At 42.1% G+C, this 123,255-nt stretch overlaps 6 protein-coding genes across 11 annotated transcripts; 4 read left to right on the top strand and 2 right to left on the bottom strand.

Moving 5' to 3' along the window:
- The first annotated feature begins 4,328 nt into the window (after positions 1 to 4,328).
- On the top strand, positions 4,329 to 34,749 carry cstf2 (cleavage stimulation factor, 3' pre-RNA, subunit 2). 2 transcript variants are annotated; one of them, XM_038993898.1, is made up of 13 exons: positions 4,329 to 4,413; positions 4,906 to 4,984; positions 5,136 to 5,305; positions 19,317 to 19,453; positions 19,591 to 19,710; positions 19,927 to 20,049; positions 20,677 to 20,776; positions 27,985 to 28,084; positions 28,208 to 28,332; positions 28,378 to 28,590; positions 28,774 to 28,898; positions 28,978 to 29,052; positions 33,886 to 34,749. In XM_038993898.1, exons 1-13 carry the CDS (start codon positions 4,335 to 4,337, stop codon positions 34,006 to 34,008), a joined length of 1,569 nt encoding a protein of 522 aa, XP_038849826.1. In that variant the 5' UTR covers positions 4,329 to 4,334; the 3' UTR covers positions 34,009 to 34,749. The 2 variants fall into 2 exon arrangements, with proteins under 2 accessions (XP_038849826.1, XP_038849825.1); XM_038993897.1 differs by having other exon boundaries at positions 28,208 to 28,590.
- Positions 34,750 to 35,068: 319 nt separating this feature from the next.
- Positions 35,069 to 41,847, bottom strand: LOC120048152 (cytochrome b-245 heavy chain-like). The gene is made up of 13 exons (XM_038993896.1): positions 41,382 to 41,847; positions 39,997 to 40,092; positions 39,620 to 39,730; positions 39,289 to 39,373; positions 38,237 to 38,382; positions 37,844 to 38,025; positions 37,274 to 37,400; positions 37,077 to 37,169; positions 36,724 to 36,965; positions 36,325 to 36,487; positions 35,972 to 36,118; positions 35,738 to 35,862; positions 35,069 to 35,402 (listed from the first exon to the last, which is right to left on the bottom strand). The coding sequence occupies exons 1-13, from the start codon at positions 41,424 to 41,426 to the stop codon at positions 35,276 to 35,278; spliced, it is 1,689 nt and encodes a 562-aa protein (XP_038849824.1). The 5' UTR covers positions 41,427 to 41,847; the 3' UTR covers positions 35,069 to 35,275.
- Positions 41,848 to 43,364: 1,517 nt separating this feature from the next.
- xkrx (XK related X-linked) lies at positions 43,365 to 58,202 on the bottom strand. Its single transcript, XM_038993895.1, has 3 exons — positions 57,188 to 58,202; positions 45,464 to 45,723; positions 43,365 to 45,373 (listed from the first exon to the last, which is right to left on the bottom strand). The coding sequence occupies exons 1-3, from the start codon at positions 57,535 to 57,537 to the stop codon at positions 44,538 to 44,540; spliced, it is 1,446 nt and encodes a 481-aa protein (XP_038849823.1). The 5' UTR covers positions 57,538 to 58,202; the 3' UTR covers positions 43,365 to 44,537.
- arl13a (ADP-ribosylation factor-like 13A) lies at positions 57,382 to 72,382 on the top strand. Of its 3 annotated transcripts, none has more exons than XM_038993892.1 (10): positions 57,382 to 57,747; positions 67,257 to 67,379; positions 67,501 to 67,571; positions 67,689 to 67,938; positions 68,228 to 68,333; positions 68,593 to 68,801; positions 70,496 to 70,601; positions 70,780 to 71,056; positions 71,214 to 71,324; positions 71,421 to 72,382. In XM_038993892.1, the coding sequence occupies exons 1-10, from the start codon at positions 57,566 to 57,568 to the stop codon at positions 71,474 to 71,476; spliced, it is 1,491 nt and encodes a 496-aa protein (XP_038849820.1). In that variant the 5' UTR covers positions 57,382 to 57,565; the 3' UTR covers positions 71,477 to 72,382. The 3 variants fall into 3 exon arrangements, with proteins under 3 accessions (XP_038849820.1, XP_038849821.1, XP_038849822.1); XM_038993893.1 differs by lacking the exon at positions 57,382 to 57,747 and adding an exon at positions 61,694 to 62,023; XM_038993894.1 differs by lacking the exon at positions 57,382 to 57,747 and adding an exon at positions 62,810 to 63,315.
- Positions 72,383 to 72,729: 347 nt separating this feature from the next.
- On the top strand, positions 72,730 to 75,381 carry tmem35 (transmembrane protein 35). Its single transcript, XM_038993006.1, has 2 exons — positions 72,730 to 72,849; positions 75,019 to 75,381. The coding sequence occupies exons 1-2, from the start codon at positions 72,730 to 72,732 to the stop codon at positions 75,379 to 75,381; spliced, it is 483 nt and encodes a 160-aa protein (XP_038848934.1).
- Positions 75,382 to 84,577: 9,196 nt separating this feature from the next.
- On the top strand, positions 84,578 to 110,299 carry cenpi (centromere protein I). Of its 3 annotated transcripts, none has more exons than XM_038993890.1 (20): positions 84,578 to 84,833; positions 85,505 to 85,642; positions 85,757 to 85,875; positions 86,038 to 86,145; positions 86,273 to 86,321; positions 86,420 to 86,466; positions 86,770 to 86,859; positions 87,061 to 87,192; positions 87,465 to 87,602; positions 101,039 to 101,159; positions 101,454 to 101,548; positions 101,760 to 101,877; positions 102,077 to 102,141; positions 102,440 to 102,549; positions 104,818 to 104,953; positions 105,207 to 105,331; positions 105,975 to 106,023; positions 108,703 to 108,918; positions 109,542 to 109,583; positions 109,769 to 110,299. In XM_038993890.1, exons 1-20 carry the CDS (start codon positions 84,665 to 84,667, stop codon positions 109,910 to 109,912), a joined length of 2,211 nt encoding a protein of 736 aa, XP_038849818.1. In that variant the 5' UTR covers positions 84,578 to 84,664; the 3' UTR covers positions 109,913 to 110,299. The 3 variants fall into 3 exon arrangements, with proteins under 3 accessions (XP_038849818.1, XP_038849817.1, XP_038849819.1); XM_038993889.1 differs by having other exon boundaries at positions 108,700 to 108,918; XM_038993891.1 differs by lacking the exon at positions 84,578 to 84,833 and adding an exon at positions 85,065 to 85,177 and having other exon boundaries at positions 108,700 to 108,918.
- The last annotated feature ends 12,956 nt before the right edge of the window (positions 110,300 to 123,255 follow it).

Raw genomic sequence — 123,255 nt, 5'->3', positions numbered from 1 at the left:
ATGAGGCTCTCTTGTTCAGATATCGGTAAGTGGACTGGAGACAGGGCATGAAAGGGATAACGAATCCAGTTGTTTGTGTCGTCCGTTTCGGGAAAGTACCTGCGTAATTGCGCACCCAACTCACTCAGGTGCTTCGCTGTATCACATTTAATATTGTCTGTAAGCTTGAGTTCATTTGCACACAAAAAAATTATAAAATGATGGAAAGACCTGTGTGTTGTCCTTGTTAATGCAGACAGAGAAGAGCTCCAACTTCTTAATCATAGCCTCAATTTTGTCTCGCACATTGAATATAGTTGCGGAGAGTCCCTGCAATCCTAGATTCAGATCATTCAGGCGAGAAAAAACATCACCCAGATAGGCCAGTCGTGTGAGAAACTCGTCATCATGCAAGCGGTCAGTCAAGTGAAAATTATGGTCAGTAAAGAAAAAGTTAAGCTTGTCTCTAAATTTAAAAGAACGTGTCAATACTTTGCCCCTTGATAACCAGCGCACTTCTGTATGTTGTAAAAGCGTTAAATGGTCGCTGCCCATATCATTGCATAGTCCAGAAAATACACAAGAGTTCAGGGGCCTTGCTTTAACAAAGTTAACAATTTTCACTGCAGTGTCCAAAACATCTTTCAAGCTGTCAGGCATTCCCTTGGCAGTAAGAGCCTCTCGGTGGATGCTGCAGTGTACCCAAGTGGCGTCGGGAACAACTGCTTGCACGTGAGTTACCACTCCACTATGTCTCCCTGTCATGGCTTTTGCGCCATCAGTACAGATACCAATATGAGCAGCAGCTACGTTTGGCTACATTCGGACCGTTAGTGGAATCCTCGCAAGAGAGTAACGGTTAATGTGATTGGATGTTAATTGTTTGACTAGGCTAGCTGTATTTGACATTGTGTTGTTATTTCGCTGAACACTAGATGGTTTAATTTTATTTTTGGCAGTGAAACGAGGCTACTCAGGCGAGAGAAAAAACCTCACCCAAATGTATAGCACCATTGGAAAATATAAACGGACTGTTTGAAAATGTGAAGGGGAAAAAATGTAAAACCCTTTTTTAAATGTGAATCACATTTTTATTTGGCGTACCCCCGACAGGCATTGCGCGTACCCCAGTTTGGGAATACCTGAAGACTCTTGATTCATGATGACATTGGTAATCATAGTAATTTAGCTGATAATTCACACCTACGATATCCAGGCAGGTTAAATATTTCTGAATGTAACATGAGTAGGCTATCAGTTTGTTTTAAAATATTACAAGGTCAAAACTTGACTTCATAATACTCATTATGCCATACTTCTATTGAAAACAGAATTTAAGCGCCTTTAGCAGCGATTACAGCCTCGAGTCTTCTTGGGTATGACGCTACAAGCTTGGCACAGCTGTATTTGGGGATTTTATCCCATTCTTCTCTGCAGATACTCTGAAACTTTCAGGTTGGATGGGGAGCGTCGCTGCAGACATTTTCAGGTCTCTCCAGAGATGTTCGATTGGGTTCAAGTCCGGACTCTGGCTTCGCCACTCAAGGACATTCAGAGATTGTCCCAAAGCCACTCCTGTGTTGTCTTGGCTATGCGCTTAGGGTTGTTGTCCTGTTGGAAGGTGAACCTTCGCCCCAGTCTGGGGTCCTGAGCGCTTTGGAGCAGGTTTTCATCAAGGATCTCTCATTACTTTGCTCCGTTCAATTTTGAGTCTAGCAAAGGGTCTGAATACTTTTCAATATTTTTAATTTTTAATACATTTGCAAAAATGTCTAAAAACCTGTTTTTGCTTCGTGATTATGTGGTATTGTGTGTAGATTGATGAGGTTTTTTAGTTATTTAATACATTTAAGAATACGACTGCAATGTAACAAAATGTGGAAAAAGTCAAGGGGTCTGAATACTTTTTGAATGCACTGTATTGAATCGTATCGTGAGGTCCCTGGCAATTCCCAGCCCTACAAAATACCCTATTATAAAGTCTCAGCAACAATAACTACATATCCAAAGCAATTTCTTTACATTGTGGTTGTATTGTCATAGTGTTTTTCTAATAGATAGCAAGTACCAGTAATTACAATAATTGAATCCTTGTGGACTAAAATAAATTACCAATGATCAAGCTGTTTGTTTTTCATCTTGTAAGTTAGCACCCCCTACTGTTAAATCTGTTCTTTACAGGGTCCCAAGGCCTTCCAAGAGCATTGGTGAGTTAAGGATACAGCACTCTCTCAGGCCAGCCTTGTAAAACGGATAGTGGTGACTGGATATTTGAAAAACCCCTTCTAGCTGATCCAGGCTGATATCTTTGCCAATTGTGCTGCCACCATGCCCATGTCCTCTGCATTGTGGCCCAATCCCAAATGGACATATAAACGTTGGTTATACAATTATTGCATCTGAGCTCCTAGAGTGAGGCTCGCCTTTTGTTTTTCAATTGATTCATATAAGCAACATGGTGAAACTTCCACCTAGCATATCAGAGGGCAAAGTGGCGCTATTACCATATTGCTTACGTCTGTCAAATCCTCTCAGATCTCCACAAGTGCATAGGGCATAGGTGGGTTATGGAGTCCATTTGTGATTGGGCCTATCACTTTCTCAAAGACTTTCTCCACTCTCTCATAATGCATTTTATTCCATAATGAGTATTCTCCTAGAAGAATCATGACTAAACACTGATTTCAGATTAAATCGTTTCAATGTGATAAATCTTGCTGGGTATTGTGACTGATGTTACTCTGCATAAACATATACAGCAGATAGTTATGACCAATTATCAATTGACTTACAATGGTGGCTTTTCCAAAATAAATACACACTATGGGCAATAAATAGACACTATGAGGACATCATTTTAAAAAGCCTTCCATTCATAAACTAAACTCAACCTAAATTGACATGTTTGCCCGTTTTGAAAATGAAACACAATGACTTAAACTAGCTAACGTTACCTAACTGATAAGAAAATATTTGACTGTGTCTGATAACAGCACTGACACATATGATAACCTTAGACTGGCATACTAGCTAGTTAGTTATCTAGGTCCACACGGAGGAACTGTCTAATAATTCAATCTTGCTAGTTAGGTAAACTAATCTAGCTAGCTTGTTCGCAAAATTCGGATAGATATATGTTGCTAGCTTATTGCTAGCTATCAATTCAAGCGCGTTGTAGTCAAGGAAGTTAACTACGGTAGAATGGCAAACGTTAGATAGCCAGGGCTAGGCTAATGTTAGCAATATGCCTACACTTATCATTCATTCATCTCAGCTTTCACATTAGCTACTTACCAAATAATTAAATGTATATGTTCTGTGTTCGCACACTTGACTTGACCCATTTGTTTAGCAAGCTATATAAAAGCGTTTATGAAGTTGGCACCCAGAGGCTCCTAAACTAAAACGTTAGTTAGGGCGCATGCATGTTACCTGCTGCAAGAAACGATGCCCCCTATTGGACAAAGAAACTGGTGTGTTTTTCCCGCCAAATGTGAACGTTACGTATGCAAATATATTAATAGTAGTGCTGTTATTTAATTGAAATTGTACATTTTCAGTGGACAACACCGGAAACATTTAGCTACTTTCATTAATTGAATCAATGACTCATCACTTCAAGGAGGACGGAATGAACGATTCAATGATCGTTTAGTATGAAACCAGAGAGGAAGAGGCGAAGCGGGAGGGATATATTCGCTCGAGCCAGGAGTTTTTGTATGGAGGCCAATGGCAGAATATCGAATTTTGTTAACAAAACATTGAATGGTTTATATGCTACGTGTGGCTTACTTTATCAAATATAAATTTCGTAACGAGTAGGTTGTTACGAGTGTACTGATATAAATAGGACACGTAACATCCAAACATTGAGAAAAAATACAATACCGGAGTTGTCTGGTCGTTACTAGTTACCACAGCCACAAAGTCATACACCTCACCTATTTTTACACTTTATCTTCTTAAACTGTGATTTTAAACCTAACCGTAACCTTATGCATAACCCTATTCTTAAATGAAGACCAAAAAGCAAATTGTTACGATATAGCCAATTTGGACTTTGTGGCTGTGGTAACTAATGGAAACCCTTGTGTCTGTTGTTCACACGCTTATCTGCCCTCTCATTGGCGCGAATGGTCCCACCTGATCTTGCCTCCTCCCAACTGCCTTTTATTTTATGATTTATTTTCATTGTTAGAACGGCCATTAGAGTATCTGGTCAATATGCAACCTAATGGATAATCTGTGATGAAACGCCGATTCATTGAAACACTGAACGAGGCCCCCTCGTCAACCGGATGGTGTTACACTTTAAAGTTGAACATTTCCTGTTGTTACACTTGTCATTCCCTAAAATGGCGAATTTAGCAGCTGCTGTTGTTGCTGCCGCTGGTAGAGATCCCGCTGTTGACCGTTCATTGCGCTCTGTCTTTGGTAAATTTATTGATTGGGGAATACTAGTTGATTCAAAAGTGTATGTCGGAGAATAAGTTTGTACTCACAGCTAGCGAGCTGGATAGCTTACAAACCGCGCTAGACATAGCACAGCAGCAGATAACTAACTAACGTTAATGTGTGCAGGATTTGTATCAAACGCATTTTTATAGCTAGAAAGTATGCCTCACGTTAATTAGCCAAGGTATTCATCTGTCAGTATCACATAAGTATGTGGCAAGTTAGCTAAGTGTATACCTGTGTTAACAAGGTTTATAGTTAACTAGCTAACGTTAGTTTGCTAATGGTGTCTGAATTACCATCACATATTGCTACTAGCAACAGGTGGTTCAGCCGTAGACAACAGTAACGTTAACTAAGAACTCTGCCGCTCATGTCTTTTGCATGTTGTTGTTTAGGAATCTTGTATTCTGTAAGTTTTTCCACAACTCAGTCAAGTTGCTGTCTTGAACTCTTAACTCAATTTAACAGTGGGAAACATTCCATATGAGGCCACAGAGGAGCAACTGAAAGACATTTTTTCAGAAGTCGGGCTTGTTGTCAGTTTTAGGTAAGTAAGCAGTCTTAAGGCAACGTTAACCGTTTCACCTGCTTAAAACAATTGCTGCTGTGCACTAGGCTATTCTTCAAGTAATTACATGCTAATATGGCTTTTTGGTTACCTTTTGAAAATTGTTTTGTAACCCTACACTATTTTTCAGGTTAGTGTATGATAGGGAGACAGGCAAGCCAAAAGGATATGGCTTCTGTGAGTATCAAGACCAGGAGACGGCCCTCAGTGCCATGCGGAACCTGAACGGAAGAGAGTTCAGCGGCCGAGCTCTCCGTGTCGACAATGCTGCTAGTGAGAAGAATAAAGAAGAGCTCAAGAGTAAGTATGCACTGCAGTGCACTATTAACCACAATGGAAAGTATGCACTGCAGTGCAGTATTATCCACAATGGAAAGTATCTACTGCAATGCACTATTAACTACATTGATTAGGTTTACATGCACAGTAATAATTCGATATTAACCTGATTATGGCAGTAGGCATATTATGCAATAGTCATGTAAACACCTTGGTCTGTTTATGTTTATCTTAAACCCTGTTTTCTGAGCTAACTTTTTAATTATTAGTACATGTAAACACCTTAATTGGCGTTACAGCGGTGTATTTGATCTGCGCATGTGCTAGCACCAGCTGAGCGAGCATCCCTCTTTATCTAGAGTGAAGTGAGTTCGGAACAACTGAATGTATGCTTCTTAGAAGTAGTTCTCACATACAAACTTTATATACCCGAACTCAGAATAAAATATGCTTCCGAAAAATAACATGGTCGCTGTGTTAGAAAATGTATTTTGATTGGCAATGTTCTGTATTTATCAGTGCCATCAGGTGTCCATGTAAACAGGATTCTTAGGGAAATCGTTCTTCTTCCAAAGCATTACACCATTTTAATTGAACTATATTGAACAAAAATATAAACACAACATTTTCAAAGATTTTCCCGGGTTTTACAGATCATAAACGGAAATCAGTCAATTTAAATAAATTCATTAGGCCATAATCTATGGATTTCACATGACTGGGAATACAGATATGCATCTGTTGGTCACAGGTACCAAAAAAAAGTAGGGGCGTGGATCAGAACCAGTGTGACCACCATTTGCCTCATGCAGTGCGACACGTCTCCTTCGCATAGAGTTGATCAGGCTGTTGATTGTGGAATGTTGTCCCACTCCTTTTCAATGGCTGTGCGAAGTTAATGGATATTGGCAGGAACTGGAACACGCTGTCGATACAGAGCATCCCAAACATGCTCAATGGGTTATGTCTGGTGAATATGCAGGCCATGGAAGAACTGACATTTTCAGATTCCAGGAATTGTGTACAGATCCTTGCGACATGGGGCCGTGCATTTTTATGCTGAAACATGAGGTGATGGCGGCGGATGAATAGCACGACAATGAACCTCAACTTTTCACGTTATCTCTGTACATTCAAATTGCCCTTCGGTAAAATGCAATTGTGTTCGTTGTCCGTAGCTTCGCCATACACGCAATGTTACCTAAAAAAATTGGGGCACTGAGCAAATTTTAGGTCTTGTGAGCAGAAACTTGAACATTGTGAGAATTTTGTGCAACTACACTGAGGATGTACCCTTACAGTTTTAGACAGTAGCCAATAGACTATTTGAGCATAGTGTAGGCCTACCAACAAAACCAATGGCAAAAATCCCATAACATTTTCACATGGAAATAGCTTTTGATTTCTATGATATAGCCTACAGTAGACTGTGGTGTTCAATGCAAGCCTACATTGCATGATACTTTTTTATATTATGAAGGGCTTGACATTAATTAATATTTTTTTTACATGGTCTGTAACATCATGGGTCAAATAGGTGACTGTACGTTGTATGATGCAAGAAACCACTTTCAAAATACAATTTATTATTATTACCATACAGAGAATTAGACAATGTAGGCTACTCCTCTGCTTATTGGGATATTAGCATTTTCAAGCCTGTCTCGAAATACAGCACTGCCCCTTTAAGACATAAGCTTTTTACCTGACTGGCTTTCCAAAGACAGCTTGAAAAGTAGCCTACACGTTTTGTGCTCTTGTAGGAAGCCTTAACTCCCCATTTATGACCAATACTTATCAATAACTGAGCTAATAACTCGCTAGCTAGCAAGGAATATCAACAAATGGGAACACACGGCTCTGCACTCTGCTCTGATAAGCGCGTTCACTCGCGGGTCATTGAAAGCCTGCTCGTGGGCTACCCACGCCAATAGAATTCTACTCCGTTGCGCTACAACAAAACCAGACTATCTTGCAAAGTAACATTTGTTTTGGTTTGTTGCATTGAAAAGGGGCTGTAATAATGTTGATTCGATCACAGAAAACAATGTTAATCTATATAGTGCAAAATAATGGGGCGAACCAAGTTAAATCCAATCTCTTATCTCTGCGCTGCATGGCATTTCACCTGTGTGGCAGTTCTGGAGTAAGTGCACGGCCGCACGCTCGCAGCTTAGAGGGAACATTGCATACACGTGGCGGTTGTGAGGGCGGTTGGGCCTAATTCTCTAAAACAGCTTTGGAGATGGCTTATGGTAGAGAAATTAACATGAAATTCTCTGGCAATGGCTCTGGAGGACATTCCTGCAGTCAGCATGCCAATTGCGCACTCCCTCAACTTGACATCTGTGGCATTGTGTTATGACATAACTGCACATTTTAGTGGCCTTTTATTGTCCCCAGCACAAGGTGCACCTGTGCAATGATCATGCTGTTTTAATCAGCTTCCTGATATGCCACACCTGTCAGGTGGATGGATTATCTTGGCAAAGATAATAACAAGGATTTAAACAAATTTGTGCACAATATTTGAGAAATAAGCTTTTTGTGCATATGGAACATTTCTGGAGTCTTTTATATCAGCTCATGAAACGTGGGACAAACACATTGTCTATATTTTTTGCGTTTTATATTTTTGTTCAGTGTATTATCAATCTAACTATCCACAATTGCATTAGTGTGTGCATGTAACCGTACTCAATGTAAAGTATGCACTGCAGTGAACTATTAATCACAATGGAAAGTATGCAGAAGTACGTGGGACTGCTTTATTCATCCTGCCCGCACCCGCAGCTTTTCATACCACACCCGCTGGCTTTATGTCCGACTCATACCCGCTACCGCAAGAACTGGTCCCTAACCCAACCGCAGTCTCGCAATGTTATTTTAGGAGTATGTGACACAACTGACTTGCCAGCCATGGTCCCAGGAATTGTTCACCCTATATTCAATCTCAAAATGAGAAAAAATAACTGATGGAATGGGTTAAATCTGGAGATTCTCACATGGCCTATTTTATATAAGGCTATCGGTATTACTAGGCTATATTAGCCAATAGGCTAGATGTGGTTTGAAGAGAGCAGAGGTGGAGAGACTTGCACTTTCTCTTGAGCTACATTTTTTTTTACAAATCAAAATCTAATCAAGTTTTATTTGTCACATGCACCGAATACAACAGGTGTAGACTTTATCGTGAAATGCTTACTTACGAGCCATTTCCCAAGAGTGCCAATTAAAAAAAAAATATATATAAAAAGTAATTCATGAAATACAAAGGAAAGAGTAACACAATATAACAACAATGAGGCTATATACAAGTACCGAGTCTATGTGCAGGGGTAATATGTACATGTAGGTAGGGGTAAAAGTGACTAGGCAATCAGGATATATAATAAACAGAGTAGCAGTGTGTGTGGGTAGAGTCCAGTGAGTGTGCATAGAGCCAGGGCAAGAGAGTCAGTGCTAAAATAAAAAGGGGGTCAATGCGAATGGTCCAGGTAGCCACTTGAGTGACTGTTCAGCAATCGTATGGCTTTGGGTAGAAGCTGTACAGGAGCCTTTTGGTCCCAGACTTGGCGCTCCGGTACTGCTTACCATGCGGTAGCAGAGAGAACAGTCTGACTTCAGTGGCTGTTAGAACGCTTTTAGGGCCATCTTCTGACACCGCCTGGTATCGAGGTCCTGGATGGCACGGAGCTCGGGACTCAGTGATGTACTGGGTTGTACGCGCTATCCTCTGTAGTGCCTTGTGGTTGGATATCAAGCAGTTGCCATAGCAAGCGGTAATGCATCCAGTCAAGATGCTTTCATTGGTGCGGCTGTAGAACTTTTTGAGAATCCGAGGGCCCATGACACATCTTTTCAGCCTCCTGAGGGGTAAGAGGTACTGTCGTGTCATCTTCACGACTGTTGGTGTGTTTGGACCATGAATAGGTCCTTAGTGATGTGAACACAGGAACTTGAAGCTCTCGCCCCGCTCCACTACCATGATGTGAATTGGGGGCCTGCTCGGGCGCCCCCCCCCCCTGTTGTCCATGATCAGCTCCTTTGTCTTGCTGACGTTGAGGGAGGAGGTTGTTGTTCTGGCACCACACTGCCAGGTCTCTGACCTCCTCCCTATAGGCTGTCTCGTCGTCGGTGATCATGCCTACCACTGCGGTGTCATCTGCAAACTTAATGATGGTGTTAGACTCATGCGCGTCCACACAGTCGTGGGTGAACAGGGAATACAGGAGGGGACTTACCACGCATCCCTGAGGGGCCCCCGTGTTGAGGGTAGCCTACCTTTTTAGGAGTGGGACGATTTTCAGATGGAGAGAAATGTGGGTGATCAATATTTATTTATAGGCAATGTAGTAAACTATAGCCTAATCATATTTAGGAAGTATATTTCCTTGGAAAGAACTGCCACTTGGTTCTCCGCCAATGCATAGGCTATAGCCTACTCTATTTAATAGAGACCACATGCGCACCTGATCTCGCAGGTATGGCTACTGAACTTGAAACAGCAGGAATGATGAGAGCAGACACTTGAGCTACGTTTTGCATATATGATATAGCCTACCTTTTTAGGAGGACGATCTGGAGGCAGAGACAAATGAGTCATCAATATTTATTTAAAATGAAAATGCGCAATACTCGCTCACCATGGTAGCCTGTGCGTTTTGCGCTTGTCGTGTCTTTGGCTATGCCAGATTAATTGCTATGACATGCTATTCTATAAAATAATTTCTCTGTAATTAATATTACCTGATTGAACTAATCATGTAAATGTAATTAACTAGAGAGGGACACCACGAAAGAATATTTATAGAGCTGTTATCTTCCGAATAAACTCTTAAAGATTTAGCAATATTTTACATCAATAGCAGTCACATTAATCGTCATTTTATTCAGTCTCATCTGAAAGTGGTAAATCCTTGGTTATCTGCAAGAATCCTGGCTAACAAGTTGAATCAGCAATACAAAATTGGTTTTAATTATTTATTTACTAAATACCTAACTAATTACACAGAATCACACATACACAATTAAATCATAACTTGATCACAAATTGCCGTCATAAAGAAAAACGTCCCTAGCGGGCGGAATAGATATGACAGCTTGTTACACAAAGGGAAGGGGCTGAGTTTTAGTGAAAGCGCGGGAGACTGGAACAGAGGCGAAGCTGTACCATCGTAAATACAGTATCTTATGCATTCTAAATTACCGCCCATTTAGAAAAGGAAAATTCAATAAATATTTACTCTGAGCTGCGCTTCAGTAGGTTGGTGGTAGATGGAAGATCGTCTTGCCAAACCGAGTCCTCTGTCCTTTGAAGAATGTCTCTGGTGGTCACTGGATACGTTGGAGTAACGTCGATGTGTAGTAGACGGGATACTCTGACTGTCCTTCCTAACCTGCGTTTGTAGCAGCTGTTGCTAACTCAACGGCTAGGAGGTATCACTTCTGTAGTGAATACGAGTTCAAAGTTCATACCATTTACAACCAAAGTCCATGCTGATGTTGGCTTAGTTCTGTAGTTATTATCTGAACCATTCTGACATCGGATCGTCATCCTAAATGTACCCGGAACAGGAAGTTATATTTTTGTCAATGGCTTTTATAGTGGAGGGAGAGGGGTGTGTCTGAAAAGTTTGTAACCCATGTCACATCACAGGGGCGGGCCCCTGGTTGAGCAGAAGCCAAACTTATGAAAACCCAAATCTCTCATTTGGAAGCTAAAATTACATTTCATCTCTTCACAAATAATTTCATATTCAAACATTTGAATTAAACAACAATTCCATGTGAATCCGATACCTCTGACGTTTAGACTTTCCACAGTAGAGTTTGTCATTCTATCATTGATGAGAATGTGTCAGAGGGCAACCGAACTGACATAATATACCTTAAGTACCACCGCATATGTTCAGTTGGTCGGATTACCAGAATATAGTTCATTCCCCCCCAACTTCTGATGTTCCCAGAATCTCTATGTTAACCAATGGGTTTTCTTATGTCACATCAGTTATAGTAGGGAGAGGGAAAAAGGGGGAAAGAGGTATTTATGACTGTCATAAACCTACCCCCAGGCCAACGTCATGACACGCCTTTTCACTGGTTCTCAAATTATTTGATTGCACTTCAACTCACGTTGGTTGAGTGCCCTCTTATTTCCATTCATCAATATTTATTTACAGACACTAACCACGTTTCCATCCAACCATTTTCATGCGGATGAATTACCTGATGCATGGAAAAAGTCACGACCGGGCTGATGGACAATTACAATTTTATAAATGCCGACAGACAATTTGTTGGTTCGACATTCTTTTTATGTCTGTAAAATGAATTATTATAATATTTTTTACATTTATTTAACTAGGCAAGTCGGTTAAGAACAAATTCTTATTTAAAATGATGGCCTACTCCGGCCAAACCCGGACGATGCTGTGCCAATTATGCGCCGCCCTATGGGACTCCCAATCACGACCGGATGTGATACAGCCTTGATACGAACCAGGGACTGTAGTGACACCTCTTGCACTGAGATGCAGTGTCTGAGACCGCTGCGCCACTCGGGAGACCCAAATTATGTGAGAAATGGCGGTGGAATAACATATGGAAGTAAACTTGGAGTCACGTGAGGATATGTTGTGTGGTCCTCCCACTACGACTGGAAAGCATGCAGTTTGAGGGTACAGATTAAATAAGTTATGATGAACTTCACAGGCGAGTAAGTGCATGGTGACGAGCTTGATGTTGCTTTCCAATAAATATCGAGGGTCTTGTTTTGGTGACATGATCATCAATGCTTGGCTGCCGTTTGACAAATATAAATAATATCGCTCTTATCCATAATATGTAGGTAGCCTACCCGCACTGTACCTGCAAGCTGTTGGCTAGAGCGCATGTGCCAAGACTAGTGGGCACATTTGATATACTGTGCATTCAGAAAGAATTCAGACCCCTTGACCTTTTTCTACATTTTGTTACTTTACAGCCATATTCTAAAATTGATTAAATTACATATTTCCCTCAATCTAGACACAATACCCCATAATGACAAAGTGAAAACAGGTTTTTAGACATTTTTGCAAATATATATTACAAATAAACATACCTTATTTTACAGTACCAGTCAAAAGTTTGGACACACCAACTCATTCAAGGGTTTTTCTTTGTGTGGGTTGGTTCTTCTATCCTTGTGGGGATCTAAAGTCCCCACAAGGATAGTAAAACGAGGAACATTCTCCCTCGTGAGACATTTCCCACATCCTCATTAGGACAAAGGCTATTTTAAGCTGAGGGGTTAGGTTTATGAAAATAAATTTTAGGTACCCACGAGGCTAGAACGTAACGTGTGTGTGTGTGTGTGTGTGAGAGAATGAGCGTCTCTTTACCTGGTGGTCCCAACGATCCCTGGCATGGGCCCAGGTCCTCCACCTATGGGGGCTGCATCATCTGGGGGGCTCCGTTCATGGGCATGCCCAACTGACGACCACACACACACACACACAACCAAACATTAGGACAGGGAACAGCATACATGCATCATGTAACAATTATTAAATGTACAGTACCAGTCAAAAGTTAACCACTACTCATTCAAGGGATTTTTATTTTTTTCTACATTGTAGAATAATTGTGAAGACAAACTGTGCAATAACACATATGGGATCATGTAGTAACCAAAAGTGTTAAACAAATATTATATTTGAGGTTCTTATTATATTTGAGAAGTAGCCACCCTTTGGTTACATGATTCCATATGTTATTTCATAGTTTCTACAATGTAGAATATAGTAAAAATAAAGAAACCCTTGAATGAGTAAGTGTGTCCAAACTTTTGACTGGTACTGTAAGTATTCAGACACTTTGCTATGAGATTTGAAATTGAGCTCGGGTGCATCCTGTTTACATTGATCATCCTTGATGTTTCTACAACTTGCTTGGAGTCCACCTGTGGTAAATTTAGAAAGGCACACACCTGTCTATATAAGGTCACACAGTTGACCGTGCATGTCAGAGCAAAAACCAAGCCATGAGGTCGAAGGATATCAAATAACATTTTATTGGTCACATACACGTGTTTAGAGATGTTATTGCGGGTGTAGCGAAATGCTTGTGCTTTTAGTTCCGACAGTGCCGTAATATCTAACAATTTCACAACAAATATCTATTGCACACACCTAAGTAATGGAATTAAGAATATATAAATATATGGATGAGCAATGTCTGAGCAGCATAGACGAAGACACAGTAGATGGTATAGAAAACAGTATATACATATGAGAAGAGTAATCCAAGATACAGTTGAAGTCGGAAGTTTACATACACCGTAGCCAAATATATTTAAACTCAGTTTTTCACAATTCCTGACATTTAATCCAAGTAAAAAATCCCTGTTTTAGGTCAGTTAGGATCACCACTTTACTTTAAGAATGTGAAATGTCAGAATAATAGTAGACAATGATTTATTTCAGCTTTTATTTCTTTCATCACATTCCCAGTGGGTCAGAAGTTTACATACACTCAATTAGTATTTGGTGGAATTGCCTTAAACAATTTAAACTTGGATCAAACGTTTCGGGTAGCCTTTCACAAGCTTCCCACAATAAGTTGGGTGAATTTTGGCCCTTTCCTCCTGACAGAGCTGGTGTAACTGTGTCAGGTTTGTAGGCATCCTTGCCCGCACACGCTTTTTCAGTTCTGCCCACAAATGTTCTATAGGATTGAGGTCAGGGCTTTGTGATGGCCATTCCAATACCTTGACTTTGTTGTCCTTAAGCCATTTTGCCACAACTTTGGAAGTATGCTTGGGGTCATTGTCGATTTGGAAGACCCATTTGCAACCCGAGCTTTAACTTCCTGACTGATGTCTTAATGTTGCTTCAATATATACACATAATTTTCCTACCTCATGATGCCATCTATTTTGTGAAGTGCACAAGTCCCTCCTGCAGCAAAGCAGCCCCACAACATGTTGCTGCCACCCCCGTGCTTCACGGTTGGGATGGTGTTCTTCGGCTCGCAAGCCTCCCTCTTTTTCCTCCAAACATATCAATGGTCATTATGGCCAAACAGTTCTATTTTTGTTTCATCAGACCAGAGGACATTTCTCCAAAAAGTACGATCTTTGTCCCCATGTGCAGTTGCCAACCGGAGTCTGGCTTTTTTATGGCGGTTTTGGAGCAGTGGCTCTTTCCTTGCTGAGCGACCTTTCAGGTTATGTCAATATAGGATTCATTTTACTGTGGATATAGATACTTTTGTGCCTGTTTCCTCCAGCATCTTCACAAGGTCCTTTGCTGTTGTTTTGGGATTGAGTTGCACTTTTCACACCAAGGTACGTTCATCTCTAGGAGACAGAACACGTCTCCTTCCTGAGTGGTATGATGGCTGCGTGGTCCCATGGTGTTTATACTTACGTACTATTGTTTGTAAAGATGAATGTTGTACCTTCAGGCGTTTGGAAATTGCTCCCAAGGATGAACCAGACTTGTGGAGGTCTACAATTGTTTTTCTGAGGTCTTGGCTGATTTCTTTTGATTTTCCCCATGCTGTCAAGCAAAGAGGCACTGAGTTTGAAGGTAGGCCTTGAAATACATCCACAGGTACACCTCCAATTGACTCAAATGATGTCAATTAGCCTATCAGAAGCTTCTAAAGCCATGACATAATTTTCTGGAATTTTCCAAGCTGTTCCAAGTCAGTCAAATTGTGTATGTAAACAATTGTTGGAAAAATTACTTGTCATGCACAAAGTAGATGTCCTAACCGACTTGCCAAAACTATAGTTTAACAAGAAATTTGTGGAGTGGTTGAAACACTTATGTTGGAGTCATTAAAACTTGTTTATGTTAACTTCTGACTTCAACTGTATGTGAACATTATTAAAGTGACTAGTGTTACATTTCTTAAAGTGGCCAATGATTTCAAGTCTGTATGTAGGCAGCAGCCGCTCTGCTAGTGCCTCTTGGTCCCAGCTTTGATGCACCTGTACTCGCCTTCTGATGACAGCGGGGTGAACAGGCTGTGGCTCGGATGGTTGTTGTCCTTGATGATATTTTTGGCCTTCCTGCGACATCGGGTGCTGTAGGTGTCCTGGAGGGCATGTAGTTTGCCCCTGGTGATGCGTTTTGCAGACCGCACCACCCTCTGGAGAGCCCTGCAGTTGTGGGCGGTGCAGTTGCCATACCAGGCGGTGATACAGCCTGACAGGATTCTCTAAATTGTGCATATGTAAAAGTTTTAGGTGACAAGCCAAATTTCTTCAGCCTCCTGAGGTTGAAGAGGTGCTGTTGCGCAGTCTGTGTGGGTGGACCATTTCAGATCGTCAGTGATGTGTACACCGAGGAACTTGAAGCTTTCCACCTTCTCCACTGCTGTCCCGTCGATGTGGATAGGGGGTGCTCCCTCTGCTGTTTCCTGAAGGTCACAATCATCTCCTTTATTTTGTTGACGTTGAGAGGTTATTTTCCTGACACCACACTCCCAGAGCCTCTCGCCTCTTCCCTGTAGGCTGTCTCGTCATTGTTGGTAACCAAGCCTACTACTGTTGTGTCGTCTGCAAACTTGATGATTGACTTGGAGGCGTGCATGGCCACGCAGTCAAGAGTGAACAGGGAGTACAGGAGGGGGCTTAGCATGCACCCTTGTGGGGCCCCAGTGTTGAGGATCAGCGAAGTGGGGGTGTTGTTTCCTACCTTTCCCCACCTGGGGGTGGCCTGTCAGGAAGTCCAGGACCCAATTGCACAGGGCAAGGTTCAGACCCAGGGCCTCGAGCTTAATAATGAGCTTGGTGGGTACTATGGTGTTGAATGCTGAGCTGTAGTCAATGAACAGCATTCTTACATGGGTATTCCTCTTGTCCAGATGGGATAGGGCAGTGTGATGGCGATTGCATCGTCTGTGGACCTATTAGGGCGGTAAGCAAATTGAAGTGGGTCTAGGGTGACAGGTAAGGTGGAGGTGGTATGATCCGTAACTAGCCTCTCAAAACACTTCATTATGGCAGAATTGAGTGCTACGGGGCGATAGTCATTTAGTTCAGTTACCTTTGTTCCTGTACCCAAAAAAGCAATGGTGGCCATCTTGAAGCATGTGGGGACAGCAGACTGGGATATGGAGAGATTGACTGTCTAATCACATTATCCAGCTGGTCTGCGCATGCTCTGAGGATGCGGCTAGGGATGCAGTCTGGGCCAGCAGCCTTGCGAGGGTTAACACGTTAAAATGTCTTGCTCACGTCGGCTACGGAGAAGAGCCCACAGTCCTTGGTAGCTGGCCGTGTCGGTGGCACTGTTCTCCTCAAAGCGGGCAAAGAACGTGTTTATCTTGTCCGGAAGCAAGGCTTCGGTGTCCACAACGTGGCTGGTTTTCCTTTTGTAGTCCGTGATTGTCTGTAGACCCTGCCACATATGTCTCGTGTCTAAGTCGTTGAATTGCTACTCCACTTTCTCTATACTGACATTTCGTTTGATTGCCTTGCGGAGGGAATGACTACTACGTTTGTTCTGCTATATTCCCAGTCACCTTGCCGTGGTTAAATGCGGTGGTTCGCACTTTCAGTTTTGCGCGAATGCTGCCTTCTCTCCACGGTTTCTGGTTAGGGTAGGTTTTAATAGTCAGTGGGTACAACATCCCCTATACACTTCTTGATGAAATCAGTAAATGTCTGTCTATTCTCGGAAGCTACCCGGAACATATCCCAGTCCTCGTCATCAAAACAATCTTGAAGCGTGGATTTCGATTGGTCAGACCAGCGTTGAATAGTCCTTAGCACGGGTACATCCTGTTTGAGTTTCTGCCTATAGGAAGGGAGGAGCAAAATGAAGTCGTGGTCAGATTTGCCGAAAGGAGGGCGGGGGGAGGGCCTTGTATGCATCCCGGAAGTTGGAGTAGCAATGGTCGGTGTTTTTCCAGCGTGAGTACTACAGTCAATATGCTGATAGAATTTAGGTAGCCTTTTCCTAATTTTCTTTAAAATCCCCAGCTACAATAAATGCAGCCTCAGTATATATGGTTTGCATAAAGTCCAGTGAAGTTTGAGGGCCCTCATGGTATCAGCTTGAGGGGGGATATACACGGCTGTGACGATAACCGAAGAGAATTTGATCGGCATTTGATTGAGGTATTCTTGGTCGGGTGAACAAAAGGAATTGAGTTCCTGTATGTTATTACAATTACACCATGAGTTGTTAATCATGAAACATACACCCCGCTCTTCTTCCTGGACCTGTCGGCTCGTTGAACTGAGAATCCAGATGGCTAGACTGACTCCGACAGAATATCCCAAGAGAGCCATGTTTCCGTGAAACGGAGTATGTTACAATCCCTGATGTCTCTCTGGAAAGAAACCGTTTCCTGATCTCGTCAACTTTGTTATACATGGACTGAACATTAGTGAGTAATATACTCGGAAGCGGTGGGTGGTGTGCTCCTCCTAAGTCTGACTAGAAGACCGTTCCGAATTCTTCTTCTCCACCAGCGTTGTTTTGGGTTGGCCTCTGGAATCAGTTCAATTGCCCTGGATGGCGCGAACAAATGATCCGCTTCGGGAAAGTCGCAATACTGGTAGTGTTGGTGAGTTACCGCCGCTCTGATATGCAATAGTTCTTCCCGGCTGTATGTAATGACACAACATTTTCTGGGCTAACAATGTAAAAAATAATACACAACAACAAAATACTGCAAAGTTTGCTATGAACGAGAAGCGAGGCAGACCCCTCTGTCGGCGCCATCACGTGTAATGAGTTCCGAGATTGTCCTTAGAGACACTCCCCAAATACAGTTGTGCCAAACTTGTAGCGTCATACCCAAGAAGACTCGGATGTAATCGCTGCGAAAGGTGCTTCTACAAAGTACTGAGTAAAGGGTCTGAATACTTATGTAAATGTGATATTTCAGTTTATTTTTAATTTTTAATAGAGTTAATCGTAGATTGAGAGGGGGATACTATTTAATCAATTTTAGAATAAGGCGATAACATAAAATGTGCTGAAAGTCAAGGGTTCGGAATACTAATACTCCGAATGCGCTGTATAATGCAACTGTTTTTGTGACAACCAGAGTTCCCGAGTGGCGCAAGGCATTGCATCTCCGTGCAAGAGGTGTCACTACAGTCCCTTGTTCGTATCAAGACTGTATCACATCCGGCCGTGATTGGGAGTCCCATAGGGCTGCGTACAATTTGCCCAGCATTGGCCGGGGTAGGCCATCATTTTTAAATAAGAATTTGTTCTTAACTGGACTTGCGTAGTTAAATAAAGGTTCAATTAAAACATTTAAAAAGAGTTGAATGCGATGGAAACCCATTTAACTTGTTTTTTTGTGTTTTTTAACAGCAAAAGTGTTTTTATGTGCTCTACATCATCATGCACAGCCTTTTTATCCGCAAAAGGTATGTTTGATGGAAATATCTCTGGTGGGAAACCGTGCATATTGTTTTATGCAGATTTTAAAATATTCTCATGATAATCTGTCGCAAATTGGAGGGCAACCCAGCTACTGTAGGAAACTATAGTCAAATCATATTTAATTTCCTTGGAAAGTTAACTCCCACGTCAATCTCCGTCCATGCATAGGCAGTCTACTCTCTATTTCATTGAGACTAAACATTCTAGGCGCACTTGATCTAGCACGCCCAACTAGGAGATATGCTACCTAACTTGAAGCAGCGAATTCTGAGTGTGAATAATGCGACAGATGTGCTTTTAATACAATAGGTAGGCTAACACATGCAAAGTAGATCGATGTCAATGACAACAAATATTTTCATCCCAAAGTTGTCTGTCTGTGACCACCCGCTCCCAACCGCAGCATAAAAAATGCAGACCGCACCGTAATGATCTTTGTCGGAAACGGCAGGTCTATTGGCCCGCTACACTGCAGTGCACGATTAACCACAATGGAACGTGTGCAGTGCACTATTCACCACAACAAACATCTGAAAAGGGGTTGGGACATGTTTTGCTGCTTCTCAATAATTGGTAGAGTGAAGCTTTCAGCATAACTCTTCGGACATAACTCCTGTTGTCTCCCCCAGGTTTGGGGACGGGGGCCCCTATCATTGAATCTCCCTACGGGGACAACATAATACCAGATGAGGCTCCAGAGTCTATAAGCAGAGCTGTGGCCAGTCTGCCCCCAGAGCAGATGTTTGAGCTCATGAAACAGATGAAGGTGAGTTTTCTCTCTTTAGACCCCAGTTTCCTTGTTTTGAGATTGTATATCATCACATCCATGCATAGACAGTCACTTGTGGATAATCCAAAGACAAATTCATTGGACTCCCATTGTGGTGTAATTATCCCCTCCAGCTGTGTGTGCAAAATAGTCCCCAGGAGGCCAGGAACATGCTGTTGCAGAACCCCCAGCTGGCCTTTGCCTTGCTCCAGGCCCAGGTGGTCATGAGGATCGTAGACCCTGAGATCGCCTTGGTGAGACCTGGTTACTCGCAACTTGGGTCAGTGCAAATGCACTCCAGTGATATGGGGTTAGGTGTCTTACTGACTTTAGAGCATAATGGTTAAGATTGTATTCTTCATAGACCTTTAGCATGAACTCATTCAGAGATATTGTTGCACATGTTGTCGTCAAGAGAATCGTCAACGTTTAACTTGGATGTTCCTCTGCTCGTCTGACCTCTGCTGTAGAAAATGCTTCACCGTCAAATCCCAGTGCAGCCATTGGTTCCCAACAGTCAAGCTGGACCAGTGCCAGTGGCCAACCAGCCTATTCCACCGCCCAATGCTCCAGTCTCCCAGTCACAGCCAATGGTGAATCCACTTTGGCAGACACATAAATTAAACGATTAGCTATTAAATGATTAGTTATCAGGATTTAGATCAACTGAAGACCATCTGTCAGTTTCCTACATCTGAGATCAACCTACACAATCTCTAACGCTAAATCTAGGATCTACAGTACCAGTCAAAAGTTTGGAACTACTCATTCCAGAGTTTCTTTATTTTTACTATTTTCTACATTGTGGAATAATAGTGAGGACATCAAAACTATGAAATAACACATGGAATCATGTGTTAAACAAATCAAAATGTATTTTAGATTCTTCAAAGTAGTCACCCTTTGCCTTGATGACAGCTTTGCACACTCTTGGCATTCTCTCAATCAGCTTCACCTGGAATGCTACTTTGAAGAATCTCAAATATAAAATATATTTAGATTTGTTTAACACTTTTTTTGGTTACTACATGATTCCATATGTGTTATTTCATAGTTTTGATGTCTTCCCTGTAGAATAACAATGTAGAAAATAGTACAAATAAAGTAACCCTGGAATGAGTAGGTGTCAACTTTTGACTGGTACTGTACATTTTAATAATTGTTACATGATTCATGTGTGCTGTTCCCTGTCCTAATGTCTGGTTGTGTGTGGTTGTCAGCCGGGCATGCACATGAACGGAGCCCCCCAGATGATGCAGCCCCCTCCCATAGGTGGAGGACCTGGGCCCATGCCAGGGCAGGGACTGGTGGGACCACCAGGTAAAGAGAGACCCTGTCTGTCTCACATACACATGTTTATGTTCTATCCTCGTGGGGACCTAAAATATATATTTTTAAACCTAACCCCTAAGCTTAAAATAGCTTTTGTCCTAATGGGGATGTGGGGAATGTCCCCACAATGGAGAATTTTCCTTGTTTTACTATCCTTGTGGGGATTTTAGGTCTCCACAAGAATAGAAGAACCAACACACACACACCCATAGACAGCCTCTCGGTATCCAAAAGTCAAAGGGGCACCCCTGTTGTGCTTCACCTTGCCATCTCACCCCAGGTGGGATACAGCCACCGATAGGAATGCCTCAGGGAGGTCCCGTTCCTATCGATAGGGGACAAGGTAATCTAACATGCCTGTGTCTCCAATGAAACTAGTTTTAATGGCATTACAATCCATCCATTCCTAGCCGGGGTTTCAATTGAAGTATTTACCAGTTAAGTCTTCGCATTACCTCTTCATGTCTTCCTTTCCTCCTGTGCATGTCATTACTCTTTGTTGACACTTGGTGGCAGAGGAAACTAGTGGTTTAAGTGCCTCAGGACTTGGGGCCAACTCAGGTGGCTGAGATCATAGCATTGCAGTTAAAGTAATAGATCAGACATGATTTTATTTATTTAACCTTTATTTAACTAGGCAAGTCAGTTAAGAACAAATTCTTATTTACAATGACGGCCTACACCGGCCAAACCCGGACGACGCTGGGCCAATTGTGCGCCGCCCTATGGGACTCCCAATCACGTCCGGTTGTGATACAGCCTGGATTTGAGGTGTCTCCCATGACGCCTTTAGGACTGAGATGCAGTGCCTTAGACCGCTGCTCCACTCGGGAGCTTGAGGATTGTCCAACTATGTAAAGATTAGCGAGACTATTTTCTGTGGGGGATGCTTAAGTACATTTCTATCTGCAAAATATATATTTGTACATTTTAACCACTAAACACACCTCTGCCACCTCATCCACTTCAGCCATCCATGTCAGTAGTGCTACTTTCTGTGTGTGTTCTGAGCCCCTGCTATGAAGTCTGTGGGCTTCTCTGTCAGTGTGGCATGCGATGGGTGCGCTCCTATGTGTTGCTGCTTTGCTCTCTGAGTTGTCTCCTGTTTTTTTCTCACTTAATGCTGGCTCAGGAAACCTCCAGCACTCTCCCGTAGGATCGTCTGGGCAAGCTGCTATCGAGCGGCCTCAAGGTATCACTCACACCCTAACCCCAGGCTCTGGCCTGTCTCCCCCAGACTCCAGCCAAGCCAACAGGGCTGTTAAAGGCTGGCTCATGAGCGCATACATTATTTTTTATATTTTTTAATTTCAGGTGGTGGATCGGCTTTAATATTGCAGATAGATTGTTGCTCCCATTAATGTAATTGTCTGCATCATTTCCAATCCCCCATATATTTTTTGGGGTAAAGTATGTATGTTAGGGCTGGGCAGTATACCGTATTTTACGATATACCGGTATTGTTTCATGGACCGATTTTGGGTTTTTACTTCACCTTCTATAATGGTATTTGAATGTTTGGTTTGTTAAATGTGATATGCCGTGTTTAACGTCCATTTTTATAGTTTGCTTCTTGAGTCCTCTCACTCTCTCAATGCCGCTTTCCACACAGACCTAGCCCTGCCCCCTGTCACTCAAGGAGCGCATTTGTTGTTCCTCGACCACAAGACACTTGTATTCAGTCTGCATGATCAATGCAACAATGCTGTTTTCACTTTGCTTCTTCATATATTCTTCCAGTAGCGTTCTATAATTACACTATTAGTTTGTGTTGCTTACATCTGCTAGTTTTCTTAGCAAGTTGGGCCTAAAGCCGCTAATTGCTAGGTAGCTAGATAATGTACTGAGTTAGAGCAAACATAATTAGTTATACAGCCTGATAATACCAGTGACGGTGTACACCTAAATCAGCATGCTGTTTGTGCAACAGTACCTTCTAAATCAAAGAGGAATACAAGAAGCATTAATAGGTTAGCTACATGAAGTGGCTAAGAGAGAACAGACAATGTAGCCAAAGATTATAGGGTCCCCTAGGAAACGATTATCAACACTTTGGTTCCTATCACTAACTCCTCCCTGGCATTTTCATTCATTTTCATGTCAAACAACACTATTCAAAGTGCCCACTATCATATTCTAACTATAGAATTAGAATAGTCATTCTATTTCCATGATGCCAACATTTCACCCAAGTGTTTAGCTCTAAATCATAAGTCAAATCGCTATTGCAACATTTGGTTCAAAATAAGGTTTAGATTATTTTCCCGTATCGTGCAGCCCTACATGGCAGTGTGGAAATTCTCAAATGTATGCATGAAATTCAGAAATGTATGAAAATGCAACAAAAAAAAAATTGGTGTTGAATTGAACATTTTTATAAAACAATAAGAATGGAGAAAGACCCATTGAAATCACTTAGAATGTATGTGTTGACACCCTGAGGTCATGCACTATTTATAAAGCAAATTTAGACATTTTATAATTTAAAAACAAAATACTGTCGAATAACGTTTTTATACCGTGATATGATATTTTGTCCATATCGCCCAGCACATACATACATACAGTTGAAGTCGGAAGTTTACATACACTTAGGTTGGAGTCATTAAAACTCGTCTTTCAACCACTCCACAAATTTCTTGTTAACTATAGTTTTGGCAAGTCGGTTAGGACATCTACTTTGTGCATGACACAAGTAATTTTTCCAACAATTGTTTACAAACGGACTATTTCACTTATAATTCACTATCACAATTCCAGTGGTTCAGAAGTTTACATACACTAAGTTGACTGTGACTTTAAACAGCTTGGAAAATTCCAGAAAATTATGTCATGGCTTTAGAAGCTTCTGATAGGCTAATTGACATCATTTGAGTCAATTGAAGGTGTACATGTGGATGTATTTCAAGGCCTACCTTCAAACTCAGTGCCTCTTTGCTTGACATCATGGGAAAATCAAAAGAAATCAGCCAAGACCTCAGAAAAGAAATTGTAGACTTCCACAAGTCTGGTTCATCCTTGGGAGCTATTTCCAAATGCCTGAAGGTACCACGTTCATCTGTACAAACAATAGTACGCAAGTATAAACACCATGGGACCACGCAGCCATCATACCGCTCAGGAAGGAGACCCGGTCTGATGAAACAGCAAAAATAGAACTGTTTGGCCATAATGACCATTGTTATGTTTGGAGGAAAAAGAGGGATGCTTGCAAGCTAAAGAACACCATCCCAACTGTGAAGCACAGGGGTGGCAGCATCATGTTGTGGGGGTGCTTTGCTGCAGGAGGGACTGGTGCACTTAAAAAAAATAGATGGCTTCATGAGGATGGGAAATGATGTAGATATATTGAAGCAACATCTCAAGACATCAGTCAGGAAGTTAAAGCTTGGTCGCAAATGGGTCTTCCAAATGGACAATGACCCCAAGCATACTTCCAAAGTTGTGGCAAAATGGCTTAAGGACAACAAAGTCAAGTTATTGGAGTGGCCATCACAAAGCCCTGACCTCAATCCTATAGAAAATTTGTGGGCAGAACTGAAAAAGCGTGTGCGAGCAAGGAGGCCTACAAACCTGACTACGTTACACCAGCTCTGTCAGGAGGAATGGGCCGAAATTCACCCAACTTATTGTTGGAAGCTTGTGGAAGGCTACCTGAAACATTTGACCCAAGTTAAACAATTTAAAGGCAATGCTACCAAATACTAATTGAGTGCATGTAAACTTCTGACCCACTGGGAATGTGATGAAAGAAATAAAAGCTGAAATAAATCATTCTCTCTACTATTATTCTGACATTTCACATTCTTAAAATAAAGTGGTGATCCTAACTGACCTAAGACAGGGAATTTTTACTAGGATTAAATGTCAGGAATTGTGATTTTGAGTTTAAATGTATTTGGTTAAGGTATTTGTAAACTTCCGACTTCAACTGTGTCTGTCGCAAGAATTTCGTATAATTTAAATTGAAAAATTTGACGTTTTGAATCCGGCATCGTTTTGCTTGTCAATTCATAAACCATGTGCCATAGAATCGGTATATCGCAAATCTCTTCCCAACTATTTAGACATTTATATGGCACAGCTGTCCTTTTTTTGGGGGTCCTTAAATGAAATTGGTATATATATTTTATTTATCACAATTTTCTTTAACCATTTTTGGTATTTAATGCAGGGCCAACAGACAAGTTCCTTACTTTTGCCTCTTCCATTTTTATGGTAATGCTGCAATTAGTTGGTTGTAATTTTGGGTAGAGCAGACATTTCCATATGTTAGCTGCATGTGTGACAACTCCATATATCCTATTTATGATATCATTTACAAAGTTTGTAGTTTTATTTTTCGATAAATGTAGAAAAGGGGGGAAAAAGTTTGATCAATTAGGGATTCTAATTGTGGTTATAAAAGAACATGAATCATCAGTGTACGGATTTCTAATCCCTTAATATAATTGTTGGATCTAATTTTAACAGTTAACATTTCAATGGCAATAATAAATAGATATCCGGATAATGGACAACCTTGTTTTACTCCTCTTGACAGTTTAAAACTTTCTGAGATGTAGCCATTATTTACTATTTTACACCTAGAGTTACTATAAATAACTTTAAACCCATTTTATAAGAGATTCTCTGAAATTTGAAATATTCCAAGCATTTATAAACTCCAGTCGTACTTTATCAAGAGCCTTTTCAAAGTCCGCTATGAATACCAGGCCTGGTTTTCTATTGTATCAAGTACTTCTCTTATATTATCTCCAATATATCGTCCATGTAAAAAAAAAACTGTCTGATTTAGGATGAATAATATCTGACACAACCTTTTTTTTTTTATTCTATGCGCCAAGCATTTAGCTACAATTTTTACATCACTACACTGAAGTGTAAGAGGCCTCCAATTTTTTTTAAATGGACTGGATTTTTATTTATATATATATGTATATATGTGTATATATATATATATACACACACACTGCTCAAAAAAATAAAGGGAACACTTAAACAACACAATGTAACTCCAAGTCAATCACACTTATATGAAATCAAACTGTCCACTTAGGAAGCAACACTGATTGACAATAAATTTCACATGCTGTTGTGCAAATGGAATAGACAAAAGGTGGAAATTATAGGCAATTAGCAAGACACCCCCAAAAAAGGAGTCATTCTGCAGGTGGTGACCACAGACCACTTCTCAGTTCCTATGCTTCCTGGCTGATGTTTTGGTCACTTTTGAATGCTGGCGGTGCTCTCACTCTAGTGGTAGCATGAGACGGAGTCTACAACCCACACACAAGTGGCTCAGGTAGTGCAGTTCATCCAGGATGGCACATCAATGTGAGCTGTGGCAAAAAGGTTTGCTGTGTCTGTCAGCGTAGTGTCCAGAGCATGGAGGCGCTACCAGGAGACAGGCCAGTACATCAGGAGACGTGGAGGAGGCCGTAGGAGGGCAACAACCCAGCAGCAGGACCGCTACCTCCGCCTTTGTGCAAGGAGGTGCACTGCCAGAGCCCTACAAAATGACCTCCAGCAGGCCACAAATGTGCAGTATAAGTGTTCCCTTTATTTTTTTGAGCAGTGTATATATATATAACACAATGTAACTCCAAGTCAATCACACTTCTGTGAAATCAAACTGTCCACTTAGGAAGCAACACTGATTGACAATAAAATGTCACATGCTGTTGTGCAAATGGAATAGACAAAAGGTGGAAATTATAGGCAATTAGCAAGACTTGCTAATAAAGGAGTGGTTCTGCAGATGGTGACCACAGACCACTTCTCAGTTCCTATGCTTCCTGGCTGATGTTTTGGTCACTTTTGAATGCTGGCGGTGCTTTCACTCTAGTGGTAGCATGAGACGGAGTCTACGGAGTATACTTCCACTGGTATGCCATCCAGCCCTGGAGTTTTCCCGGACATAAAGCTTTTAATTGCATCAAGAAGTTCCTCCTCTGCAATTTGGCCTTCACATGAGTCTTTCTGTACAGATGTTAATTTGACATTATTAATGGGGAAGAAATCCATACAATTAGCTTCGGTTAGTGGAGATGGAGGAGACTGAAACGAAAACATATTCTTAAAGTACTTTACTTACTATTTTCAAATATTGTTCGGTGAATCATGCGCTACTCCATTTGTAACAAGTTTCAATAACATTTTTTTGGTAGCATTTCTATGTTGAAGATTGTAAAATCATTTGTTGCATTTTTTCCCCCATATTCCCTCCATTTCACTTTATTTATATAATATATTACACTTGCTCTTGAATAAGTTCTTCCATTTCTTTTTTTCCCCCTCTAACTTATTTTGTGCCTCTATGGTACAGTTCTTTTTATTGATATCTAACTGTACTGTTAGTCCTTCTGTTTCATTTGTTAATATGGACTCTTTTGACCATGAGACCATAAATTATGTCCTGTTAGAATAAATCAATTTTGGTCATTTAGAAATGTATCATTAATCTGACTGGTCATGCAGGATTGCATACAAGGAAGTGCAGGTGTTTACTTCAGGCTAAAAATACACATTGCCCTAAAACCCTATCATGTCATAGGGATGGTGTGGTGCAACTGCAAATCTGAATAATAGTCCCAAGATACAAGTGTGATGAATGATTTGAGTGATTGCCAAAGGCGGCCGCATGAACAAATAACCTCAATTGTAATCACCTGTTAGAAAATTCCATGACGAGGAATGGGGTTAATACATTTATTGTAGCACAAATCTATTTTGTTGACGAATGCTGTTTTAGCAATTTCATGTTAACACCCATGGCCTTTTTTCATGTCACTAACACATGCCTCTTCTATTGACGTGACCCGTCCAACAATACCAGACGTGCAAGACGCAAGTAGGCAAACGACTTGAAAACAGAACATTTTCAAAGATATGCCGTGCTCCTTTTGTATAAAACTCCCGCTGTGGTACTTCCTTGTTGTTTTTACCTCGGTCCTCTCCCTGTCTGTGGTGTGATGGTGAGCTGTGTCATTACTGTGCTGTGGTTAGTGTGTCTGTCTGTGTGACCTATGGGAGTCATTGTGAAATTAAATCACCATGGTCTGATGAGTGACATGACCATAGAATTAGAACTGTAGTTCTTTGGATGCATTACGGTGTAGTGAGTGATGTTGTGTTCTGTGATAGGTGGTGTCCCTCCGACATGTCTATAGCTGACTGATGTATACCCCCCTCAGGACCAGGTGTTATCCCCCCCAGAGGCCTGCTTGGTGACGGCCCCAACGACCCCCGAGGAGGAACCCTGCTCTCAGTCACAGGAGAGGTCATCGAACCCAGGTGAAAGAGGAGCCATTGTTGTTAGTGTACTTTTACCGTCATTGAGTTAATCAATTGCATTCTTATAGCACCTTTTGAATTTCTGTGAACGACTGGCTTATTCTGTGTTCTCTTTGTGTCCAGTCGTGGAGGAGGCTTCATTGGCGCCCCCCCACCACACCAGGGGCCCCCCATACACATGAACCAGATGGTTGGCGGGCCTCCTCCGGACATGAGGCCGCCTCACGACATGAGAGGACCCCCCATGGGTGAACCCAGAGGCATGATGGGAGAGCCCCGGGGACCCCCCATGGGTGAACCCAGAGGCATGATGGGAGAGCCCCGGGGACCCCCCATGGGTGAACCCAGAGGCATGATGGGAGAGCCCCGGGGACCCCCCATGGGTGAACCCAGAGGCATGATGGGAGAGCCCCGGGGACCCCCCATGGGTGAACCCAGAGGCATGATGGGAGAGCCCCGGGGACCCCCCATGATGGAGCCCAGGGGACCCCCCATGGAGACGAGAGGTAACCACATTACAGTATTAACATCAAGTCCAATTAAGTCTCTTTTATTAGCAGACATTTTATAAAAAGCATTATTGCCATAATTTAGAACTGTGTGGAAAACAGGTGGGAAAGCTCCTGTGCTTAGACTAGTTAGATCAGATCTGTAATGAGTAATCACGTGAGGAATGGCTGTTTCTAAAGGTCGTGACCCCAGAGCGGTGGACACCCGTGGACCAGTGTCAGGCCAGAGGGTTCCCATGGCCCAAGGAATGCAGGGCCCCCTCCCCCACTCCATGAATCCTAATGCCCCTACAACTGCCAGACCGGTACTGCCTACCTACAGCAAATGTCTTCACTACATTAGGTCTTTCTGTCAATGAAAACAGTTCTAATTGTTTTTTTCAGGGTCCTGGTGTACCACAGTCCGGAGGTAGCTTCAGCCCAGGGCAAAGCCAGGTGACCTCACAGGACCATGAGAAGGTGGGTTTGTCATGTCACCATTGTGTCACGATTAACTTTCAGTTTCAACTTAAAATGCCTGGCTAGTGCTAGAAGATATTGGCTCAGATTAGTGTTGGCTGTCTAGAGAAACTGGAGCATCAAGTGCCTTCAGAAAGTATTCATCTATTGACTTTTTCCACATTTTGTTGTGTTAAAGTGGGATTGAAATCTATTTAATTGTGAATTATTTTGGTCAATGATCTGCACAAAATACCCTAATGTCAAAGTGGAAGAAAAATTCAAACATTTGTAATAAAAAAATAAACACTGTCTTGATTACATAAGTATTCAACCCCCTAAGTCAATGCATGTTAGAATAACCTTTGGGAACGATTACAACTGTAAGTCTCGAAGAGCTTTGCACACCTGGATTGTGCAACATTTGCCCATTTTATTATTTTCAAAATCCTTCAAGCTCTGTCAAATTGGTTGTTGATCATTGCTAAACAATCGTTTTCAGGTCTTGCCATAGATTTTCATGTCGCTTTAAGTAAAAACAGCCACTCAGGAACCTTCACGGTCTTCTTGGTAAGCAACTCCAGTGTAGATTTGGCCCTGTACTTTAGGTTTTTCCTTCTGAAAGGTAAATTTGTTGCCTAGTGTCTGTTGGAAAGCAGACTGAACCAGGAGTTCCTCTAGAATTTTGCCTGTGCTTATCTCCATTCTGTCTTTATTGTTTTATCCTAAAAAGCTCCCCAGTCCTTAACGATTACAATCATGCCCATAACATGATGCAGCCACCGCTATGCTTTAAAGTATGGAGAGTGGTACTCGGTCATGTTGTATTTGATTTGCCACAAACATAACACTTTGTATTCAGGACAAAAAGTTAATTGCTTTGCCACATTTTTTGCAGTATTACTTTAGTGCCTTGTTCAAACAATGCATGTTTAGGAAAATGTTATTCTGTACAGGCTTTCTTCCTTTTCACTCTGTTCAGCAGGTTAGTATTGTGGCATACATAACCTTTGGAAAGTATTCAGACCCCTTTACCTTTTCAACATTTTGTTACGTTACAGCCTTATTCTAAAAGGGATAGAAGTCCTCAGAAATCTACACACACAACCCCATAATGACAAAGCAAAAACAGGTTTTTAGAAATGTCTGCAAATTTATACAAATTAAACCGATGCCTTATTTACATAACCATTCAGACCTTTTGCTATGAGACTTGAAATTGAGTTCAGGTGCACCTTGGTTTCCACTGATCATTCTTGAGATGTTTCTACAACTTGATTGGACATGATTTGGAAAGGCACACACCTGTCTATATGAGGTCTCACAGTTGACGGTGCAAGTCAGAGCAAAAACCAAAACATGAGGTTGAAGGAATTGTCCCTGGAGCTCTGGGACAGGATTGTGTCAAGGCACAGATCTGGGGAAGGGTACCACATTTTTTTTGCTGCATTGAAGGTTCCCAAGAACACAGTGGCCTCCATCATTCTTAAATGGAAGAAGTTTGGAAGTTTGGAACCACCAAGACTCTTCCTAGAGCTGGCCGCCCGGCCAAACTGAGCAATCGGGGGAGAAGGGCATTGGTCAGGGAGGTGACCAAGAACCCGATGGTCACTCTGACAGAGTTCCTCTGTGGAGATGGGAGAACCTTCCAGAAGGAGAACCATCTCTGCAGCACTTCCCTACGGTGAAGCATGGTTGTGGGGATGTTTTTCATCAGCAGGGACTGGGAGACTAGTTAGGATCGAGGCAAAGATGAAGTACAGAGATCCTTGATGACAACCTGCTCCAGAGCGCTCAGGACCTCCGACTGGGGAGAAGATTCACCTTCCAACAGGACAACCACCCTAAGCACACAGCTAAGACAACGCAGGACTGGCTTTGGGACAAGTCTCTGAATGTCCTTGAGTGGCCCAGCCAGAGCCTGGACTAGAACCCGGTCGATCATCTCTGGAGAGACCTGAAAATAGCTGTGCAGCAACGCTCCCCATCCAACCTGACCGAGCTTGAGAGGATCTGCAGAGAAGAATGGAAGAAACTCCCTAAATACAGGTGTGCCAAGCTTGTAGCGTCATACCCAAGAAAACTCGATGCTGCCAAAGGTGCTTCAACAAAGTACTGATTTTTAAGGGTCTAAATACTTATGTAAATGTGACATTTCAGTTTATTTTTAATACATTCGCAAACATTTCTAAACCTGTTTTTGCTTTGTCATTATGGGGAAAAACAATTTAATCAATTTTAGAGTAAGGCTGTAACATAACAGAATGTGGAAAAAGTCGAGGGGTGTGAATACTTTCCGAAGGCAATAACTACAAGGTTGATCCATCCTCAGTTTTCTCCCATCACAGCCATTCAACTCTAACTGTTTTAAAGTCACCATTGGCCTCATGTTGAAATCCCTGAGCGGTTTTCTTCCACTCCGGCAACTGAGTTAGTAAGGATGCCTGTATCTTTGCAGTGACTGGGTGTATTGATATACCATCCAAAGTGTAATAACTTCACCATGCTCAAAGGGATATTCAATGTCTGCTTCTTTTTTTTTTTACCCATCTACCAATGGGTGCCCTTTGTGAGGCATTGGAAAACCTCCATTGTTTGCGGTTGAATCTGTTTGAAATTTACTGCTCGACTGAGGGACCTTTAAAATTATGTGTGGGGTACAGACATGAAGTAGTCATTCAAAAATAATGTTTAAACACTTGTATTCAGAGTCCATGCAACTTATTATGTGACTTGTAAAGCACATTTATACTCTTGAACTTATTTAGGCTTGTCATAACAAAGGGTTTGAATACTTATTGCCTCAAGACCTTTCAGCTTTTCCACTTTTATTGATTTATAAAAAAGAAACACAATTCCACTTTGACATCATGGGTTGTTGTGTGTAGGCCAGTGACAAATTACAATTTTAAATTCTGGCTGTAACACAACAAAATGTGAGAAGTCAAGGGGTGTGAATACTTTCTGAAGGCAATGTACTGTGCAGCTGTCTTCATCGACCTGGCCAAGGCTTTCGACTCTGTCAATCACCACATTCTTATTGACAGACTCAATAGCCTTGGCTTCTCAAATGACTGCCTCGCCTGGTTTACCAACTACTTCTCAGATAGTTCAATGTGTCAAATCGGAGGGCCTGTTGTCTGGACCTCTGGCAGTCTCTATGGTGGTGCCACAGGGTTCAATTCTCGGGCTGACTCTTTTCTCTGTATATATCAATGTCACTTGCTGCTGGTGATTCTCTGATCCACTTCTACGCAGATGACACCATTCTGTGTACATCTGGCCCTTCTTTGGACACTGTGCTAACAAACCTCCAAATAAGCTTCAACGCCATACTACTCTCCATCTGTGGCCTCCAACAGCTTTTAAATGCTAGTAAAACTAAATGCATGCTCTTCAACCGATTGCTGCCCGCGCCCTCCCGCCCGACTAGCATCACTACACGACGATTCTGACCTAGAATATGTGGATAACTACAAATACCTAGGTGTCTGGCTAGACTGTAAACTCTCCTTCCAGACTCACATTAAGCATCTCCAATCCAAAATTAAATCTAGAATCGGCTTCCTATTTCGCAACAAAGCCTACTTCACTCATGCTGCCAAACATACCCTTGTAAAACGGACTATCCTACCGATCCTTGACTTTGGCGGCGTCATTTACAAAATAGCCCCCAACACTACTCAGCAAACTGGATGTAGTCTATCACAGTCCCATCCGTTTTGTCACCAAAGCCCCATATACTACCCACTACTGCGACCTGTATGCTCTCGTTGTCTGGCCCTCACTACATATTCGTCACCAAACCCACTGGCTCCAGGTCATCTAAGTCTTTGCTAGGTAAAGCCCCGCATTATCTCAGCTCACTGGTCACCATAGCAAGACCCACCCATAGCATGCGCTCTAACAGGTATATTTCACTGGTCATCCCCAAAGCCAACACTTCCTTTGGCCGCCTTCCAGTTCTCTGCTGCCAATGACTGGAACGAATTGCAAAAATCACTGAAGCTGGAGTCTTATCTCTCCCTCTAACTTTAAGCATCAGCTGTCAGAGCAACTTACCGATCACTGTACCTGTACACAGCCAATCTGTAAATGGCACTCCCAATTACCTCATCCCCATAGTATTACTTACCCTCTTGCTCTTTTGCACCCCAGTATCTCTAATTGCACATCTATCACTCCAGTGTTAATGCTAAATTGTAATTATTTTGCCTCTATGGCCTACCTCCCTACTCTTCTACATTTGCACACACTGTACATAGATTTTTCTATTGTGTTATTGATTGAACCTTTGTAACTGTTTTTGTTGCACTGCATTGCTATATCTTGGCCAGGTCGCAGTTGTAATTGAGAACCTGTTCTCAACTGGCCTACCTGGTTAAATAAAGGTCAAATAAAAAAGATGCTCAATGACAAGAAGCTTAAACCCCAACTTTTAAATGAAAGTTCTATGTCTGTCCTAACCTGTCAGCAGTCTGGGAAGGAAGTTGAGGGATGGGATGAGAAGAGGATGACATCTCAAGCACTTGGGTTTGTGGAGACAACTTGGGGCTCAGTGCTTTCTTTGGCTACCTAAAGAGTAACGAGTCAGGGCAACAAAAGAACCAATGCATTAGCACTCAATGAAAAGCCATTTATTTCAATGCAATAACAACCAATGGAATACACTACATGACGTAGTTATTCAATGGAAAAATTTGAACGTGTTCTGTTTAAACTATTTTGAAAGATCTGACTTTCCTTCTGTATCCAAATGCTGTGCTTTTGGAGGTATTTTGGTTTTAACATTACTGCCTGTCAATATCTGATCTGAGAGCAGTGTGGTTCACCAGATTGTCTATTATTTTCCAGGCTGCCTTGATCATGCAGGTGCTGCAGCTGACCCCAGAACAGATTGCTATGCTGCCCCCAGAGCAGAGGCAGAGCATCCTCATCCTCAAAGAGCAGATCCAGAAGACCGCCGGGGCGCCCTAAAGAACAACCAACTCCCTGTCCCCTATAATGTCGACGTCACCTCATCCTAATTTCAAACATTTTGTAGATTGTTTTGTATTATATTGTCTTTTTTTAATGGAAGATTGAAGTGAGTGCTTGTGGTTTGAAGAATGTCAGTTCATCTTCAAATGGCAATACTTCAACAGAAGTATTGCTGGATGTTATGGGTTTTTATATTGTCTATCAATAAAAATAGATGAACAATTTTTCAGTACTGTATTTTATTCAGATGGGATGTTGGTATGTACCGGAGAGGATTTGAAGTGTCATTGTAGATTAAAATAAACTATTTGCTCATCAGAAAAAGGCGATACAAATGAAGTGAAACAATTGTGTAGGTTGAGGGGGTACACGGAGTGGAAGAGTCCTCACATTTACAAAATAATTCCAAGGAAAGTACATTTGTATACATGCTTCATAGGATTGTGACTCATTTGTTCTAGAATAGATTCTGTGGCTTTGACTGGCAATGCTTCGCCCTCATTTAACACTTCAGTGCACCTGTATTGTTTACAAGGAAATGGATATACAGTAGGGCTTTTGTAAAAACATTGCTATCATTTCCTTCTCTGTAGCTACACCTTGAAAGCGTGAAACTCAAAGGCCCCAGTGTCATGTTCAGATTGAAGAGCCATGGTTGATTCCTTATTCTACACTGAATAAAACATATTTAAAGTGTTGGGTGCATGTTTGAGTTGAAATAAAATATCCCAGAAATATTTCATATGCACAAAGCTTATTTTTCTGATTTGTCTAAACTTTTGTCTCTGTGCAAGGCTGGTCAGTTTTCTGTGGAGGAAGCAGAATCCAAAAATGTATTAAGGGCTGATATATTCTACAGCATGTCAGGATCTGTCATGTTCAGATTCTTGTAAAAAATATATTTTCCCCCCAATTTCTTGAGATCCAATTGGTTATAGTCTTGTCCCATCGCTGCAACTCCTCTACGGACTCAGGAGAGGCGAAGTCGAAAGCCATGCATCCCCCGAAACATGACCCTGCCAAGCCGCACTGCTCACTTAACCCGGAAGTCAGCCGCACCAATGTGTAGGAGGAAACACCGTCCAGCTGGCGACCGAAGTCAGCTTGCAGGCGCCCGGCCCGCCACAAGGAGTCGCTAGAGCGCAATGGAACAAGGAAATCCTGGCCGGCAGTACCGCTGCACCACTTGGGAAGCTGATTAATGGTTTTAAAAACATATCTTTGCAAACATTTTGGAAGACGGGCAGATTAGACATTGTTTTGCTCAGAAGTTCTCCTTGTTGAAGTAGAATTTGGTCTTTCGGGGATCGACGTCCGTGTATTTGACACATTTCTTTGACAAGACGGTAGCTAAGACCACAGGGCCACACAAAAACGTGCCCACCACTGACCTGTAGACATTGATAAGAGACATATATAGTAGTTTAGTCAATGAAGGGTACAGTCCAAGCTATATGTAATACCCCTGTTTTTAAAGATGCACAATGCAGAAATCGCTCTGCCATTTCTTGGTCGCTAAAATTCAAAAAAGCTTATTTCTCTCATTTTGTGCACATAAGAACGGGAAGCATAGAAATTGCGCCCATAGAACAGATGTACAGCTTCTTAGACTTGTGAATTTGGTAGAGTCGCCCCAAAAAGTTACATATTGCAGCTTTAACTACTGTCCAGAACTGATTTATAAAGGGAATATTGTCATGTCAAGACGTGTTGTAAACAAACGTACGTCGGATTCTCTTTGCACACTTGTTCAAACTCATTATCCCAGTTGGGCCTGCCGTAGTTGGTTTTCTGCTTCAGACCAGTGACCACATCTGTGTCCGCATCCGCATGAACCATCACATGAGTTGCCTATGGGGAAGAAAGATAGTGAACAGACGCTACCACAACTACTGCATGTCTCACAGTGGAATATGGTAATACAGATTGTTGGTGGGTGTATGTATGCTGCCTTACGTACATGGCTCTGATCCCATCCAGTGAGGAAGAGTTTGTAGGTGAGGAAGTCTCCCATGCCTCTCTCCTCCATCTCCCTCTCCAGCACCTGCAGCAGATCTGCAAACCACTCGAATGCATGCGTCTCCCTGCACAGCCAATAGAAGTAGATCTGCAACCAGGAAGTAAATATGAGGATGTGATTTCAAACAATTCAATACCGAAGCTATAACATGCTATGCTGTCAAAAGTCCATGAAAAATACTAATGTTCACAGAGACATTCAGGTGCATCATGGAATTAGACTGGTATGCAGGACTAAAGCTGTTTGGTTAGTAGCTTCAATGGAAAGCCAGAGAGTATCAATATGTTCCCTACCTTTCTGGTGCGTAGCTCGGGGTTGGAGTCCTTGAATTTGTACCAGATGGACTTGAGGATGGAGGCGAAGGGGGTGACTCCGATTCCAGCGCCAACCAGCATGGCGACTTCGTAGTCAAACACATCCTCACTGGCTGTACCAAACGGTCCATCCACACCCATTCTGAGGAACAGGTCAAAGGTCAAGCCATCGCAAACAGGATAGGAGGGCAGAAAGATTTGACCAGCTAAACCTAATTCCTATGCATTCAGGAATGGTTTCCAACTTAATCTGTGCATGTAACTTGGACCTTTCACAGAAATCATGCATTGATGCCCCTTATCCTCCCCATCAACAAAGATGAGGAGCTTGCTGCTACATTATAAGCCATTGTCTGCTTTTCTATAAAGATAACTTACTTCGGTCCCTGAGCCCCCTCAGGGAGCTGCTCCACGATGCTGATGAGTTTCTGGGTCCAGTCACCTACAGAGCGAATGTGCACGCTGAAGAAATCCTCCTCGGGGGCAGAGGTCATTGTGAAGGGGTGCCACTCCAGTTGGGAGATGGCTGGGCAGTTGAGGAAGACGTACTGGCCCACGTCCATTTTGAAACCATTCTTCACCAGCTGCAGTTCCAGTACTTTGGATGGCCGAATCACTATCTAAGAGAGGAGCGTTAAAGAAACGGATATTGATTATCTGGTCATGGAAAGGAAAATACAATTATTGTCAATTACACAGAATAGTTAGTAGTTACTGCAGTGCACACTTACCTTTCTGTATTTGACAGCCTGAATGTAGCGGATGAAGCGCAGCAAGCGCTCACACACATAGAGGACCATGGGACCGATCACCCACATCCAGGTCTATAAGGACATGGGAACACAGGACATACTGTATCTAAGACGATTCTCTTGAGTTATTTTTGATTGTAGGTGATATTATTACGTGTCATTGAGGAACCTCTTACCTGTGGGAACCCCCCTGCAAACTGAGGGACGGGACACATTGTTTTCTTCCCCCAGTCTTCTATATGATCTTTACAGAAGGTGATATTATATGGTGGATTGGCGTTTGTTTGACTTCGAACTATGCGTCTGTAGGGACAAAGGACAAAACCATTGACTTCTAATCCAAAACAAACCTTTACTCTTAAAAGGTGCACTATGCAGAAATCGCTCCACCATTTCCTGGTTGCAAAAATTCTAATACAGTAGTTTGCATAATTTCTGTTTACGTGACAAAACAAGCAAGTATAGTGTAGAGAATCATTGCACCATCTAAACCTCTGAAATACCTTTTCCATAACAAAAAATATTGTATTGTCAGCTGTTTGAAGCTGGTGTACTAAACTGAAAGTAAAAGACGCAAAAACGAAACTTAAAAACAGGAAACATAGAAATAGTACATCTAGAACAGATCTACTGCTTCTTAGCTTTGCTTTCAATGAGAATGAGATTTCTAACTGCCATTTCTATGTGAATTTGGTCAGATATTGTAGCTTTAAAATTACTGGGAGCTGGGACTGAGAGCGCCTTACCCGGCTCCATGGATGACCAGCCCAGCAAAGAAGACAATGAAGAGGTGGTGTGTGAACCAGAAGACCTCGAAGTAGCTGCGCCTGATGACCTCCATGGACGAGGTGATCATAAGGATGAATGCCAGCGTGATGATTACGCCCGTGATCCCAGCGATGGTGGTGAACACCAGGAGGTTCGGAGTCTGAGGCAGAAGGAGCCAATCAGAATGCACCCAAGTCATTCACATGACCTCTAGGCCTATATAACACTTCTACAAGGACTTGTGCCAGGAGTTTGTTTGGTATACCAGACCTGACTAGGAAAAACTTGGTGCCCTAATTACAATAACATACAAAGAATTATAATACAATACTAAACAAGTGATTAAAACTCCAATGGCTTGCAAGCCGTACAGTGGTTGTAGAGCGGATTGGGTTCAGGTAGGTGGTGTTGCCCGAGTCGTTAAGTCTGGACAGGGCCATGCTGAGGGTATCATTCTCTCCATGCCAGCTGTTGTAGTACCGCTCCACGTTCAGCAAATGGGCAATGATGTGAACCGCTGCCACAAAACAAGAGGAAATAGACAGTTTAACTTTTAATTTATCATTGGGAATAGAATCGAGATTCCTATGCGTTCAACAGGATCATTCCAACCCAGGAAGAATAGATGCTGCTTTTGCAAAATCTAATGGGGATCTGAATAAACCACCCCCAAATTTGACATCCATTCAGGGCAGCGCAGGTAAATTAGTTGAACTTTGGATCTGAGTCACTGCCTTGATTGGATACCACTACTCCATTCTATAGAAAAACTATTATTTAAGAATAGAAAAGTGTAGAAATTGGCACAAAGATAATGGCACAATCTATGTTGAAATGGTTTAATCTACTTTGAACCATGTACTGGTATGGCACAGGGATAATGGCACAGGGATAATAACATAAAAGAAGCCATGTCTGAATGTTGTTCTCCATTTCGATCTACGTTGAACCATGTACTGGTATTTAAACAGAAGCTGAGGTTTTCAATGACATCTTCAATATAGCGTGAATAGTCCATCAGGCGATATCAAAAGATACTGGATGAATGTTCAAATGTTCTATCGAATGTGACAGATCTGTTTACTCTGTTCTTCTTGAGAAATACTTTGTAAGGCCTTTAGTCTCTCTGAGGTCAGGATCTCCCCCTCCAACAACCCTAGTAAGTCCATTTCCAGCTTCAGTCTCCTGGTCTTTTTCACCCCTTGACCTTATTGTGCCTTCACCACAATAAGAAAGTGTCATATTTTGTGTTGACCAAATAATACTGGTAACAATTTCAAATAAATCTTAAACGTTTCATCACCATTGTCACCTAAAATCAAACTTTGTTTACGAGTAGATTACTTATCCGTGCATGAGAAAGTAAAGGCTTCAGGTTAGGGTTTTCAGCTGGTTATCTGACCAGGAAGCAAGCGTCGCATACCTGTCATCAGGCCAATCATGTAGGCCACCAGCTTGTGGAAACTGATATTTTTGTCCAGCTGTTTCCTCATAGTTCGCCCACAGCACTGAAACAGCCACACAAGGAAGTTCAAGACAAATTAGGAAGACGACAATGAAAGTCAATTAAAAGCCATGAACCTTTAATATATTGGCAAAGCACTTCAACCATACAAGTCCGTTCCGTTATAGTTATCATCAGACAATATAAGTATACAGTAATGTACAGAGGAATGTTTGCTACAAGATGCTGTGATGACAAATTAGGCAATAATTGCAAGACCCCTTGGCTAAACCCTTAGGATTAGTTTTACCACGAAGGAGCCGCGGACAAGAGACAGCAGGTTCCGACACACAGGCAGCAGAATCAGCAGGCAGTTGAAGTTGAGCACGGCTGCAGGGGCTCTGGCCCAGGCCAATGCAGACTGAAAGCCCAAAGACACCCATGTCAACCTCTGCAGTGTGTTATCCTATACATACCCTCTGTGACATCTGTCCTATCATAAGGAATGGTGTAAACTATGGGTAAAACTCAGTTAAAACTTTGTAACTAAATAGAAACAAATTCAACAGACAAAGTCCGATACTTCATACTTGTCCTATTTAAATCATATGAATGCATTATTAATTGAGCATTTACAGTATACTATGTTTATACTACCCAAGGCCTAAATAATATGGTAAGACTCACCCCTAAAAGGTGTCGCGTGTAGAAAAACTGATCCCCCAAGTCGTACAAGAAGTAGAACCAGACGAAGATGAATATGTTGATGGCCATCCAGACCACCTGTAAATCCAGCCAGGAAAAGATGACCAAAACAGCAGGATTGGGAATATTGTAGTCTTCTATTTATTACTCTTAAAATAACATGCATTCCTCTCAAAATAAAATATCTTGCCGTTGTCTAGACTTGACAGTTCATGCAGCTTTAGTATTCTGATCATAGTTCTGCCTTTACAAAAAAAGATTGCAGTTAAAGTGCAGTCTAACTGTAGTATGTTCCAAATACTGCGTCCAAAATAACACTTTTTTTTAATACAGTAATTTTGCAGAGTAACTGCAGTTACATTTCAGTTATTCTGCAATGTATTTATTTTACCTTTATTTAACTAGGGAAGTCAGTTAAGATCAAATTCTTATTTACAATGACGGCCTACCCCGGACGACTCTGGGCTAATTGTGCGCCGCCCTATGTGACTCCCAATCACGGCCGGATGTGATGCAGCCTGGATTCGAATCAGGGACTACAGTGACGCCTCTTGCACTGAGATGCAGTGCCTTTAGACCGCTGCAATTACTGCGTCCAAAATACCACAGTCGACTGCAGTTTAAAAACTGTAATCTTTTTTTGTAAGGGTGATCATGGAATTCCCGAACGAGTCATGCACGGACACTACATTTTAAATTACGTCTACCCTGTCCACAGTGTGTCCGGATTCCCGCGCTATTTTCAAATGACAGTATGCGTTCTACGAACAGTGGAATAGGCTAAATACGACAACACAACAACAACTGGTGGCAGTAGCTACCTCTGTAGCTAGCCAGCAAGCAACGCTATAGCGATTTCAAACGGGTTAGCGTAACTCTAGCCAAACCAAACATATTAGCTAGCGTGTATGAGGCCAGTAGATACGTGCCTCCACACGCTAGGAACGTTTTTCCTCCAAATTTATAATAAAAAGCTGCCTCGGTCCAAAACACAAGTTTTCTGGAGACTTGCGAGAGGATAGGTGATGAGCTCGCCCAATGTATGCCCTTTCGGTAGCCTGATTGCGTTCAGACTAAGGAGAAATCTGCACACAATGCATCCTGCCAGATCGGTACAATATCAGACCACGAAGCGAATAGACCCGTATTTTCAATGCAATCTTCATATTCTGGTAGCAGAAGTCGCATGTAAGTGTCAAGTGTAGACACGACCTTTTGGGGTTTCAGTAAAGCTAACCAAGTTATCCTATTTTGCGCATTTGGAGAGATATTACGCATCTGGGGCATCACTCAAATGCGCTTTAAATGATACATTGACTATAGCCTACATTATCCAATATGATTAAGGTAATACATCATATTCTTACCAGTATGAAGTATGTCAGTCCATGGTTAATGATCCAGTTGCCCATTTTGAATGACTTTCGCCATCCACCACTACTGGTCTTTAAGCCGTTACCTGTCGTTTTTATACAGTGCACCTATTCAAACTCCACCCAGTTAAGGTCAGTAGTCAAAGTTATGCCAAGGAAATACAGTCCATAAAATTGCATTTCCTCAGGGAGGAGGTAATCATTTGTATTTGTTGAGTGTGTCAGAATCCCCTTTCCCACGCCTTTGGAATGAGGAAGACCTTTTTTTGACCGGCTATGGTTGGCTCTTGGGCTCCACGCAGAGGAATTGAGGAGAGGCCTTTTTCTTTAGACAATTTTGAGCCATATTCGGGTATACCGCCACCCGATTATGTCTATCCATGCCTGCACCTATAGAACATCTCAGGTTACTTTCCTATGGATCTAGAGTGCATTCGGAAAGTATTCAGACACCTTGACTTTTTCCACATTGTTACTTTAGTGTTATTCGAAAATGGATTCAAGTATTTCCCCCCCCCCCCCCCTCATCAATTTACACACAATACCCCATAATGACAAAGCGAAAACAGATTTTTATATATTTTTTTGCAAATGTATTAAAAAAACAGAAATACCTTATTTACATAAGTATTCATACCCTTTGCTATGATATTCGAAATTGAGCTCAGATGCATCCTGTTTCCATTGATCGTCCTTGAGATGTTTTTACAATTTGATAGGATTCTACCTGTGGTAAATTCAATTGATTGGACATGATTTGGAAAGGCACACACACACCTGTCTATATGAGGTCTCACAGTTGACAGTGCAAGTCAGAGCAAAAACCAAAACATGAGGTCGAAGGAATTGTCCATAGAGCTCCGAGACAGGATTGTGTCGAGGCACAGATCTGGGGAAGGGTACCAAAACATTTCTGCAGCATCGAAGGTCCCCAAGAACACAGTGGCCTCCATCATTCTTAAATGGAAGATGTTTGGAACCACCAAGACTCTTCCTAGAGCTGGCCACCCGGCCAAACTGAGCAATCGGGGGAGAAGGGTCTTGGTCAGGGAGGTGACAAAGAACCCGATGATCACACTGACAGAGCTCCAGAGTTCCTCTCTGGAGATGGGAGAACCTAACAGGACAACTATCTTTGCAGCAATCCACCAATCAGGCCTTTATGGTATAGTGGCCAGACGGAAGCCACTCCTCAATAAAATGCACGATAGCCCGCTTGGAGTTCACCAAAAGGCCCCTAAAGGACTCTCATGAGAAACAAGATTCTCTGGTCTAATGAAACCAAGATTGAACTCTTTGGCCTGAATGCCAAGCGTCACATCTGGAGGAAACCTGGCACCAACCCTACGGTGAAACATGGTGGTGGAAGCAGCATAATGATGTGGGGATGTTTTTCCACGGCAGGGACTGGGAGACTAGTCAGGATCGAGGCATAGATGAACGGAGCAAAGTATCAAATCAAGTTTATTTTATATAGCCCTTCGTACATCAGCTAATATCTCGAAGTGCTGTACAGAAACCCAGCCTAAAACCCCAAACAGCAAGCAATGCAGGTGTAGAAGCACAAGTACAGGGAGATCCTTGATGAAAACCTGCTGCAGAGCACTCAGGACCTCACACTGGGGTCAAGATTAACCTTTCAACAGGACAACGACCCTAAGTACACTGTTTTCTAAAAACCTGTTTCTGCTTTGTCATTATGGGGTATTGTGTGCAGATTGAGGGGGGAAAAAAACAAATTAATCAATTATAGAATAAGGCTGTAATGTAACAATGTGGAAAAAGTCGAGTGGTCTGAATACTTTCAGAATGCACTGTATATGGTTTTTGGAAAGTCCATACAGGCTACTACTGGTAAAATTATAATATGTTTTCTTTATATTACAGCATTTAGTATTCAATAACTTTTTTATTCAAGTAATAATGCAGTAGTTAAGGCACTTAACATGCTATTGAACAGACCATTCACTTAAAAAGCAGACTAATAATGGACTTTAATATTTCAGACATAAGGTACTATTTAGGTAGCCTGGGTACCAGTCTCTTTAGCTAATCCCAATTGGCAATGACAAGGAGTGGCAAGGAATGGAACATTAGGTAAAGAGACTGGTACTCAGACTACCGGTAAGGCATCATTGAACGTAAACAGTTACCTGGCTTCCATTGAACGTAAACAGAACGTAAAATTGCATCTCAATTACAATGTGTGTGATTACATAAAATCTCCATTGTCTCTTTAACCCATTTGTTCTTTAAAATGATCAATGTCTATTGCCACGTTCACGTGCTAGTTGGAACCACAAAACTCTGAAATGTCCAACTTGTAAGTCGTGCCGCGTTCAACCACTTAGCAAGTTGGACATTTGAGTTTCCTAGTTCCCGACTAGCACGTGAACACGGCATGACTCACTGAGCTTGACTTTTAAACACGGTACGCAAAAAGCAAATTTAAAAAAAGGCCAGGTACTAATAATACAAACCATTCATTAAATACACAGTGGGTGGAGTGGGGTTTGAGGAGGGTAGCTCGGATTTCAACTGACCTTTCATTTCCTTCATGTTACATATGGGCTTTGACGTGTGGATAAAAGAGACCTAATGCAACATGTTGGGTTTATTCATTAAGTAAACCCCTTTGAAGGTAAGCAGGGGAAGTCCCAGTGTAAAGGGCAAGTTGGCCCGAGGCCGCATGTTTCCACACACCTGGCCCCACTGTATCTGACCCCCGTGCTGCTTTTCTCAAGTATGCCTTTGTGCATCACGGCGGCATATCTTATCAGAGTACATTCTTTGGTCTCCCGCGGCCCGCGGCCCGCGACCCACTGCCTCTCTACCTGTACAGTATGCCCATTCAACAACAGTGATGCAACATTGTCTATATCACAGCTGATCTTTTTGAGTCCAAAGCTCTGCATGCACGTGTTATTCTAAAATGAGGAGAATCGATAAAATCATGGTACCAATTTCAAATGCGCTTAGCTAACCACTTGGGACCAACTTGTCCTCTGTGCACCGCAGTGCAGAACAAGCAGCTCTGTCCGTCTCATCTGCACCACTCACAGTATAACAGTCCTGAGTGTACATAGCCATTAGTTCAGTAGCTGCACCACGCAATGACCCCATATCATCAAATCATCACATGGGGCCTTCTCAAGCCGCCTCCATTATGTCTTCAATAATGGCTGTCTCCCGCTCCACCAGCTGGCTGGTTAGGTCGGGCGGCTCCAATGGCACCAGCACCATGGTGGCGGTGGTGGAATAGGAATTGGGTTGCGCCTGCCCCTCTCTCCCCCCACCCCTGTGGCAGCAGATACAGCAGCAGACGCAGGCCAGGCAGTCGTGCACGTTGTGCCTGAAGAGGCGCCGACACGGGTGGCAGAACTGGTAGAAGAGTAGCATGAAGAGCACGGCCAGGCTGTAGCAGATGAGCAGCTGAGCCACCAGCAACGGGGCACACACGTACTCGTAGAAGTCCGACTTGTGGAAGTACCAGAGGGTGATGAGCGCGCCGTTCTCGAGGAAGCGTCCGCCGTAGTAGGCGGCCAGGCGGCCCCAGCGCTGCTTCTTCTCGATGAGGTCGCGGTGGCCCAGGTCCAGCTGCACGGCCGACCAGCAGAAGATGTTGATGCAGGCGTACAGGAAGGTAACCAGCGACAGCACCACTGTGGTGCCCAGCTTGCTGAAGTTCTTCTCTACGTTGTCGGGCAGCGAGGCGCGTCGCGCCCAGAATTCGACCCAGGGCAGCAGGAAGAAGAAGAGAAGGTTGCCTAGGCCAACGGGGATCACCCAGTAGGTGAGCGCCGTGCTGAACAGTACCAGGGAGGTGACGCGCGTGGCGATCTCCAGGACCCGCCACAGGATCATGCAGAGGTAGGCGGCCGGGCGCAGCCGCACCTTGTAGTCGTCGTAACGGATGTTGATGGCCAGCACGCTGCACACCAGGGCCCCGTAGGTGACGGAGATGAGGCAGATAATCATCAGAGTCACTGGGATGAACACAGAGACAAAGCACTTGTTAGACCCTCCAAAACAAGACATACAGCATTCACCATTAATGCCATCAAGAGAACTCTTACTTCTGGTGGGGAGTAAGTACTTCTCCTGGATGGTGGCGTACAGCTGCAGGGTGAGCTGGGGGGTGGAGCCCAGGAAGGCCTGGATAACGGCGGTGCGTTTGAAGGCGTTCCGGTGGGTGGCCAGCTTGCGCTCTGAGTGGCCAATCTCCCACTCCATGGGCGTGCCCTGGTCTTTCTTCAGCTTGATCTTCCTGGAGATGGTCACGTACGGCTCCTCCTCTTTACCTGCCTTAAAATAAACCATCAGAGCCTCGAAACACCTGAGGAGAGAAGAGGGCCATTGAAAATTGAGCAATTCCACATAACCACCAAAGGGCAATACAGGCTAACAAAAAAACATTGTCTTGTTTATTTTCAGTCAAGGGTTTGTATTATCATTCAATAAATATCATATTTTGCTTCACATTTAAATTTGAGACTGAAATGTGACATTTATATATGACTCCACCAGAGGGCAGTCTATGTGACAGCCTTTGCATGACTGACAAAGCACTGAAATCTAAGAATGGTGTGTTTGTTCCCTTCCCAGAGGTAAATGCTTTCACTGTTCACTGTGAAACATGAGGTGTAGCTCTCCTTTACGTCTGTTTATGTTGAATAGTACCAGTGCAAGGGTTAGCTGTACACAAGGCACTTAATAGCATCCAATGTATCCACACTCAACTAGTAAATCACAGCACGTTGCTGGAATGTTGTCTTTCAGACCAACACAGCTCCTAATTTGGACATGGGCTTTAGGGGAGAGAACACACAGACAGGCTAGCTACTACTAGGATTCACTTCCTGGCAGCTCAGCTGTGTGCTGCTACGAGAGCCCTCTGGCATACAGTCCGACAGCCATTTTCAGCCGCTGTGTTTTTTCAGCTGTTGTGGTGCTGGTTGAATCACGTTGGCTGTGACCTTGCGGCGCATAACCAAAACATGCAGCCCCTCGTCTTTGACTTCAACTCTCGCTGAACTGAGAGACATTTAAAGGAGGGGTAAGGAAGGCGCTCTGTGCCATCCACAAGCTGCCTCATCGCTCTAGTGGTACTACTATACTGGTAGCCTATGCATAAGAATATGCATAAGAATCGAGGGTGTCTGATTGCACAATCATGAAACTAAGGTCTACAGACGGAGAGCAGTAGCATGCACAAGACTGATTTACTTCCAGGGAAATTTGGCATCCTAATGCAGCTGAGAATGAGTGCTGAGTCAGTCTAGCTAGCCAGCCAGCCAGCACTGAAAAAACGACTAAGAGACTAAATGCATTTCACTTACAGGAAAAAGCATGGCTGAGAAAAAGGTTGGCTGGCAGAATCAATATGCCCGATGTCCACAGCAGCATCTAATGGTACCATTGGCTGAAGCAAAGTGCCTACTGCCAGGTAATCACTCCCAGGCCATAAAAATCACTTTGCTCTCAGCTTATAGTACAAGTTCTTGTAAAAAGAGCAAAGTAAAACACACATGCAATAAGGAAATACCTTAAAAAAGGGGGGACTGAACTTCCTGGTTTGGTCTTGTTTTTCAGCTTGGTTATTAAGAAATGCAGTGGCCATGACTGAAGCCAAATTAGTTGTCTGTGGGGGGGGGTAATGTGGGTGTCTCGTGTGTGTGTTCGCAAGTGGCAAGCGTTTGTACATTCACTCTGTCAAAACAGTTCACAGTTAGTCACTCACCCTTCTAGATGACCCGGTTACACTGTTTTCAAGTTGTGTGTCTTGAAGTCGCCTAGGCTAGATAGTGCTAGCTTCAGCTGGCTGGTGTGGTTTGACATTGTATAGCCCATTTCAATACGTTACACAATGTAAATGGGACAATATTTTCATGAAGCACATACAGTACACGTCCAAAAGTACGTGGACATGTGCTCAAACATCTCATGCCAAAATCATGGCCATTAATACAGAGTTGGTCCCCCCTTTGCTGCTATAACAGTCTCCACTCTTCTGAGAAGGCTTTCCACTAGATGTTGGAACATTGCTGCGGGGACTTGCTTCCATTCAGCCACAAGAGCATTAGTGAGGTCTGGCACTGATGTTGGGCGATTAGGTCTGGCTCGCAGTCGGCGTTCCAATTCATCCCAAAGGTGTTTTATGGAGTTGAGGTCAGGGCTCTGTGCAGGCCAGTCAAGTTCTTCCACACCGATCTTGACAAACCATTTCTGTATGGACCTCCCTTTGTGGACGGGGGCATTGTCATGCTGAAACAGGAAAGGGCCTTCCCCAAACTGTTGCCACAAAGTTGGAAGAACAGAATCGTCTAGAATGTCATTGTATACTGTAGCGTTAAGATTTCCCTTCACTGGAACTAAGGGGCCTAGACCAAACCATGAAAAACAGCCCCAGACCATTATTGCTTCTCCACCAAACTTTACAGTTGGCACTATGCATTCAGGCAGGTAGCGTTCTCCTGGCGTCCTCCAAACCCAGATTCGTCCATTGGACAGCCAGATGGTGAAGCGTGATTCATCACTCCAGAGAACGCGTTTCCACTGCTCCAGAGTACAATGGTGGCGAGCTTCACACCACTCCAGCCGACACTCGGCATTGTGCATGGTTCCAGAGGCAGTTTGGAACTCGGTAATGAGTGTTGCAACCGAGGACAGACTATTTTTACACGCAACGCGCTTCAGCACTCGGCGGTCCCGTTCTGTGAGATGGTGGCCTACCACTTTGCGGCTGAGCCGTTGTTGCTCCTAGACGTTTCCACTTAACAATAGCAGCACTTACAGTTACAAGGGCAGCTCTAGCAGTGCAGAAACAAACTGACTTGTTGGAAAGGTGGCATTCTATGACAGTACCACGTTGAAAGTCAGAGCTCTTCAGTAAGTCCATTCTACTGTCAAGGTTTGTCTATGGAGATTGCATAGCTGTGTGCTCAATTTTATACACCTGTCAGCAACGGGTGTCACTGAAATAGCCAAATTCACTCATTTGAAGGGGTGTCAACATACTTTTGTAAATAGTGTATTTTAATACTTTCAATATTTGTATATGAATTTCTACAATTTATAGTTGGTTTGAGGTTTGTCACTGAAATTTGGAGCTATTGACATTTTCATATATTGTCCCATGTTATTTAATGATGGTCCCCAACTAGCCCCATAGGGATATCAAATGTCAAACCAAATTGACCATGGGCATTACGAACGGGTCAGGTGCACCTGTGCTCCGAATTTATGATCACTTGGGTGCTGCCAGTTGTGGGCAGGATTTGAGAAACCCTGCTTTAAGGCATGGGCTGCAGTTCAAGCAACTGCGGCTTTTGTATACATTGAAAATGTCACAAGGGCAGTTTCATCATCAGGAAATACTTTCAACATGCTCCTTAAGGTCCAGTAGAGATTTCTCACCCTGTTATGCTTAACAGTGCTTTGACATAACACCCACAAGAGACAATGGTGCCAAAAAAAAGAAGATCAATTTTGACCTTCGGACAAATTCAATTTCTTTGAGTGTTTGCACTAAGTTAGCATTTCAGAATACAGGACATCAAGACACCAACCGTTCTTCACTGTGTGTAAACACTTTCAGAGTTGCATGATGGGACAGGGACAGTAGTGACTAAGTATGTAGCCTCCTCTGCCTCAGAGGATAATTATATTCTCTTAGACAAGCTGTGACAAGGGTCACTCAAGCAGGGAACCAACCTGACACTATACAGAGATTCCCAGTTGGCCATGTGACATCTTGTCAACATACAGTATTATCTTAGAAAAGCTACATTGCTTGTGAAACTTTACTGTGTGTTCATTCATTGACATGTGAGCATGTGAGTTACAAGACGGATACAACCCTGTGAGCTAGAGTCCTTGCCTGTTACTTGGTAAAGCAAGCCGTGCAGTCAACAACATTCAAACCCTTGGGCGGAGTTGCTAGGCAACATGCAATATTGAATTGCGCCCACACAGCAGATGATCTGATGATGATGACGACATCATCCACCATGCTCCGCAGGAAGTGCACAACAGATCAGCCCAGAGCGGAGATGTGGTCTGTGGAAGTAACTGGAACTAACGCACAGCTGTTTATCTAGTGCATCTGTTTTTGACACAGTTAACCGTTCACTTAGAAACAAAATATGGTTTAAGGCAGGAAAATGTCAGGTCGGGAATGATATGTAGCTTCCTCTACGGAGGGAACCACATCCCCAAACAAGCCACCCTCCAGAGTATAATTATAGAACTGTGTAGCTGTATCAGAAAAACCCTGAAACCGAACCTTGTTCTATTTCTTCTGAAAAGAAACAAATCCAAAGGTCTGATTCTCACTGATCAGCACTGCTACAGTGAGGGAGTGGGGGAGCAGGCTGTAAACAGTGTGCCAATGTCATGCCTTGTGTGGGCTTGGAAAATGCCTGCTAGTCAGTCACTTGATTTGTCATAAAAGGTGGAGCTAGTACAGTCAGAGATCACGCCAAACCTGCCCTTTGAATTGAACATACACAGTGCCTTCGGAAAGTATTCAGACCCCTTGACGTTTTCCACATTTTGTTACTTTACAGCCCTATTATGATATTGATTGAATAGTTTTCCCCCCTCATAAATCTACACACAATACCCCATAATGACAAAGCAAAAACAAGTTTTTTTTTGCAAATTAATATTTTTTAAAATTAAATACCACATTTACATAAGTATTCAGACCCTTTACTCAGTACTTTGTTGAAGCACCTTTGGCAGCGATTACAGCCTTGAGTCCTCATGGGTATTTTATTGTATTTTTTTTATTTTACTATGCAAGTCAGTTAAGAACAAATTCTTATTTACAATAACAGCCTATACCGACCAAACCCAGACGACGCTGGGCCAATTGTGCGCCGCCCTATGGGACTCCCAATCACGGCCGGTTGTGATACAGCGTGGATTCAAACCAGGGTGTCTGTAGTGAAATGGATTAAATAGTCCCCCCCCCTCAATCTACACACAATACCCCATGACAAAGCAAAAACAGGGTTAGACAATTTTGCAAAAGTATTAAAAAGAAAAACTGAAATGTCACATTTACATAAGTATTCATACCCTTTACTCAGTACTTTGTTGAAGCACCTTTGGCAGTGATTACATCCGAGTCTTTTTGGGTATGACGCTACAAGTTTGGCACACTTGTATTTGGGCAATTGTTGCAATAATGTACCTAACCATGAACATCAATGCCTTTCTTAAAATCAATACACAAGTATATATTTTTAAACCTGCATATGTAGTTCAAAGAAATTCATACTAGCAGGCAATATTAACTAGGACAATTGTGTCACTTCTCTTACGTTCAGTGCAAGCAGAGTTAGGGTATATGCAGCAGTTTTGGCTGCCTGGCTCATTGCGAACTGTGTGAAGACCATTTCTTCCTAACAAAGACCGTAATTAATTTCCCAGAATTTTACATAATTATGACATAACATTGAAGGTTGTGCAATGTAACAGCAATATTTAGATTTAAGGTTTCCACACGTTCGATAATATACGGAACGGTTCTGTATTTCACTGAAAGAATACATTTTTTGTTTTCGAAATTATAGTTTCTGGATTTGACCATATTAATGACCAAAGGATCATATCTCTGTCGGTTTATTATATTATAATTAAGTATATGATTTGATATAGCACTGACTGAGCGGTGGTAAGCCACAACAGGCTCGTAAGCATTCATTCAAACAGCAGCTCTAAGCAATGCTGGGATGCACAGCGCTGTTTATGACTTGAAGCCTATCAACTCCCGAGATTAGGTTGGCAATACTAAAGTGCCTATAAGAACATCCAATAGTCAATGGTATATGAAATACAAACGGTATAGAGAGAAATAGTCTTATAATTCCTATAATAACTACAACTTAAAACTTATTACCTGGGAATATTGAAGACTCGTGTTAAAAGGAACCACCAGCTTTCATATGTTCTCATGTTCTGAGCAAGGGACTTAAACGTTAGCTTTTTTACATGGCACATATTGCACTTTTACTTTCTTCTCCAATGCTGTGTTTTTGCATTATTTTAACCTGTCTGGCACCGGGGTTCCGCTAGCGGAACTCCTCCCACATTCCACTGAAAAGGCAGAGCGCGAAATTCAAAAGATATTTTTTAGAAATATTTAACTTTCACACATTAACAAGTCCAATACAGCAAATGAAAGATACTCATCTTGTGAATCCAGTCAACATGTCCGATTTTTTAAATGTTTTACAGCGAAAACACCACATATATTTATGTTAGCTCACCAACAAATACAAAAAAGGACAGACATTTTTCACAGCACAGGTAGCATGCACAAAGCCAACCTAACTAACCAAGAACCAACCAAACTAACCAAGAAACAACTTCATCAGATGACAGTCTTATAACATGTTATACAATAAATCTATGTTTTGTTCGAAAAATGTGCATATTTGAGGTATAAATCAGTTTTACATTGCAGCTACCATCACAGCTACCGTCAGAAATAGAACCGAAGCAGCCAGAGTAATTACAGACACCAACGTCAAATACCTAAATACTCATCATAAAACATTTCTGAAAAATCGATGGTGTACAGCAAATGAAAGACAAACATCTTGTGAATCCAGCCAATATTTCCGATTTTTTAAGTGTTTTACAGCGAAAACACAATATAGCATTATATTAGCTTACTACAATAGCCTACCACACTACCGCATTCATTCATCAAGGCACGTTAGCGATAGCAATAGGCACGTTAGCGATAGCGAATAAACCAGCAAAAGATATTAATTTTCACTAACCTTCATAAACCTTCATCAGATGACAGTCCTATAACATCAGGTTATACATACACTTATGTTTTTTTTGAAAATGTGCATATTTAGAGCTGAAATCAGTGGTTATACATTGTGCTAACGTAGCATCTTTTTCCCAGAATGTGCGGATATTTTTATGACACTCAACTATTCTGACCAAATAACTATTCATAAACGTTACTAGAAAATACATGTTGTATAGGAAATGATAGATACACTAGTTCTTAATGCAATCGCCGTGTTAGAATTCTAAAAATAACTTAATTACGACATTCAGCTTAGTTATAGCGAGAGAGTACCCAAAATCTGGGCGCAAACGACTATTTCACATGTTCGACAGATATATGAAATAGCATCATAAAATGGGTCCTACTTTTGACGATCTTCCATCAGAATGTTGTACAAGGGGTCCTTTGTCCAGAACAATCGTTGTTTGGTTTTAGAATGTCCTCTTCTCCAGTCAATTAGCACGGAAAGCTAGCAAAGTAGCGCAAAGCTCTCCTTCCTGAACAAAGGCACACAACGCAACACGCCTAACGTCCCGAATAAATTTCAATAATCTAATAAAACTATATTGAAAAAACATACTTTACGATGATATTGTCACATGTATCAAATAAAATCAAAGCCGGAGATATTAGTCGTCTATAACGACAGCTTTTCAGAAGGCAAAACCAGGTCCCTTCACGCGCTCTCCAGAAAACAGGAAACTGGTGACACGTCATGCTGAGAGCTTTTATTCGACCCCAGATCAAGTTATACACTCCATTTCTTCTCTCACTGCCTGTCGACATCTAGTGGAAGACGTATGAAGTGCATGTATACTAATAAATATCAAGGACATTTATAGGCAGGGCCTAGAACAGAGCATCGATTTCAGATTTTCCACTTCCTGTCAGGAAGTTTGCTGCAAAATGAGTTCTGTTTTACTCACAGATATAATTCAAACGGTTTTAGAAACTAGAGAGTGTTTTCTATCCAATAGTAATAATATGCATATTGTACGAGCAAGAATTGAGTACGAGGCCGTTTAAATTGGGCACGATTTTCCCCCAAAGTGAAAACAGCGCCCTCTGTCCTCAACAGGTTTTAACCAAATTGAACATGTTTCATTATTTATTTGAGACTAAATTGATTTTATTTATGTATTATATTAAGTTAAGTTAATAAAATAAAAAAGTGTCAGCGTACACATCACAGACAAACTGAAATGGTCCACCCACACAGACAGTGTGGTGAAGAAGGCACAACAGCGCCTCTTCAACCTCAGGAGGCTGAAGAAATTTGGCTTGTCACTCAAAACCCTGACAAACTTTTACAGATGCACAATCGAGAGAATCCTGTCGGGCTGTATCACAGCTTGGTACAGCAACTGCACTTCCCTCAACCGCAAGGCTCTCCAGAGGGTGGTGCGGTCTGCACAACGCATCACCGGGGGTAAACTACCTGCTCTCCATGACACCTACAGCACCCGATGTCACAAGAAGGCCAAAAAGATCATCAAGGACAATAACCACCCGAGCCACTGCCTGTTCACACCACTATCATCCTGAAGGCGAGGTCAGTACAGGTGCACCACAGCTGGACCGAGAGAGTGAAAAACAGCTTCTATCTCAAGGCCATCAGACTGCTAAACAGCAATCACTAACTCAGAGGCTGCTGCCTACATTGAGACCCAATCACTGGCCACTTTAATAAAATGGATCACTAGTCACTTTATACAATGCCACTCTAAATAATGTTTACATATCTTACATTACTCATGTCACATGTATATACTGTATTTTATACCATCTATTGCACCTTGCCTATGCCGCTCGGCCATCACTCATCCATACTTACATGTACATATTCTCATTCACTCCTTTAGATTTGTGTGTATTAGGTGTGTATTAGTTGTTGGGGAATTGTTAGATTACTTGTTAGATATTACTGCACCGTTGGAACTAGAAGCACAAGCATTTCGCTACACTTGCATTAACATCTGCTACCCATGTGTATGTGACAAATAAAATTTGATTAGATTTGATAACAAAATGTGGAAAAAGTAATGGGGTCTGTATTCTTTCCAAAAGGCACTATGTAGATATAAGGTGTTTATTAGAATAGAACCATCTATTGTCTTACAATATATAACATTTAGAGAAATCTCAAGTGATATGACACGGGGCACTGCTTCCACATTCCAGTCCTAGGCTCTTCTAGATATTTGAATACTTGACACACATAGCTGATAATCACGCTTCACTTCTAATTGAGCACATTCACCTCGCAGATTCAAGGCAGTCCTGGTTGCGGAAATGAAAAGATTGAACGCAGAACACCTAAAATGAAATAGGAAACAGCGTTATTCTGCTTTTCTGGGTCTTTTTTAAATCTGTACTATGGAATGGTAAGCAATGCAGAGGTAAAGTCAACATGCTGAAGGCCTACTTCGTACAGTGTTATGGGCCACACCCGCAGCTATCTACTAGGCCGACAGTGATCAAATTGTAAAATCCAAGGTTCTGTTGACACACCAAAGTTAACCAACAGTATCACTCAGATATGCTCAGTTTTGAAACAGCAACCAGACACCACCTTAACTCACCAGTGACAAATGACTCACGGTTTGTTCAACAAGTCTAGACACAAAGAGAAACCTTAACTGTCATGGGGTAAAAGAGTGCTTTACAGAAATGTCAGTATTAGAGCCTTCAAAGCTTGTGCATTTCACAACAAAACAAAATGAGAGCTATGATTGGTGTCATTTCAGCCAATTAGATACAGTTGAAGTCGGAAGTTTACATACACTTAGGTTGGAGTCATTAAAACTCATTTTCAACCACTCCACAAATGTATTGTTAACAAACTATAGTTTTGGCAAGTCAGTTAGGACAGATACTTTGTGCATGACAAGTAATTTTTCCAACAATTGTTTAGACAGATTATTTAACTTATAATTCCCTGTATAAATTCCAGTGGGTCTGAAGTTTACATTCACTAAATTGACTGTGCCTTTAAACAGCTTGGAAAATTCCAGAAAATGATGTCATGGCTTTAGAAGCGTCTAATAGGCTAATTGACATAATTTGAGTCAATTGGAGGTGTACCTGTGGATGTATTTCAAGGCCTACCTTCAAACTCAGTGCCTCTTTGCTTGACATCATGGGAAAATCAAAAGAAATCAGCCAAGACCTCAGAGTAAAAATTGTAGACCTCCACAAGTCTGGTTCATCCTTGGAAGCAATTTCCAAACGCCTGAAGGTACCACGTTCATCTGTACAAACAATAATACGCAAGCATAAACACAATGGGACCACGCAACCGTCATACCGCTCAGGAAGGAGACGCGCTCTGTCTCCTAGAGATGAACATACTTTGGTGCGAAAAGTGCAAATCAATCCCAGAACAACAGCAAAGGACCTTGTGAACATACTGGAGGAAACAGGTACAAAAGTATCTATATCCACAGTAAAACTAGTCCTCTATTGACATAACCTGGAAAGGCCGCTCAACAAGGAAGAAGCCACTGGTCCAAAACCGCCATAAAAAAGCCAGACTACGGTTTGCAACTGCACATGGGGACAAAGATCGTACTTTTTGGAGAAATGTCCTCTGGTCTGATGAAACAAAAATAGAACTGTTTGGCCATAATGACCATTGTTATGTTTGGAGGAAAAAGGGGGAGGCTTGCAAGCCGAAGAACACCATCCCAACCGTGAAGCACGGGGTGGCAGCATCATGTTGTGGGGCTGATTTGCTGCAGGAGGGACTGGTGCACTTCTTAAAATAGATGGCACCATGAGGAAAGAAAATTGTGGATATATTGAAGCAACATCTCAAGACATCAGTCAGGAAGTTAAAGCTCGGTAGCAAATGGGTCTTCCAAATCGACAATGACCCAAAGCGTACTTCCAAAGTTGTGGCAAAATGGCTTAAGGACAACAAAGTCAAGGTATTGGAGTGGCCATCACAAAGCCCTGACCTCAATCCTATAGAAAATTTGTGGGCAGAACTGAAAAAGCATGTGAGCAAGGAGGCCTACAAACCTGACTCAGTTACACCAGCTTTGTCAGGAGGAATGGTCCAAAATTCACCCAACTTATTGTGGGAAGCTTGTGAAAGGCTACCTGAAACGTTTGACCAAAGTTAAACAATTTAAAGGGAAATCTACCAAATACTAATGTATTTGAGTGTATGTAAACTTCTGAACCACTGGAAATGAGATGAAAGAAATAAGATGAAATAAATCACTCTACACTCTACTTAAAATAAAGTGGTGATCCTAACTGACCCAAGACAGGGAAACTTTACTAGGATTAAATGTCAGGAATTGTGAAAAACTGAGTTTAAGAGTTTAAATGTATTTGGCTACGGTGTATGTAAACGTCCGACTTCAGCTGTATGTGAAACGAATGAAAAATGTGTCTGATCTAAACTAAGATTAATTTCGGAATACCAATGACCTCAAAATTGAGGTTGATCTCATTGTGAATTGTCACATGTGCCTGGGGTATACTCATTACGGAAACCGTTTAGGGACCAAACAGAGCAACATTTGAGTTTCTATTGGACAAATTCAGGTAGGGCCTTTCCCGTTTTGTTCCGTTTGGCGTAATAAATACACCTCTGGCAGTGGCAGTTCAAACCCATTTAGAAGTGGGTTGACAAATTAGCAGTTGTGACTCACGCAGCCTACTGTAGATACATGTCTGACAGAGGTGTAAATGAGAGGGTCTATCTTAACCATGACCCACTTCGCATCTGGTCAAACAGGTTTGAAGAGACGGGAAAATACTGCCCTGATTCTAGGATAAGTGAGTTAACATTGTAGAGCATTTTACTCTCCACAGAGGCATTTCTTAGTAGACAGAACAGCTGATTGGGGGCCAGAGGTGAGAGCTCTATTCCATGTATCAGGAAAGCCTGGGCCTTGGGTAAAGGCAGTACAACACTCATTAAATTAGGCTACTACTCAGCACTGTGATGACTTGGCACCATACCTACCTAATGAGTGGGCCCAGGAGTAGTAGATGCAAGAAGAGGACCAGGGGGCGGTCTCTTCCCAAGTCTCTATGAATGAATGTCAGCGCCAATTGAGTCAATACAGCGGGCACCAACATGAAGGTGATGGTCAACCCCATCCAGGTGTCGTCATCGCTCTTGTGGTACATGTTGCAAAGCACAGCTGCGCAGACAAACTCAGCGCAATACAACAAAGTGGCCAACACCACGCTGAAAGGGGGTTGAATGTTACTGTGGTTTACAACCAACATGACTCCGTTTTCAGAGGGGGATTCCTGGTGGAATTGCTCGACGTCCGAGATGTTTACGACTGGCTCGCCCTCTTCTTCCATGGCTCAATGACTAAAACAACGTCAGACAATGGAGACCTACAGGGCTGACGAACGGCTCAAAGAAAAGTGTAGTTTCCAAGTGTTTGCCAAGTGTCCGATTGTATCCTTATCCAGCAACAGTGTATCGACTGTTTCAAACAAAGCAGTTCAGTTTGTTATCATTCATGAATGTATCAAGTTTATTAGACAACGTCTTCAATGTTTGTTGCGGTAGGTCCTGTCCTTTCGCCCACTTTCCACACACAACAAGAATAACTCCTTTGTGTATCAATAGCCTATATTACGTGGCATTGCCACCCGTGGCCACAATACAAAAAAACTTTTAAAAAACACCACCCATATAGTATCTCTAGGGTAGTCTTACAAATCGAATCCAGTGGTTGTCGAATACGAGTCATACTCCCACAATCTCAAAGATCGGCAAATACATTTTCCAGCGCAAATCAAAAGTCATGCCGCTGATGTCTGCCTGCAAATGATGGGCTCAGTACCCACATTTACTTGTTGCAAAGCAACGTCGACTGTTGTACCATAATCAAAACTGAAACAATCCATTCGCTGTAGAGTCCCATTGAAAATTTAAGGAAATGCAAAAGTGAATGTTTTTGTTAGCTCCTCCACTGAACAAGAAAGCAGGTGTGTCTGAACATGCTATTGCTGCTAACTTCACACCTATGCGAAGCTAGCAGCAATAACGATTAGCCACACTAATGGAATCTGCCTTCAAAATAAAAGTTCACAATTGAAAGTGGTGCAAATGGATAAAAATTGTGGAATTATTACATATTTGGACTAGATAATGTTCCAACGTTGTTATATAAATTCAACAAAATACAATAATTAGTTAATTTGACCAACAACAAAAAAGGTCAGTTGAAATTGCACTGTGGATGTGTTAGAATTCAGAATTGCTTTGGGATCAAAGTTATATTTCACTGTACAATCTTACCTATGGATTGTGGATCCATGAAATGGTGTGTCAGCAGTGATGGAAAAAGTACCCAATTGTCATACTTGAGTAAAAGTAAAGATATCTTAATAGAAAATGACTCAGGTGAAAGTTACCTAGTAAAATACTTGAGTAAAAGTCTAAAAGTATTTGGTTTTAAATATACTTAAGTATCAAAACTAAATGTAATTGCTAAAATACACTTAAGTATCAAAAGTAAAAGTATAAATCATTTCAAATTCCATATATTAAGCAAACCAGATGGCACCATATTTTTATTTTACATTTTTTAATGATAGCCAGAGGCACACTCCAACACTCAGACATAATTTACAAACAAAGCATTTGTGTTTAGTGAGTTCGTCAGATCAGAGGCAGTAGGGATGACCAGGGATGTTCTCTTGATAAGTGTGTAAATTGGACCATTTTCCTGTCCTGCTAAGCATTCGAAATGTAATGAGTACCTTTTGGGTGTCAGGGAAAATGTATGGAGTAAAAAGTACATTATTTTCTTCAGGAATGTAGTGAAGTAAAAGTAAAAGTAGTCAAAAATAAAGTACAGTACAGATACCCCAAAAACCTACTTATGTAGTACTTCAAAGCATTTTTACTTAAGTGCTTTACACCACTGTGTATCAGCTTACTCAGTGACACCCATAGAACACACATGTGAAGAGTTAACACAAATGTTAGCCTTGATACTCTTATTAGGGGACTTTGTGGTAAATCACCTCCCAGTCAGCCTATTGTGCGTATTTACATTCATGTTTCACTGTACAGCCTTACGTATGGATTGTGGATCCATTAAATATTAATGTCAATATTCGTAAATAGGCTGAAAAGTGAGGGCAATTGCCACAGTTAAAGTTCCCTAATTAGAGCTATAATGCTAATATTTGTGTCAACTCTTCACAGTTATGTTCTGTGGGTGTCACTGAGTAGACTGATACCCCAATTCCATGGATCCACAATCCATAGGTAAAGCTGAACATTGCAATATGAATGTTCAATGCACATTGTAGGTTGACTGGTGAACTAGCGTGTCTCAGTTCACACTGGTGTCAAAGACCTGCAATAAGATCTACGAGGCTAATATTTGTGTAAACTCTTCATAGTTGTGTTGAGTAGACTGATACACAATTTCATGGATCCACAATCCATATGTAAGGCTCTACAGTGAAATATGAATGCCAAAAATGCACAATAGGCAGACTGGGGAGGTGATTTACCACAAAGTCCCCTAATAGATTTAATTAGGATCCCCATTAGCCGACGCCAATTGCAACAGAAAACCTAATAAGAGCTACGACACTAATATTTTGGTAAACTCTTCACAGTTATGTTCTGTGTGTGTCACTGAGTATGCTGATACGCCATTTCATGGAGACACAATGCATAGGTAAGGCTGTACAGTGAAATATAAGTATGCATCCAAAGAAATTCTGAAGTCAAATAAATACACAGTGCAATTTCAGCTGTCTTTTATTTATTTTGGTGGGTCAAATTAGCTAATTATTGTATTTTGTTGAATTTATATAACAACATCCCAACCTTGATCTAGTACAAATGGCATCACTTTCAATGGATCACGTTCAATTGGGAACTTTTAATTTGAAGGCGAACCGCAAATGCCACAGTTGTGGTTAACCGTTATTGTGGCTAGCTTCACATAGGTCTTGGAGGGTGAACGCTACCTCCCACTGTTCCTGGGTCCTGAGCCTACGCGTACTGCGTACTGCGTGCAGCTGTGTGCATGTCATCGAGAGTACATGCTTGTAACCTATTTATACTTGACTATTTTCAATAAGAGTGCCATCACTGTTTTGGATCCAAAAAAACAAAACGAAAGCCCCAATGGTAATGTGGGGATATCACAAAAGCACAGAATAGAAAAAAGTAGAAATCTTGGGCAATTACTTTCAGAAGGTTATTGAAGCAGGTGGGGCTACTACAAATCATGACAGCTTAGAAACACTACTACAGCCAGCTATATACAGTACATCTCAACCTTCTCTCTCTCTCAGTGCCTGTGTGTTGTGTAGGGCAGGAGCACAGATAGATCAGTTGTCCTGTTTCCCTTTTTAGGCTATCACACCACCACTAGGACAGACTTGGCCCTGTTACAGCACCAGAGCTATGTGGAACGCTGCTATGTCAACATGTGCTGTGGGAAGGCCAGGCTAGCTCATACCCCAAAATTGAGGATTTGTATTTCCGTGACTTGACACAGTGTTGCATTTGGTTTACATTTACATTTGGTACTACATTTTAGTAAACAAATGACCAACTACATCACATCCTTTAGAATGAATGGAACCTAGTGAAACGGTTTTCTGTTTGCTCGGGCGACTGTGCAAACAGGGATTATTAGAATTGGTGCTAGGCCTATGAGAGGGATCCCATCTGCTTCCTTTTGCTTTTGCTCAGTGCAAATGTGGTTCCTTTAATTTAATGTTGACTTCAATCTGGCCAGTCATTTCAAACTGTCGCTAAGCTTGAAATAAGATGTTGTGCCCATCAACAGAGTACTTAAAATACAGACTGTTATGTAGATTGTGTTAAAAACATTCGTTTGGATGATAAATCTATCTCATTTTTGAATTCGTATTATGATCCCAGGGCTCTGTTTTCCATATGAAAGCCCTAACCCAGATTAAACATTCATGTTTTTCCAGAGCAGTACAATAATAGCTCAAAGGCACAATGTTAACCATAGCTCAGCCCAAAATGAAAATCACTCCCCCGGTGTAACCAGATGGGTCCCAGACAGGCAGTGATGTGGGCGCTGCATTGTGAATGTCTGCTGGAGGCCCTTCTATTATTAATTAATGTGAGTGGCGAGACAGCGCTGCGGATCAGTGGCTGCAAACCGTAGTGGTTGTTTACTTTCTGGAAGGAAGGCGGCAATGTAGAACTAAGGCCCTGTCATTAGTGGCCTAGCAGGTCTTTAGGACCCCACCCTGTATGTACACACATACTCCCTATTCCGTCATTGAACAAAAAGCTGAATACATTTTTTGCTCGGATTCAAACTAATTAAATCAGTTTGAAACAGTAAGTCCAACAGTCATCAGAGGCATATAGATGTTCAATTGTGTACTATTCCGTAGTAACATTCTGTAGCCCTAGTTAATAGATAATTCTAAACGAAAGCAGAGCGACTTCAGAGGGAACATAACCCTCAGACATAAATTCAGCTGTCAGGTCTCTCAGAAATGTTAGGTACGTGGGGCCATGGGTATATGAGGCAGGGCATAAGGACGTTGTGCTAAGCCTTTGCTGCTGCTTCTGCTGCTGTGTATGTGTGTGTGTGTGTGTGTGTGTGTTGTGCGTGTGTATGTGCATGTGTGTGTGTGTGTATGTGTGTCTATGTGTGTGTCATTGCCAGCTGACGCAGTGGTCAGAGCCTCGGATGAGTCTAGTCAGCAGATGAAGCCCATGCCTGATTGGACACTGGGGTAATGACTTAACGAGATGAAGGATGTACACAAAGGGCAGTTCCAGGATATGTTATCCTTGTTATGGGAAACAGTTAAAGTAAGCAAATCTCTCAGATTTTACTTTGTATTTTCCATACTGACTGTACTGGGACTAACTGTTTATAAAATTACCATTTTCTTTTATACGTTAGTATTGTTGTGGGTCGTTAAGAAGGTTCGCTTGGGGATTTTTTTTTTGTCATGAGTAGACAGACTGCAGGGCAAATTCTTTCCTCCCTGTTAGCTCTTGTTTAGCAAAACCACACACCGTGACGTAATCACAGCCCCATTATGTGAATGGTTCCATAGAAATTGAGGCCATCTAGTGGCCATTGTAATAATGTATTAACTTGTAAAGATGTTATAATGTTACAAGGCAGCAATAATAGCCATACAAAAAAATGAAACATACTTACATTTGCCGCATACTGCATGTTTATCCTGTTTGATTTCCATCAGTGTAAAGATACCACCTCTCTATCCACTCACTATGGACATCACAAGAGATCATAGGTCAAATTGAACTCAATTAAATGTGAGGGGATTCTGGTAGTACCAGTAATCTGGATTTCTCTCTTCCATTGTTAAAGGAGGGGCATGTATCACTACTAGATGTAAAAAAAAAAATCACATCATGAGACATCTTTGTTAAAATTGGCCATGAGCAAGTTTCCTGATCTGGCCAAGCTAAATCACAATGCAGTCAAAAACGTGATTAATTTTATAAATATTTCCACACTATGTGGTTGGAATAATATTGTGAAATTGTGAAAATTATCATAATACCCTTTTAGCATAAGAGCTGTTTGAAAAGACAGCCTGAATTTCCAGCATGTTTTGCTGGGATGGAGTTTTGGCATGCCAGGTGAGATCACCAATGGCGTAAATGTGTTAATAGACCAATAAGAAAGAGAGTTCCAAACCTCTCTGCCAATTACAGCTAGTTCTCAGATTTCCCCTACCCACTCAGAATAAATCCAGAAAGTCCTTGCAAAATTCTTGCTTGAGAAATGTATCTTTACTAAGAATCTATTTTTGTTCATTTTAACTCTTTTAATTGAAAACAATCACAGTAAGGTGCTTAATTGTTACCCAGAAATGATTTGATATTTAGATAAAAACGGCTGCATTGGACCTTTACTGTAGAGCAACCTATCCGGTTGAAGGCAGATCTAACAAACACCCGAATGATTGGTGGACAGGTTACCACTGTGTTTCCCAGGTTGCACCACCTACATGAGGTGACCACAGGATTAGTGGAATTATTGAGCCCTGATTAGTTATCTGGTACATACAAGATGCCACAAGAGAAACACACTCAAACAAACGTATGGACACTGACATCCTACTGTAAGTATGCTGAGATTTTATTTTATTTATATTCTATCTATCATTTCACGTGGCTTCTATTTTCATAGATTTACCCCTGAGAACAGTGGTGAAAGTGATCTATTTGTGGGATTAAACAAGTAATATGAACGACTTTTTGAGTGAACAATGCTGTGTGTGAATTGGATATTTTGTCATGGACTAATACAGCTTTGCATAATTTATATGATGGGCAATGCATTTAGGCTGTTGCACATTGTTTACATTAAAAGGTTGTACACATGGTTATCACTGTTAACTAATAAAGCACACTCTGTTGTCTTCAGATTCAACCATATCAATATTCGTCAGTGACGTGTTTTATTGCCGTCAGAGTTTACTTTTTACTTTAATCTGACAACGTGCTTAATTTGCACTTTTATGGTCTAAATGTCTGAACTTAAATAGCCTTTTATTGCTACATTGGAATTTGTATAGAGACAAAAATATTTATTATATAAATAATTCACCTGACACCCGAAACCGTATCAATAAGAAATATGAATATTGAAAATATATATTCTGTAGGTCAGGGATCATCAACTTTGGGACGATTTTTTTCTTGCGCGGATGGTCGAGGGGCCGAGAAACATAAATTCACTCTGGCTATCTACTCCGATTTCAGAGGACTCTGTTTGAATGAGCCAGAGTACAGAATAACTGATGAATTTCCGAATGTGCAACACCCGTTGAATATGACCGGTGTCAGTAAAACGTCGGCCAATTTGTTTTATTCAATTGTTGCCAGCAGCACAGTTACAGTCACCACAACGCTCTAGATATCATGAAATCAGCCTAACCAGTTCTGCTAGGGCGATTAAAATGACAGAGTGAGTTGTTCTTTCATTTGTGACTGGAAGTAGCTAGCCAACTTTAGCCAGTTAGCTTGGGTGCTTGACTGCAGTTGTGACCAAACGCTTGGAGCAAACCTACTGTGACTCTGAACGCCTCGAGAGTGAAACGCTCTGAATTTAAGAACGGACAATCTGACAGCGCTCTGAATCTACGAACGCCAGAGTGCACTGAATTTATGGACACACCCACAATTACACATCATTTGTAGACTGCAAATTGACCACAGATATAATACTTAACTAAAACATAATTTCAAACCATGCTCACATTTGTGTACAATCACATCTCTCTATTATGCGTGGGAATATTTGGGAACAGATTTCCAAAATTAGATTGTATATACAGTTGAAGTCGGAAGTTTACATACACTTAGGTTGGAGTCATTAAAACTCATTTTTCAACCACTCCACAAATTTCTTGTTACAAACTAAAGTTTTGGCAAGTCGGTTAGGACATCTACTTTGTGCATGACACAAGTAATTTTTCCAACAATTGTTTACAGAGATTATTTCACTTATAAATCAAAGTATCACAATTTCAGTGGGTCAGAAGTTTACATACACTAAGTTGACTGTGCCTTTAAACAGCTTGGAAAATTCCAGAAAATTATGTAATGGCTTTAGAAGCTTCTGGTAGGCTAATTGACATCATTTGAGTCAATTGGAGGTGTACCTGTGGATGTATTTCAAGGCCTACCTTCAAACTCAGTGCCTCTTTGCTTGACAGCATGGGGAAAATCAAAAGAAATCAGCCAAGACCTCAGAAAAGAATTTGTAGAGTCTGGTTCATCCTTGGGAGCAATTTCCAAACGCCTGAAGGTACCACGTTCATCTGTACAAACAATAGTACGCAAGTATAAACACCATGGGACCACGCAGCCGTCATACCGCTCAGGAAGGATATGCGTTCTGTCTCCTAGAGATGAACGTACTTTGGTGTGAAAAGTGCAAATCAATCCCAGAACAACAGCAAAGGACCTTGTGAACATACTGGAGGAAACAGGTACAAAAGTATTTATATCCACAGTAAAACTAGTCCTATATTGACATAACCTGGAATGCCGCTCAGCAAGGAAGAACCCACTGCTTCAAAACCACCATTAAAAAAAGCCAGACTACGGTTTGCAACTGCACATGGGAACAAAGATCGTACTTTTTGGAGAAATGTCCTCTGGTCTGATGAAACAAAAATAGAACTGTTTGGCCATAATGACCATTGATATGTTTGGAGGAAAAAGGGGGGCTTGCAAGTCGAAGAACACCATCCCAACGGTGAAGGACGGGGGTGGCAGCATCTTGTTGTGGGGGTGCTTTGCTGCAGGAGGGACTAGTGCACTTCACAAAATAGATGGCACCATGAGGATGGAAAATTATGTGGATATATTGAAGCAACATCTCAAGACATCAGTCAGGAAGTTAAAGTTTGGTTGCAAATGGGTCTTCCAAATGGACAATGACCCCAAGCATACTTCCAAAGTTGTGGCAAAATGGCTTAAGGACCACAAAGTCAAGGTATTGGAGTGGCCATCACAAAGCTCTGACCTAAATCCTATAGAAGATTTGTGGGCAGAACTGGAAAAAGTGTGTGCGAGCAAGGAGGCCTACAAACCTGACTCAGTTACACCAGCTCTGTCAGGAGGAATGGGCCAAAATTCACCGAACTTATTGTTGGAAGCTTGTGGAAGGCTACCCAAAACGTTTGACCCAAGTTAAACAATTTAAAAGCAATGCTACCAAATACTAATTGAGTGTATGTAAACTTCTGACCCATTGGGAATGTGATGAAAGAAATAAAAGCTGAAATAAATCATTCTCTCTACTATTATTCTGACATTTCACATTCTTAAAATAAAGTGGTGATCCTAACTGACCTAAAACAGGGAATTTTTACTAGGATTAAATGTCAGGAATTGTGAAAAACTGAGTTTAAATGTATTTGGCTAAGGTGTATGTAAATTTCCGACTTCAACTGTGTGTGTGTGTATGTATATATATATGTGTGTGTGTGTTTAAAAAAAAATCAAATTCGGCCCGCATTCCGACAGTTGGATAACCCTGCTGTAGTTTGAAGTCTTGTTGCTAGTTTATGCTCTACCTGACTAGTCTGGGTTTAGGCAGCTTATGGAGATTGAGCAGATGCAGAGAGCTGAGGCCTGCTGGATTTACTTGGCACACCTCAGATGGACAGACACTCACACACCTGCTGTTTGTGTAGAACCAGACTGTGGCAGACTACACACAGGTACAAAGATTTGTCAGACAACTGGTACGCTACCGTGTCTTAATGTAATCAGACTGTGCCAGCCAGGTCAGCCACATAGTTCCATAACACGTAGTTGAGAGTCTATATACATTTATGCTGTTCATTGTAAAACAATAAAACAAGCCCCATGGTGGAAACCGATGGACTAGTTTATGGATAGTTTATGGGGATAGCAAAAAGGATATACAGTAAGCAGGTAATACACAGACCCAATGAATAGTGTATCCCGAAAGGGATAGGAATGCACTGTGGGTACAAACAATGTTACCTAGTTTAACCAGGTACTATAACCCATGCTCTTAGAAAAAAGGGTTCCAAAAGGGTTCTTTGGCTGTCCCCATAGAAGAACCCTTTTTGTTTCCAGGGAGAATCCTTTTTGGTTCCATGTAGAACCCTTTTGGGTTCCATGTAGAACCCTCTGTGGAGAGGGTCCTAATGGAACTCAAAATGGTTCTACCTGGAACCAAAATGGTTCTACCCAGAACCAAAAATAGCTTTTCAAGGGATTCCCCTATGGGGACAGCTGAAGAACCATTTTACGTTCTACAAAGAGTATTTTTTTCTAAAAGTGCAGTTTATATAGTCACACAGATAATACTAACCTTTGTCAAAAATATTTCAAACAGTAAAGAAATGATCGACTTTTACATTAAGATCTAAATGGCTCTGAAGTCTTCAGGGGTTTATTGGCCCTGACCCTGATCACCTGACAGTAGCCTTTGTTACCTCAGCTGACTTAGCACCGGTCGTTCTGTAAGTCTATAATTTGCACGTCGACCCTGTGTCATAATGAGCTCTTCTTTCAGGTGGGGACTGAGGAGAAGATGGTTGCCGCTGTGCTCACCTTGTTCTGTTTCACCACAACTGAACATGTTCAACCTGATGACCAACTGCTGCAGCTGGGTCTCCAAGATCCAGCAACCCATCAGGTAAGAATTACTTTCTTTCAAATGGATTAACACAATCCCTCAGTCACTTGCGATTACAAATACTCTGACTTAAATTGCTCCATATGCTAACTCCAGCCCCATATCTTGTATTTTCACACAGGAAAGTCAATGTACTTGTGGTGGGTCTTGATAAAGCAGGAAAAACATCCACTGTCAGGGGGATGTTAAGAGGTAATGTAACAGTGACTTCAATACAAAATAATTAACAGGAACCATGCAGTAGACATTACACATAAATCTGCATATGGCTGACTGAGGTCCTCTTGTAACTATTCTCGCTGTCTGCAGTGCCCCCGGTGGACGTGGGTCCAACACATGGGTGTGTCCGCACGGAGCTGAGAGTGGAGAACTTCCTGGTCACCCTGCTGGACATTAGTGGGGCCCCGGAGGTGCGGGGGTCCTGGAGAGATCTCTATGGGGAGGTCCATGGGTTCATCTTTGTGGTGGACTCCAGTGACCGGCAGAGGATTAAAGAGGTCAAGGAACTTCTGACGGACCTGCTGAAGCAGCCTAGAGTGGCGGGAAAACCACTACTGGTGTAAGGACTAATTCTTAAATCAAGTTTGAGTTCATGTGAATAGAATACTTGATCAACCTTAAAATAAAAAGTAAAGCTATATTTGTTATATTTATAGTTTATAAGTATGTTATACAATATTCTATGAGATGTATATGACAAAGTGACAGATAATCTATACTACCTACTTTAAAACCTTAGTGTTGCCATGGTACAGTGGGCAAGGAAGGACAGTAACGAAACTGATTAGTGCTTTCAGTGTAGTTTTTTCCTTTTTTGAATCCACTGAATAAACGGTGTTGTGTTTTAGGCTGGCCAACAAGCAAGACAAGATGAATGCCCTGCTGGGAAGTGAGATAATTGAGCTCCTGTCTCTGGAGAGACTGGTGAACCAGAGCCGTTCTCTGTGCCACATTGTGAGTCTAGTTCTCACACACACCACTCTCCACACAGCCAGACAGAAGAGCTAGACAGACAGCCAGACAGCCAGACAGAGGAGCCATACATAAGATCCAGACAGACAGCCAGACATAAGATCCAGACAGCCAGACAAACTGACAGCCAGGCAAACAGACAGCCAGATTATGTTTATTATGTTCAAGAGACAGATACATAGACAGACAGAAATCCATGTAGGCTACATAGATTTGATTATGTTGTGCCTTTTCGCTCTAGGAGCCTTGCTCAGCCTTAATAGACCTGCGGAGGTGGACAGACAGGAAGACGCTGCGGGGTCTTCGCTGGCTTTTGCGTGCTGTCAATCTGGATTACCCAGAACTCTGTTCTCGCATAATCAGGGACATCAGGGACAGGAGACCTCTAGCACCAGACGAGAGGGACAGGCGTGGGAAGATAGAGAGGAGCCGCAAGCCAAAAGAGGAAAGGTAAGAGCGACCATAACTATCCCAATTGGCACAAACTGGTTGAATCAACGTTGTTTCAATGTAATTTGTCAACGTATTGTGACGTGGATTTAAAAAAAGTAATCAATCGAAACTGTTGCTTTGAGTGTGAAATTTCAGGTTACAATACAATTTTCAAGATAGACACACCCTGTATAAAATATGTTGAATTTGTACCGTTGAAACAATTTCAGAACTTCAACGTCATATACACTATTTAAAGAAAATAGCAGCACCTCCTACTGGAGAGTTGATCTAAAGCTATTCATTTGGTTTCCCATCCAGGATTTTAACTAAGCCCAGCTTTGATATTTGTCACTGACTACTACCAATGTGCTATCGTGAGAATGATTTTTGAGAGATCCCTTAATAACTAAATATATTCACTGTTGCTATTGAAGTCATTCCAAAGGGTAGGTTTAACAGAGCAAATTAAATGAAACCATACTTATTAGGTAAAATATCATCAATTATACTATTTAAGCCTATATAGCATTTGCAAAGTCATCAACAGCTATTGTTAAATATTTTATTAAACAATAGGTCAAAGATTTTATTTAAGATTTTTTTGTTTTACAATACAAAACATATACATACAAATGACAACATACAGACTTACACAAACATCCACAACATCCCCCCTGCCCAGACCCACCTGCTCACACCACCATCTCCAGTGGCCGTATCACTCTCTGCCACATGGCCTCAAACTGCACCATTTTGTTTCTCTCCGTCGCCCCCGCACTTTCAACATTTAGATAATAAAGCATTTGACCTTTCCATTGTGTTAACGATGGACGATTGCTAGATTTCCAGACAAGTAAACAAATTATATGTTGGATTCACATCTCTAAATAAACCAAAAATACAAGTTAAATAATAGGATTAAGCCAGTGGCTCAAATGAAATTATCCAAGCATATCCTTTAAATGTTGACATTTGGTTGCAATGTCAACCAAACACAATTCAATAATCTTTTTGTAGTACAGTAAATAGCCTAAAGTAAAGGCTATCTTACAAACTAATGTAACCTTATTTATTCAACCTTAAAATGAGTAACACTTCCATGGACAAACTTTGAGGTTACTGGAACTATAAATGTCTTCTTATGTAATCATAGAAAGCGTGCATGTTCAAGATAGCATGCAAAGCTCGCTGGTCTGTGGAGATCTTCACAATTGCTGTAATAATCTACGCAGAATCTTGAACAGCATTGATCACTTGCACTATGTACTTTTAATGTCATCTCAACTGCCATCCATTTGGTTCTGCTATTAGATAAAGCACAGTGATAACCCATTAAGTTGTTGTATAAATACAAAATGTATGACATTGTATTTCCATTTGAACTTTGTTGTTCTTTTAGATGGTTGAAAGCATAGTGATAACACATTGGGAATTCAACAAACTTCTGTCTGTCTATTTGAGTCGGTGAATAAAGGTTGAAATCTCATCGATCAACTTCTCAACCAATTATTATCCACATTTCCACGTTGAAATGACATGGTGTGCCCAGTGGGATGTGCCTTCAGTTAGACAGAATATCATCTATCTTGGCCAATGTGTTAATATTGCATTCACAGAATATGTATCCATGAACTACTTCAAAGACATGGCCCATGTTAGCTAAAGCATCATGGCATGGACCCTTTCTCATGTGAAATGTCTATGTGTAGAATCCGTGCCAGCAAAAATGACCTTCGTAAAGTACAAAGCCCTCAAGAAAAGGACCTAAGACCCAAGACCCCCTCACTACAACCCATTCGAAACATATTGAAAAAGGTAAAGACATTGAAATGTACAAATCAACTGATAATCTTTAGTTGTAGATCCACTTGATCTTGATGAGATTCCAATTGATTATTTGTAGTGAAACAATCTACTCGTTTGAGTACATCTGGAGATGCACATTCATTTTCATTGCTGGAATATGTGAACTGAAAAGCCTTGTTTATTGTAGGAGAGCACTCTGAAAAAGAGGCTTCATAAAAAGAAGAAACAACAGGTGAAGATTAAGGACACAGACGAGAAAAGCGAAGGAGAGAATGCGGAGGAGGAGGAGGGGGAGGAAGGTAGCACAGAGGCAGACCCAGAACCCAGTGTGCGGAAAGAGAAGGCCAACAGTCCCCTAATACCTCCGAAACGAAGGAAGCTGAAACGTAAAGCCAAAGTGAAGGAAGAGACCCAAGACCTCCCAGAATCAGTTGACAACGAAGACAAAGACAACTCAAATAAAGGTAGCTGTGCTCCTCAAACAACACTTCAATCTGTCTCCAATGTCTTGGAGCATGTTTTATGATTTATTAAGAGGTTACAACATGTTATTAGTACTTTTGAATATTGAAATGTGCATCTGAGTTGATAACATTCACATTTTCTCATCTGTTGATAAAGGGGACAAGAAGAAGAAGAAGAAGAAAGTGGTGAAAGTGAAAAAGAACAGGATAAACTCTGAGAAGATGCCAGGAGCATACTCCCAGCCAGTTGACCTCTCCGCGACCTTTGGTGAGCCCCCAGTCTCTCCTTTTTAACTCACACTGAAATGCAACGCAAAAAAATGAGACTCTGTCTGAGATATGTGATTTCCCTGTTTCCTGATAGATCTTTACCGAAAAGCCATTTTGGCTCTGAAAGAGCGACATAATCAGGGCCAGTGAGAGGAGAAGGCTGAGCGAGAGTCCTGTGTCCAGTGTGTGACGACGCAGTCTGCTATCCTGTCAAGGGCAGCACTCCAGTGATTTAGGAACACGCTGAGACACCTTAGTGACTCACCCCCAGCCTCTTCCCTACAAACCACCCAGACCGCTACCTGACTGACTGACTGATTGACAGAGGGAGACATGCCCTGCCTGCAACTCCTCCACAACCTCCTTGTCCATTCTATTACCCCACATTGCTAACGTATGGATTACAACTGGAGTTTTCAACGGCTTTTGAAGGACAATTTCAAAATGCTTGATAGATGTGTTTCTTAGCTGCTACTGTGTAGGAACTGCAAAGCCAATGCACCCCCTGAGAAATGTGTGTTTATTTTATCTCACCAAAATATGTTATATGAAAGATGTATTTATTAGTGGTTATTTAATTATGTGCAGTAAAAGTAAACAGTTGTTTACAAACATGATCAATGTACTGGCCAAAATATTTAAATCCCTCTTCATAAATATGAATAGAGTTTATCTGTTTATATTGTAATTTTGATGGAAAAAGTGACATGCTTTTGTAATGTTCGTTTGCTTTTTATATGACTGTTTGAAAAATGTCTCACAGACCCTGTTTTTCAACAACAACAAAATGGTCAGTGAAAGGAAAATAGAATTTTAAGAGATAACACCACCAGGTCAATTTTGAAGAAAGAACAAATACAAAACTGAAATGTACAATAAACAATCACGTGCTTCCTTTACAATGTACCATATGCCTTGAAGTGTGCTTGTGTTTGTTCACCTTGAAGATGATAATGCTCTGTTGCTTGACCCAGATTCAAAACAGTCCAAACAATAGGTCAAGCGCCGAACTAATAGTCAGCCATATGTAACCATGTTTCCTATTTCATTCGGTGTTAGCTATTATTTACTTATGCATGCTGGAAAAGAAACTCTGATTAAAAAAAGGTTTTCTTGTTGGACTATGTTCAAATAATATCCATTCGTAATTTTTGTAATTATATTACATATAAACTGATAATATATCTTGGTATGGGCTCCATAGTTGGGCATTTGGACCTTGGATCCTGTGTACAAATTAACTTTCGCCATTTTTGTCGCTCTTCGAGAAGCCCACCCCCCTCAGCATCTTCACAGGAGAGAATACATTACAGCCAGTTGTTTCAGTGAATAGGCCTGCACTAAATAGCGGCCGCGCGTAGACACACAGGTTGGTGGGGGGACCGGGACACACAACACTGAAGATGGCTTCACCGAGGACGATAACAATTGTGGCCCTCTCTTTTGCTCTTGGCCTTTTTTTCGTCTTCATGGGCACTATAAAGCTCACACCAAGATTAAGCAAGGATGCTTACAGTGAGATGGTAAGTAAACCTTTAGCAACAAACCGCATCTGCAGCTGGAAGCGAAAGCCATTGTTCTGGCTATATATACGCTCTCAGGCTCTAATGTGCTGAGCGCTGCTGACCCACATTTGGATCATGAAATAAAATAGCATATTATATCTAACTGATACATATGATTTGATTGTATGTTTTGTTTCAATCGTGGGAATGAATTTAAGAAAGCAAGCAAGAACATGATGGTACCAGCTGCATTATTATATAGCCTATAATAGGCTAAATTATTTATTGAAGTCTCACGATAGAAAAACATGACTTTTGTGACAGAAAACAAAATATTACCATTCGGCATTTCAGATAAGCCCACATAATTGAAATCGAATGAATTGGCTACAGGCTACAGTAAATAGGCCTGTTTGTTTGAAATAAAATAAGACTAGGATATGGGCTAACAGTAGCCTACACATATGTTCAGTAGTGTTTTATGGCGAATTATTTGTTATTATTAGCCAAATATGACTTAAAAACGGCATTTGAAGGTACATTTTAGCCTATTCAGCGCATTCGAACAAATTCTACAGTCAAATTCTGAGATTCACTAGCCGACCAGTCGATTAAACTCTTTACGATGGAGTTGAGCGGCGACTACTGTGGGCGGTCTGGAGCTCCGACATCATGACATTGTTCTGTGTAATTGCGAGCTATTCTTTGGGTGCTGAAATCAGTCGTTTTTGTTAAAAACATCCTTTTACGTGTTGTCGGAGCTCCAGCCCGCCGACACTAGCCCCCACTCAACTCCATTGCAAATCGTGGAGTTGAGTTAAATCAGCTAGGGGTGCACCTGCCGGTGTGGGGCTGATGTTGAGTCTCTCCCTACCAATGATGTTAATGCTCATCTGTGCTCTTCTCGTCATTCATATATGTTCTAATATAATTCATATTCTATGGCGAATAGGCCCCGTCATTAGCCTATATTTTGGTCATTGAGTATTATTATTATTTATTTATTTTTGTACTTTTTACCCCATTTTCTCCCCAATTTAGTGATATCCAATTGGTAGTTACAGTCTTGTCCCAGTACGGACTAGGGAGAGGCGAAGGTCGAGAGCCATGTGTCCTCCAAAACCTGACGCCGCCAACCCGCACGGCTTCTTGACACACTGCTCGCTTAACCAGGAAGCCAGCCGCACCAATGCGCATCCGATCTGGCAACCTTGTCAGCGTGCATGTGCCCGGCCCGCCACAGGAGTCGCTAGAGCGCGATATCCCGGCCAGCCAAACGCTCCCCTAACCCGGACGAAGCTGGGCCAATTGTGTGCCGCCTCATGGGTCTCCCGGTCGTGGCCGGCTGCGAAACAGCCCGGGATCGAACCCGGATCTGTAGTGATACCTCTAGCACTGCGATGCAGTGCCTTAGACCTTAGACCGAGGCCCCAACGATTGAATATTTTAAGTAATAGGCCGATATCAAGGACAGTGGTTTTGGTGGTGCTTGCATAGGCTACTTACAAGTATAACTCTTAAACCCTATACTTAGACTATTTTGTGAAAAACAACAGAAAAACATCTGTCAGTGTCAGTGGCGATTTTAGCATGTACATCTTGGTGGGGCAACCTCAACAACAACAAAACAATGTTTAGATGCATGCCAGCAAAGCCACTACACAACACTTAAAACATGAATTGCACTATAACGTAACAAACGGTGCCCACAAACTGTTAGGGCCTACATAAATCTGTCCCAACAGCAGAGCTTTCTTTTCAGCACCATGGAGTGAATCCTTACCACTGCTACACCTGGCTATCAGCGGAGCTTCGTCTGGCAGCGAAACAGTTCATTCAGCCTCATTTGCTTTCTTTAAAAAAACATAGCTGATATGGCTGAGTTGCTTAAACAAATGTGGTTTCTACTGACAATTGAGATGTACAAACTATGGCATAAGGGGACGACGAGCGGATAAGAGGCAATGCGTAGAGCGGATAAGAGGCAATGCGTAATTTCTATTAAGACATTAAATGTATCGTCTCACTCCAACTTTTGATGTAGAACTGGAACTTCCTTACATGTTCTACAAATCGGAGAAAGTATATACTGTGGCCTATAGTATACCACTAGTAATGAGCAAGTTCTCTCTTTGATATCTATGAAAATGAATGCTGAAATGTTCTCTCTCACGTTTTTTTCTTTAGAAAAGGGCATACAAAAGCTACGCAAAGGCCTTGCCAGGTCTAAAGAAGATGGGTATCAGTTCGGTGCTGCTCCGTAAGATCATTGGCTCACTAGAGGTGGGCTGTGGTGTGGTTCTGACGTTGGTGCCAGGGAGACCCAAGGATGTGGCTAACTTCCTGCTCTTGCTGGTCATGCTGGCGGTCCTTTTCTTCCACCAGCTAGTAGGAGACCCCCTGAAACGATACGCTCATGCTCTGGTCTTTGGCATTCTGCTCACCTGCCGACTGCTCATTGCCCGCCAGAGTGAGGACCGGCCTGAGAGGGAGGAGAGCAGGGAAGAACACATCAATGTCCAGGAAAAGAACAAAGTCAAGCAGTCCTAATCCAGCCCAATCGTCTAGTCTGGGCAGAGCAACAGCTAAATGGAACCTTGTGCGTTTTTTTTGGATTGTAGCAATTCTGATTCAAAAGAAACACAGTCGCTATTAACAAGTGATATTTTTATGTTTCTTTTTGACACAAATACTAATTTGAGTGACTTTGTTGGCTTTGAGACTGCTAATGTTTTCCGCTATTGAAGATTGGTACTTTTCTATTTTTTACATCTTAGCTAGGAAGCTAATGATATCCCTTGAATTCAATTGTTATTTTACAACAATTAAGCATGGTTCATATTAAATGGTTTAAAACGAACTCATATCCTACCACCACTGTTCAAGATATATTGTTGGTGAACATTGACTCACATTTATTTAAATATAATACACAGTATCACATATTTCTATTGGTATTAGTAAAACAAGAATAATTTCAGTGAATTCAGATTACTTTCGTTAAAGCTTTTACCTGTTGATTCGATTTTCTTGTAAGTATTCCTATGCATGAAAATGTACCCCTTTTCGCCAAAGAAAAATTGAACGGTCAAATGACAAGTCTTTCGCTCATCACAAATTGATGAATCACTTTGTTGAACCCAACACTTTTGTTCAAGAACTCATATGGAGGAGAGACCTATAGGAAGGCATTTTGCTAGCAATTATGTACATACATAATATGTCTATGGTTGCTAGCCTAGTGCTGTCTCTATGTCTCTGGAACATAGTCAATAGTCCAGCTACTTTGTCAAATGCTGTGTCAAATGACATGTCCAATAAAGGAATTGATATTTGTCTCTTAATAAAGGACTGTCTCTCTTTACATCCAGTGACAACAAAGGCTTATGTTTATCTGTGAGTCTATTTTGCACTTGGATTTTATAACAGTATTCTGTTGAATTACTATATTAGATAAGTATTCGTATGAGTATTAACATTACCACTGGATCCTTCTTGTAATGTAAATGTATTTGATTAATATATAAGTGGTGCTACCTTCAGTAATGATGAGTAGATAAAGGGAAGTTTTAGTCAGATGAGCAGTTGTTCAGTTGGTCTTTAACATTCACAATACTTATGTAAAACAAGATGAGATAAATAAAAAAATGTACAGGCGGATCTCCGAGCTATGTGTTCATTGTGTATCGTTTTAATTAAGTTCAAGTTCAAGTCAGCAGTTATTTACAAAACATTCCAAACATAAAATGTGTAAAAAGAAGAATGAACGCTTGGATTTGCATTCCGTTTATTGCAAATTTAGAGTACCTGAACTTGGATCCTTGAAGTGAATGAGCCTACTACACACAATTATGTATATAAATCATTACCTTCACATCATCAGTTTATGCATGTAGGAAGGAAAGCGAACTGGCAGATGAGTTGAGTTTGAAGTGGAGGAAGTATAGGGCTTAGCGTGTCTCTCGAGGAGGCTAAAAAGAGATTTTGGCTTAGAAAATATTAATATTTTCAGGAATCGGGTAATAGGCTATGTGAGGTGAGTTTTAGGGAAAGAGAGAGGAGGTTGAAAAGACTAAGGGATTTGAATCTGTTGAAGCTCGCAATAACAAGGGAGAGGGTATGTCGAGGAAGATTGGTGTCAAGTTCAAACAGAGTGAGCCGGACGCCAGTTCAAGTTCTGGAGGTGAAATGGAAGGGGTAGAAGGTGTTGTGAGGAGCTCGGAGCCCGAGCCTTGCATTGATGGACATGGTTATGATAAAGATAAGTTTGGTCCAGTAGGAGTGACATTTTTGGAGAAAGTGGATCCTTGCCTTTTATGTGGATCCATTTGTGGTTTAAGGGCGGTTGGGAAAGGAGTTGGGTGCAATTGAATCAGTGAAGGTAACCTGTAGTGGACTTGTGATATTTGTTTGTGTTTCTTCTGACCAGAGGGAGCAGGTGCTCCGTGTCACACAACTTGGGTCAAGATCTGTTTCTTGCTTTGCTCTTAGGAACAGGGCACCATTGAAAGGAATGATTTCTTAAATAAATATGCATATGTATGCAGCATGGTTACCTGCATACGCACAAGTATATAATTCCCACTGGACTTTGTTTCCCTAGCATCATAAAAGTAGCTTCTTACCCCAGATTCTTACACACACACACACACACACACACACACACACACACACACACACACACACACACACACACACACACACACACACACACACACACACACACACACACACACACACACACACACAGTCACGCCCTGACCTTAGTTCCTTTTTTATGTCTCTATTTTGGTTTGGTCAGGGCGTGAGTTGGGGTGGGCATTCTATGTTTTTGTTCTATGTTTTCTATTTCTATGTGTTTGGCCGGGTGTGGTTCTCAATCAGAGGCAGCTGTCTATCGTTGTCTCTGATTGAGAACCAAACTTAGGTAGCCTTTTCCCACCTGTGTTTTGTGGGTAGTTGTTTTCTGTTTTGTGTTGCTGCACCTTACAGGACTGTTTCGTTTTCATTCATTCTCTTTGTTATTTTTGTTTAGTGTTCTGTTTTAATAAAAATATAACATGAACACTTACCACGCTACACTTTGGTCCGATGATTCCTCAACTTCAGATGACGAACGTTACACACACACACACACACACAGGGAGGACTACTAATCGCACACGCAAATGCAAACACACAAAATCATAAAGATAATTAAACAATATTATGCATGTCTTAAAAGTACATAATAAAATTACACACGTTTTGGATTAATTTACACAGACTTTAATAGCTTTATTTACAGATGAATTATTTCCCCCCCAAAATTCTCTGTTGGCGTAGTTCAGTGGATGCCATATGTTTCAAACTTTTACATTTTTAACTTCCAATCCCAATTTGCTTGAGTAACGTTATCGGTGAACGATGAGATGAGCGTTTTCCGCTTTTTGTTTTCTTTCTTTCAAAAAACGGGATTCCAAATGTCTTCCTGTAGGAGGCCAGAACCAAATAAAAAGGGGGAGGAAAGAGTGATTATGAATCATGAGGGGAGTGGGGCTACCTGCTGATGGAGTGGGCTGGGGAGGGGGGTTTGGGAAGGTAAAACTGTTAAGACAGGTGACATGATGGGCATGACATGGATGTGGCTACTGCAAAGAAACATCAGTAATGTTTCCTAGCAAGTGCCAAAAAGGTCGAGTGAAGAAAATGGCTCTGTTCAAACAATCTAACATTGCTTCCTTACTCTCTTCAAGGTCATAGCTGATTTAAAATGATTGTACAGTTAAATAGGATGCCAGTGGAGAATGTTTGGACAAAGCTAGCGAGTGAATGGGGTCCAGCATGCGCACAGAGGAAGGGCACTTGGTTCAAGTCATTTGATTGAGGTATGTGAAATGGAAGGGTATAGTGCCAATGTGAAGATGGCAGGCAAGCTGGAGCGTGGTACAGAGCAGAGACGATGGTGATTATGACTAAGGGGAGAAGTGCCAGGAGGTTGAGAGTGGGTATTCAACAGGTGTGGAGGTGAGGAGTCAGAGGAACAGAGGAGGGCTTCAGATGGAGGGAGACTGAAGGAGAGGGTGTGTATAGAGGAGTCAGATCGGGGCCGGGTGAGGTGGTGTGATGGGTGGTTTGGGACCAGAGTGCCGTTGAGACTCAGTTACTGAGCAGTAGCTATGTCGCAGTCGCCACGTCCCAGGATTTCGACGACAACGCCACTATTACTGCATTCTGTGGAGACGGGACAAACAGTAGAGATGGAAGTTTATAACACAGTCATAACTATGCTACAGTATTCAAACACAAAACAGATCCATTGGTGAACCATAATAAAATGTAAATGAGTTATGAAGGTATCGAGCGCTGAGACAGCATTAGAGCTTGTCACGTGGGGCCCACTGACTTTGTTGAAGCCTATGCCACAGAGTTTGTCTATTTTGTGGGTGTACTCTGGACTGGAGGAGGGGGCGCTGGCGTACAGTACCAGTCAAAAGTTTGGACACACCTACTCATTCCAGGGTTTTTCTTTTTTTAACAAAATGATGAAATAACACATATGGAATCAAGTAGTAACCAAAAAAGTGTTAAACAAATCAACATATATTTTATATTTGAGATTCTTCACAATTTGCCTTGATGACAGCTATGGTAGAAAAATTACATTATTATGTTTTAATACTGTTTATGCATCAAATAAGATTTGATGAGCACTCACTCATCTGTGTCTGTGGAGCTGAGTTGGGCCTCTGGGGCTTGGCGCTAGCAATAGATTTATAATGGCTTGGTGACAACCTACAGTCTGCATTCCATAGAATGAGTTGGTATTTGTATACGGTGAGATACCAGGGAGGAGATGTCTCTGGTGTGGACGACTGATGGGAGGAACCTTGTCTTCGGGGCTCTATACAATTGGAACAGTCTTCACAGTAAATGTTATCTGGCTGGGGGATACTCCTTTCTCACATATAAATTCTAACCTTTTGACTTATTCCAGACATCTGTTGTTTGTCACGTATTCAGGAGGATGTGTCTTAACTATAAAGTACTGTGGCTCAGTTCTGCTTGTTGAGCTCTTGTTATCACACTTCAGACTGTTGGATTGACCAGCTTCATTATTGCAATTATTAATCGATATTAAATAAAGATTATTGTTTGAAGAAATGACAAAGTCTCTTTCAGTTGATTAGAATGTTCCACAACACAGTTTGGCACACTCTTGGCATTCTCTCAACCAGCTTAATTAAGTAGTCACCTGGAATGCATTTCAATTAACATGTGCACCTTGTTAAAAGTTAATTTGTGGAATTTCTTTCATTCTTAATGTGTTTGAGGCAATCAGTTGTGTTGTGACAAGGTAGGGGTGGTAAACAGAAGATAACCCTATTTGGTAAAAGACCAAGTCCATATTATGGCAAGAACAGCTCAAATAAGCAAAGAGAAATGACAGTCCATCATTAATTTAAGACATGAATGTGAGTCAATCCGGAAAATGTTAAGAACTTTTCAAATGTATTCAAGTGCTGTCGCAAAAACCATCAAGCGCTATGATGAAACTGGCTCTCATGAGGACCGCCACAGGAAAGGAAGACCCAGAGTTACCTCTGCTGCAGAAGATGAGTTCATTAGAGTTATCAGACTCAGAAATTGCAGCCCAAATAAATGCTTCACAGAGTTCAAGTAACAGATACATCTCAACATCAACTGTTCATAGGAGACTGTGTGAATCAGGCCTTCATGGTCAAATTGCTGCAAAGAAACCACTACCAAAGAACACCAATAATAAGAAGAGACTTGCTTGGGCCAAGAAACACGAGCAATGTACATTAGACCGGTGGAAATTTGTCCTTTGGTCTGATGAGTCCAAATCTGAGATTTTTGGGTCCAACCAACGTGTCTTTGTGAGATGCAGAGTAGGTGAACGGATGATCTCTGCATGTGTGATTCCCACTGTGAAGCATGAAGGAGGTGGCGTGATGGTGTGGGGGTGCTTTGCTGGTGACACTGTCAGTGATTTATTTAGAATTCAAGGCACACTTAACCAGCATGGCTACCACAGCATTCTGCAGCGATATGGCATCCCATCTGGTTTGGGCTTAGTGGGACTATCATTTGTTTTCAACAGGACAATGACCCATAACACACCTCTAGGCTGTGTAAGGGCTAGTGAAACATAGGAGTCACTATCAGTCCTTCTGAGTTTTGAGTCGGAGTCTTTACCTGACAAGGTCATGTTAGGTTATATCAGTTATCTTGTTAGAGCTTTTGTGATGAATCCACTCCATTATTTCTTGTGCAACTTTTATGTTCATGTCGCATAAGTGTGTAGGAGGGAGATTCCAAGATGTGAAAAGTGTGCAGGAGGGCTGGGATAGAGGATTGTGTAGTGTTGGTGGATAATCTTGTTTGTGTCAACTGTAGGGGTGCACGTGTTGCTGGGGATCGGAAGTGTCCGATGAAAGAGAGGCAGTTTGAGGTGGCTAGAGTCCGATTAGAGCAGTAAGTGTGGTATGCTGAGGCAGTGAAGAAAGTAGAGGAGAATGAAGGATTCTGAGTCAAGGGTGAAGGATTCTGAGAGGATCCCTGTGAATAGTAGATCTGTTTCAGCACAGAGGGATAGGCCATCTGAGTGATATAATGCATTCGGAAAGTATTCAGACCCCTGGACTTTTTCCACATTTTGCTACGTTACAGCCTTATTCTAAACTATATTAAATTGTTTTTTCCCCCTCATCAATCTACACACAATACCCCATAATGACGAAGCAAAAACAGGTTTTTAGACATCTTTGCAAATGTATTCAAAATAAACTAAAACATCACATTTACAAAAGTATTCAGAAACTTTACTCAGTGCTTTGTTAAAGCACCTTTGGCAGTGATTACAGCCTCGAGTCTTCATGGGTTTGACGCTACAAGCTTGGCACACGTGTATTTGGGGCTTTCCCCAATTCTTCTCTGCAGATCCTCTCCAGCTCTGTCAGGTTGGATGGGGAGTGTCGCTGCACAGCTATTTTCAGGTATCTCCAGAGATGTTCGATCGGGTTCAAGTCTGAGCTTTGGATGAGCCACTCAAGGACATGTAAAGACTTGTCCTGCATTGTCTTGGCTGTGTGCTTAAGGTTGTTGGCCTGTTGGAAGGTGAACCTTCGCCCCAGTCTGATGTCCTGAGCACATTGGAGCAGGCTTTCATCAAGGATCTCTCTGTACTTTTCTCTGATCATCTTTCCCTCGATCCTTACTAGTCTCCCAGTCCCTGCCGCTGAAAAACATCTCCACAGAATGATGCTGCCACCACCATGCTTCACCGCACGGGTGGCGCCAGGTTTCATCCAGACGTGACTCTTGGCATTCCTGCCAAAGAGTTCAATCTTGGTTTCATCAGACCAGAGAATCTTTTTCTCATAGTCTGAGAGTCCTTTAGTTGCCTTTTGGCAAACTCCAAGCGGGCTGTCACGTGCCTTTTACTGAGGAGTTGCTTCCGTCTGGCCACTCTACCAAAAAGGCCTGATTGGTGGAGTGCTGCAGAGATAGTTGTCCTTCTGGAAGGTTCTCCCATCTCCACATAGGAACTCTGGGACTCTGTCAGAGTGACCATTGGGTTCTTGGTCAACTCCCTGACCAAGGCCCTTCACCAATTGCTCAGTTTGGCCGGGCGGCCAGCTCTAGGAAGAGTCTTGGTGGTTCCAAACTTCTTCCATTTAAGAATGATGGGGGCCACTGTGTTCTTGGGGACCTTCGATGCTGCAGAAATGTTTTGGTACCCTTCCCCAGATCTGTGCCTCGACAAAATCCTGTCTCGGAGTTCTATGGACAATTCCTTCGACCTCATGTTTTGTTTTTTCCTCTGACATGCACTGTCAACTGTGGGCCCTTATATAGACAGGTGTGCCCCTTTCCAAATCATGTCCAATCAATTGAATTTACCACAGGTGGACTCCAATCAAGTTGTAGAAACATCTCAAGGATGATCAATGGAAACAGGATGCACCTGAGCTCAATTTCAAGTCTCATAGCAAAGGGTATGAATACTTATGTAAATAAGGTATTTTTGTTTTGTTTTTTTCCACCTGTTTTTGCTTTGTCATAATGGGGTATTGTGTGTAGATTGATGAGGAAATGTTTTTATTTAATCAATTTTAGAATAAGGCTGTAACGTAACAAAATGTGGAAAAAGTCAAGGGGTCTGAATACTTTCCGAATGCACTGTATATGCTTCAGTAAGGTTGGCTTCTTAATGTTCAAAGCAATGGTTATCAACTGCACCGCTGAAATGGAAAGTAAATCACAGAAAATAGATGTTGTGGTGGCAGCTGCAGAGAAGTGCTTGGGGGTACGATATTTGACTTCAGAAGAGTTATAGCATGTGTTGAGTGGTAGTGTCCCGTCCTCTCAGGTGTTGGCCTGGGGTAGGATCAGATCGGGTTAAAGTAGTGGAATAAGGTGATCGGTTATAATGAGTATAGGGTTCGTTGGTAGGGTAATTCAAGTATATGTATATATTAAAAATATTAAAAATTCCCAGTTCCCCTTTCCCATTTTTTTTAATCACAAAGTGTATTGGATCTATATACTATAGTTCAGTTGGGGGATCGGTAATGCAAATATTGGATGCCAAACGCCATTAAACCTACCTGAAGAAGAAGAAGATCAGTTTATGTAGTCCTGCTGAGAGTGCATTGGATTACATACTGTGGAAACGGTGAGGGTGACCAGAAGTGGTCTTGTGATAATTGTTGGTGTTTCTGCCGGTCAGAGGGAGAAGGCTTTAAAGGAAAGGGCGCCATTGAAAGGAGTGATTACTGGGGTAGCAGTAAATGTAAAAGTTGACCAACTGAAGGGTAAGATTCTCTGTGTTTGTGATGCTCGTCGTTTGGTGCGACACAGACAGGGTGGCGTGAGTGGTGAAACAGAAGAGTCATTGTCTGTTCTTTTGAGTTTTGATGTTGAGTCTTTTCCCGACAAAGTCTTTTGCCGAATACATTACGTTGTTACAGGTGTCAAGCTTATGGGCATGTGGCAGCAGTGTGTAGGAGGGAGGTTCCTAGGTGTGAGAAGTGTGCAGAAGGGCATGAGACAAAGGAATGTGTAGCATTGGGGAAAGTAGTGGTATGTGTTAATTGTAGGGGTGCCCATGGGGCTGGGGATCAGAAATGTCCTGTGGGAGAGAGGCAGGTTGAAGTTTCCAGGGTTAGAGTAGTGCAGAAGTCGGCATATGCTGAGGCAGTGAAGAAAGTAAAGGAAGATGGGTAAAGGGGGTGGGATCCTGAGAGGAGTTGTTTGTGTAGTAGATCTGTACCAGTACCGAGGGATAGGCCAACAAGTGATTTATGTTTCAGTAAGATTGGATTTTTAGCATTTATAGCAATGGTTATCAACTGTCTTGCAGAAATGGAGGTTGTGGTGGCAGCTGCATAGAGGTATGTGGGTGTGACTTGACATCAGTAGTGTGTTAAGTGGTGGTGTCCCATCCTTTCAGCTTGTTGGCCTGAGGTAGGATTAAATATATTTAAATAGTGGAGTAGGGTGGTGTTATTTTTTATAATTATTATTTTATTTGTTTTGTGAGTGTAGTGTTAGATGGTATAGTATTTTTTTTAAATGTTTAAGCAAAGTATAAGTGAGTTGTACTCCAGTCTAGTAGGTGGCGGTAATGCAACATAGATTAGATGCCAACCGCCGTTAAACCTCATCGAAGAAACGTTGGACCGCTATACTAATGCGCAAGACATTTTCGGAAGTAGTTAGTGCGCATGCGTACAACAAACGGTCGCGCGCAAGATTTGAGTTTTGTTTGGATGACTTCGTGCCTGGGGAAAAGATAATACGTGCATTTTTAACTATGTAGCTAGCAATGGCAAAAGCTTCCAACCTGACGAGGACAGATTTGGACTCTTCATTTGAAAGCCAGTTGTCAGTTTCAAGCCGAACTTCTAACAGAAGTTTGCGAGTGGCAGAGAAGGAAAGAAGAAAGAACCAGACCGGGGATCCATTTGTACTTGCGCTGAAGTACTTCTCAGAAGGTAGCAAGATAAGTTAACGTTTGCTAGCCTGCTAGTATAATATTGCTTGCTGAACGCAAGCGTAGCTAACGTTAATGTTGTAGCTACCTTTTAACCAAAGTGAAATAGCTATTTGACCGTATGGCAGCCCAGCTTATTGCTATGTGATCTTACTAGACCCCGCCCAGTCTTGTTTTGGAAACACCCTTTTACTTATCTTGGACACAACATAGAAACAACCATTACAGAGACTGCCGATGTTGTGTTCCAAAGTTACCTTTTACTGTAACTTATTTTGCTGACGTTAGTTAGCTAATGCATAACAAGTGTGGGTGGGGTATGGTTAGACTGAACAAGGAAAGGAGGTATGTAGTATGCACAATTTGCAAGTCATCATTTAGTTACGAAGTACAACAATTGCATATAACTTAATTTATTATTCATCAGATATTTATTTAATGCTAAGGTTAATCACACATAAACAATAAGAGGATATCTAGCTAACGTTACATGTAACGTACAAAATAAATACAATCATGTGATTGGAAATGTTACAGCTGGATGTTACCTACTAACATTGTTTGTTATTAATAAGTACATTGGAATTCAATAGCTAACTAGCTAGCTACAGTAACTAAAGCGCATCCAGTCACAGAATGTCGGTGACTTCACATGAGTTGTTTGTTTCCTAGTGGAGGCAGGTACCCCATGCTCGGGGAACGATGTACTGGAGAGGAACCTGGTGCTGGTGGAGAGAGTGGGGCTCAGTCGAGGACTCCCTCCTGAGGCCATCTCTGTCATGTTGGACTACGCTATGAGCTTACGTATGGGTACGAACAACCCGCAGCCACTGCAACTACAGACTGACATGAAGTATAGATTTACATTATGCTGAATTAATTTGACCATACTTAACATTTCAGCGCTTTCTTTTCCCTGAACAGGAGGTGGGACGTGTGTTCGGGTCCTGAAGTTTCTAATCCCCGCAACCGTGGTGCCACAGGAGGCTGTTGTTCGAGCAGTGTCGTGGTTATGTGTCGGCAAGATAGCAATCAGCACACAGGTAAAGAGCTCCTCTGTCTCAAAGGTCTATAAGTCACACTCACAGATTTAAAGGTTGACACTGAAGACGTAACGTAACATTATAGTACTAGTTTCATCAGAATTGCTCTGTGTACTCTTTCCCTATACGTGCTTGAAACTGGTGTTATGGGGTGTGTTCCAGGTTCTTTTCCTTCGGTGGGTGCTGACTGTTTTCGACATGATCGACTCCAAGGACCATCTTCGAGCCATCTATGGCTTCATCTTCAGCTTTGTGACTGAAGAGAATTTGGTATGTGCAGGAGTCGTATCCCCCCCCCCCCCCCCACGCTCTGATGATATCAATGAATGTCTTGAGTTTTTACTTTGGCATTAGATTGCATTGCTATTTAAATCATGATTGAGTTGTTGTGTTTCAGTCTCCTTACATCTGCCATTTGCTTTACCTTTTGACAAGGAGAGAAAGTGGTAAGTGACTTCTTGTTACTCAATGAACCATTACCATAAGGTCCAGATTGTTCCTGCAGCACAACATCGCTTCATTTTTTATTTTCTTTCTGTCATAGTTCGGCCATTCAGAGTAAGAAAACTGTTGGACCTCCAAACAAAAATGGTAAAACAAATAATGTTTTTTTATGTTGTTTTTTAAGGTGTTGTCAAGTGAATGCATGGGAGACATCTAACAATTGTATTACCGTTATGAAATAGTTGTGATAAATGGCAGGAGGAGAAAATACTTGCATACTGTTTGTAGCTCTCTACATAATTCCCATAAATAGTTAATCCTCTGTACCATTTATCTGTAGTTGCACTCTGTAAATGATTGCTACATCCATCAACCTGAGAGCGGAGTCCACGCTGTGAGCATGTTGCACTGAGAGTTTCATTCATTTCCTCTCATCTTCTGTCTCCCCAGGGCAGGCAGCCGTTCCTGTTGCACTTGCTGTCATTGTACAAAGTGTTTTACCCCGAGTTGGTGACGCTTGCTCTTCCATCACGAATGAGGGTTAGTACACGGATCACACCTAGTGACCTCTTTCCATTGCACAAACCACACTTTGTTGTTCACCTTGTTGTTCACCAGGTTTGGGATCGATTTCATCCATATCCGATCTGGAAGTGAACTGAAATTCCAATCCAATTCTCTTCATTGAAACCCTGACAAACATCCGTAATGTCAACATGTATCTTTTCGGCTGTCGTTCAGAGTGGGTTTAAGAACCACAATTCCACGTGGAAGGTGGCGCTCAGTGCTGTCCAGAAGAGGAACAAGGTCCAGGTGTCCTCTGACATCAGCCTGACCCTCAGGCTCAAAGACAAGACCAACTCCAGAAAGAGGGTAAGGCCATGAGCTATGGCACACCATTGACAAGGAGACAGATGACCTTAAACACAGTCTTTATAAAGGGTCTTATTGCTAATGTATAGCACACAAAAAAATACTTTACATTTTTTTAGGGGTCAGGACATTTTGTCCTCCATAGACCATGAGACTCATTGAGTCAACTGACCTTGCTTTTTGGATCTATCTGGATATAGACACTTTGTGGCACTGTCATAACCTAATGAACTGTTTACAATATACTTACAATATACTGACATTCCTATCAGAAATTGAATCACCTGGAGTTACCATCGTTGAGCTCGTCTATCCAGAGCAACTCCTCCTCCAGCCGAAGCAGGAAGGTCTTCTCCCTGGAGCAGCTCCACTCCTTTCCACAGCTGCTGGACAACCTCCACTGCATAGAGGTAACTCTCTCTTCTCTCTCTCTTTCTATCTCTGTCTCTCTGTCTCGCTTTCTCACTATATCGTTCTGTCTCTCGCTCTTTGATCTCTTTCCATCTTTTTATCTCTCACTCACTCACATAATCCTGATTATTCACACAATGGTATGGCCTTGTGGTACCTTGTTTTGAGACAGATGGAAGATGAGGATTTAAGCAGGATGGATATACTGTGTTTTAAGGTTGGGAGATGTCAATTTTTTCCCCAATCGTGATTATGTACTCATAAAACATTGTAATATGCAATGGTATCGCCCCCCTTTTGGCCAACCCCTCCCAAAATACTTTGTTATAGGTAGCGTAAGCTAGCACTAGTTGGCTGTACCTGCGCCTAAACTCCAGTATTTTTCATCCTGTTGCCTGTTCTCCCCCTTTTTAAATAGTGAGCCAACATGTTTTCAACACTCAACTCATTTTCTCATGCTCTCTCTTGTCTCTTTGTATAGTGAGCAATATGTTTGGAACATCAAATCGCAGTATTGAATCGCAATACATATAGAATCGGGAAAATCGCAGTACATGCGAATCGGCACATAAGTATCGTCATAATATTGTATCGTGAGGTCCCTGGCAATTCCCAGGCCTAGCTATAGTGCGAAATTGCATGCTACAACTGGACAAAATATAATGTTGTTGAAACCTTGGACAGAGGCTGAGTGCTCTATATATAATATATATATATATACAGTGTATATATATTTATAATGTGTGTGTATATATATTTATAGTGTGTGTGTGTGTGTATATATGTGTATATATGTGTATATATATATATATACACACACACATTTTTATATGTATGTATTTCTTTCTGGTGGAGCTTGAAAACAGGTTTGTGTGTGGAACAGGTTTGTGTGTGTCTGCATGGCTTGCACATGACGGAGCAAACTGACAGTCAACTGATGATGAACGGGGCTGTCTTGCCGTAGTGAGTTAGGTTATAAATCATGGGCTGGATAGAAACAAAATGTACCGTCTTCAGAACTGGATAATAATTGCTTTATTTGCCTCATCCTCCTCTCTTAATATTGTATGTTTGGGCTCTCATAAAGCTGTGATAGAGAATAGCCTAGGCCTGTAGACTCCGACTCGTTCTTGTTCTTTATGAAAGGGGCAACTTTACGATGCCTTAGGTTATTTGATAAAACTTTAACTTGTCTTGAAGCTTTTATGATAGGCCTAGTAGGAAATTGGCCATTTGGTTTTCAACCTCGCATGGAGTGATTTTTACGCCCTGCACAGATCATTTATTTCTTAATAAGCTTAAACTTGATTAAACGTATTACTTAAAAAAAAAGGCTTTTGATGTGGTTTGTACTCTCTCATTATTAGTCCCCTGGCTACCATAGGCTTTTAGGCTATTCAAACAACTTTTTGAGATGGAACTCCGTTAGATAGATTTGTTTCATCAGGAGAAAGCCATGCAGGCGTAAAATGATGAAAGCGTAGCCTACCAGTAGCCCAAAGTCATATTCATACCGAATTAAAGAGTTAGTCACAAGATAGTTAAGGAGTGTCCGTTTATATAAAGTGCCTTCAGAAAGTATTCACACCCCTTGACTTTTTCCATATTTTGTTCTTACAGCCTGAATTTGTAACCGATCTACACACACTATGCGATAATATCAAAGTGGAATTCTGTTTGTAGATATTTTTTTACAAATGTATAAAAAATGAAAAGCGGAAATGTCTTGAGTCAATAACTATTCAACCCCTTTGTTATGACAAGCCTAAATAACTTCAGGAGTAAACATTTGCTTAACAAATTGCAGGGACTAACTCTGTGCAAGCACAGATTCAATGACAAAGACCAGGGGTGTTTTCCAATGCCTTGCAAAGAAGGGCACCTATTGGTAGATGGGTAAAACAAAAACAAAAAAGCATATATTGAATATCCTTTTGAGCATTGTGAAGTTATTAATTAGATGGTGAACCAATACACCCAGTCACTACAAAGATTCAGGTGTCCTTCCTAACTCCGTTGACAGAGAGGAAGGAAACCGCTCAAGGATTTCACCATGAGGTCAATGGAGATTTTTAAACCACTTAGTTTTATGGCTGTGATAGGAGAAAATGGAGGATGGATCAACAACATTGCAGTTACTCCACAATACTAACCTAAATGACAGAGTGAAAAGAAGGAAGCCTGTACAGAATACAAATATTCCAAAACATGCATCCTGTTTGCAACAAGGCTCTAAAGTAATACTGAAAAAAATGTTGCAAAGCAATTAACTTTTTGTTCTGAATGCAAAGTGTTGTGTTTGTGGCAAATCCAACACATCACTGAGTACCACTCTTAATATTTTCAAGCATGGTGGTGGCTGCATCATGTTATGGGTATGTTTGTCATTGGCATGGTAGTTTTTTAGGATAAAAAGAAAAGGAATAGAGCTAAGCACCGGCAAAGACCTAGAGGAAAACCTGGTTGTCTTTTTTTCCCCAAGAGACACTGGGAGACAAATTCACCTTTCAGCGGGTCAGTAACCTAAAACGCAAGGCCAATTCTATACTGGAGTTACTTACAAGATGACATTGAATGTTCCTTAATGGCCTACTTACAGTTTTGACTTAAATTGGCTTGAAAATCTATGACAAGACTTGAAAATGGCTGTCTAGCAATGATCAACAACTAACTTGATAGAGTGGAGAGTTTTGAAAAGATTAATGGGAAAATGTTGCACAATCCAGGTTTGTAAAGCTCTTAGAGACTAACATGTATTGAATCGGGGTTGAATGCTTTTCAACTTCGACATTAGAGTATTTTGTGTAGATTGTTGTCAAAACATGACAATTAAATACATTTTAATACTATTTTGTAACAACAAAATGTGCAAAAAGTCAAGGGGTATGAATACTTTCTGAAGGCACTGTATATACACTTTTGAATAGGTTTAGGCTATAAGGCCCACACATCTGACAGAGAGAGAGCGAGAAAGAATATTCTGACTGGACATTTTGCTCTGCTTTGGTGGAATTCTCTGCTCTGTCTAGCCTACATTCCCTTCTTGTGCTCTGTATATAACATCTACAGAGCTCCAGTCAAGTTTAAATATGCTAAACCATCATCTGTCACATCACAATGTCGTCACCATTGGCAATGGCTGTCAATCATTGCTGATAGACGATGCTATAGTAATATCGCCCGACCCTACTCCTTTTCTTAGCTGTAAAAATCAATTATTGAAGGTGTCCAGCACTGCCCATTTCACTTGTAATGTCTTTTTAGGGCCACATGGGGGAGCTATGTCACCAGCACAGTTTTGGTTGTATTAGAACTGAACAAGGGCTCAGCTCAACCTTGTCTCCCACTCAATATGACGGCTAGCGTTGTCAGTGCAATTTGTTTGTTATTATCCAGAGCCATAAACAGATCCATGAGCTCTGTCCATGTCGTTTTGTTTTCTAAATTTGTCATTGCTCTGTTTACAGACTTTATCAGGGTTTGTTTGTCCTGACGAGTTATTAATTAACTGGCCAACAAAGATGTATCACATGGAGCCACATTGAAAAAGTTATAAAGTGTTGACAATTACAAAATGGTCGCTCGCAAATACTGTTTGCTTGTCAGATACATTGACCTGATCAAAACAGATACACTGCTGCGAAAATGTTTGGCCATTTTCAAATTTTCTTTGCTTTTGCGTATTTTTTTATACTGAATTATCAGATCTTCAACCAAAACCATGAGTGAACAAATAACACAACAATTACATATTTCATAAACAAAGTTTTGCAACACCCAATGTCCCTCTGTGGGAAAAGTAATTTCCCCCTTACACGCAATAACTGGTTGTACCACCTTAAGCTGCAATGACTCCAAGCAAACGCTTCCTGTAGTTGTTGATCAGTCTCTCACATCGCTGTGGAGGAATTTTGTCCCACTTCCATGCAGAACTGCTATAACTCAGCGACATTTGTGGGTTTTCAAGCATGAACTGTTCGTTTCAAGTCCTGCCACATCTCAATTGGGATTAGGTCTGGACATTGGCTAGGCCATTCCAAAACTTCAAATGTGTTGCTTTTTAGACTTGATTTGTGTTTTTTGACAAGTGTCTTGCTGCATGACCCAGCTGCGCTTCAGCACACAGACGGATGGCCTGACATTCTCCTGTAGAATTCTGATACAGAGCAGAATTCATGGTTCCTTGTGTTAAGGCAAGTCATCCAGGTCCTGATGCAGCAAAACATCCCCAAACCATCACACTACCAACACCATGCTTGACTGTTGGTATAAGGTTCTTACTTTGGAAAGTGAGCAATCACCGCAGCTGTTCACCCCATGTTAGTAGCCGCATGTACATTGTCAAATCAAAACCCAACCTTCATGTACACATTGTGATGCACGGCTGTTCCAAACTCGGCTTTAGACAAGACTGACTTTATGACCAAAATTATTCTATTTACAATTTGTAGTCAATTTTGACAGTTTCTGACTCGTATCGTTTTCAAAGGGACATTTAAGGACATTTACGGTTCACGATAAATAAATTCCCCTCACTGTTGAGCTGGGCAATAAGGACAAATCCATATTGCAATAAGTTGCCTAAATTGATTCGATAACGATAAATGGAACGATAAGTTTATAACAATGTGTACCACATTTTTAAAAATCCTTTAAACTAGAACTGGGTGACATGGCCTAAAAATCTTAGCCTTTTTTAAAGATTTGTTGTACAACTAAAGGTAAAATACCCTGCATTTCAGACAGTCAGCAATAATCTAATGAATTAAGGCTTGTGAAATTGGTAATGCAACTGCTCGGCATGTGACCGTAAGGTGCTACAGACAGTAGTGCGAACGGCCCAGTACATCACTGGGGCCAAGCTTCCTGCCATCCAGGACCTAGGCGGTGTCAGAGGAAAGCCCATAAAATTGTCAGACTCCTGTCACCCAAGTTATAGATTGTTTTCCCTGCTACCGCACGGCAAGCGGTACCACAGTGCCAAGTCTAGGACCAAAAGGCTCCTCAACAGCTTCTACCCCCAAGCCATTAGACTGCTGAACAATTCATAAAAACCACCACCGTACAATTTACATTGACCCCCCCCCCCCCTTGTTATTGTGTTACTTTTTATTTTAGCCGACCTTGTTAAATATTTTCTTCTTCTTGAACGCACTGTTGGTTAAGGGCTTGTAAGTAAGTATTTCACGGTAAAGTCTACACTTGTTGTATTCGGCGCATGTGGCAAATAAAGTTTGATTTGATTATAAGCCTTCAACAACCATAAGACCCATTAATGTAATTATTTTATCAAAATAGTTTAACCAGGCTTTGAAGTCGGTCTGAAAATTCCCTTTTTGTTTGAAATTTAACCACAGCCATGCATAATGCACATTCACTAATAATGACTAACTTCTTGTAGTAGGCATGACAGAAAATTAACACAGGTATAGAAAATGAACACAGGTCTCATAAACAATCTCTCAAGCACAAGCCCACGTGCTAGTGAGTAGCCAGCTATTTCAGCCAACTTGGATCTATTTGCTAGTTAACAAGGTAGAACAGTTGAATTGTTATAAACACACTCTTTTGTCTGTCTCCAACTGCTTGAACAGCATGCTAGCCTGTCCACTTTGTTCAGATGTTTAAATCAAGTGGCATACATTATTTCTCAGAACACGTCGCCAATTCCTTATCTAATTGTGTTTTGTGCTTATTGCGCTTTTATAAAATACAGACTAGACAGCTTGTATAACAGTCTTTGGCTAAAATGCTGTTAGCGGTACGTGGTACCGCAATGCTGTGCGACACAAACTGAGTATTACATTTCCAGAATCAATGTTCCTTGATACTCCTGTTTTAGTAGTGCCTGCTTTGTGCACAATTTGAGGAGTTAAAACAATAAAAGGGTATCGTTAGAAAGGTTAACGCAATGGAAAGGTTAAATTATTTTTCAAGAATTTGGGTCCGTGGACTACGGAGAGAAACAAAATGGTGCAGTTTGATACCATGTGGCGTCAACTGATGCTGGAGATGGTGGGTCTGGGCAGGTGTGATGTAGTTGTCGTTTGTAAGTATGTCTTGTATTATTTATAAAATAAAAAAAGATGAACTTTTCCTCTATTCCAGTAAAGTAATGTCTCAATGTGTTTTCGTTGTCCTGATGACCGATTCTGTTGGACCAAACCTCAAATGCAAATAGTGAGTTGTCGGATATTATTCATCCTGATCAGACAGGTTTTTACATGGAAGATACATTGGATATAAGACAAGTATTTTAATCAATAAAACGCTATGAAAAATCTAGGGAAACAGGTCTGGTATTCATAGCAGATTTTGAAAAGGCTTTTGATCAAGTAAGACTAGAACTAATATATAAATGCCTAGACCATTTTAATTTTGGAGAATGTCTTCTACAATGGGTTAAAGTTATGTATAGTAATCCCAGGTGTAAAATAGTAAATAATGGCTACTTCTAAACTGTCGGAGTAAAACAAGGTTGCCCACTGTCGGCATATCTATCTATTATGGCCATCAAAATGGTAGCTATTAAAATCAGATCCAACAACAATATAGATTGGCTTGAAATCCTGGACTTAAAAACAAATGCAAATAGTCTGTGTAGCCATTTGATTAGATGCTTGGGGATAGAAGCTGTTTAGAAGCCTCTTGGACCTAGACTTGGCGCTCCTGTACCGCTTGCCGTGCGGTAGCAGAGAGAACAGTCTATAACTAGGATGGCTGGAGGCCTTCCTCTGACACCGCCTGGTATAGAGGTCCTGGAAGGCAGGAAACTTGGCCCCAGTGATGTACTGGACCATACGCACTACCCTCTGTAGTGCCTTGTGGTCGGATTCCGAGCAGTTTGTCATACCAGGCAGGGATGCAACCTGTCAGGATACTCTCGATGGTGCAGCTGTAGAACCTTTTGAGGATCTGAGGACCCATGCCAAGTCTTTTCAGTCTCCTGAGGGGGGAATAGGTTTCGTCGTGCCCTCTTCACGACTGTCTTGGTGTGCATGGACCATGATAGTTTGTTGGTGATGTGAACGCCAAGGAACTTGAAGCTCTCAACCTGCTCCACTACAGCCCCGTCGATGAGAATGGGGGCGTGCTCGGTCCTCCTTTTCCTGTAGTCCACATCGTCTCCTTTGTCTTGATCACGTTGAGGGAGAGGTTGTCCTGGCACCACACGGCCAAGTCTCTAACCTCCCTATAGGCTGTCTTGTCGGTGATCAGGCCTACCACTGTTGTGTCATCGTTCAAACTTAATGCCTGGACGTACAGTCATGAGTGAACAGGGAGTACAGGAGGGGACTGAGCACGCACCCCTGAAGGGCCCTCGTGTTGAGGAGCAGCGTGGCGAATGTGTTATTACCTACCCTTACCCCCTTGGGGCGGCCCATCAGGAAGTCCAGGATCCAGTTGCAGAGGGAGGGGTTTAGTCCCAGGGTCCTTAGCTTAGTGATGAGCTTTGAGGGCACTATGGTGTTGAACGCTGAGCTGTAGTCAATGAATAGCATTCTCACAAAGGTTGTCCTTTTGTCCAGGTGGGAAAGGGCAGTGTGGAGTGCAATAGAGATTGCGTCATCTGGATCTGTTGGGGCGGTATGCAAATTGGAGTGGGTTTAGGGTTTCTGGGATAATGGTGTTGATGTGAGCCATGACCAGCCTTTCAAAGCACTTCATGGCTACAGACGTGAGTGCTACGGGTCGGTAGTCATTTAGGCAGGTTACCTTAGTCCCTGTGCTTAAGAACAAACACTATGGTGGTCTGCTTGAAACATGTTGGTATTAGACTCGGACAGGGGGAGGTTGACAATGTCAGTGAAGACCCTTGCCAGTTGGTCAGCGCATGCTCGGAGTACATGTCCTGGTAATCCGTCTGTTACTTGCCTCAGCGAGCATAAGTAATTTAGCTTGTCTGGTAGGCTCGTGTCACTGGGCAGCTCTCGGCTGTGCTTCCCTTTGTAGTTTGCAAGCCCTGCCACATCCGACGAGCGTCGGTGCCGGTGTAGTATGATTCGATCTTAGTCCTGTATTGACGCTTTGCCTGTTTGATGGTTTGTCGGAGGGCATAGCGGGATTAAAATATCGCCCTTTCTTAAACCAGTCATACAAAGCTGGTTGCAATTCTAGTTTCATCCTCCAGAAAAGACAGAACAAATGTTACAGCAAATAATATGGTTAAATTCAAATATACCAATTGATTTAAAGAAAGATATTTATGGAATATAATTTTAATGTGTATCTTTGTTAATGATATTATGAATAGGAAAGGTGGAGTTATGTCACATGCAGTTAAACATATATACACTGCTCAAAAAAATAAAGGGAACACTTAAACAACACAATGTAACTCCAAGTCAATCACACTTCTGTGAAATCAAACTGTCCACTTAGGAAGCAACACTGATTGACAATACATTTCACATGCTGTTGTGCAAATGGAATAGACAAAAGGTGGAAATTATAGGCAATTAGCAAGACACCCCCAAAAAAGGAGTGATTCTGCAGGTGGTGATCACAGACCACTTCTCATTCCTATGCTTCCTGGCTGATGTTTTGGTCACTTTTGAATGCTGGCGGTGCTCTCACTCTAGTGGTAGCATGAGACGGAGTCTACAACCCACACAAGTGGCTCAGGTAGTGCAGTTCATCCAGGATGGCACATCAATGCGAGCTGTGGCAAAAAGGTTTGCTGTGTCTGTCAGCGTAGTGTCCAGAGCATGGAGGCGCTACCAGGAGACAGGCCAGTACATCAGGAGACGTGGAGGAGGCCGTAGGAGGGCAACAACCCAGCAGCAGGACCGCTACCTCTGCCTTTGTGCAAGGAGGTGCACTGCCAGCGCCCTGCAAAATGACCTCCAGCAGGCCACAAATGTGCATGTGTCTGCTCAAACGGTCAGAAACAGACTCCATGAGGGTGGTATGAGGGCCCGACGTCCACAGGTGGGGGTTGTGCTTACAGCCCAACACCGTGCAGGACGTTTGGCATTTGCCAGAGAACACCAAGATTGGCAAATTCGCCACTGGCGCCCTGTGCTCTTCACAGATGAAAGCAGGTTCACACTGAGCACATGAGCACATGTGACAGACGTGACAGAGTCTGGAGACGCCGTGGAGAACGTTCTGCTGCCTGCAACATCCTCCAGCATGACCGGTTTGGCGATGGGTCAGTCATGGTGTGGGGTGGCATTTCTTTGTGGGGCCGCACAGCCCTCCATGTGCTCGCCAGAGGTAGCCTGACTGCCAATTGGTACCGAGATGAGATCCTCAGACCCCTTGTGAGACCATATGCTGACACATGCACATTTGTGGCCTGCTGGAGGTCATTTTGCAGGGCTCTGGCAGTGCACCTCCTGCACTGCCAGAGCCCCCGCGGAGGTAGCGGTCCTGCTGCTGGGTTGTTGCCCTCCTACGGCCTCCTCCACGTCTCCTGATGTACTGGCCTGTCTCCTGGTAGCGCCTCCATGCTCTGGACACTACGCTGACAGACACAGCAAACCTTTTTGCCACAGCTCGCATTGATGTGCCATCCTGGATGAACTGCACTACCTGAGCCACTTGTGTGGGTTGTAGACTCCGTCTCATGCTACCACTAGAGTGAGAGCACCGGCAGCATTCAAAAGTGACCAAAACATCAGCCAGGAAGCATAGGAACTGAGAAGTGGTCTGTGGTCACCACCTGCAGAATCACTCCTTTTTTGGGGGTGTCTTGCTAATTGCCTATAATTTCCACCTTTTGTCTATTCCATTTGCACAACAGCATGTGAAATTTATTATCAATCAGTGTTGCTTCCTAAGTGGACAGTTTGATTTCACAGAAGTGTGATTGACTTGGAGTTACATTGTGTTGTTTAAGTGTTCCCTTTATTTTTTTGAGCAGTGTATATAGAAATGTTTGCTCTTTCCAAAATTACAACGAACTGATTGCAGCATTACTGGAAAAATGGAGGGAAGATGGATAAGGTAGGGAACTTGTCTGCCCTTTTACTAAAGACCAAAACGGGCAAAAAACTCAAAGGCATAAATACAAAAATATATCAGTGTTACTTGAGGACCAAAATGTCGACCGCAGCACCATACAGGTTTCAAAATAGTTGGGAAGAGATTCCGTGGCACGTGGTTTATGAACTGATACACAAAACACCGCTTGATTCAAAATTTAGTTTTTCAATTTAAATGATTTATACAAAATTATTTCCACAAACAGAATGTTATGTATATTGGGCATCCAAACATCTCATCAGATTTAGCCACAAAGAGACAGCATCATTAGATTACTTATTTTGGTGTTACCCTTTGTTTCTGGTCACTGGTTCAGGAATGGCTGAAAAATCACATTAATCTCTAACCCTACAAATAGCACGGTTTGGAGATTTGGACAACAATAGTCAATCAATCAACAATATAATAATATTGTACTTTTTGTAACAAAAAAAATATCTCTAACTTACAATCTGTAGATACTATGCAATTAGACATGTTCAGAATTTATGTGAAACATTAAAGCACATTTGAAAAATATATGGATCCTGGAAATCATTAGGGAACAGTTATACGGAAATAGGTGGGATGGACTGAGAGTAGCTGAGGGGTTGGGTTTAAAAGCTTGTGTTCTATAATAGTTATGACTGAAACTATATCTACAGTTGAAGTCGGAAGTTTACGTACACGTAGGTTGGAGTCATTAACTCGTTTTTCATCCACTCCACAAATTTATTTTGGTGCGAAAAGTGCAAATCAATCCCAGAACAACAGCAATGGACTCTGTGAAGATGCTGGAGGAAATGGGTACAAAAGGATCTATATCCACAGTAAAACAAGTCCTATATCGACATAAACTGAAAGGCCGCTCAGCAAGGAAGAAGCCACTGCTCCAAAACCGCCATTAAAAAAAGCCAGACTACGGTTTGCAACTGCACATGGGGACAAAGATCGTACTTTTTGGAGAAATGTCCTCTGGTCTGATGAAACAAAAATAGAGCTGTTTGGCCATAATGACCATTTTTATATTTGGAGGAAAAAGGGGGAGGCTTGCAAGCTGAAGAACACCATCCCAACCGTGAAGCACGGGGGTGGCAGCATCATGTTGTGGGGGTGCTTTGCTGCAGGAGGGACTGGTGCACTTCACAAAATAGATGGCATCATGAGGTTGGAAAATTATGTGGATATATTGAATTAACATCTCAAGACATCAGTCAGGAAGTTAAAGCTTGGTCGCAAATGGGTCTTCAAAATGGACAATGACCCCAAGTATACTTCCAAAGTTGTGGCAAAATGGCTTAAGGACAACAAAGTCAAGGTATTGGAGTGGCTATCACAAAGCCCTGACCTCAATCCCATAGTAAAAGTGTGGGCAGAACTGAAAAGGCGTGTGCGAGCAAGGAGGCCTACAAACCTGACTACGTTACACCAGCTCTGTCAGGAGGAATGGGCCGAAATTCACCCAACTTATTGTTGGAAGCTTGTGGAAGGCTACCTGAAACATTTGACCCAAGTTAAACAATTTAAAAGCAATGCTACCAAATACTAATTGAGTGTATGTAAACTTCTGACCCACTGGGAATGTGATGAAAGAAATAAAAGCTGAAAAAAATCATTGTCTCTCTTATTCTGACATTTCACATTCTTAAAATAAAGTGGCGATCCTAACTGACCTAAGACAGGGAATTTTTACTAGGATTAAATGTCAGGAATTGTGATACACCTTAGCCAAATACATCTATACTCAGTTTATGTGAACTTCCGACTTCAACTGTATACTGAACAACCACAGACCAAGTGTAACCACTCCAGCCCAGGACTTACACATCCGGCTACTTCATCTGCGGGATCGTCTGAGACCATCTACCCGGACAGCTGATGAAATTGAGGAGTATTTCAATCTGTAATAAAGCCCTTTTGTGGGAAAAACTCAATGATTGTCTGGACCTGGCTCCAAAGTGGATGGGACTGTGCCCACCAAAGTCTGCGCCCCTGTCCAGTCATGTGAGGCCTAATTAGGGCCTAATTTATTTATTTCAATTGACTGACTTGTATGAACTATAACTCAGTAAAATCGTTAAATTGTTGCATTTATATTTTGGTCAGTATAGATGTACTGTCTATCAAATTACTTTGCTTGTTATGTAACTACTGTAAAACAAAATTAAGTGCCATGTGTGTAAAATGTACATGTAACAACAAACAACAAAAAAGCTGTAAAAGCGGTTTATTTTTGTCCTCTGAAGGGGGGAATGGGCCCCCAAAAATAAAATGAATAAATACAAATAAAAGTTGTGAGTTGAAACTGCTTGTCATAGAAGAAGAAGTGGTCTTGAGAAGGTGCTTGGAAGGTACACACAGCCTACAGTCATTGAACACAGCACAGGAGTGAAGGAACCAAAAAGAACATGAAAACATGTGGACATAAACACTTTATAAAAAAAAAATATATGCAATTGGAATATCTCACAAAAACATACATTCATCGATTTAATTCGATATATCGCCCAGCCCCATTTTAAACTACTACTAGTTTGATGGTTGTAGCCATCAGTTGTCCCATTAAAAATCACCCATATAAGAAAACTTATTTCATTTCAAACTTCACATTTTTCTACTATAGGCTACTTATCGTAATGAATGATATCAGCAAAATGTCAGCGACGAGTGGTTAGTGTGGTCGGTGTCGATCATTTGCTGTTTATCGTCCCAGCTCTACCCCGAGGAGCCAACATGTGCAACACTTGCTACTTTTTATGGCATCACGGCTACTAACGCTGGGCAGGACGTTGGACAAGACAGATCAGCTAGTACTGTCGGATCATGCAGTGCAAACAAATCAGCGGCGCAATCGTTGAGGGATCACTGATTCCTTATGTTAGCCCCCCCCCATCATTAAAAGCAGTCGTTTCTCAGACGAACGATGCCGTTGCTCCTTAGTTATGGGAAGACTCAGCCATGTCTGTTGACAATCTGTCTATTTTTTCTTTATTTAATTATTATGCTTAAGTTCCCATATTACCAGGCAGCTGTTCACACAATAGACAGACAGACCACTCCGTGTGGAGAAATGTCTGAATGCTGCTTGCAACAGACATATCCATGATGGCCGTAGTATGAGGATTAGTAGATGTGACAGATTTAGTCCAGTCAGTGACAGAAAGATTGCTCACTCAATGAAAACAAGGACACTGGCAACAGAGATCCTCTTATTCAATAACATGAAGAATCTTCAATAATATAATGCTAATCTCCTGACATGAAGCTGTTCAGAACATGATGGAACTTTGGAGTTTGATGGTCTCTGTGTTTGTGGTTAAGTAGTGGGGTTCATGAGTATAAGTGTGTGTTTTTAATGGGTGGTGGGGTTTGATGGGGTTCATACTGTGTGTGTGTGTGTGTGTGTGTGTGTGTGTGTGTATGTGTGTATTGACTGGTTTAATAATAATCTCCCCCTCTTCCACAGCTCCCATCCCAGATGGGTTCTCTGCTGGGCTCCAGTCTGGCCCTCTGTTACCTGGACTACGTACAGGATGACTCCGCCTTCCTCCGACTCAACTTCTGGCTGGGCCACGCCCTCCATGAGGGTAAAACTATGAACTAACCATTCACCAACCACTACGTCTTCCCTCCATTGTCTCTCTTACATCGTGAAAGAGGGAAGTATAAAGAAAAAAGCCCAAAACACTCAAATCTCCGTACCCTCCAAATGGACCCTCATCAATTCCCAGTAGGCATTTCAAAGCAATAGTCTGAATAGCTTTTATGAAAAGGAAGAGTTTTGGTGTCAATGTTGTAGAACTAACAAATCTGTATCATCATAATAATAATAATAAGAAGAAGAAATAAAAAACATTTTTTTTGGGGGGGGGGTGTTTAAGAGTTTCTGTTCTGCAGCGGGGACGGGGGCTCTGGGAGTTCGTCCGAGGCACTCCACTTCCTCAACAGGTTGCTCTCCACACAGCACTTCCTCCAGGTGAGCCTCAGCCCCCTCATCGCCGCCATCCAGGCCCCTCTCGCCTCCCGTTCTCCTCCCTGCCCCTCCCCTCTTTGCCAGATCTGTATCTGTAAGAGTGGGTTAAACTCTCTCTTCTCTGCTCTCACTTCTCCCCTTCTGTTCATTAATAAATTATGCCACAGTCAAACGCTAATTTGAGATGCATATGTTTTGTCTCCCCCCACCTCAGGAGGGCTTCTCCAGCACAGAGGGCTTCCTCTACAAGTTCCTGAACGTTTGGGATGGTTCACTCCTCCGCCCCCAGATCCTAGGCTTGCTGAGTGACATCCCTGTGGTCCCCAGTTCCTGTGAGTAGGCCCTGTTTGCTTGGCTGCCTCACGCTCCTTTCCTCCAGTCTCTCTCTCCCCTAATTAAACAGATGAACTGTAACGGGGGGGGCACGTGACTACGTTTCCCAGGCTCCCTGGCATATGCTGCCAGCTTGCAATGTGCTGGGGATTGCATGGTTAGGAATGTTGAATTCATTGCTCTCCCCATCTCTCCCAGGTATCAGCCAACTTCTGTTTGAGCCCCTCATGCAGCTATTCTTCACCTCCACGCTCTTCTTCAAGGTAATAGTAAACAGAATCCCTCGAAATAGATCCTGCTTCGAATCAAACTTAAGAAGATTGCATCATACCACCATATCCATGTACAGTCCAGCTATCAGCAGTCTAATCCCGGGTCGTATTAATTTCGTACCAAACAGAAGAAAACGTACTGAAACAGGGAGCAACTACGTTTGACAAAGTTTTGCTACAGTGTGCCTTAATGAACACAACCCTGTTGTAGTTCTAACTATCCCTCTTGTTTTTTTCCACTTTGAATATGTTTAAACTCCAACACCCCTCTGTTGTCTGTCCTCTCTAGTGCAGTGTGATTGACTGTCTGAACAACATGCTGTTGGAGTGGCTGACCTGGCACTCTGTGTATGCCCTGGAGGATGGCCTGGACATCAGTCTAAACAGCCACACACCCATGTGAGTCTCACTGTACCTGTCCCACTTACTCAAACACGTCCCTGTCCCACTCATTCGCTCAGATACGTCCCTGTCCCACTCAGTCATTCACTGTCACTCACTCACTGTCACTCACCCACTGTCACTCACTGTCACTCACTCACTCACACTTCCAGCACCTCAGCCCCGTAACTTCTTTGAGTTAAAGACATACAGTGCATTCGAAAAATATTCAGATCCCTTCCCTTGTTCCACATTTTGTTATGTTACAGCCTTATTCTCAAATGAATTAAATACAAAATGTTCCTCATCAATCTACACACAATATCCCATAATGAAAAAGCGAAAACAGGTTTTTAGAAATGTTTGCAAATGTATAAAAAAAAAAAAAAACAGAAATACCTTATTTACATAAGTATTCAGACCCTTTGCTATGAGACTCTGAATTGAGCTCAGGTGCATCCTGTTTCAATTGATCATCTTTGAGATGTTTCTACAACTTGATTGGAGTCCACCTGTGGTAAATACAGTTGATTGGACATGATTTGGAAAGGCACACACCTGTATATAAGGTCCCACAGTTGACAGTGTATGTCAGAGGAAAAACCAAGCCATGAGGTCAAAGGAATTGTCCGTAGAGCTCCGAGACAGGATTGTGGTGAGGCACAGATCTGGGGAAGGGTACCAAAAAGTTTCTGCAGCATTTAAAGTCCCCAAGAACACAGTGGCCTCCATCATTCTTAAATGGAAGAAGTTTGGAACCACCAAGACTCTTCCTAGAGCTGGCCGCCCAGCCAAACAGCAATCTGGCGAGAAGGGCTTTGGTCAGGGAGGTGAACAAGAACCCGATGGTCAGTCTGACAGAGCTCTAGAGTTCCTCTGTGGAGATGGGAGAACCTTCGAGAAGGACAACCAAGATTTTCTGGTCTGATGAAACCAAGATTGAACTCTTTGGCCTGAATGCCTAGCATCACGTCCGTGCTTCTACATCTGCATTGCTTGCTGTTTGGGGTTTTAGGCTGGGTTTCTGTACAGCACTTTGTGACATTGGCTGATGTAAAAAGGGCTTTATAAATACATTTGATTGATTGATTGGAGGAAATCTGGCACCATCCCTACGGTGAAGCATGGTGGTGGCAGGATCATGCTGTGGTGATGTTCTTCAGCGGCAGGGACTGGAAGACTAGTCAGGATCGAGGGAAAGATGAACGGAGCAAAGTACAGATAGATCCTTGATGAAAACCTGCTTCAGGACCTCAGACTGGGGCGAAGGTTCACCTTCCAACAGGACAACAACTCTAAGCACACAGCCAAGACAACGCAGGAGTGGCTTCGGGGAAAAGTCTCTGAATGTCCTTGGGTGGCCCAGCCACTCACGGACTTGAACCCGATCGAACATCTCTGGTTGGACCTGAAAATAACTGTGCAGCGACACTCCCCATCCAACCTGACAGAGCTTGAGAGGATCTGCAGAGAAGAATGGGAGAAACTCACGAAATACAGGTGTGCCAAGCTTGTAGTGTCAGACCCAACAAGACTCAAGGCTGTAATCACTGCCAAAGGTGCTTCAACGAAGTACTGAGTAAAGGGTCTGAATACTTATTAAATGTGATATTTCCATTTATTTATTTATTTATCCATTTGCAAAAATGTATAAAAACCTTTTTGTCATTACGTGGTATTGTGTGTACATTGATGAGGGGAAAAAATGTATGTAATCCATTTTAGAATTAGGCTGTAATGTAACAATGTGGAAAAAGTCAAAGGGTCTGAATACTTTCGGAATGCACTTTATTTCATTGTCTTCCTCTCCAGAATTCTAACTCTTCACAAACGCCCAATCCGAACCCATCAAGGTTAAAGAGGTCTCCAATACATTTTTATTCCCTTCCCATTTTCAACTTAATCTCTGGCGGGAAACTCAATGAAACGCGATGCTTAAATCAATGGCTGTGGTGTGTGGTTGGCCGCCTCCTCTCATCCTCCTCGGTATATCCTCAGCACTGTCCTTTGGAACGCAGCATCGGAATGAACTGCAGTGTGTGCATCTCATAACGCCCGGCTACATTGCTTCACACTCAGCGCTGATTTGGTTATTGTCTTTTATTGCATTAACCAAGATGGACGGGTCTTCTGAAGGAGAAATTCATATGATCCAAGGGCAAAGACCCCTTTTTGACCGTCTCAGTAGTCCCATGCATCATTGTGATTCATGTGCTTCCCTCATATTATGGCCAGTGTTTTGTGTTGTGTAAAGGTTTACAGTATGTGAATACTCTGCCTCCCCAGGAACATGACTCTGTCTGGCTTCATGGACTCTGTCATGGAGCTGGTGCGTTTCGTGGGCCGCCTGGCCACAGTGGGGCTGCAGCTAGAGGGCTGCCACTGCCTGCTCCTCAGCTTCATCCTGGACTTCTACGAGACGGTAATCAATCCAGATTAAGCCAATACATTTAATTTAATACATAAAGAAAATACAAATACAGTGCACTCTTCTAGTGATCACAAAGGAAAATGTTTGGTTTTATAAGCAGTTGATCATCGTAATGACATTCATTATAAGCAGAATGCACTATGTCAGTTTTTATATATTCATGCTCCATTTAGAAAAAGAGACTACGATATTCGTTCTGTGGTGTTGACGTATGTGTCCCTGTGCCTCGGTGCGTGCCGTGCAGGTGTGTGACATGTTCCTGAAGTACGGGCTCCCCCTCGTGGTCATGCCCCCTGCGGGAGTGTTCTACCCGGCCCTGTTCGCCACCGACCCCGTCAGCGTGGACCGCCTCAGCTACATCATGTACAGGTGGGGAGGAGGGGTGAAGTCAACCCCGTTACGATCATGTCAACACCAGGTCTGACGGCGTTGACACCGGGACTCGACACAGTCACGTTAGCGTGTCATCTTTCACTCACAAACCATCACTGCCATGTCGTGTGCAAAGCATCGACATGGATGTCAAACTTTCTCCTATATATATATATTTGAAGTGAATGGTAAGCAGTCTTGATGCAGCACGCGAGAACATTGCATTTATGATTCATGATAATGAAGGGCCCAGGATGCAGAATTGCACTAAGATCCATTTTCCTGGAGAAAGTGTTTTAAGGCCATGAAGAATGCAAACGGCATGCATTACTGAAGCACGAATATCTTGTCGCACAAATTGCTTGTATCCTCTGTATACTGAGTATAACAGTTCAACCAAGTGTTACACATAAAACATACCTCTATAGCGTGACAAGAGAGCACTGCTTTTATTAAAAACGGGCCAAAGATCTGGTCTGATATACATTTACTGCGACTATGGTTGTTGTTTTATTTATCGTAAAATATTCTGCTCGCAATAAATGGCCTTTAGGATAGATGTTGTTTACATAACATGGAAAGCAATGTGGTTGTTTTTCTACACTTAAACAGACAACTAAGGTCATTGCTGTTTTTTCAGGTACAAGAAGAACCTGACCTCTGCTAAGTGTCAACAACAGGAGACCAAGGTAATGAAAGTTCTCCCTTTAAGATACATTTTCTGCTTTGTATATTTAAGTGTTTTTGCATAATCAAGCCATTCAAGGCTCCTCAAGTGGCCACTTCTACCCGTCCACATGATGAACAAAACTATTAGAATTAAGTGCTGATAAAGAAAAGGCAATTTAGGTGGTTACTTGTTTAAACCAAAAACACACAAATTACATTTTTCATGCCAGTTCTAGTGTATGAAGGAAATTTTATTTTCAAGTAGGTGCTGCCAATTACACTGAACACAAATATACAGTATGTAAATATGATATTTCAGTTTTTTATTTTGAATACATTTGAAAAAATGTCTAAACCTGTTTTTGCTTTGTCATTATGGGGCATAAAAAGCTTTTTTCTCTCAAATTTTGTGCGCAAATTTGTTTACATCCCTGTTAGTGAGCATTTCTCTTTTGCCAAGATAATCCATCCACCTGACAGGTGTGGCATATCAAGAAGCTGATTAACAGCATTATCATTACACAGGTGCACCTTGTGCTGGGGACAAAAGACCACTCTAAAATGTGCAGTTTTGTCATGCAGCACAATGCCACAGATGTCTTAAGCTTTGGGGAACATGCTATTGGCATGCTGATTGCAGGAATGTCCACCAGAGCTATTACCAGATAATTGAATGTTAATGTCTCTACCATAAGCCGCCTCCAACGTCATTTTAGAGAATTTGGCAGTACGTCCGATCGTCTTACCAACCGCAGACCACGTGTAACCACGCCAGCCCAGGACTTCCACATCCGGTATCTTCACCTGCGGGATCATCTGAGACCAGCCAACCGGACAGCTGATGAAACTAGGTTTGCACAACCGAAGGATTTCTGCACAAACTGTCAGAAACCATCTCTGGGAAGCTCATTTGCATGCTTGCCGTCCTCACCAGGGTCTTGACCTGACTGCAGTTTGGCGTCGTAACCGCCTTAAGTGGGCAAATGCTCACCTTCGATGGCCACTGGCACAATGAAGTGTGCTCTTCACGGATGAATCCCGGTTTCAACTGTATTGGGCAGATGGCAGACAGCGTGTATGGTGGTGTGTGGGCAAGCGGTTTTGGCTGATGGCAACGTTGTGAACAAAGTGCCTCATGGTGGTGGTAGGGTTATGGTATGGGCATGCATAAGCTAAGGGCAATGAACGCAATTGCATTTTATGTATGGCAATTTGAATGCACTGCGATATCGTGACAAGATCCTGAGGCCTATTGTTGTGCTATTGTTCTCTCTACTACCGCATGGCAAGCCGTACCGGAGTGCCAAGTAAGTCTAGGACACAAAGGCTTCTCAACAGTTTTTACCCCCAAGCCAAAAGACTCCTGAACAGGTAATCGAATGGCTACCCGGACAATTTGCATTGTGTGCACCCCACCAACCCCTTTTTTAAGCTACTGCTACTCTCTGTTCATCATATATGCATAGTCACTTTAACCATATCTACATGTACATACTACGTCAATCAGCCTGACTAACCGGTGTCTGTATGTAGCCTCGCTACTTTTATAGCCTCGCTACTGTATATAGCCTGTTTTTTTACTGTTGTTTTATTTCTTTACCAACCTATTGTTCACCTAATACCTTTCTTGCACTATTGGTTAGAGCCTGTAAGTAAGCATTTCACTGTAAGGTCTACACCTGTTGTATTCAGCGCACGTGGCAAATATACTTTGATTTTATTTGATTTATTCATCCTTTTAGATATAGATGGTTTCCAAGTGATTTTATTCCAGATAACAAAACAAACCTTTTTAGGGCAGATACTCAAATGACACCCTGGTCCCTTTGTAGTGCACTATTTTATTCTATATAGGGAATTGTGTGTGATTTGGGATGCACTCCTACTGGAACCTGCACTCTGCCATCACTGCATGTTTCAGAATGATAATGCACGGCCCCATGTCGCAAGGATCTGTACTCAATTCCTAGAAGCTGAAAATGTCCCAGTTGTTCCATGGCCTGCGTAGTCACCAGACATGTCACCCATTGAGCATGTTTTGGAATGCTCTGGATCGATGTGTACAACGGCGTGTTCCGGTTCCCGTCAATTTCCAGCATTTTTTAATAGCCTTTGAAGAGGAGTGGGATAACATTCCACAGGACACAATCAACAGCCTGATCAACTCTATGCGAAGGAGATGTTGCGCTGCGTGAGGCAAATGGTGGTCACACCAGATACTGACTGGTTTTCTGATCCACGCTCTTACCTTTTTTATGTATCTGTGACCAACAGATGCATATCTGTATTCCTAGTCATGTGCAATCCATAGATTAGGGCCTAAGTAATTTATTTATATTAACTGATTTCCTTATATGAACTGTAACTCAGTAAAATCTTTGAAATTGTTGCATGTTGCGTTTATATTTTTGTTCAGTGTGTGTATATATGGCTCTGGGTTGAGACACCCAATATGTTTATCCCAAATGTCAGACTTAACAAGAAAAATGGGTCTGGTAAACGGCATGCAGATTGGTCATTGCGTGCAAACATTGGAGATAATGGACCCCGAGATTTAACCACGCAAAACCCGACCCTGTGAAATTCCACGAGATGGGCTATTCATTTAGCATGTGCCACAAGCTGATTGAGTGTTTAAACTATTTCTCCATTGCTCCCTTTTTCCTCTCTTCTTTCTTGTCATCCCCCGATTGCAGCAGGCGTTTCACATCAGCAGGCAGACGTGCCAGGAGTTTAACCACTACTTGCTCTTCATGGTGAGCTGCCTGTGGAACTCCAAGATGTTCCTGCCAGGCATGGCCATCGAGGTGGACCAGGAGCTCTTGGCTCTCAGCAAAGTGCCTGAGCCCTGGACCAGCTTTGACCTCATCCACCACCCTGCCTTCCTGGGCTGTGCCCTCGACTTTCACCACAAGGTGAGTTTAGATTTAATTCATTTTCGTGATCATTTGATTTGTATTGTGATTTACATATTGAAATTTGCCAGGCATTTTATAATGTTCACATCTGTGAAACTAATATATATATTGTATAGAATTTACATAACTGTTTTTTAAATGTATTTTATTTAACCTTTATTTAACTAGGCAAGTCAGTTAAGAACTAATTCTTATTTACAATGACGGCCTAAGAACAGTGGGTTAACTGCCTTGTTCAGGGGCAGAACGACAGATTTTTACCTCGTCATCTCGGGGTTTCAATCTAGCAACCTCTCGGTTAGTGGCCCAACGCTTTGACCACTAGGCTACCTGTGCTCAGTTTATATATGAAGTCTAATTTCCAAACGTCAAGAGAGCAGCCATCCTCTCCAGTTGAGTTAATCAAGTTTAAGGTCGGACAAGGGGATGAATGTGGTATTAATGTATATTTCATAGAAGATCAGAATCACAGTTTATTATTCATGGGTGTTGCACGAGACTTGAGTTTTCATCATGTTAAATAATCCAAGTACCTTTTGGTCCGAAACTGCTTCAACACCCAGTACACTGTTCTACTGAGGGAGGTAACTGTTGAATATGAATAATTCTCTCTTTATCAGTGTTGGCCAGAGAGGAAGGACATAGACTTCAATTCCATAAAGGTACCACAGTCTTATTACTTCTTCCGGTTTTTTTCATGTACGTGCACTGATGTGCGTTTGAAGTGTGCCATTCATTTTTCATGATCATTTCTATTGATCAGCGAGCCACAGGCTCAGGTATGGGAGTCCTGGATGGCCTGTATGTAGTTGATGGTCTGTAAAGCTGTCTGTCTTTCTGTCTGTAGGCGGCGAAGCAGTGGAACTGGTACATGGAGTTCCTCTTCTCTCAGGGCTTTCAGGGCCTCCAACAGTTTGTCCAAAGTAGCATAAACCGGCGCTCTGTGGCTGGAATCAGTGGCCAAAGAGGCAGCCAGCCCACAAGCAGGTAAACGACATGCCTAACGAGAGGATGAAACAGAAAAGACAAAAGACTCTGACACTTCTCCGTGTTGTAAAATACTTGAACATATTTTATCTCTTGCCATATTCTCCAAGGAAAGATTCACATGAGACTTGAGTGTCTTTTTCTCTGTAAATAGCCACTATTTTTAATCCTGACTGCATTTTATTTAGTTTTGTCCATATTTTAATTATGCTTGGTGTTGTCTGTTTTCTTGTATAGCTTACCTATCTATCTATAATTTCGGTGCAACTTGTACATTAATAAGAAAGCATTTTATCTTCTTTTTATTTTTGGGGACAAAAGCATCCCCCTGATCTGTTACTAAATTGAAAATGTGAATATCCTTTCTATTAAAAACCATTTGTAGAATTCATTAAGGGTGAAATCATCAGTGTCTATTGCAGTTATTGGCTCCACCATCTGGAAAACAACATTTACCCTTAATTGAGGGATCCATCTGGATATTTAATACTCTCTCCAGCTACAGTACCTTGGAACATGCTGGGTGCAGGGAAACCAGACACACCCTCCATTCTCACTGTGCCACCACAGACTTTCCCTCTGAGCACCACCATTACTGACAATGGGGTTAACAGGTCTGCTGTGTTTACACTGCATGTATTATAGCTGTATTCATGTCAATTTATTGAGTCAATTATTTCAGCCCATTGCTTATTTTCTTTTTCAACGTAGTAGTAGACCAATGTCAATGTAATGGTCAATTTCACATACATTGCTGACTGTCCACCAATCCATCATAATTGGACCATTGCTGTGTCAGGCTCTCATTATCTGCTGTTTAAACTAAGTACCTCAATTTCAAATGTGAAAGTTTGCATTAGCTCCTGTAACCTGTTTTTAATTGTGTGCTTTTAATATTAGAATTCCCTTCAACAAATACAGTTATTATCATGCAGTGATGGCAACTCACAGGGGATGAATATTTGAAAATGAATGCAGTATTAATCGGCTGATTTAAAGAGACCCTTGTCACCTCATAGTCTCCATGGGTGTCTGGAACTATCCTGCGTCTGTTTTGTTTGGCTCTTGTTTTGAATGGTTGAAAACCTTGCCTGGATGCATAAGATCCTTTATACAGTATCCTAATTAGACTATATCACAGGACAAGGAAACTCCAAATACAGTAGTCTTTCATGGCTGATGACTGTTTGTGGATATGGATTTTCAACATATTACATAGTTTATCGATTTTTTTTTGATGCACCTAGGAGTATTTGAATAGCCGAGAGGACCACCTTAAGCAGGTCTCTGATGTCAACGTGTATGAGAGCGAGACTCTCCAGCTTTACAGCGCTACTCTGACCGGAGTATGGTTTGCCGTTTGAAATGTTCATCCTCGCACCAGTCTCTCTGCACTTTTCGTCTTTCCCCCTGTTGATGGGTATTTCAGTCTGCAATACAAGTCTATTAGGCTGTTGCATGGCACTTTGAGAGACGACCTGTGCCAAATCTCTGACAAGAAAAAGGTAAGAGTCAATGCATCCTAAGTATGAATTTCTGTCATGTGTTTAATTAGACCATGAACGCAAGTAATGTGTTTTGTATTATATTATCTTTGAGTCACTGACATAACACCACATATTCGCTCCTTGTGTTGTGTATTTTGGTGGAAAACAAATCAATGTTTTAATGGGGCGTCATGCTGTAATGACCGATGTTTTGCGATGATGTCCCGGTTAGATGAGCTGCCAGGCTTTTAACAGACAGAATATAACGCTACAATATAGTCGATATATTGGGATATTGTAGGCTACAATGTTTCATAGATTGAAATAATATTAAATACACTTACCGTGCTTTCTGTTCGGCATGGTTCTACGTGAGATAATACAAAAGGTTTTATGTGCGCAACTAAAGATTTTGGCAACCGGCGCAGCGGACGACTCATCCAGAAGCCAAAATGTGTGAACACTACCAATGCATGCAAAGATCAGTCTTGTCATGTCATTCGGAATTGCAGCGTTGCATGGCATGTTGCATTTTCGTTATTTGTAGTCTAAATTGAGTATGAATTCTTACTTGGGTATCGGGATATTGGCTTCCCGATGCTGAGTGATACAGGTTGAGCCAGATATAAAGGCAAATCATTTGGTTCACGATACAGGTAAAGAAGTCTGTCTTACTGTAGTGTGAAGAAGCATAAGTTGACAGTGACTCCGGGGAAATTATTTCAAAGGGAAAATATAGTATTGTCTCCGTTTGTATTCAACGATTTTTACCCCACTATAGATGACAGTACTTAAATAGGAATTTGAAGGTTCTTATGAAGCTGCATTGTGAAGAATTATTTGATATTCCTTACTGCCCCACAGCTCTCCGTGCTTATGGCAGTGTAGTTCAGTCAGTGAGATGAACATATAAAAGTGTCTGGGAGCTCCATGTGCTGCTTTCGAAATAACAGAATAATGACCATAAATAAATAAACATTATATATCCTTCCTGGGAGGGAATGGTTGTGAATAGTGTGTGTGATCAACAAAATACAACTGGTTTTCTGATGCCATAGTTCATTTATCTGCATTTAGTGTAGCGAGTAGCGCTGCAAAGACTTTCATGTTGGCTGAAGGGGCTCAGTATCCATGGGAAACATGTTAAAGGGATTAGAATCTTGTTTCATTGTCATTGCCTCTCACTTACATGCTATACACTTTCTCCACACTGTTAGGGTACCTGTGTTTAGATTGCTCTCTACAGAATATCTCCAAATTACCCTGATCATTCCTCCAATGGCTCCTATTTGTCTTTATAAAACACAAACTGTCAGCCCTATCGATGGTGATAGTGCGTTTTGACAAGTGTAAGAGTGTGTGTAATCTTTAAATCAACCCCAATGCACAGTGCTCCTGAGGTATGGCTGCTTTCTTTTCCTAAACATGTATTTTTGTATTGCAATATTTATATGGTGGTGTAGTAGTAGGCACAGCCTGAGCCAACGAGTGTCTGAGGCGCCAGTTTTTATTTTCCCCTCTTTTAATTCAGGAGAGTGTTCTGAAAATGTCAGTTCCCCTTAGTCTTTCCAGGGTCTTCAGGAACTCTAGCCGAGCGTTAAGAACGAGCAATCTACCAACTGTTACTCTCTGACATTATATATTCTTGCTTGATGTCTCTGTTCTACCTGAGTCGAATACTGTAGTGCTTCTGTGAAAAATCATTTCCCCAATCATTTTCCTCTGTCATTTTCTCCTTCCTGCCCAAATGCCTTTTATAGGCTACAGCAGTCATGATTAAGAAGTGTCTAATGGAGTCAAGAGGTCAAAGTGTCATTGTGATGTAATTACACATGACACTGCCCTCGACCTATTGAAGTCACGCTGCTACTCTCCTATAGGTTGGCTGTGATTTACCAGTAATTATTGTTTGTGGCTCTGGCTCAGCATGTAGCCTACACATAGTAATGTACAGGAAACCCTATAGTGCCTGGGGACTGGAGACAAAGGCACAGAGTCACGTCTTCTGTCATCACAATCACTCTATCAAACAGAAGAGCCACCAGGCAGCCATACCAACTGCTCCCATCCCTGTGTTAAGTGAGTCCCTCAGAAGAATCACAGATTGTAGGGTTGGTTTACATTGACACCCGCCCCCCTTTTGTTTTTACACTGCTACTTGCTGTTTAGTCACTTTACCCCTACCTACATATACAGAGTATCTCAAATCAAATCAAAGTTTATTTGTCACGTGCGCCGAATACAACAGGTGTAGACCTTACAGTGAAATGCTTACTTACAGGCTCTAACCAATAGTGCGAAAAAAAAGGTATGTGTGTGTGTATGTGTGTGTAGGTAAGTAAAGAAATAAAACAACAGTAAAAAGACATTTGAAAATAAGAGTAGCAAGGCTATATACAGACACCTGTTAGTCAGGCTTATTGAAGTAGTATGTACATGTAGGTATGGTTAAAGTGACTATGCATATACTGTATGATGAACAGAGAGTAGCAGTAGCGTAAAAGGAGAGGTTGGCGGGAGGTGGGACACAATGCAGATAGCCCAGTTAGCCAATGTGCGGGAGCACTGGTTGGTCGGGCCAATTGAGGTAGTATGTACATGGTTGTATGGTTAAAGTGACTATGCATATAAGATAAACAGAGAGTAGCAGCAGCGTAAAAGAGGGGTTGTAAATGTAAATAATCCGGGTAACCATTGGTTACCTGTTCAGAAGTCTTATGGCTTGGGGGTAAAAACTGTTGAGAAGCCTTTTTGTCCTAGACTTGGCACTCTAGTACCGCTTGCCATGCGGTAGTAGAGAGAACAGTCTATGACTGGGGTGGCTGGGGTTTTTGACCATTTTTAGGGCCTTCCTCTGACATCGCCTGGTGTAGAGGTCCTGGATGCCAGGCAGCTTTGCCCCAGTGATGTATTGGGCCGTACGCACTACTCTCTGAAGTGCCTTGCGGTCAGAAGCCGAGCAATTGCCGTACCAGGCAGTGATGCAACCGGTCAGGATGCTCTCGATGTTGCAGCTGTAGAACCTTTTGAGGATCTCAGGACCCATGCCAAATCTTTTTAGTTTCCTGAGGGGGAATAGGCTTTGTCGTGCCCTCTTCACGACTGTCTTGGTATGTTTGGACCATTCTAGTTTGTTGTTGATGTGGACACCAAGGAATTTGAAGCTCTCAACCTGCTCCACTACACCCCCTTCGATGAGAATGGGGACGTGCTCGGTGCTCCTTTTCCTGTAGTCCACAATCATCTCCTTACTCTTGGATACGTTGAGGGATTGGTTGTTAATCTAGCACCACCCGGCCAGGTCTCTGACCTCCTCCCAATAGGCTGTCTCGTCGTTGTCGGTGATCAGGCCTACCACTGTTGTGTCGTCTGCAAACTTAATGGTGTTGGACTCGTGCCTGGCCATGCAGCCGTGGGTGAACAGGGAGTACAGGAGGGGACTGAGCACGCATCCCTGGGGAGCTCCAATGTTGAGGATCAGTGTGGCAGATGTGTTGCTACCTACCCTCACCACCTGGGGGCGACACATCAGGAAGCCCAGGATCCAGTTGCAGAGGGAGGTGTTTAGTCCCAGGTTCCTTAGCTTAGTGATGAGCTTTGAGGGTACTATGGTGTTGAACGCTGAGCTGTCGTCAATGAATAGCATTCTCACATAGGTGTTCCTTTTGTCCAGGTGGGAAAGGGCAGTGTGGAGTACAATCTGCATCATCTGTAGATCTGTTTGGGCGGTATGCAAATTGGAGTGGGTCTAGGGTTTCTGGGATAATGGTGTTGATGTGAGCCATTACCAGCCTTTCAAAGCACTTCATAGCTACAGACGTGAGTGCTACAGGTCTGTAGTCATTTAGGCAGGTTGCCTTTGTGTTCGTGGGCACAGGGACTATGGTGGTCTGCTTGAAGCATGTTGGTATTACAGACTCAATCAGGGACATGTTGAAAATGTCAGTGAAGACACCTGCCAGTTGGTCAGCACATGCCCGGAGCACACGTCCTGGTAATCCGTCTGGCCCCGCAGCCTTGTGTATGTTGACCTGTTTAAACGTCTTACTCACGTCGGCTACGGAGAGCGTATTCACACAGTCGTCCAGAACAGCTGATGCTCTCATGCATGCCTCAGTGTTGCTTGCCTCAAAGCGAGCATAGAAGTGATTTAGCTCGTCTGGTAGGCTCGTGTCACTGGGCAGCTCGCGGCTGTGCTTCTCTTTGTAGTCTGTAATAGTGTGCAAGGGGACTAACTAACCTGTAGTTTGCAAGGGGACTCGACTAACCTGTATCCCCGCACATTCACTCGATACCGGGGCCCCCTGAATATAGCGTCGTTATTGTTATGGAATTCTACTGTGTTACTTTTTATTTGTACTTTATTTTATTTAGTAAATATTTTCTCAACTCTATTTCTTGAACTGCGCTGTTGGTTAAATTAAGGGCTTGTAAGTAAGCAATCCACGGTAAGGTCTACTACACCTGTTGTATTCGGCACGTGACAAATAAAATGTGATTTGATTTGGTGGTGTTGGAGCTCGGAGCACGCTCCCTTGGCCTCACGCTCCCTTGGCCTCACGCTCCCTTGGCCTCCAGACATGGTGTATGCACTAAAGCTGTTAAGAGAAGCCCAATCAGCCGTCACCCCGGCCTCTTGTTCATCATCCTCACCCCAGCCTGAAAGGAGATGAAATGAAGGGAACGAAAAGTAATTTGCTAACTCTATAAATCCAACGCACCTTGGGTACCTAACCCCGACCATGGTGACTGGGAGCTATTATTTTGAATCTGGTAACCGATGCTCTCCTATTAACATTGAATGGCTTGGCGTCTGCCGGTTGTCTCCGGCGACACCTTTATGCCTGTTATTTACTTCCTGGCGCTGCAGGCCTTGCTCTCTGAGCCGCTGACAGAGCCAAGCTCAGTGTGTGGTGGCTACCACTCCTACTTATTATGGAGGAACAGGGTGTTTGTGTGTGGGTGGTGTGTGTGATTTTTATATTTCCTGGTGTGACGGGGAGGGGGGGTGGGGGGAGTTGTCACAGACGTTGTGAGCCATGCTCCAAAAAAGGTCATACGTTCTGTCTAGATTGTCGGGCTGCTGTGCTCTGCTGTGCTGTTTAAGCTTCACACAGCAAGGTGATGTATTTCTTAATCCTGTCATCCTGAGCAATATTGATGCACATGCCTTTGGTTTCCTTCCTTTCGTCTCTACCATGGCGTAAATACACAGAGGGGGGTGAACATATGTCTTACCTTCCTGGATAAACGTTTCTCTTTCATTCTGCTTTAAAAATAACCCAAAGAAATAAGTCCCAATTACTTCATAAGCGTTGAGTAAAGGTTCAAATAAATGCATGATTATTTAGGCTTTCATCGGTTATTAATAATTTATTATCTCCAATCCATTTTTGGCCTTGGGCCTTGTCATTTCCACTACAGAGGTTGTATAAATTAGTTGTTAATCAGCAAAAACGGGAATGCTTAAACTAATTTAATGCTGCATTTTTTGCCGCCGGTTTATAAAAGTGCATCTAACGCGAATCTATATGTAAAGAAGGGCTGTATAATGAATCCTCTTGTTTTTGGTATTCAGTGTGGAGTCCCAAGACCTATTGTCATTAACATTAGAGTAGACTACGGCTAGCCTGGTTAAAGTTTAAAACAAGTGAGTGCAGTCTGGTTTTACCAGGCTAGGCTACTGCAGTGGCCCCATTGTAATTTGTCTTAATAGCTCCAGTTCTGCGTCTAGCAACGTCTATCCAGGCCCTAATGGTCTCTCTCTGCGTTTGTTTCCCGGGACCTATTAGTCGGCAAAACCCTGCTGAATATTTAAAGCCTTGTGACTGTTTCTATCAGCTTTGTTTAATCTGCGACTAGCAGTCTTTCTTGTGTCAGGGCAGTCAGTACTAGTGTCTGCGTTGGTCACTTTACATCTTGTAATGTGCTAATGTGGTCTAATTAAAACTGCCTTTTCAAAGTGGCTCATCTCGTCTGACGGTTAGCTGCGTGACCTGAAGTTGGGTTTGGTCCGCTGCTCTGTTCTGCTCTCCCCCCTCTCTCTCTTGCATTATTATGTAGAGGCTCGCCTCTCTCCTCTCCGCTTCTTTATATTCATGGAGCATTCTATTGGTAATATGCAGATGGTAGGCTATGCACCGAGTCGAAGAGATGTGTGTCAACATCTGAATATGCATTGTCTTCACATGGGGGCAATTTTGTTGCATGATTTGTTTTCATGAGGGAAACTGAGACCTACATGCACTGTTTTGAACATTTGCGATCGGAAGGTGGGAGGGGACTGATTTGGATAATTGCCTTGAGTCCTATGGTTTCATTTCATTTTAGAGACATGATGGAGTGTTTATGGCAATGTGAAATTTGTGCTTTTCCACATACAAGGTGATGAACTCATCAGAAATCGGAAATAAATAAATAAATAATCTGAAATTTGAAGGTGAAACACTGAGTGTGCTGGTCTGTGTCTCTGTGTGTGTGTGTTTTGAGACGGAGAGAGAGCGAGAGCTATAGGAAACCATCTCTGGCATGTCTTCAAAGGAGCTACTGTCTCTCCAGAAATTGATAAAGCAGTTTCATCCATTGTTCTCTGGCAGATGGTACAGTAGGCTATGTAATGCTCTCCCTATCTACATGCATGATTGGCGAAATCTGCCTATGGAAATGAGTTAATCTGATTGAAATCTTCAAGATTTAAATTGGCGGAGTTGGTCAATTTCGTCATCCACAGTCTTTGTATGAGCCTAGATCTTGCATAAGACTGAATCCTGATGAGTAGAGTTAGGACCGGAAGTTCTATTGTTGGGCTTCTGGTTGGGGAAGGGATAAGTGTGTGGGATTCCCAGGATACTTCAGCCTTTCATTTGCTCAGTGAATCGGTTCCCGAATTGAACCTCACCATTCAAAGACGGCAGATAATGAAGTGAGCATGAAAGGCTCACCATCCCTTGAAGATGGCAGTTGAAAAAGCCTGCTTTTGAAGGCCTCTTCAGAGAGCCTATGAAAGGTATATCCCAAAAAAGAGCATTATGACTACATTAGCTCCTAGCAGACAGACTACAGACTCCTTAGTAGTTACTGAAGGAGCAATGGCTTGAGTCTCAAGGGACCGATCCTGTGTGCTGAATGATAATGTTTAACCTCCCTAAAGAGAGGGAACGCGCCAGTGTCCCACTCTCCCACTCTCCCACTGCAAGTTTGAAATAGATACTGTGTGAGTTTTCCATCGGAATAATTTTTGTTTTAATCAGTGGCGATTTTAGCATGTAAATCTTGTTGGGGCAAACAAAAACCAAAAAATGTGTAGATGCATGCCAGCAAAGCCACTACACAACACAACACTAAACGATACATTAATTGCACTATAACGGTGACAAACGGTGCCCACAAACTGTAAGGGCCTACATAAAGCTGTCCTGACAGCAGAGATTTATTTTCAGAACCATGGAGTGAATCTTTACCACTGCTACACCTGGCTATCAGTGGAGCCTTGTCTGGCAGCGAAATTCAGCCTCATTTATTGCCTTAAAAAAACATAGCTGATATTGCTGACTTGCTTAAACAAATGTGGTTTCTACTGACAATTGAGATGTACAAACTATGGCATAAGTGGACGACAGGCGGATAAGAGGCAATCAGTAATTTCGATTAAGACGTTAATGAGCGAGCTAGGTTGGACGCAGTCAATATAACTGTCACGTTCCTGACTTGTTTTCCTTTGTTATGTATTTATTTTAGTTGGTCAGGGCGTGAGTTGGGTGGGTTGGTCTAGGTTTGATTTTCTATGTTGGGATTTTGTGTTCGGCCTGGTATGATTCTCAATCAGAGACAGCTGTGAATCGTTGTCCCTGATTGAGAGTCATACTAAGGCAGCCAGGGTTTCACTGGTGTTTTTGTGGGTGTTTGTTCCTGTGTCAGTGTTTGGGCCACACAGGACTGTTTCAGGTTAGTCACGTTTGTTGGGTTTTGTAATTTGTAGTGTTTGTTGTTTTTCCATTAAAACATGAATACTTACCACTCCGCATCTTGGTCCGATCCATGCTCCTCCTCGTCTGAGGAGGAGAATGACTACGACAGCCGTTACAATAACTATTTGTTCAGCACTTTTGAAAGGTATTGCGACAGAATTCAGAATATGGGCCGTTCTTACAGAATTCTCCCTGTACACCAAGTCAGAACCGTAGGATAAATAAAGGGGCCATATAAGCAGACAATGAAAGCTCTTACAATATTCAATGATTACATTTCTCTAAAACAGGCTATAGGCTACATGTGCACCACCAAGTCAGAACAGTAGGCTAAATTATGAGGGGAAAAGGGACCAAATTATTAGGATGAGGCACATGGGATACTAACAGCTTACATCACAACAAACACTTAGTATTACTTTCTTAGCTACAGTAGACATATCTCCCTGGCATATTCCATAATTTATGCAGCAGCATACAAGACATTTGTGGACTCAACTTGTTGTGCTGTTCTCACTTGAACAGGAAGGTGGCGCGGTGGTCCTTCTTGTAGGCTCTAGAAGAGGCCCAAAATCCCGACTTGGAATTCCGAGTTGGATGACCGTTCAAAATTATTTTCCATATTTTCCCAGTCAGAGCTAGTTTTATCATAGTTTCCAGATGTTTTGAACACTGCAGAAGTCATGCTGGATTGACAGCATGGCCAATGTATTCAAACCTTTCTGGCCCATGGTGTTACCCCCTTTTCCGTGATATCCAATTGGTAGTTAAAATCTTGTCTCATCGATGCAACTCCCCTACGGACTCGGCGAAGGTTGAGAGCCAAGCTGCACTGCTTCTTGACACATTGGGTCAATTGTGCGCCACCTCATGGGTCTCCCTGGCACAGCCGGCTGTGACACAGCCTGGGATCGAACCCGGGGCTGCAGCACTCATTTTTGAATATGAGATTTCCAACTTGTTGTGTAATGTTTATGTCCAATGGCCGATGAGCACTGATACATTTTATCTATAATTTCGCTTCATACAGTATGACAAGGATTGAAAAGGATTTGCCAGTAGATTGCCTACTTGATGCTTAATGATGACTCCTTGTCTAGCTTGCTAGCTAAGATTTTGAAAGTATGATGTTGACATGATCAGTCTAACCAAAGCTACGATAGATATAATGTGATTTGACATCAGTTTTTCTGTGGCCAATGACCTTGAGCCTTCTTGGATGGGCATTTCTAATGTAAATCTATGGCAGCTCCCAAGGGGCTTGAATTTTCCAGCTCTACCTGTAGATTTTGCGGTGACGTAGTTTCCCCATGAGTGACAGAACACTGAGCCAATCACGGCGCAACTAGAGAACATTACCAACCCCTACACTCCGTATTTTCTGCTGGCTGCCCCACAATCACAGAAACCACTGAGCTAGTGTCACGTGTGCTCCCTCTCTGGCCTCTAGGTCACCAGGCTGCTCGTTATGGCGCGCACCTGTCACCATCGTTACGCGCACCTGCATGTCATCAGACTTGCTCTCCCGTCTCAGCCGGACTGACAGGTTTCCCGCGCCTCAGCAGAGGTGACCGGTTCGCTCCTGATCCCCGAGATCATCATTCTGGCCGGCATCCTGCGGCTGGAGCCGCGCGTCGGGGAGAGGGTACTGTCACGTGTGCTCCCTCTCCGGCCTCTAGGTCACCAGGCTGCTCGTTATGGCACACACCTGTCACCATCGTTACGCGCACCTGCACATCATCAGACTCACCTGGACTCTATCACCTCCCTGATTACCTTCCCTATATATGTCACTCCCTTTGGTTCCTTCCCCAGGAGTTGTTTGTGTTTCTTGTTTTTTATTTACTTGTGTTTATTTATTAAAACACTCACTCCCTGAACTTGCTTCAAGACTCTCAGTGCCCTCGTTACAGCTAGGCTGAAAGACCTGCATTTTGGAGCTGTCTTACTCAAAAAAGCAAAAAAGAGACCATGTTTATATGTGGCTTTATTAACAAAAAAAGTTTTTTTTACATTGTTTTCAAACTGATATGTGACAAATAATATGCAAAATCGGCAACCTCCCCAATAAAGAAAATTATTTCTAGTTTGTTTTAGCTAAACAGGTGGAGTTGTAATGTGGCTGTTCTGTGGCACTGCCTGACTGCCTGTGTGCCGGAGACCAGGCCGGTTGGTCGATACAACAGCCCCAGATCCCAGGAAGAGATTGTTTTTCAAGCCTGGGCGTCCCACATCCACAGGCCCTAATGGCAGCCTCCCTAGCCTTCCCGGCTGTATGATTTATCAAAGGGAAAAGGTCAGTCTGGCAGGCTGTAATTAAATCTGTCTGCTTTTATTTGGTGCTGCATGGGAGCGCTTTCTCCATTAGTGGCATATCTCATTACATGGTTTGTCTCGGGGACAGCGGCGCAGGAAAGGGGCAGTTTTCATTTAAATCATGATGCTCTCTTATCAGGGGCAGGGTGGGAGGTTGTTGTAACTCACATAGCAGGGGAGAGGTGATATGCCTGACTGCTGGGTAGTGTGTCTAGTGCAGGCAGACTAGGTCTAGGTCAGTTCCTGGGGACCAATGAGGGCCTGCTGTGTAGTTAGTGTGTGTATAGGGCTTGTTGAGTGCTCTTGCTGCTGCTGCTTGTGACAGAACAGCCTAATTGCCATAGCATGTGAAGTTAAATAGAAGTGTCGTCTTATTATATATTTAGTAAGGCCTTTCTGGAGATACTTTAATCAAGCTCATTTGCATAAATGTAAGTCAAATACATTTACATAGAGTTAAACCCAGCAAATCTAGGATTATACTCGCATATCTTATCGTTAGATTTGGATTAGTTTTTTTATGATTAAGATGTAGGTCATTTGTTACATTTCAAACTTGGCAGAGTGCCCAGGGCAATACTAAAATAATGGAACATTTGCACTCATATTTACAAGTTTAATAGATTCTAGTACCCAGGCATGTGTCATAGTAGTTTTTCTCTAAATCACTTTGTCGGCATAGATGCACTTTTACAGCGTTTTCTTCTAACTACCTCCTCATCAATTTAGCTTGAGTGAGAGAGGGTTGCCTTCTTAGTTATTGTTCCTATGGAAACAGTGATGTGAGTGAGTTCAAGCTGATCTTTATTCAGGCCTTTCCAATAAAGTTTTACACTGACAGATTGCACTCTTGATGTTAAACCCTCCTTTTTTGTAGGGCTCTGACCTTCTGTGCTTCTGCCAACCGTTTCAGTTTGGGTCTTTCGATCGGAATTGGGGACTGCAGGCCTGGGAGAAATGTGCTGGAGCAAATCCCAACAATTCAGCTGGACGATTATTGCAATGGCCTGACCTTTGCGAGATCGTCACAATCACTTTGACCTTTGAGAAAGGAAGCGGATGCTAGGCCTCGGCTCCCAACAAAATCAATCTCCGTAAAACACAGAACAAATCCTTTTTCCCTGTCACAGAGTTTCACACCTAAAAACCCGATGTGAGTGACATTGGGGATGTGATCCGCCTAATGGGTTGTCTGTGTTGTGCGCAGCAAAGCTCCCTCCTGAGAGGGGCTAATATGGAACAATCTGCCTAATTCTACTTGGTGCTGTGGCTGTGGCTGGCTGCGTCAGTAGCAGCCATGTAGATGTACAGTATGTGAGGGAATGCTAATCATGCCTGGTCTTTATTTTTAGAGCCCATCTCCTCCGAGTGCTCTCTCGCTCTCTCTATCTGTCTCAGTGTGGAGGCAGTGAGTCATGTTTAAACCAATGAATATGAACTTGACAAAGCCCACAGTGGTAGGAAGCTCTCCATCCTCATTGTGCTAGGGATTCTGGGTGTATTTGTATTAAAACAACCATTATCTCTTCATCAAAATAGACATTGTCTCTGGCAAACGTCAATTAGGAGTATTTGTG

This window comes from Salvelinus namaycush, chromosome 5 (genome assembly GCF_016432855.1).
Source record: "Salvelinus namaycush isolate Seneca chromosome 5, SaNama_1.0, whole genome shotgun sequence".
Taxonomy (NCBI): Eukaryota; Metazoa; Chordata; class Actinopteri; order Salmoniformes; family Salmonidae; genus Salvelinus; species Salvelinus namaycush.
This window is presented reverse-complemented; position numbering and strand designations above follow the sequence as displayed.

Bases quoted from the DNA above. Each gene is read 5' to 3' on its own strand.
- arl13a (XM_038993892.1), top strand. From the start codon at position 57,566: ATGGAGACCTACAGGGCTGACGAACGGCTCAAAGAAAAGTGTAGTTTC. The intron at 57,748-67,256 runs GTAGGTCCTGTC...CTCTTCTTTCAG, and splicing joins CGTCTTCAATGTTTGTTGCG to GTGGGGACTGAGGAGAAGAT. The intron at 67,380-67,500 runs GTAAGAATTACT...ATTTTCACACAG, and splicing joins AAGATCCAGCAACCCATCAG to GAAAGTCAATGTACTTGTGG.
- LOC120048152 (XM_038993896.1), bottom strand. From the start codon at position 41,426: ATGGGCAACTGGATCATTAACCATGGACTGACATACTTCATACTG. The intron at 38,026-38,236 runs GTACGGCTTGCA...CTTCTGCCTCAG, and splicing joins CAATCCGCTCTACAACCACT to ACTCCGAACCTCCTGGTGTT. The intron at 36,488-36,723 runs GTAAGTTATCTT...CCTGTTCCTCAG, and splicing joins GAGGGGGCTCAGGGACCGAA to AATGGGTGTGGATGGACCGT.
- xkrx (XM_038993895.1), bottom strand. From the start codon at position 57,537: ATGGAAGAAGAGGGCGAGCCAGTCGTAAACATCTCGGACGTCGAGCAA. The intron at 45,724-57,187 runs GTAGGTATGGTG...TTCTCTCCTCAG, and splicing joins CTCCTGGGCCCACTCATTAG to GTGTTTCGAGGCTCTGATGG. The intron at 45,374-45,463 runs GTAAGAGTTCTC...TGTTCATCCCAG, and splicing joins GTACTTACTCCCCACCAGAA to TGACTCTGATGATTATCTGC.
- tmem35 (XM_038993006.1), top strand. From the start codon at position 72,730: ATGGCTTCACCGAGGACGATAACAATTGTGGCCCTCTCTTTTGCTCTT. The intron at 72,850-75,018 runs GTAAGTAAACCT...TTTTTTCTTTAG, and splicing joins AGGATGCTTACAGTGAGATG to AAAAGGGCATACAAAAGCTA.
- cstf2 (XM_038993897.1), top strand. From the start codon at position 4,335: ATGGCGAATTTAGCAGCTGCTGTTGTTGCTGCCGCTGGTAGAGATCCC. The intron at 19,711-19,926 runs GTGAGACCTGGT...CCTCTGCTGTAG, and splicing joins TAGACCCTGAGATCGCCTTG to AAAATGCTTCACCGTCAAAT. The intron at 20,050-20,676 runs GTGAATCCACTT...TGTGGTTGTCAG, and splicing joins TCTCCCAGTCACAGCCAATG to CCGGGCATGCACATGAACGG.
- cenpi (XM_038993889.1), top strand. From the start codon at position 84,665: ATGGCAAAAGCTTCCAACCTGACGAGGACAGATTTGGACTCTTCATTT. The intron at 85,876-86,037 runs GTAAAGAGCTCC...GGTGTGTTCCAG, and splicing joins AGATAGCAATCAGCACACAG to GTTCTTTTCCTTCGGTGGGT. The intron at 86,322-86,419 runs GTAAGTGACTTC...TTTCTGTCATAG, and splicing joins TTTGACAAGGAGAGAAAGTG to TTCGGCCATTCAGAGTAAGA.